Source organism: Mustela putorius, unplaced genomic scaffold (genome assembly GCF_011764305.1).
Source record: "Mustela putorius furo isolate JIRA1106 unplaced genomic scaffold, ASM1176430v1.1 tig00001063_pilon_pilon_pilon, whole genome shotgun sequence".
NCBI lineage: Eukaryota > Metazoa > Chordata > Mammalia > Carnivora > Mustelidae > Mustela > Mustela putorius.
Window position 1 is genome coordinate 3,507,115 of NW_025421556.1, and position 144,179 is coordinate 3,651,293.

General features: G+C 36.5%; 2 protein-coding genes across 6 annotated transcripts; one reads left to right on the plus strand and one right to left on the minus strand.

The window, feature by feature from the left end:
* Window positions 1–1,822: 1,822 nt before the first annotated feature.
* On the minus strand, window positions 1,823–73,173 carry PJA2 (praja ring finger ubiquitin ligase 2). Of its 5 annotated transcripts, XM_045087155.1 has the most exons (11): window positions 73,028–73,167; window positions 51,453–51,560; window positions 49,871–49,988; window positions 48,368–48,568; window positions 45,891–46,944; window positions 36,152–36,337; window positions 26,240–26,425; window positions 21,055–21,166; window positions 8,201–8,315; window positions 7,691–7,812; window positions 1,823–5,309 (listed from the first exon to the last, which is right to left on the minus strand). In XM_045087155.1, exons 3-11 carry the CDS (start codon window positions 49,899–49,901, stop codon window positions 5,184–5,186), a joined length of 2,133 nt encoding a protein of 710 aa, XP_044943090.1. In that variant the 5' UTR covers window positions 49,902–49,988; window positions 51,453–51,560; window positions 73,028–73,167; the 3' UTR covers window positions 1,823–5,183. The 5 variants fall into 5 exon arrangements, with proteins under 5 accessions (XP_044943090.1, XP_044943089.1, XP_004761361.1 ...); XM_045087154.1 differs by lacking the exon at window positions 51,453–51,560 and having other exon boundaries at window positions 73,028–73,173; XM_004761304.3 differs by lacking the exons at window positions 51,453–51,560; window positions 73,028–73,167 and adding an exon at window positions 72,287–72,412.
* A 35,989-nt stretch (window positions 73,174–109,162) lies between these two features.
* On the plus strand, window positions 109,163–110,411 carry LOC123393891 (hsc70-interacting protein). Its single transcript, XM_045087158.1, has one exon. The coding sequence runs from the start codon at window positions 109,265–109,267 to the stop codon at window positions 110,372–110,374; it is 1,110 nt and encodes a 369-aa protein (XP_044943093.1). The 5' UTR covers window positions 109,163–109,264; the 3' UTR covers window positions 110,375–110,411.
* The last annotated feature ends 33,768 nt before the right edge of the window (window positions 110,412–144,179 follow it).

The window sequence follows — 144,179 nt, forward strand, 5'->3', positions numbered from 1 at the left end:
ATGAGGGGTGCCTGGGCAGCTCAGGTCATGATCTCAAGGTCCTAGGATCGAGCCCCATATAGGGCTCTCTACTCAGTGGGGAGTCTGCTTTCCCCTCTCTCTCTCTCTCTGGCTACTTGTGATCTCTATCAAATAAATAAATAAATAAATAAATAAAATCTTTAAAAAATTATTAAAATGAGCTTGATATTATCACTTACCAAATTCTAGGACGGATTAATAAACAGATGGCATGTGAGCAGTTGGAAAAGGAGGTAGTGTCGTTTCACTAAGAATAAGGGCATTTCCAGCTAACTTCATTTCCCTTCTTGAATTAATATATTAGCATATTAGGCTACTTCCATAGACAGAGCAATCTGCTTGTCTGCCAAACATGATAAAATCTATTATGGTGTCCTTTTAGGGAAGATGAAGAACCATAAGCACATCACTGATTTCGACAGTTGCTTCCACATCTGGACCTAAAGTACTGATGAACAGATCCAAGTCACCTGGAGCACAGCCTACGGTGGCATTCTTACGAGGGTCTGCATGCATTTCATCTTGTTATTTATCATTAACTTGAACAAAGCCACTAAATACTAAAGGCATGCTTCATCAAAACTGAAACAGACACAAGGCAAAGAGAAAGAATGAGAACTCCTTCCTAAGGACCTTTACAACTTATAGCAAATAAGGACAAATGCAGTGCTTCAATTAGGTTACCGAGAAATCGTTTTAAGTAATTTAAGGAATGGATTTGGCTTGCCAGCAATGCCTGTAAAGTTCAACAAGAGGTAAACAGTGGGATATGTTTATCTAATGGTGATGGTAACAGATAACATCAACATATTCCAACCCTAACAGTCACGAGAGTCATTCTGACGTCGGCAATCCAGCCTCGGGACCCTGCTCTCAGACCATGGAAGAACGGTGCTTAGTGCTGAGCAGTGTACTTGAGAGAGGGATTGGAAGGACCAATGCCAGTTTGGGCTGGAATGGACAACATTTAAGAACTGAGAAAAAATGTGAAATCTGAGGGAAGTTGTGAAGAGGTGACCACACTGAAGAGACAGGACCTTTCTGTCCAGTGTTACAAGTGTGCTATTTATAAACACATGTAGGTGACATGCTTCTAACAATGAAGCCCATCCCTTGTAGGAGTGCTGAGTAGCTCTAAATCTGGAAGCAGGGGTTGGATAAAAATCACATGACAATTATAAGAGGATATGGCATTAGAGAAGAGGTGTGCCAACCCTGTCTCTAGTTCCAAGACTAGTTTTCTAGTACGGGTCTATTCTATTAAGTGGGAATCACAATTCTAAACATTTTAAAGCTTCTAAACAAAATGATTTGTTTTCTAATTTAATGTGTGCATGACCTATTAGCACTCAATTTACCCTTCTGAAATGGGTGAAAACTTTGAACCCTTTGGAAGTCATGAGAAATCTTCCTCAACAAGTAGATTTGGTGACAGTCCTATGCCTGATCTGGAGCAAGCCACTGAGGGAAGGTGGGCCTCTATCTGGGAACTCTGAGGGTTTCTGCAGTCCTGAGTCAGTGTGGAAATCAGGCTCTGCTGAACCCACAGGACTGCTGAGAACATTAGGCAGGAGAGGACAGTGACTCCTCCTTCAGAGCCCTTTCCAAGTCCATCAACCACTTCCGTATAGCTGGGCTGTTAGAGCCTTCTTGGGCCACAATTGAAGGACAATGAAATCATGTGCCCAGGAGACTATTCCAGACTTTCTTAATAGCTGTGCTCTTTGCCATTAATGCTAAATCCTCCAAGGGTTTAAATGATAGAAGTGATGTGACTGCACAATTAAATATTAGAAATGACCACTGAGTACATCCTGTTTATTGTTTATGATTTACACGGAAAATGATGGACTAGGGTTGTTGAACAATAAACCAATCATTACATTTAGACCTGGGCTTTTGAAAACTTGCATTCCATTTTAACAGTTCATATATATTTAACAGCTTATATATAAATCCAAATCACAAATAATCTTAAGAGTTAGTTAGCTCAGAGATAAACAATTAAGGAACACAATAGATATCAGCATTCATATTACAAGGAAGAAGAAAATGTTTAAAAAAAATAGAATTATTAGGTCAAGTCACTTAACATAGAGAAGAGAAACAATATTTTTATCAGTATTTATACTTATTCCTAATTTACCTTCATATATTCTTAACTTTTCCAAAAGGATCCAAACAGTATTTCAAAGAATCAAACAGTATTTTGGTATCTGAACTTTTCCGCTTCTGCTTATATTAACTTGTTACAATGAAAATCCTAAAATTTCAATTTTCTTAAAAAAAATTTTTAAGCCAACTCTTATTCGACTTTTCTCCTTCACAGCAGCTGTTTATAGATAGTAGGGAGCCAAGAATGAAGGATAGAAACAGATGGAAAGCAAAAAGTACAACCGCTATCTTAAGTTCAGCTCTCAACACTACTGGTTGAGTTTGGAACCAAAACCTCTTAACAACTGGCATATAATAGCTAAATCTTAACAGGCAAAAAAGAAATATTTTCTTTGGGACAGCTGCTACTAGGAGAAGAAAGCTGACGTCCCTTAATACTGCCTAAATATAACGGGGCGCTTGGGTGGCTCAGTGGGTTGAAGCCTCTGCTTTCGGCTCAGGTCATGACAGTCCTCAGATCGAGTCCCGCATCGGGCTCTCTGCTCAGCGGGGAGCCTGCTTCTTCCCCCCTCTCTCTCTCTCTGCCTGCTTGTAATCTCTGTCTGTCAAATTTAAGAAAAAAAAATTCTTAAAAAAAAAACTGCCTAAATATAATTTGTGGCTTACTACAGAGCAATCTGTAGCAATGTCAGTTTAACCAGTAAGCATCACAACTGATCAATATTACTTAAAGGAAACAAATAACAACAAAAAAGAAACAAGAAAAAGAAAGAAAACAAATTAAAAATCACACTAGCCATGAAGTTCCACAATATACACATGAGAATTAAGTTTAATCTGATTTGACTCCTCGACACTGATCGTCAATGAAATATGGTATGGAAAGATCACAGAGTAGAAAACAAGCAAAGATTAGTTTATACAACAGTGACTATATACATCAGAAGGAAAACATGCTACCTAATGCAACATTAAGGCCTGAATGTAAGCATTTCCAAAGTCACAGAAGCCCCAAAGAACCCCTAAATTACAAAGTCACCACATTACATGCATGCAATGTTCAGTTTTGTTTTACCCATAAAAGGATACACAGTATTTTGCTGTAAATACCAGACACACATTTACAATATATGCAAAAATTAGAATGCAAGTGTTATGTTCCTTATAGTTAAGCCTCAAATGTGCCAACAGTGAAAATTCATTTAAGAACGAAGAAAAGAGATGGAATATAAATACTCAAAGAAATTACACAAATAAAATGTAACTTTGCATTTGGGAAGCCATATAAATATTCCTTTTATGTGTCCCAACTAAATTACCAATGTACTACTCAGATGGATGTACACTCGCTACATGCTTTACAATTTTACTTGCTCAAATGCGATATTCTAACACCTATCATTCTCTGGTACTGAGAGCAAATCACATCTGTAAGTTAAATATTATGTCCATCTTCGTACATATTTGCCTACTGGGTGTGATCACCTAAATGGAAAGCTATGCAATCTTATTTTGGAGTTACATAATTATGGATGACCCTAAAGGCCAAATTTCCCATAAAAAACAACTAAACAAAGCTCATTTCCTCATGTTTATAGAAGAATCTGAACGGAACTCTTTTGGCGGGCAAATCTGGGGTCAGGGTCTTCTTTTCTCTTTTAGAGAAAGGAAAATAAGAAAGGAACCATGTTACATGTTCAGTTCTGCTCACAGTCACTAGGTGATCACCCTACTCCTTTTTCACCCAGGGCTTAATTTGGTTTAATATGATACAACCCATTTTTATTATTTATTTCCAAGTGAATAATTTTATCAAAATAAATTAGTGTAAAGAAACAAATGTACTATGAATAATCCTTATTCAGGAATACTTTAAAGAAATAAATTATAACACAGTAAGGTTTAGATATGTTATAAAAAGATGTGGCCAAATCTGTCCTATACCCCGTTAATTTTATGCTTTACACAAGTTGGTACAATTAACCTTCCAGTTTTTTAAGGATCAGATTTCCTCTTGGGATACAACAGAATGAATGTTTAAACACGTGATGAATGTCTTCAGACTTTCTAAAATATTTCTGAACCAAAATTACTTTAAACAAACTGTATCTAATATTTATAAATTTATAAACAAGCATATTTATAAATTTATAAATTAAAAAAACAACACTTATCTAAGAAATGTGCCATGAATGTTCTCAAGTATAACTGTAACCAGGTGGAAAGGGAAAAAGGATTTCATAAGGCCATCTAATTCACCTCATCATACCAAACACTGAGCACACTAGATTGTTCATAAGCTTTACTAACCTTACCTCAAGCACCAACCATAGTAAAACACTCATGCTTTGCTAACCTTACTTTAAGCACATCCACCACTAAGAAAAGGAAAAAAAAGTTACTTTACTATCTAACCATTCCAAGGGGATTACATTGAGAATCTTAAAATTTTGTGGTGATTAAGCCAAAATTTTGGCTTTTGTTTTGATTCTAAAAAGTCCTAATTTTAAACAAAGATGGAAGAGTAGACATCTTCCTAAAAAAACCACTCAGTATTATGAACCAAGAGGTTCTGATGTAGCAAAAGCAAAGCGACCAATGAAAAAAGCATGTTTTAGAATACTTTTTATTTCCAATGAAACCAAATTTTACTACTGTTGTGATCACAGTCTTCACATTTGATGCAAATAGGAGAATTTAATTATAATCACTTAGTGGCAGTACTTCAGACAAAACCAGTAATATGTGCCACATACATGATTATTTCTTCTGGAGAGAGTTAACTGGTAAGCTTGACTTTACAATTAATACCAACATGTTCAACGAAAGAAAATGGATGCACTGCTTCAACATTCAGCTTGAAAATGTTTAGTACTTTCTGCGAACCTAAATTTAGTTTAGAAAGGTTAATATTCTTCTTTCTAAACTATGGTATAGACTATATATAGGATTTTAAATTTATTTATATATAATTATTTGCACATCAGATTGAGAAGGGATTTGCAGAATGACTTTTAGACATAGTGATCTCATTCAAGGGTTAAAGTTTAAGGGGCTTCTGCAGAGCTGTCAGCGGAAGGGGGGGCCTCCTGGTCAGGCTCAGAGGACGGAGCTGCGGAGGCTTCGATGACGGCGGGTGGGAAGTGGCGGCGGCACACGGGGCACGTTCCCGACTGGAGGGGAAGAAAAACAAGGTCAGAGCCAAAGAAAAGGTCTTAACTGCCACACAGTATCTTAGCAAGGATAAAACCCAAAAAACCCTCATTCTCATTCTCAAAGAAACAACGGTATCTGTTATCCTAAAAATCAAATCAAATAACTTAAAAACAAAAACTGAATCAACTTCAAACCCACATAATCCAGAGAAGCAAAAGTGTGATGCTATTTCCTCTTTATCCCAATCAGATTTTAATTTCTTTGAGGGTGAACAGCATCTCCTAATCATGTTTGTATCTTTCGGGTCAGTCATCTTTCACTCAGGATTAGTGGAGAGTCTACTACACTCCTTGCTCAGCGCTGTGCCATGTGAGCAAGGAGTCACTGGAAAATGAATAAGGATATGTCCCAGTGTGTCCCAGAGTTAGTGTGAGAATTAAATGAGAAAATAAACAAGTCATCTACCAGTGCCTGACACATAGCAGGAACATTTAGATCCTTCTTAAGGCTTAGATAACTTAATATGTGGAATTTTAAATACATGGGAATTTAAATAAAGGAGATATGAGGGACAGCAAAGGTGGAATTTAAGCTGGCCCTGCCTAGATCATCTAATCCTGCAGATGGTATGGGGGAAAACTACACCAGCTACGCAAATATAAACAAATGTACACAGGAGTCAATGTGAACAGACAGGCTGGGGGCTAGATCACAGAATGCCTTGAAAGCCAAGAGAGAAATTTTAGATTTTATAATGGAATGGTGAAAATTTCCACACTGGATCTTACAAATCTTTTTTTAAATAATTTTTTTTTTAAGATTTTATTTATTTATTTAACAGACAGAGATCACAAGTAAGCAGAGAGGCAGGCAGAGAGAGAGAGAGGAGGAAGCAGGCTCCCTGCTGAGCAGAGAGCCCCATGCAGGGCTTGATCCCAGGACCCTGAGACTGTGACCTGAGCTAAAGGCAGAGGCTTTAACCCACTGAGCCACCCACGTGCCCCTGAATCTTACAAATCTTAAGTAGAACTTTGACAACCATGAAGTGGCAGTAGAAGGGTAGCAACAGCAAAGAAAGCAAAAGGAAAGAAAGGAAAGGAGGAAGGAGAGGAGGAAGAAAGAAGGGGAAAAGGGAGGGAGTGGCTATAGGGAACAGAGGGAGTTATATCCCTAAGTACATAAGCTGTGAAAGTGATTTGGGAATTTCTACCTTACTGCCTATAAAAATACTTTGTGTAAAAACAGAGTTCACAGAGAAGATTTAAAATAAGATTTTATTTTGTGAGATTAAGAGTCACTTATGGTTTGTCTCCCTCCCAATCCCATCTTGTTTCATTGATTCTTCTCCTACCCACTTAAACCACCATGTTGCGTCACCACTTCCTCATATCAGGGAGATCATATGATAGTTGTCTTTCTCCGCTTGACTTATTTTGCTAAGCATGATACGCTCTAGTTCCATCCATGTTGTCGCAAATGGCAAGATTTCATTTCTTTTGATGGCTGCATAGTATTCCATTGTGTATATATACCACAGCTTCTTGATCCATTCATCTGTTGGTGGACATCTAGGTTCTTTCCATAGTTTGGCTATTGTGGACATTGCTGCTATAAACATTCGGGTGCACGTGCCCCTTTGGATCACTACGTTTGTATCTTTTCACCCAATAGTGCAATTGCTGGGAGAAGGGGGTGGGATTATGGACATTGGGGAGGGTATGTACTTTGGTGAGTGCTGTGAAGTGTGTAAACCTGGTGATTCACAGACATGTACCCCTGGGGATAAAAATATATGTTTATAAAAAATTTTTAAAAAAAAGTAAAAAAAAATAAGATTTTAATAAGATTTTAAATAAGACTGTTTTTTCTTAAGTAATTCAAATATAGTTAAAAATAATTGGGTAAATATTTAGGGAGAATATATATATAGTTGGAATAGGAGGTTTTTTGTAGGTGATTACATATTTCTCTTATACATTTTCAAAGACCTTGATTTATATTAGCAGAATATATATATATTATTACAGCACTTTAAGAGGTACCATAGGCTTTTTTTTGCTTGTGATATTTTTGAAAACACAAATTTCAGGGATATGATTAAAGATCTACTAGGTTTATCCTAAAATGATTTTTTGATATTTAATCATTTCCAAAAATGATTAAATATGCTAAGCAATTAGTGTTATCTATATTGTTTTTCAGAAATGTTAGTAAAGTAAAATAGTTTCACATTATCATTAATCTGTAATCATTAAATTGTAATCAATCTTTAACACTTAATTAAAAAGTACTACAAGTATAAAGCTGAATAAAATAGGCTTAAAAGATACTATCATCACTAACTTTCAGGAGGAACTATTAAAATATTAATTTCAAAAAAAGTAAAAATAAAACTCACCTTCTGTAGCCAAATTGAGACACAAGGTTTGTGAAAGAAATGGTGACAGGGAAGCTCTGTTGCTATATCATCCTTAATATACTCACTGCAACAGATTGGACAGCACTGCTCTTGACCAATTGCTGAAAATCAAAAATAATCTGATCAATCACATAGAGTTCAATTTTAATAAAACTGAAAACCAACATATTAACTCACAGACGATACCTATGACAGACAGAAGAGCCATCTTTGAAAAAGTAATTGCCAAACATGTTTCTGTAATAAATGACAATTTGGAATTTAATAAATACTGCTTTTGTAGAAAAGTTGGCTGAGGCACATTTGTTCCAGCCCATGACTTAATAAATTAAAAATATTCTTCCATTAGGTGAAAGTTTGTCAGAATCTGGCTCCACAGAAAAACTAAGGAAAGTTTCTAGTAGTCAGTATTTTATCTTTCAGGTACATTGATAATATATGAAAACATGAAATATGTTATCTGACATGAAAGATCAACTTTGCCCTTACCGGTGTGGTCTTCAAGAACAAGGGTCTCTGGAAGACCATCAATGCTTTCCTTACTGGCTGGTGGATTGGCCACCTCAACATCCACTGCCAGAGACTCTAAATGTGCCAGTGCAGTCTGAAAAAGAAGTCACAGCTCCTTGTTAGAAAAAAACTTTAAAACAGTAATAAAAAGCAATTTTTTAAGGTATCTTTCAAAATTATATGCACCACTAGTCTCTTCTGCTTCAGTCCCCTGCCCTTTTTGTCTCCTCCCAAAAGGAATCATCACCACACCAGAACATCAAAAAGTATCCAAAAAAGCACCGTACTTCTCACAAGAACAACAAAGATCTATCTTGTCTCAAGAATCATCTACTTGCCCACCATATCTGTATCTTCAGAAGAGGATTACCTCTTCCAACTTATGACTTCCTGTGTGAAAGCAATAAGATGAAACAAAGTGAACACTTTTGGACAGGCTCAACATATGAAAGATAAAATGTGACCGAGGTTACCAGATGATGTTCAAGTTATAGAAGCAAACAAATAATGTATTTCTGAATGGCTGTATCTATCACTGGCAAAGAGTCAGCACACCCACATGACTATTTTTACTAATATTACTGGGTTATCTGAGATGTGAACTTTAATTAGGGGTTCAATGTCTATATAAATTTATCATTCTAACAAAGATGAAAGGAACAATAGATCATATAACATCTTAGTATAATCCTTCTGTGGCTTGATTAGCCCTTCCGGCTACAATTAGAACTTCAGGTAGGACTTATATTCATGGGATCCAAAAGGTAGAAACCCAAACACCCATCAACAGATGAATGGATAAACAAAATATGGTTGGTAAAGTGTACAGGCAAATTCAGAGTACTTTGATACTATAATGTAATGTGTCAACTGCTTTATTCTAGTATAAAGGTTAAAGGAAAGAGTTACCACTATAGCACAATAATTTGTTAATAATATACAATATAAAAAAAGGTAAACTGTTAACATCAAATACATAAAAGGGAGGAACAAAAGTAGAGGTGTTTTGTTTTGTTTTTTTTTTAAAGATTTTACTTATTTATTTGACAGACAGAGATCACAAGCAGGCAGAGAGGCAGGCAGAGAGAGGGAGGAAACAGGCTCTCTGCTAAGCAGAGAGCCTGACGTGGGGCTCGAGCCCAGGACCCTTAGACCATGACCTGAGCCAAAGGCAGAGGCTTAACCCACTGAGCCACCCAGGCACCCCAAAAGTAGGGTTTTTGTATGTAATATAAGTTTAGTTGTTATACCATAAAACAGTGTTAAGATGTTTTACATAAGCCTCATGGTTACCACAAAGCACAAATCTATGTTAGATTCACAAAAGATAGAGAAAAGTAAATTAAACACCACCACTATGGAAAATCAAGTCACAAAAGAAGGCAGCAAGAGAGGGAGAAAGGAAAAAGAGAAAAAATAACTAGACAACAACTAGTAAGACGGTATAAGTAAAGTCCTTACTTACAAACAATTATTCTAAATGTAAATGGACCAAATTCTTTAGGCAACAGGCAGAAAGTAGCTGGTTGGATTGAAAAAGCAAGACCCAACTATATGCTGCCTACAAGAGACCCATTTCAGCTTTAAGGACACACAGGTGCAATGTGAAGAGACAGAAAAAGATATTCCATGCAAACAGAAACTAAAGAGAGCAGGGTAGCTACATTTGTATCAGAAAAAATAGACTTCAGGCCTGGGCACCTGGATAGCTCAGTGGGTTAAGCCTATTCCTTCCGCTCAGGTTGTGATCCCAGGGTTCTGGGATTGAGACCCGCCTCGGGCTCTCTGCTCAGTAGGGAGCCTGCTTCCTCCTCTCTCTCTGCCTGCCTCTCCATCTACTTGTGATCTCTATCAAATAAATAAAATCTTAAAAAAAAAAATAGACTTCGGGCCAACAATGGTTAACAAGTGACCAGGTTATTTTTTTAATAATAAAGGGTCAATTGCTCAAGAGGATAAAATAATTACAAATATATATGTACCCAATATTAGAGCACCTAAGTATATTAAGCAAATAAAAGTAGATCTGAAGTGAGATTACACAACAATAAATAATACTAGGGGACTTCAATACCTAACTTTAAATAATGGATCATCCCGATAGAAAATGAGAAATAAAACATTAAACCTGAACTACACTTCAGCTAAAATCGATCTAAGAATATACAAAAAATTCCATGCAACAGCAAAAGACTACACATTCTTCTCAAGTGCACATAAAACCTTCTCTAGAATAGATCATATGGAAGGTTAAAAAACAAGTCTTAGCAAATTTAAGAAGACTGAAATTGTACCAACTTTCTTTTTGACCAAAATGGCAAGAAACAAAAAAATCAACAACAGAAAAGAAAATGCGAAAATTTAGAAATATGTGAAAATTAAAAATTTAATTAAAAATTAAAAATTCCTGAAAAACCAATGGGCCAAAGAAGAAATCGAAAGGTATCTTGAAATAAAAGCAAATGGAAACAACAGCATGTCAAAACCTACAGGATGATGCAAAGGCAGTTCTGAGAGGGAAGTTTATAGTAATAAATGCCTAAATATGCTATATATTAAAAAAAAACCTCAAATAAACAATCTAACTTTACAACTCAAGGAAACAGAAAATGAAGAACAAAGTCAAAAGTTGGCAGAAATTAGAGCAGAAATAAATGAAACAGAAATCAGAAAAACACAAAATACCAACAGAACTAAATGTTGTTTGAAAAAATAAACCAAAATGCTATATCTTTAGTTAGACTAAGAAAAAAAGAAGAGGCTCAAGTAAAATTAGAAATGAAAGAAGATGTTATAGATGATACTACAAAAATACAAAGGATCATAGCAGACTATCACGAATAATTATACACCAACAAAATGGATAACCTATAAGAAATGGGTCGATTCCTAGAAAACATGCTGACATCAAGAAGAAACAGAAAATGTGAACAGACTAACATAAGTAATACTGAATCAGTAGTCAAAAATATACCTCCCAAAAAAGGCCAGGATCAGATGGTTTTCCTGGACAATCCTATCAAACATTTAATGAATTAAAGGCCAATCCTTTTCAAGCTCTCCCAAAAAAAATGAGAAAGAGGGAACACCCTCAAATTCACTGTTTAAAGCCAGCATTATCCTGACGCCAAAGTCAGATTAGGACATAAGAAAGAAAATTAAAGTCCAATCACCCTGATGAACATAGATGCAAAAATCTTCAACTAAATTCCTGCAAGCTGAACTCAACAGCACCTGAAAAGGTTCATACACTACAATTAAGTGGGATTTATCCCTGGATGCAAGAATGGTTGCAACACATGCAAGTCAATAAATGTGGTATTACAGAGTAAGAGATAAATATCATATGATTATCTTAATAAACACAGAAAAAAACATTTGACAAAACTATCATTCTTTTACAACAAAAGCTCTCAACGAATTAGGTACAGAAGGAACGTACCTCAACATAATTAAGGTATCCATGTATGACAAGACCACAGCTAATCTCAGAATCAACAGTGAGAGGCTAAATGCTTTTTAAGATCAAGAACAAGATAAGGGTGCCCAATCTCAGCACTCCTATTCAATACAGTACTGAAAGTCCTAGCCAGAGCATTAAGGCAAGAAAAAGGAATAAAAGGCATCCAAATTGGAAAGGTGGAAGTAAAACTGTCTCTGTTTGCAGATTTCATCTTTTATGTAGCAAATCCCAAAGACACAAAGACCCAAAGACCCAAATCCCAAAAAGTTGTTTGGACTAATCAACAAATTCAGGGAAGCTCTATGGTATAAAGTCAAGATATAGAAATCAGTTGTGTTTCTGTACACTAACAAAGAAATATCTGAGAAAGAGATAAAACAATCCCAATCACAATGCATCAAAAGCAATAAAGTACTTAGGAAACTTAGGAATAAACTTAACCAAAAAGGTGAAAGATTCCATTTACTGAAAACTGAAAGACGAAAGAGAATGAAGATATAATGGAAAGATATTCCATGTTAAGGAACTGGAAGAATTAATATTAAAATGTCCACACTACCCAAAGCAATCTACAGATTAAATGCAATTCCTATCAAAATTCCAATGGTATTTTTGACAGAAATAGAAAAAAAATTTCTAAAATTTGTATGAACCACCTAGGCCCTGAATGGCCAAAGCAAAGAACAAAGCTGGGGGTATCACACTTTCTCATTTCAAACTATACTACAAAACTGCAGTAATTGAAAACAGTATAGTAGTGGCATAAAAATACTTAGACCTGTGGAACAGAATCAAGAACCCACAAATAAATCTCGGCATATATGGACAATTAATATTTTTGAGAAGGGAGCAAGGAATTTTCACTCGGGAAAGGATAATGGCTTTAATAAATGATATTGGAAAAACCAGTTAATCGCACACAGAAGGATAACTGCATATATAAACTGTATCACTACCTTAGCACCACTCACAAAAATTAACTCCACATGGACTAAGGACTTTAAGACCTGAAACCATAAAATTTCTAGAAGAAAACGCTGGTCCTTGACACTGATCTTGCCAATGATTTTTTGAGTATGACAACAAAGGCACAGCAACAAAAGCAAAAATAACTAAGTGGACTACATTAGATTAAAGAGCTTCTGCGTATCAAAAGAAACCATTAACAAAATGAAAAAATCAAACTACAGAGTAGAGGAAAATATTTGCAAATCATGTATCTGATAAGACATTGATACCTGAAACATAAAAGGAACTCTCACAACTCAGTGAAAAAGAAACCAAAACCAAAAACTGACTTAAAAATGGGTAGAGGAAATGAGCAGATATTTTCCCAAAGAAGACATACAAACAACTAAGTACATAAAAAGATGCTCAACATCACTAATCATCAGAGAAATGCAAATCAGAATCACAGTGAGGTATCACTTCACAAGGGTTAACAATGGCTATCACCAGAAAGACAAGAAAGAACAAGTATTGGCAAAGATGTAGAAAAAAGGGAACCCCTTGGAACTTTTGGTGAGAATATAAATTGGTACAGTCATCATGAAAAACAGTATAAAAGTTCCTCCAAATATTAACAGAAATACCGTATGATCCTACAATTTCACTTCTGAGTATACATCTAAAGAAAATGAAGTCAGGATCTTGGAGCGGTATCTGTACTCCCATGTTCACTGCAGTATTATTCACAATAGCCAAGATATGGGAATAACCTAAATGTCCATCAATAGATGAACAGATAAAGATGAGGTACCTATATATACATACTGGAATATTATTCAGCCGTAAGAAAGAAAAAATTCTTGCTACCTGAAATATGTCAGAGAACGTAAGTACCCAATCATATAATTTACAGGTGGAATCTAAAAAACCTGAACTCACAGAGAGAACAGAGGGTAGAATGGTGAGGAGTAGGGGAAGCAGGGAGATGGTGGCCAGAGGGTACAAACTTCCAGTTATAAGATCAATAAATTCTGGGAATCTATGCAAACAGGGTGATATAGTTAACAATACTGTATTATATACATGAAAGTTGCTGAGAGTAAAAATCTCGAATGTTCTTACCACAAGAAAAAAATGGAAATTATGTGAGGTGATGCAGGTGTTAACTAACCCTACAGTGATAATCATTTTGTTCAATGTAAGTGTATCAAACGAACACCTTGTACACCTTAAACTTATAAAATGTTATATGTCACTGATACTTCAATAAAGCCAAGAAAAATGTGGTATATACATACAATGAAATAATACTGAGCTTTCAAAAGCAAATTCTGACACATGCTACAACACGGATGAACCTTTAAAGCATATGCTGAGTGAAATAACTGGTCACAGAAGGATAAATACAGATGCCACTTAAAAGAGGTACCAAAAGTAGTAAAACTCAGAGACAAGTAGAATGGTAGTTGCCAAGGGTTGGGGAGAGGAAGGAGCAGGGACTTACTGTTCACAATGTACTTAATGCTCCTTAACTGTATACTAAATAGTGGTTAGGTAATTTTACATTATGTATGTTACCACAATAAAAAGGAAGCTGGAGGAGGATTCTACCTGACAGTTAACATTGCCCTCTCTTGGATGGCAGACATAACCTTTTGTATACTCTTCAGGATTAGCTTGGATAATGTCACAATGAATTATGTCTTTCCAAAAAGAATCTGACATAACTTACAACAGACCATATGGCCAAGGCCTAAGCAGTCAGAACAAAGAAAAGGAGAAAGCAAAAAAGGTTCATCATAAGAGTTAGTAAATACACCTAATAATTCTGAACACCAATTTGACTCTGAGTTTGCAGAGACTGCAAAAAGACAGTGTGCCAGAAAAGGAATTACTGACTCTTAGCTCCAAATTCACCTTTCATTTCTGTCTGTTAAAATAGATCTGGGCCTTTTGAATATTTTTCCCTTGTTGGCCTACATGACCTTAGGTTTTGTCAGTAGAGAGCTCTGGCGAGATCTCACAGAAGTACTTTGCTGCTTGGTTCTAGTGGGCTTTCTGGGAAGGCCCATAGTGTGGAAGGGTTTCCTATGGTGGGCTTCTGTGTCACAGATGACTTCTCCAGCAGGAGGCACCTCTAGTGCCAGGGGCTTCTCCATCACCTGGCTCCAGAAGCACATGTCATTTCTCCAGCGCCTGACAGATGCTATATAAGGTAGCCAGCAGATTCCCCTGACACCTATCTTGGGTGGCTTTGCAGCAGTGTGCTTCCAGTTAGTCATGTCCTTGTAAACAGTTTCTCTAGCACTCCAGAAGGCGGATTTCCAGCAAGTTCTGCCAGCAGAGTAGCACAAGCACTTCTCTAAGAGCCATAGCTATGCCCTCCCAACAGCCTGGATCTCAGCCCCAAGCGGAGGTGGGGGTGGGGTGTGTGTGCTCTTCCTAAGGTTATTCCTTGAATCTGCTATTCCTGCTTCTGGCCAACAGAAATGAAATGTTATCAATACAAAGCCTGATTACAAATAATCACATTAATCACAATCAAACTACCACTGGGGTCCACTGCAATGAAGTGCCAACTAATACATGTGTCTTGAGAGCCCAGGTGCCTGCTGCACTTGACCTTATGGCAATAATGATGACTGGAAAATCTAATGTGGGATGAGATCCTTTAGAGTGTCCCTGCTCACATATGAAGAGAAAAGACAAACTCAGGGCCACTAACTCTCAGAGCAAGGTACTGTGTAAGAACCACAGTTTCCACGGTAGCCCTAGAACAAATATCTTATCTCTGAAAATCAAACACAAAATTTAATTGTGTGAACTGCTAAATTAAAATGAGAGTTTAATTCTGTCTTGTCAAGTTTCTCAAAAGCTGTGTCACCCCCTGGCTTAATCAGGATTCTGATACTTAAAATGGGAACATCTGGTTGGGCTCAGTGGAAACGGACTATTTTGAATTCCCAAATCACTCAGAGCCTCCTTCTTCCAGTAGAAGTAGCATACCTTCCACAGACCAGCTTTTCTCATCTTGAGAACCCTGTGAAAATCCCGCTTGGAGTGTATATCTCTTATTATTTCTATGCCCAAGAGTGAATTATCAAAAACAACATCGTCCAAAAAAAGGGCAGGATGATCAAGAACACATACTCTTCTGGAATGTAGGTTTAGGTCACTCCATCAGGTAAAGATGCCTAACCAGCTGAGATTCTTGCTGAAGGCACACAAAATATAGAATGGGTTACTGAAGAAGGAAACCACAGCTCTCAACTATAGCCTGAGACCAAATATAAAAACAAGGACTAGTAGGCTTTGCATGTTTTCTATGAGCTTGTTATGTGTTTATTTGTATCTGCTAACCATTTTCTTTTTCATTCCCATTTTTATTTCATATGGCAGTTAATTTTACAATTTAATTTTATATAAGAGAATGCTCAATGTGACTGACTGAATTTGTAGAGTAATTAATATTTAGTGATGGATATAATGACCCTTGGAGTCTGCTCATCTATTCATTCTTGAGCTAGGGTGAAAACCTCTCCATTTTAAGAATAGGTGTATCTCATTAGGTGGAATAGTTGCACTGCTGTTGAAAGGACCTCAAATGCGTGTAGAAAGGTGTATGGGATCCAACTGGTCTGTTCTCCAGTTATTACTGTTCCTCAAATCTAAGTTCACTGTTTTTGTCAGCTCTGTGAAAACGGATTTGGGCTATTTAAGTATTTTTCTCTGATAGCTGTCACACTGTTAATTAAGCTTTGTTCACAGAAGACGCTGCAGAGACACTGCAGAAGGAAAAGGGCTTTGCTTCTAATCCCAGCGTGTCTACTTGACACAGGTTTCCATGGCATGCGTGGTTCTCTCCAGCAGCAGACTTTGGCAATGCCCACAGCTTCTCCAGCATCTAGCTCTTGTAATGCAAGCTGCCAGCAGCACTCAGGGGCCAGCAGCTCCCCCAGCATCCACCCTGGACAGTTCTGTAGCGGACTGCTTCCAGTTAGACATCTCCCTATAAATAGCCTTCCCCGGCAGCACCCCAGGGCTGATTTCCAGCAAGTTCTGCCAGTGCAGCACTAGACTTCTATGCCATTCAGCAAGTCACAGCTGTGCCAACTCTATCAAAGTTTGAATCCCAGCCCTGGAGTGAAGTGGGACTCTTTCTTAAGTGATCTGAGCCCGACATGTGGGGGCTATTCCTTGTATGTGCTTTTTCTATATTCTTTAGAAGTATCTTTATTTCTTACTAAGTAAATCCTTATTACTCTAATCACCAATTATAGTTAACAATTCTTTATATTAAACTTCCGCATCAGGAAACAGAAAATGGGAAGTAATAGCCTAATACTTGTCCCTTCTTTCTCATATAACTATAATCATGAATCTCCTCCAATTCCCTGTGTACTTCTCAAGACAGAATGCAAGAATTCATATGTACTAGTACCAAATGTTTTAAAAAAGAGGGGGGCGGTACTATTTAAAGCAAGTTCCATTTTTGGTAAGATACTTATGCTTTGATACATGTTTGTCTCTATAGGTTCATTATTCCTTTATGATGATTATCCGCCCATCTGCAGCGCTAATACATACCTGGAATTTCACATATGTAAAAATAATTTATTAGCTTGGTACTGACAAATATTTAAGGTGATCTGGAGTCACTTATAAGTAACAAGAGTAAGAGAGACTCCTTTAAAACCACTGCTAAGAAAATCCATAAAAATACAAAAATCTATCTACACCCCAAACATTATAATATATTTTTGTAAGTTAGTCCAAATGTCAGAAAGACAATAAAATAGACTAAACAGCACAACTGGAATATACTTGGGTTTAAAGTAGCATAATCCTTTGTCAGTACAAAATCTGGTTTTTAAAGAATAAAGCACTATTTAGTTTCGAAAGAATGAAGATTTACAACAAGTGATGTAATACTGATTTTTGAATGATAATTGAATCCAGATTTGCCAGATGATTACCACCTGTTTGACTGATTTGAATAAATTTTCAATACAGCCATTTGCTGAGAACTTACGCTGCACCAGCTATTTTACTATGTGCTTTAAAATAATGTCAAAATAATCCATAAGGTAAATTTTATTATTCCCATTTTGTAGATGAGGACCTGAAACTTGTGGAGGTTAAATGGATGGTACAAGGTCACACAGCCTAAATAAATCCATCTAACTCAAAAGCACGTGCTCTTCCTCATGAACTACTTTCTTAAGGCTGATTAACGCAGTATATATGAGGTGCTCTGTAATGTGTAAAGACTTTCTAGGGGCCCATGGGCATGGAGAGTCTTAAGAGACTCAATTTCAATTCAATTAACTTTCTTTCATAACCTTTCCTTAAACTGATCTGCCTAAAAATGTACCTGCAGTCAAAGTATTATTGCTGGTTCTACATTCCCATATTCCTTTTTATATTAATCTTCTCTCACGTTATAAATAAAAGCATACTTCTTACCCATTCAAAGGGGCAATATGAAATACTGGGGTCAAACTGAAGTAATGACTGAGTAACATTTTTTTTTTTTGACAGACAGATCACAAGTAGACAGAGAGACAGGCAGAGAGAGAGAGAGAGGAGGAAGCAGGTTCCCTGCTGAGCAGAGAGCCCGATGCGGGGCTCAATCCCAGGACTCTGGGATCATGACCTGAGCCGAAGGCAGTTTTAACCCACTGAGCCACCCAGGCGCACCGTGAGTAACATTTTTGTAGGTAGGCTCCAGTCACCTGCTTTCAAGAAAACTGGAGGATCTAGATAATCTGTCAAGTTGATGTGATTCTGGCAAATTGCTCAGAAAAACTAAATGACATTACTATGATAAACTCCTTCCATTCCCACCAATTTATTATGTGAACAAGGTTTCTCAAGCTTACATTCATAAAGATGAAAAGCAAAACTGATGTTGAACTATATCTCATCTTAGGAATACATAAAATTTAATAAGGAAGGAAATTAAGAAATGCATTTCTGGTAAAATTTTACTTTATGTTTCAATATTTATCAACATTTATAAATTTGTTTTTGATCAGCTGGACGCAACAATCAATTTTAACTCAATCTAAACCAATTTTGTGTATTTAAATTCTTTTTTTTTTTTTTTTTAAGATTTATTTATTTATTTGACAGACAGAAATCACAAGTAGGCAGGGAGAGAGGTGGAGGCAGGCTCCCTGCTAAGCACAGAGCCTGATCGGGGGCTTGATCCCAGGACCTTGGATCATGACCTGAGCCGAAGGCAGAGGCTTTAACCCACTGAGCCACCCAAACATCTTGAACGTATTTTTATTGCAAAAAGATATGATAGGGTAAACAATATTGTTTAGGGTTTATGTTAAAAAATTTTAGATGCCAACATAACTGTGCAAAGGGAAATATTTTTTTTTCCAAAACTGGTTTGGAATAAAAAGCTTTATTATCATTGTATCAAACAGTTAAAGATCTTAAATATTTCGTCCTGTTCACACCCAAATTTGAGACAAGATAGGAGACACATGTTTATTGTCAGTATTTTCACCAAAAGCCTCTATCTGGAAAAACAGATCAGTCTGCTATTAGGAAAATAACAGAAATGAAAACAACCAGCGCTGCAGAGATCAGATTGCTTGAGAAAAAAACAAATAAAAGCACAGTTTGTGTTTTTAGTTGTTGTTGTTTCATTTAAAGACCATTGTTAAATTTAAAAGGAAAAATCATAAATTATAAACTATTTCAGATAAATTATTATAATTTATAATAATATAAATTATTTCATGATTAAATAACTAGATACTAGACATAGAAAAAGAAAGATTTCTAGAATGGTAGGAAGACTGAACTGTATTCATTGTCAACTGAATTCAAATAAAATAAAGCTGAGCATTAAAGCTGAGGAAGCTGTTAAACTGTAGTGAAAGGAGACACTTAAGACCATCAGTCAGAAGCAGGAGGACAGATTGGTCAGAATGACCTGTCACTGGGTTCCCTAAGAGCCAACACTGTGGAGACTGTAAGTTCCCTGGACACACTATGCTTCTTAACTCTTTCTTTGCCCGCTCTGCTAATGCTTCTACACAGAATGACCAATCTTTCTGCTGCTTTTTTCGAGAAGCCAATCAAATGTCACATTTTCCACTGGTAACAAATAATAAAACTTCTATTTTAATTCTCAAGATTTCTTTTTAAAGATATCTCTATACTGCATGAAATCATAAACCACTAGCATACTAATGGGAAAAACTGTTTAAGAACTATGAAACCAGACTCTAGGATATATATATTCCATTGCAGTCACTTAAAATTACTGAACTCAAGGAAGTTAGTGATCCTTGATCTTTACATATTCTATTTCTGATACAAGCTATCACATTGTGCCACTATTTCATGTGTCGGACTCTAGTAAGGCAAAAAATAATCTGCAAGAAGTCCTAAGTGTCTTGTCTTATGATGTTCTTTCTGACTTTTCTCCTAGTACACAGTATTCCTGCTATGGTTACTTTAAAAAAAGAGATACCAAACAAAACATATAACTGATCAATGATCTCTATGGAAGATTACACAAGATGTTAAAAAAAAAAAAAAGTGATGCCAAAACAGACCTATCTTTAAGTATGTGTATGTGTAGATAGATAGGTCGGTCTATCTACCCAACCACCTACCTAACTACTGTCTAATTTATGAGTCTAAATTGGACTTTCTAACCTCAGAAAATTTCAAGATAAGATGCTGTTATGTCTCTGGAAGTTTTCTCATTCATTTTTGTTCTCTCACTTTTGACTGATTCACATTATCATTTTTCTACTTTGGAAATCACTTCAGAAATAGTAATTTGAAAAAAGACTTTAATAATGGGATCTACTAGTGCAGTGGAAGTTTCCAAACATGAAAAGTTTGGGCTTCTGACCTTATGCAAATACAATTACAAGTAAGTATTTGCGTTTCAGTCAAATAAGGAAAATAAGGCAAGACAAAATTATGTGCCACACTTATTTAAGTATATATGTGTATGGAAATAATGGGAGTAAAACTTCTAACTTTGTTAAGTGGCATTAGAAGCCATGAGGACAAAAAAAGAGAAGTGATTTGTAATATATCCTTAGAGATTGCCAATTTCATTTCACAAATAAACCTTTGTGTGTATATAAAATATTCCGATTCACAAACCCAGATAATTCAATAAAGGAAAAGTGTATTTTCTAAATGTAAGCAAAACATTTTCTATTCTGTACTAACTAGGAAATACTGCAAATTACAGGCAAATTGGCACAATGTCTAGAGTAATTTATGTACATATACTAGTGGCAATCACTATTCAGTAAGTGTTATTGACGAAAAACTATTCACCTTTTCCTAAAAGCAGTTATAAAATCCTTCAATTTTTATTATTTTGCATCCCACCAACTTAAAATATGGGCATCACTGTGAGTCACTAAAATACCTCCATAGCCTGGGCTAAGCGTTCTTCCAACGCCATGTAGGTGAGGAACTGAGGATCCACATAAGAAATCGCTTCAGCAACTCCTAGTCCATCTGCGAAACCATCAAACAGGCTGGGGAAAAAAAATACAAACATGATTTGGGAAATCTTTATGAAGACATAATTATATTAGCACACCAACAGTGTAAGCAGAAAACATTAAATATTTTAATGATATTTTAATATAAAGATATTTTAAAATAAACAAAATACTTGGATAGAAATCTTGTGTGATAAGGGGCAGGGAGAACCCAACAGAAAAGTAAAATACTAAGCACGAGAAGTTAGAATACCACAATCTCTTCCAATAAGCTGCCATATTCGTGACATAAAATTTATAGAAAAATTCTTGTGTTTCTAGTTCTAACTCCAGGGATAGCTTAGGGCAGGAATAAAGGTAGTACTTTTCCCTCCTGTCTTTCCCATAGATTTTCTTCTGTTCCTTTGAACTGCTAACCCAAATTTACATGATATCATGGTAAAGACAGTTACTGCATTTATTTCAATTCTATCATAGTCAAAGCCTCTTTTTCTTTTCTCACCTTTTATTGCTTGATCACTGAGGCCTTAAAAAAATATTTTATTTTCTCAAGTCTCTCTCTTTAATCTCTCTTCTATTTTCCTGAGAAGTAGGCCTCCTCAGTCATTATTCAGACTAAAAAATATTTAGCTCTTAACTGCCCCCCCCTTTTTAAACTAAAGGACTATAATCCCCTTGTAGAAAGTAAGTTTTATTCTGGTCCTAATCTCCTTCCTCCACCCCTCGACATACATAGATTCCTCCTTTTCCTCCAGTCTTGGAAATACCATATACTTCAAAATTTGGAAACCACAGTATATCCTCAGTCCTCTTCTTTCTAATCTTGCCTCCTTGGAAATTATATTAAAGTTCATTTCCTCAGTTATCCTCTCTGTAGGTTAATTCTTAAACCTACATCTAATTCCAAACCCTCTTCAGATCTTGACCTACATTTTTAGTTTTCTGAGGGGCACTTTACTTTGATTAACTCCTGTCACCTCAAATCTAGTATCTCCAAAACTGAGCTTATTTTGTCTACCTAAAGGCAAACTTCTGTTGACTTCTGTGTTCCTATGAGAAGTCAAATACAGTCAGGAATATACAATTATACAAGTTAGATCAAAATAATTTTGATGTCAATTTTCGTGCCATCATTAAAATTACAAATCTATTGCCAAAAGATACAAACATATTCTTACAAGATTAAACCTCAGTAGTATTTTAAAACTAGCAGAGACCACATAGTACGAAGAATCATTCTCATATAATCACAGATTTTAAAATTAAAACTAGAAATTAGTGAATCCAACCTCCCCTGGAACACTAGAACTTCTTCACCCTAGCAGTGAGATATAGTGCAAAGACGAAGAGCTCTGGAGTCAATAAAATAGGGATTCAACTCCACATTTAACTCAGAGCTAGACAATGTGAACATTTTATTTAACTGTTACTCTATTTCTTCATCTATAAAACAAATTAATGAGTCAATGCATACACATGCCTGGCACAGAGATCGCACCAGAGAAGGCATTCAAGAAACAGCAAAACTATTTCCTCCATGTGGAAGAACCCTATCAGAAATTTGACTCATGTCAAGTAAGTGCTCTAGTTCTGCCCGCCGAAGCAACACAAATTACGTCTACTTTTCCTTTGCAGAAAACTCCTTCAAATAGTTAGAGTCAACTATCTCCTAATTCTTTTCTTCTTTAGAGTAAAACAAAGCTAGACATTCAAAGCAAAAATCTGCTTGTAAATCTGGTCACTGCAAAATAATCAGCTAATACTAAAAATTGTAGTATCATTCATCTGCCAATCACCATGGTAATTAAGTGTTTCAGATAAAAATCACTAAGTACTCAAAGAGGCCTGAAAGATAACACGTTAACCAACTGATCAGAATTAGCATCACCAGTAGTGGGACACATTATGCCTTCTGATATGAACTAAGAAAAACCTTTTGTCATTTCTTTGGTGGTTCGGCTTAAAATCTATAACTTGAACCTAATCATGACACCAAATCTAAACTAAGAGACATTCTACAAAATAAACAGCCTGTACTTTTCAAAAATGTCAAGGTTATGAAAGACAAAGAAAAACTGAGGAAATGTTCTAGATTAAAAGTGAAGAAACATGTTACGCAAGAACAATGAGTCGTCTTGGTTGGACTAGAAAAAAATTCTCTAATGGCATTAGTAGGACAACTACAGACATTTGAACAATGTCTGCAGATTAGTGAACAGTATTGTTATCAGTATGAATTTCCTGATTTTGAAGATTTTACTTTCTTACGAAAGAAAATGTTCTTGTTCTTCAGGACTTCATTCTAGATTATGGGTAACAAGACAACTTACTCATAAGTGGTAGGGAAAAGGTACCACAAATATAGAGAAAGAAAGGAAAGAGAAAATGATAACACAAATGTGGTCAATGTTAACATTTAGGGAATATTAGTGGAGTATATGGAAATTCTTTGTTATTATTTTTGCCACTTTTCTGTAAGTCTGAAGTAATTTCAAACTGGTTTAAAAAATTCATGGTCACATCCACAGGGAATTAATTTCCCACAATCTTATCAGGTTAATAATTATAACCCTAGTTTCTTATAGGAAGATAGAGAGGTTAAATAGTTATCAAAAGGTAAATAAAGGGTATAGCTGGAATTTGTCTAAATCCGAAACAACTCCCACCACACTAGTTTATATACTCTCTGGGTATTCTGTAACATTTTTGTGACATCATCAAAACAAATAAACTTTGATAGAGTATTTTTTAAATTTTCTTTTAAACTAAAATAAAGAACCAAAAAGCTTAAACTTTTTTTAAGTTGTGGTAGAACAACAACAAAAAATGTTGTTTTGGCTTTAGAGGTAAGAATTGCTGCTGTTTGCCATGAGTTTTCCTTTCAGTTGTCAAAATGACATTATTTTAGTATGAAAATCAAATCATATTTTCACTTTATCAACTTGCAGCGATTGCCACATAAATTAATATATTACCACATAAGCAAATAATGAGCTATTGACAAATCCACATAAAATTCAAAAGAGTAACCTTCAGAATTTTGTCTTAAAAATCAAAGTTAAAATGCTTTCCATATTTATTTATTTATTTAAAGATTTTATTTATTTATTTGACAGACAGAGATCACAAGTAGGCAAAGAGGCAGGCAGAGAGAGAGAGGAAGAAGCAGGCTCCCCATGGAGCAGAGAGCCTGATGTGGGGCTCGATCCCAGGACCCTGGGATCATGTCCTCAGCTAAAGGCAGAGGCTTTAACCCACTAAGCCACCCAGATGCCCCATGCTTTCCATATTTAAAACAAAACAAAACAAAATCAAAAAGCGCAACTACCCTGAAGCTCCCCAAATCTGGGAACAATCAGCAACATCTCTAAAATCTTAACACAACAGCTGTGTCCAGAAAGATCATCAATGAATTAGAACCCAAAATAATAAGTTTTCAAGTTTAAAAATTATATTCAAAAAAGATCTCAATTATTTCTTTAAATTTTTATGTTTTGAAAGTTATTTAAAATATGTATCAAGATCTTAATAAATACCAGTTATCTCAGTAATGTTACCTCCACTAAGCTGTCCTAAAGATATTAACCTGAAGTACAGAACAAGTTATATGAGAGGAAACGTTTACTGTACTATTTCAATAGAGAAATGATCAATTAAATTTTAGTGCAACTATAGAGTAGAGCATCTACGTAATGGAGCTGTAAAAAAATTATTTTCATAAAAATTTGAAAATGTGCAAAAGAAAACATTTCTTCATATTAAACCGTAATTGCCTCCCAACATGCACAGATGATGCTAACTAAATCAACAATTCTGTCATCTGCTGAGCATTATGAGGAATGACTTTGCATAAAGAAGACAGAAGACAGCAACAAGGAGTTCAGTGTAAGAGGGTAACAGGCAGGCATGGGGGAGGGGAGATGAGAGCACCAAGATCAGCAAGACCAGGACCAGGTGAGTCACTGCTTTTCCATAAAGTCTGGGAAGCCAGAACATGGGTTTTGGAGCCAGGAATGTTCAAAATGGAATTATAAACTGTTTGTGTGGCTGTGATGGAAACACCACTTCCTACCTCCACAAAATGGTTAACAAAAGTCTGCTCTGCACATAGAATTTTTTTGCCCCCCTGGGAAGTGAGAACAGGAAATGCTAAGGATTTCAAGGAGATGCTGAGTTTCATATCTGGAGCAATTTGGAGAACTACAAAGAAGTAACTACACACACAGAAAGAGACACTAAAGATACAGAGGACTCAAAAACATAAAATTCTAGAAGTCTGCAGTTATCAGGGCATATCAGTGAGTTTTTGTATCTTTATTCTTCTAAATTTTCTGTAATGGAATTTTAGCTAGAAAAAAAAGAAAAATTCTTAGAAATATATCTGTGTAAAGATGAAAACAAAGGTAGTACCAAGCCATATTTTCTTCAGAAAAAGTAACAAGAGATTAGTGGGACTGTATATTCTTTCTATATCTCAAAATTAGTTGCTTCCAGAGACCTCCTGCACATTTGAAAGATAAATCTAACTGTAAGCCAAACCAATTAAATTCTGACCATTACATCATGAGACATAACAATTCTATAATCCACTTAATTTATAGGCTTCTTCTATTTGAAGTTCATTATTCTTTTTCAGCATAAAGTAAATAATACTTTCAGCATTTCTGGGAAGGTACAATTATTTTTCCATATTTTACATACAGAGAAGGATAACTATATTCTTATGATTCGTCTGATTTAATCACAGGTTTTGAAATTCTTCAAGTAGTATTTATTAAGGACTCTTTTTTTTTTTTTTTTAAGGATTATATGAAGTGCTACATTTAAAAGTTAGAAACCTCAAACCAGGAGTTTATAAACAACTAGGCTATAAGGTGGGCTTCAAGGTCAAAGGTCAAAGGTCAAAGAGGAAAAGAGGTCACTACCTGGAGTAAGTAGGAGGGAGTCTATGTAGGAAGTGACATCAGAATGAGCCCTGAAGAAGTCTGACAGATGGGAAAATGTGAACACGTCTGAGAGATCCGAGACACAGCTTTCACAATTTAGAATCATGAACAAATTCTACACAATTAACAATTAATCATGGTAATAACATGTGTTACATACCTCCAGTCCACATCTAAGTCTTCACTCACACTGGAGTCATCCTCAAGGTTATTGTTCCCATCCAGCATAAAAGCTTCTGGCTGTGCAAATTCATTGGCAGGCTCATTACCCTCATCACTGCTGCTTTCATTGACTTCATTGTACTGTAACCAAGGAATCTCTCCCTCTTCCAAGGATGTCTGTTCCCTAATACAAACATTTTAAGGGAAGAAAAAAAATATTATTTTGAAACACATTATAAAATTGTTCTCTAAAAAACGTTCTATTTAGGGCAAACAGATTCTTTATTCTTTGAGTTCTAAACTCTTGGCACCTAAAGATTCTAAAAGTCTGATTTCTTTAACTGCAAAATTGTTTAAAAGGTAAGCAAATTTGTTACAGGGTCATATGTATGTAGTAATAGCTTCCAATTACATAAGAACCTATTTATTTGACATAAAAATTACCTATGCTCCTGTATTTCCTCTTTGTGCAGAAAAAAAAAAAAAAAAAAAATCATTCTAGACTATTTTAATTTTTAAACACTGCTCTTGAGGTGCCTACATGGCTCAGTCAGTTAGGCCTCTAACTGTTGATTTCATCTCAGGTCATGATCTCAGAGTTGTGAGATTGAGCCCAGCACTGGGCTCCTCGTGGAACCTGCTTAAGATTCTCTCTCCCCCATGCCTCTCCCCATAACCTGACACCCTCATTCCTGCTCATGTATGCTCAATATCTCTCTTAAAAATGAATAAATAAGTAATAAAACTGCTCTTGAGTAGTATCCCTTCACAGTTGAAGTCCAAATTCTTCAGCCTGGCCTATAAATCCCTACATCATAACATGCTTTCTCTTTGGACCTCTTCTCCAACTGTTACCTCTCACCATTCTTCCCCCTAACTACTGTATTCTTATTAAGCTTTCTACCTTTGGAACACCTGGAGATCATTTCCACCTTGGGGCCATTTCCTCTACCTGAAATGTTCTTTCAACAGATTTTTGCACAGCTATTCCCTCCTCAATATTCAGGTCAAAGTCAATGTCAGCTCCTCAAAAGGCCTGTTTTAACCACTCATTTTAAGTAGCTGTCCAGTCACTAACCACATAACTCTGCTTATTTTCATTACAGAACTTACTTCTACTTGTCATTTTCTTGTTCATTGTTAGTCTTTCTCTCACTAGAAAATAAGCTCACAGGAACAGGGACAAACAAACCAGTTATATAGATTAAAACAAAACAAAACAAAACAAAGAAGTGTGGTGCCTAGGTGGCTCAATGGGTTAAGCCTCTGCCTTTGGCTCAGGTGATGATCAGGGACCTGGGATCGAGCCCCACGTCAGGTTCTCTGCTCAGCAGGGGGGCCTGCTTCCCTCTCTCTCTGCCTGCCTCTCTGCCTCTCTGCCTACCTGGGATCTCTGTCAAATAAATTAAATCTTAAAAAAAAAAAAAAAAAAAAGGAAGAGAAAAAAGAAGCATTTCAGAACAACAGAAAAAAGAATTATTCAGTAAATGACATTAGGACAACTGTGTATTCATCTGGAGGGAAGGAGGTTAAATCTCTATGTCATTATTTACCTGTTAGCAAATTCTAAATCTACATTTTAAAAATGCATGTGCACCCACCACCATTTCTAAAACAATATAAGTACTGGAAGAATCATGAGAGAAATTTTTACAAAAATCTGTGTGTCATTGTAAGCATGATGTAAAACCTAGAAGCCACAGACAAGACTGTTAAATTACACAACTCATACATTAAAGAAAAGTATGGACACAAAGATCACACTGAGAAGAATTAACTGTAACACCTGAGCAACAAAAGTTAAGGCTGCAATGACTAAACAAAACGTAGTTTATGAACTTATAACTAAGAAAATTATACTGGCAGGATTTTATTTATATTTATTTTATTTAACAGAAAATAGTGTTTAGTATATCAAAAGGAGGTTAATTATAAGAGCATAATTCAGACAAAGATAAATTTTAGTTTTTGGATTTTAAGAAGAAAAATATTATACAATAATATATATTGCAAGAGCAGTTCTAATTAGAATTTTATTCATCCTAATGTGCAAATTTAACTATGGGGATAAAAACATTTATGAAAGAGATGTAGATGATGCCCACATATAAGAATCAACACATTTTAAAGACACAGAATTAGTATCTCTTTATACACCTAAACCCATACATGTTTCTTTAATCTCAGGTCCTAAGCAACACTTCAAAAATAACAGGTTTATAAGATTTAGTATCTAATATGGTCTGTCTAGTAAAATCAGAGAAATCAGCGTAGCAAAACATGCTTAATTTGTTGAAGGTTTAATACCTAATATATAAAGATAGTGGATATTTTCCTTTCATGCATTATACTTAGGTCCAAAGAAAAACGAGACCCAAAATGGATTTAAAATGCAAAATCAAGAATTCCTAACCAATAGTTCTTTGTTTATACCTTTATGAAAGCAGTCACCATACTGTTTTATAACCCTTCTGGTGACTCACCTGTCTCTTCCCAGACTGAGAGTTTTCCAAAGGCACATAGTGCTGTCTTTCATCATTGTAGCTTCACCCCTTTGCAATAAATGCTTAGCACTTAATAGGTACTCTAATTGTGTTGCAAATGTTAAGAATAAATCCTTGAAAAACAATCCTTTAATAAATAAATAATTTGGGGATTGACCTGGAATAGTTCTTGGAAATTTTTGTTATTTCTAATGTACTCCTAAAAAAATGCTTTTCTTTTTCCTATTATACAGACATCAAAATGACTCAGTTACTACTCTGTACTTGGACACAGAACATGAAACTCTAATATGCTGGTGAAAATGATTCAGTATAAGAAATAAATAGTATGTATGAATATAAGTAACTTAAAACACTCATTAATACTCTTTTATCATATGAGGAATTCTTGGCTACATATTTTGCTTAAACATTTGATTCTGTCTTTAATGCCTCATAATAATGTAGTCACATTAACAGAAAATAAGTAGTATACAGTATATACTTGCAATATATTACCTAAATTCACATCATTTACACAAAATTTACCAGGCTAGAAGCGTGGCACTATGTTGGGCCAGAAAGTTGTCTTGATATTTAACAAAAGGAATTATGTTCTTTATCCCCAACAACAACAAAAAATTCTGACAAATAGGGTCAAAAGTATCTTTCATTTTGTGAGCTAATAAAAGAAACAAGTATCTCTATTGGAAGGTAAGCATATAAGGTAAGTTCAAATGCTTCAGAAACCTTGAAAATATATAAAGCAGTATCTTAGTCTTCTCTCTCTCCTTATACATACACATTTACACACATGCCAGACATACCATTTGTAACACATTCACAAAAATTTAGACCTTTCTTCATTTTGGCAACTCAAAAATTAATAAAATGCCATTGTCAAGTTTTACAGTAATTTGTGAGATTTAAAAAGACATATTATCTAAACATGTCTCCAAAGGCTCAATTCTAAAAAAAAATTCCAGTAGATGGAAGATGTGGAAGCCTGTGCCTACCACAACCACCACTAAAGTCCCTTGGTGTTTCAACTGGGAAGGGCATTTGCCAGGTTGTCCTTTTGAGCACTTCCAGCACAGTGGAGGAAATGAATGCTGCTGCCACGAGAGGAAACTGAAAATGCTTCAAAATGTATCCCCACAACTTACTTCCAGTTAAAATCCTAGAAAACCTTCAGCATCATCAAATTTCTTGACTATGCTTTAACTCAAAGCTTCAGCTAAACAGACTGATGTTCTCTTCATGCTATATGATTAAAAATCCCCATTCCTCAATAATAGAAACTAGATTTAATAACATGTGAATAACAATATTAAAATTACCAAAATATATTAATAAGTCAACATGGAATATTTTAAAGAAATTTTCAATTAAAAGTTTTATAATATGCTATTATATAACCATGCATCACAGAATCTTCTGAGAAATGAAGAAAATGAAAGGTAGACAAATCAAATAAAACCTCTGAAAATACTACTCCAACTTTACATTCTGAGTGATTTCCTTTAGCTAACTAATGAGCAATTTGAGTATCAATTATTTGCAACACAAAATTTAAACCTTTGGGTTAATGCTAACATTTTAAAGGGCTGAGGTTTTCATGAAATAATCTATATTATAAGAAACTTTATAAAATCCTGGACAGCATAATAAGCATTCCTAATTAACTGATATTTAATTAATTGGTTTTCATTTTCTAAGTCAGATACATGTTAAGTAGCTGCTAAGCTTGAAGCATAAGCTCATTTTTAATAAGTCTAATTGTATAGCAAATTTTTTAAGATTTCAAATCCCTATCCTGGAATTAAAGTACATAGGAAAGTAACTGAAATTTTAATTAAAAAGTCAAAAAAGCTTCAAAAGGAATTAGAGCTTATAAAATCAATGGTACCCTGTTCCATGTTATCCAGTCACAAAGATGGAAGCCTAGCACCTAATTTGAAGAACGATTTCTTTATTCTAATAAATAGAATAGTAAGGAAAATATTAAGTTTTATTAAAGCATTTTAAGAATATTTACAAAGTTTATAAAGTCACCAAAACAGCAGGAAAAACTAAAGTAAAATATACAAGTATGATACACTAATTTACATTCAAAAATACTAATTTAAAACACTAATTTCAATACTGTCCAGCAATTATTCATGCACAGGTGTTACACTGGCCTTTTAGAATGATTTGGAGAAATAGCTCTTTTTCTCTTATAGAGTGAAGTGTCATGATCCTTGAAAGTTTAGTTTAAGAGAATTAACTCTAAAACCACATGGATTAGTTGTTTTCTCCACAGTAAGATTTTATGTTATTTTTTTAAAGATTTTATTTATTTATTTGATAGAGAGATAGAGAGACAGTACAAGCAGGCAGAGTAGCAGGCAGAGGGAGAGAGAGAAGCAGGCTCTCGCCGAGCAGAGAGCCTGACGTGGAGCTCAATCCTAGGAGCCAGGATCATGACCTGAGCTGAAGGCAGACACTTAACTGATTGAGCCACCCAGGCACCCCTTCACAGTAAGATTTTAAACTACTGATTACATATCTGTAATACTTATATTATTATTCAGGCTTCCCATAAGTTTTGGTGAATTCTATTTTCCTGGAAATTTATCAGTATCTTCTAAGTTTTCAAATTTACTGGTACAAAATTCACAGTACTCTTTTTACTCTATCCAGTCTTTATTGTATTTGTGGCTATGTACAGTTTTGTATTTCAGTATTATTTATTTGTGCCTTGTTTTTATTTTCTTGTTCACTATACAACTGGATTATCTATTTTTCTTAATCTTTTCAAAGTATCACCTTCTGATTTCTTTGATCCTTTCTATCATAACTCTTTTCTAACTTACTGAGTTATGCTCTTATCTTTCCTAATTTTAATTCTTATTTCTTTATTTTCTTTATTTTCATATTCCTTTTCTATTTTAAGTTAAATGCGTAGTTCCTCCATGTTCAGATTTTTTTCTTTTCTAACTTAAGCATTTAGAAAGATAAATTTCTGTTTACCAATTTCACTGCATCCCTCAAATTTTAATTATGGTGGTATTCTCATTATCAGCAAGTAGAGAGCAGTTTAAACTTCAGTTATAATTTTTTTGTCCTACTGGTTATTTAGGAGGATGAACAATTTAAAATGTATGGATTTTTAAAATTTTTATATTTTTATTATTTATTTCTAAGTTACCTGCATTGTGTCAGAGAATATAGTCTGCAGAATACTGATTCTTTGAAATGTGTTGATCTGTGCTTTGTAGCCTACTACATGCTCAGTTTTTTGCGTTTGTGTGTTGCACAGGGTGGAGTGCTTATTAAACCATCCCTCACTTTTATTTTTTTTAATGAATTACTGGCCTTTATTATTGTACGGTATGAATGCAAGTAGCTGATGACTACCATAAATGTTTCTGTTTGTAGTCATACATTTCTATATCTAACTATAATCTGGGACATTTCCTTTAAGCTTAAAAATATTCAAGCATCTACTTATCATCTACACTGCATATCTAAATGGCACTTAAAACTTCCAAAGAGAGTTCTTACTTTCCATCTCAATGACAGTAGCAACTACCCACTGCTCAAACCAAAAAACCCAGCCATAACTGATTTCTCATTCTCCCTCATCTCACACTCAATCGCTCCTATTACTTATAACTCAAAAATATTCTCAAACTTGTTTACTTTTTTTTAATCCTCATTAGTCCAAGGGCTAGTCCAACTTTCTTTTCTCTTTTATACTTTAATACCTTTCTAATTCATTCTGGAGACAAATTGTTAAGAGTGAATCTTTTACAAATTTGTGTCAGATCAATTATGCAATTCACTGTCCACTTAAATGTCCCTGCTCTATGAATAAATTCCAGCTGCTACATATCCTGCATAGTTTGGTACCTGCCACATCATCTCCTATCACTCTTCTTTTCACTCCTTCACTTCAGCCCCACTACCTCTAAACATATCAAGCCCTTTTCTTTTTAATACCTGTGCTCTTACCTTTCCTTTTGCCCAGGAAGCTCTTCTCAACCATGAATTCTTATCTTTTAGATCCCAGCTCAAAGGTCAGTTCCTGAGAGAAGTACTCCCTGGCCACTCTAATTAATATAGGTGCCTATTACAGCAAAGGACACAGTCCAGAAAGAGGCAACCCACGGAATGGGATAATATATTTGCAAATGACACTACAAAGGGCTGATATCCAAGATCTATAAAGAACTCCTCAAACTCAACACACACAAAACAGATAATCATGTCAAAAAATGGGCAGAGGACAGGAACAGACACTTCTCCAATGAAGACATACAGATGGCTAACAGATACATGAAAAAATGTTCTTCGTCGTTAGCCACCAGGGAAATTCATATCAAAACCACATTGATTATCACCTTACACCAGTGAGAATGGCCAAAATTAACAGGAGAGTAAACAACATGTGTTGGAAAGGATGTGGATAAAGGGGAACCCTCTTACACTGTTGGTGGGAATGCAAGTTGGTGCAGCCACTTTAGAAAACAGTGTGGAGATTCCTTAAGAAATTAAAAATAGAGCTACCCTAGGACCCTGCAATTGCACTACTGGGTATTTACCCCAAAGATACAGATGTAGTGAAAAAAAGGGGCCATCTGTACCCCATAGCAGCAATGGCCACAGTTGCCAAACTTTGGAAAGAACCGAGATGCCCTTCAACAGATGAATGGATAAAGAAGATATAGTCCATATGTACAATGGAGTATCATGCTTCCATCAGAAAGGATGAATACCCAACTTCTGTATCAATATGGACAGGACTGGAAGAGATTATGCTGAGTGAAATAAATTAAGCAGAGAGAGTCAAGTATCATATGGTTTCACTTACTTGTGGAGCATAAGGAATAAAACGGAGGACAGTGGGAGATGGAAAGGAGAAGTGAGCTGGGAGAAACTGGAGGGGGAGACAAACCATGAGAGACTGTGGACTCTGAGAAACAAACTGAGGGTTTTGAAGCGGAGCGGGGTGGAGGTTAGGAGGGCCTGGTGGTGGGTATTAAGGAGGGCATATATTACATGGAGCACTGGGTGTGGTACATAAACAATGAATGCTGGAACACTGAAAAGAAACGAAATAAAATAAAATGGAAAAAACACAGGTGCCTATTACTTGCTTTCTATCATATGAGTGTTTTCTTTCTTTCACAGTCATTATCACAGTTTGTAATTCATCAAGTTTGTATTTTGCTTAATACCTGCCTCTCCCACCACCGTGTAAGCTTCAAGCTGGAATCTTAGTTTGTCTTGCTCACTTAATTCCAGAATCCAGCACAATGCTTGGTACATACTAATTCCTAAATATATATTTGTTGAATGAATAATTACTATCACAATTTAATAATACTTAGTAAACTAATATTGATTCAAGAAGATCAAACATAAAATCAGATGAGGGAAAAAAAACACCATTTTCAATCACTATCAAAACAATTACGTTCATAAATTTCTTTCTTTACAGATTTTCTAATGTACTTATACCTTACAGAATTCATCTCAAGCTGGAAATTTATACCTTTTGAGAAGTACAAATTTTAATGTTAGTCCAAGGTGAAAGTTATGAAAATATATCTACCAAAATAGATTCCATGAGAGACTAAAAATTAGAACTAACCAATTATCAGAAAAAACACTTAAATAGATACTACCTCACAATAAAACACAAGCCTAAGTTTCATAAGAAAATACTAAAAATCTTTAAAATAAGCCATTTAAGTAAAATATTTAAACAACCTTTAAGGGAATAAATAAGATAAACATCAAAGGGCTAAAAAGAAGCACACATACATTGTTTTAGCCAGGTAAGTATCACACTTATCCAGATAAAAGACATAATGGCACTTAACGCATCTCAACGTAAAAATCCTATGTCAAATATTAGCAAACAGAATCCAGCAGCTCATTAAAACAACAAACTATGACTATGTGATCATTTTTGTTTATTTTAAGAAGCTAGGGTAACTATCAGGAAATTTGGTAACAAAATAATTCCTTGGGCACCTGGGTGGCTCAGTCAGTTAAACTACTGTCTTTGGCTCAGGTCATGATCCCAGGATCCTGGGATCGAGCCCCACACTGGGCTCCCTACTAAGCTGGGAGCCTGCTTCTCCTTCTTCCTCTGACACTGCCCCTGCCTGTATTCTCTGGCTCTCTGTATATCTCTGTCAAATAAATAAATAAATAAAATCTTAAAAAATAATGTAAAAAATTTTAAAAAGATAATTTCTCATTATCATTAGGTCAAAGATGAAAAATCACTATGATAATTTCCACTGATGGTTAAAAAAAACTTTGATAAAATTTGACAAATATTCCTGCTAAAAACCTATAAAGTAATAATGGGGATATTAGAAAAAAAAAGTGTGTGTGTGTGTGTGTGTGTGTGTGTGTGTATAAATCAACCTGTACTGCTTTGTGTGTGTAAATCAGCCAGAATCATTCTTACTTGGGAAGTATCAGAGCAAGGGTTATAAACCATGCCCATGGGTTATTTTCAACCTGCCAACTGTTTTTATAAATAAAATTTTGTTGGAAGACAGCCACACCCATTCATTTACAAATCATCTTACGGCTACTTTTACACTACAACACCGGAGTTGAGTAGCTGCAATAGAGACTGGCACACAAAGCTGAAAATATTTACTATCCAGCCCTTCACAGTGTTAAGTCTGACAACCCCTAGAACTAGAGCATTCCTATTAAAGTTAGGAAAAGACAAAGGCACTTATTAACAATCACTGATTTCAGAGCTATTGTCAGTTGCAGTTAGACAGAAATATTAAAACTTCAACTTTTTAAACTTTCTCCATATCTGTGAATAAATCACTGATTTCCCTCTTGTGTCTACCCCTTCCCTCACCATCACCTCCACTGCAGAGCAACAGCAGCTCTAATTCACTCACACCTAACTCAATCAAAACATCTTTTATTTTTTTAAAAGATTTTATTTATTTATCTGACAAAGAGAGAGATCACAAGTAAGCAGAGAGGCAGAGACAGAGAAAGGAGGTAAGCAGGCTCCACACTGAACAGAGAGCCTGATGCGGGGCTCGATCCCAGGACCCTGAGATCATGACCGGAGCCAAAGGCAGAGGCTTAACCCACTGAGCCACCCAGGTGCCCCGTCAAAACAGCTTTTATATGTCCAAGTTTTCTTTAACGCAAAGTGGAAATATATACTGTATCTCAAGAAAAGATAATGAAATTACTAGAATTTTCAATCTAATTGATCTTTGTAAAATACCAAAAGTATAATGAAAAAAAAAAAGATCAGTAGGATTTACTGGTCCTACATAGAGGCTTGTATATGCAAATTAACAGCATCCCCAACATCTGAATGTGATGGGATACAATTCTCAGACGATACACATAAAAATAATAAATCTCACTGTTAAACATACCCTTCCTGTAGAGACAATTCTTGGTTTTCTTCTTCAGGACCACTGCTATCACTCTGTAATTCAGGTTCATTCTCATCTTTTCCTGGCAAAGTTTCCCAGCTTTCATCACTTGATGACTGATCTTTTTCTGTACCAGAAAACCGATGAGGCAATGAGGCAGACCATTCTCCGTCACTGCATTCTGAACTGCAAATTCAGAACAGAAATACAGTAACGTCACTATTTGTGCATTTGTCATTTGGAGGCATCACAGTATACAGTGTACGACTATGCCACACATGCTTCATCGGGTGCCAAGTCAATTTAAAAAAAATATTTTAAAAGTAAAGACAGAAATAAATACATTCAGCAGAATGTAACTTTTTCCGATGAATAAAGCATAAGGCAAGTCACAGAAATGTCAATTCATTATTTTCTTCACTAAAGTAAGTAATTCCATGGTGCTTAGATACAAGGTTCTTTATTTTTTAGACGTGTATCTAAATAAAATTTTAATTTGGTAATCATAAATTAAATGTTTTCTGAAATAAATAACAGATTTATTACTCATCTACCCCGACTAAAACAACTTTCTAATTACATACTGACAACTGGGGACATATTCTCTATGAATAAATTTCCACTATTACCATGTTTCAAAAGCTTAACGATTTTTCCCTTCCTTTTTTACAAAAGACTTTAAAGTGAAATGAGATTCAAATTCATAAAAAGCTGCACTGACTAATCTTTACTAACGTCTTTTGGTAGAACTGTGAACACAAAATAAATTTCCCTGCAAGAAAATATGTAGATAAGGAACCAAAATGTACGATAGAAGGGTTAATGAAGAACCTCAGAAAATGACTTTTGGTTATATTTTTTAACTTTGGTTAATTGGTTACATTTAACCACTCTTAAAGTACAGTTATCTTGTACTTATTAATGGTGAAAATAAATCTTAAATGCCCTTTCCAACCATATCAACCATGCTGATCAAGAATCCCCTTGGGGCACCTGGGGGGGGGTTCAGTGGGTTAAGCCTCTGCCTCTGGCTCAGGTCATGACCTCAGGGGCCTGGGATCAAGCCTTGCATCAGAGTCTCTGCTCAGCAGGCAGCCTGCTTCCCCCCCTCCACTCCGCCTACTTCTGATCTCTTTGTCAAATAAATAAAATCTTTAAAAAAAAAATCCCCTTAAAGATTTCCCTTTGGTGCCATGATTTTTAAGAAAAAGAAATTATAAATTTTAGTTTGTTTCTGAAAGAAGTGATAATTAGTAGGAAATAACTTTTATGATGATGTATCACTAGTGGTTATATTAATAATGATATATTAACTAGACTAGTTAATGAGTTCCTCCTTCTATAGGCAGATAAACCGAAGAGATCAAAATGCTATTAAAAAAGAGTAGCACTAATGTAATGTAAGCTCTGAGAAGTTACACGTAAAAAAGTAAAATCAACTTCCTATCTTCAGTAAATGATAGGCAGCAAAGCACGAGCATTCTGGAGAAGGAATGCTATATAGCTCTGGCATAGCAAGTAAAAGATATTCCTTCAGTTGAATAGGACCCTAATTGCTTTTATTTTGTAAAATTTTCTGTAATCTAAAAAATAATCTAAGTAAACCATTTCTAGATTTGTATCAGTGTAAACATCTAACATAGATAATAGTTTTAAAAGAGTTCTTGAATTGGGGCGCCTGGGTGGCTCAGTGGGTTAGGCCGCTGCCTTCGGCTCAGGTCATGATCTCAGGGTCCTGGGATCGAGTCCCACATCGGGCTCTCTGTTCAGCGGGGAGCCTGCTTCCCTCTCTCTCTCTGCCTGCCTCTCCGTCTACTTGTGATTTCTCTCTGTCAAATAAATAAAATCTTAAAAAAAAAAAAAAGAGTTCTTGAACTAAGTTTCCTCAATTACGAAGCCTCTCAAATTTGAAGCTATATTCCAGTTCCAATTTTGGTATCTCATTAACAATTACAGTAAGCTTTCTTTATTAATTTCTGGCAACTTAACTTATTTTAAAAGGAAATCTCATATTTTAAGTATTTTATGCTCCTGTCCAGAAATCAGTACCTAAAAACCTCTGAATTTTTTTTTAACTTAGTGAAATAATTGATGGACTATCTCCAAACTGTAACATAAAAAGAATGCCTATGATCAATAGTCAATATATTTAAGAAGCCTATGTCACAGATTGGTAAATTTGTTTTTCCTAGGGTCTCTGGATGAAAAATATGTTTTTTCTTTTCTTTTCTTTTTTTATAAGTTTGTCTTTAATTCTACCTCTTACAAAATTTAAAATATATACTCTCCGGCCCTTTAGGGAAAAAAATCTGCATATCCCTGCCCTGTATCACTGTTATTCATTATATATAATCCATACCCCTAAATAGGTAACTTTTAAATATATATACTAGCCCTGACCACCTAGCCATCCAGAAAGTTTTAGATTTTCACCCTCCTTTTCAAAAGCTATAAAACAAAACTTACTTGACAGGTAAATTTCTTGATTTTCTATCTGCTAATAGCATTTCCCTGCTCACAAGCTGAATATCATGTATCTTTGACATCTCATGAACTCCTATGTTTAAATCCTTTTTACATTCCATTTTTTCTGTAAAATGTCTCCTTTGTCTCCATTTCCCCTAAAAATCCTGGTTCCAGTATTCTTTTCTAAACCTAGACCTGGAAGTCAATTATTAATTGGTGTCCCTAAATTTAATCTCATTCCCTCCCCTCACTTAAAAGATGCATTTTAAATATCACTATTGCTTTAATTTATATCAAATAGTAAATACATAATATTACTCCAAAATCCTTCACTTTACTAAAGCAATATTTCATAAAATTAAACCATTTACCTACTGCCTTCTCTATTTTTGCTGCAGTCATACATTAATGCTATGTCTTAAGGTACAGTTGTTGAGAACACAGGTTCTGGAGTCAGTCTGCTTGGATCTGAACCCACCACTTAGTAGTTGTGAAAAAGTAACTTAACCTTACTGTGCCTTTATCACTCACACATCAGGTGAATTTAGTAACAGTACATAATAATTCACTGAGCTCATATGAGAAGTAAATGAATTAATACCTACAAAACATTTTAACAGAGCCTGGTAAATAATACGCCATCAGTAACTGTTAGCAAATCTTTTTTTTTTTCTTTTAAAGATTTTATTTATTTATTTGACAGACAGAGGTCACAAGCAGGCAGAGAGGCAGGCAGAGAGAGAGGAGGAAGTAGGCTCCCTGCTGAGCAGAGAGGTTTATGATGTTTAAATGAATACTGTAAATAAAATGTTTAGAATAGTTTTTGGAAAATGACAAACATTTAGTAAAGGTGGTAGCTACTTTATTATATAAGCTGTCTGCTTAGACATTTCAACTGGATTTCCAGCCAGCACACCACCATTTTCCTCTGTTCTCTACCTAAGAAAATCTACTCTGAACCCTTGGTTTGTCTTACTGAACATCAAAATCAGCCTCCTGGTCACCCAATACGCTTTAGTCTTAGTCTCTTTATACCAGGGGTCAGAAAACTATGCTCTGGCCCTTTAACCAAATCTGGCCACCTGTTTTTTAATGGACTGGAAGCTAAGAATGTCTTTTTTCTTTTCTTTGTTTGCATTTTTAAACAGTTATGTAAATACCTAGATAGTATCCTTGATTTTGTTTTTTGGTCCACAAAGCCTAAAATATTTACTATCTGGTTACCCTTTTAAAAGTCTGCAGACCCGAGGTTCAGAGAAGACACACCAAAGAGAAACCAAACATAGGTCAATGGAAAAGAAATCACAGAATAGGAAAGGGTGAACAAACTGCTTAACAGAAGTATTAAAACAAAACAAAACAAAAACGGTTACCAAGAAAAGTCAACTGGATGTGACAAAGAAGAGGTCACTGTTAATATCAGAGGATATAGAAATAACACTGGGAGTTAGATTTCAAAGCATTTAAAAATGCAGAGTGCAGGAACAGAAACAGTGGGTATGGAATATTTATTCTGAAAATTCAGCAGTGGAACAGAAAACAAACAGGCAAGTGGTTAAAGGAAAAGCAAGATCAAGTGAAGGTTTCCCCTTGAGGTTTAGAAAAATTACAGAATGAGGTAGAGGGAAGCAACTTTGGTATAAGATTAATAAAGTCAGGTGTCGGATATGACTATAGACACAGAATGAGACTAGTCACCTCTCTTCATTAAAGAAAAAACAGGAAAGGATACTAACATGTTGCTATATGGAGAAAAGGAAAACAAGAAAAAGTTCAGATTTGATCATTTTACCATCTCCAGGAAAGCAAGAAACAAAGTTATTTACTGAGAGTGACAGGAGTGTATGGAAATAAGAGCAGAGAGAAAAGATTTAAAAATAACTTTTCAAGTAGAATAAGCAACAGAACAAATAGGATACAAAACAATGATGGATAGTGAGGACCCATTTGTCCTTGAATATAAGAGCAAATGAGTTAAAAAATTTTAAATTCTCAAAATAAAACTTAAGTACCACTTCGATTTTCATATGGTCTCTCATTGGTACTGTCTCCCATTAGCATTTAGAGCTATATTCAAAAGCAGTCAACTATAACTTCAATGTTACATTTTACACATTCAATTGTGAACCGAAAACATTTTCTCACAAATAGAATAAAATTACATGTGATTTCTATGCAAATAAGAATTTGTGTAGTACAAATCTTAGATAGAAATATGATACACCAAAAAAATATGTTTATAGGGCGCCTGGGTGGCTCAGTGGGTTAAGCCGCTGCCTTCGGCTCAGGTCATGATCTCAGGGTCCTGGGATCGAGTCCCGCATCGGGCTCTCTGCTCAGCAGGGAGCCTGCTTCCCTCTCTCTCTCTGCCTGCCTCTCTGCCTACTTGTGATTTCTCTCTGTCAAATAAATAAATAAAATCTTTAAAAAAAAAAAATATGTTTATAAAAAATAAAAAAAAAAGAAATATGATACAGAAGTAAAAGCATCCATAAGCAAACTTATTCCTTAAATTCCCCCAAAGAACTGGTTTGTTAGTCTTCTGTGACATTTATCACATCCATAAAAACTGAACTATATTTTGGATAATTTTGTTATGTGACTAGCTGAGGATCAAAAACACTTTTTGAATTTTATTGAAAATACTTTGGATGGAAATGATGTTAGGACATATCATTTTCAGACAGTATACTGAATATAATAATCTAAGCAGTCTGGGACATTTTATCATTAACAATGAACTATGCTGTAATACAATGCTACAAATGGTAGTTGTTCCAATCTATAAGTCTGCTTCATTTAGTAAATAAGGCCCAGATGGTTCTGAACTGTGCCTGCATTTTACAACTTTCCAGCCTTTTCCCTAAATATCAGAATATTGTCATCTGTAACTCCCTAACATGCCTGAGGAACAAAGCTCTTTATCCCTAACTTACTCCTTCTAAACTTTTAGGAACTTGGAAATAAGATAAAAAGGTGTGCTAAAATGTTACAGGATATGCTTTAGGATCTCTGCTGGCTGCTCATAGATGCCTCATTTGTAGGGATATCAGAGGAGCTCCTTCAGCAAGGAGCTTAATTTAGTCTCATGATAATTACCATTACGTTTTATCTTCCTCAGAAGGGTGGTGAACACCAAGAGAACAGGAATCATTATTTCCATTTACAGAGTACCTGGCAGAAAGTCTGACACTTAGGAAGATTTCAACAAATCCTTTTTGAATATAACAAACTGAAATCAACTAAAGAGCTAATACTCCTTTTATTTTCTCAACATCATTCACAACAAAAACATTCAACATTTATCTTAGGTAAGTGTTTTGGTTTTTGGTTTTTTCTGTTTAACCTTTTAACCTTTTAAGCAATGTCAAGGCTTAGGGACAGAAAAACTGTGAAAGAAACCTCAACTGCTCTAAGAAATGGTCAGTGGATGGCATGCCTCTTCCTTCACTCAGAGCCAAGGTTAAAATGTGCTGGCATGGTTAAAAGGTTCTGTTCATCTCAAGATCTTGTCATCAAACAGTTATTAAAGTTCTCAGGGTATATTTCAAAAGAGCAGGATGTTAACCTTAGCTCTTTGGTCTAATTCCAAGTCTGGTAATTACATACTGCCTATTAAAATTCCCCTCACAATTCTAATTTAATAAGGTGGTGTTCAGTTCCTGTCAAACAGCTCAGAGCAATTCTACCAGCTGCAATGCTTATTCCATATAGTGTAATGTTTCAGATATGATTAAGTGATCATTTAAAAAAGTTTTCAGGATGGAAATTGATCATGCATTCATTCAAATACTTTTCACTTTTAAAGAATATATGAACTATGTATTTTTTTAACTATATTTTTAAAAAGTGGCCAAAATTTCTATAACTAAAAATGTCACAGTGATTTTAGTTAAGTTCTGGATAAGAGGGTCCTATTTGTAGCTATTATAATATAAACATGACAAGAAAAATTTTCAAGTACAGCATCTTTAAGTTTTACAAAGCAAAGAAAACTCAAAAAGAATCTCAGACTCAAGGTAAAGGGTATTTATACCTTCTTTCTCAAGACACTCATTGTGTAGTCACTTGTTTCCCCATTTCTCCAGTCTGCTATTATCAGAAATCAGCAGGACTACAGCATCAACATCAAGTAAATGAACAAGTGACAAAATGAAACTAAGTAGGAATGTATGGTTATTAAATTTCAACCTTTATCTGACAGCATACTAAAAGACATTCTGGCAACTGTGATCCTTTGCAGGGAGTTGAGGGCAGAAGAACTGGAAACAGCATAGAAATACTCCTCAATCCGTCCAGACAGTTGCAATTTGGTCTTAAACCTATCTCAAGGGTTACAGATCCAAACGGGAGTGGAATCCTAGGTAAAATCATTATCCTTGAGAATTTATTCTGTGATGGTAGTCTTAAACAAACAAAAAAATCCCTAAGTGTTTCTGGCATTCCATTGTGTCTTAAAGATTACTCCGAAATTAGTTTAATCTTTTAAGGCCAACTCAACTTCAGGTTCTATAAATCGATATATTACCAAAAAATGAAAGAAAAAGAAGTTTCTACTAACTGTGTTTTCTTCCTCTGTATATTCTATTTTTTTAAAAAATCTATCATTGTTTAGAATACTGGTGTATCACTTAAGGAACCAAATTATAATTAAACATATTAAGACAACACCCTATAACCATTCAAAGTCCACAGTCATTGTAGGCAAATGAAATACTAACCCTATTCTCTCTCACACACACACACACGCGTGCACACACACACACAATCAATTTAAAGGAAGAGCCAAGAAAACTACTTTTGAGGCTGATAAACGATGCAAAAGATTCATTAATTTTATTATATGACATTAGGCTTGACTATAAAAAGCAAAAAAAAAAAATTTTTTTGACTAGTGTGTCTCCAAAGATGAAGGTATGTCCAACTTAAATTATTTTCTTCAAGAAAGCAAAAATGTAACTGGTGTAAAAATGCAACACTCTTATATTCTGAAAAAGATAAGTTATCTAAAATGGTAAGTTGATGTTATTATTATTTTTTAATAGTAACCTAAGAGGTATAGTAAAGGTTCATAATCTAATCCAAAAATCTTAGGGTTGAGTATGTTTTAAAAGTCAGATTTTTTCCTGCTGAGATTCAGATGTATTATTTAATAATTCCCAGTGGGGTCTAACCCCAAAACTTAGTAATCAAACACTTTCATATTTCTGCAATAAATGTTAGGAATGCTCCAAAAAAAGGCCTCACGTTAGTTCAGATCCAGATCTGCATCAAATAAGTTAGTACCAATTAAGATTCTGATTTCAATTTCCATTTTAAAAAGAACTTTGTGGATTCTGCATAAAAGACTATGGGCCTAAATTGAAAAAACAAATAAGTTAGGGAGAAGTTCTTAATGAATTTTACTCTTAGACTTAAAAAACAGTAGGTTATATAAATATAGTCTGCTAGCCCTTGAAGTTTACAACTTAAAGACAGTAGTAGATGGGGCACCTGGGTGGCTCAGTAGGTTAAAGCCTCTGCCTTCAGCTCAGGTCATGATCCCAGAGTTCTGGGATCGAATCCCACACCAGGCTCTTTGCTCAGCAGGGAGCCTGCTTCCCTCTCTCTCTCTCTGCCTGTCTCTCTGCCTACTTGTGATCTCTGTCTGTCAAATAAATAAATAAAATCTTAAAAAAAAAAAAAAAGACAGTAGTAGAAATTAGATTTCAACTGTTTCTACAAGTTACTTATGCTACATTATACAAGCTTTATCCATATGTCCAAAGAAAACCAAATACATTTTATTAATTTTGTGATATGAAATACATAAAATGTATTCATATTTAAGAGGAAAAATTTCTTCCTTTGTACTACTCTCTAGTTAAAAATAAAAAGTAACCATTATTTCTACAAGTCAGTAAGATCTTGAAACTGCACTGTTAACTGAGCAAGATCTATTCCAATTAGCTCCAAAGTCTGTGAAAATCTGGACTCGAGAGTAATGAAAATCAGAAGCTGGACAAAGAAATTTTCCATTTCTCTCTTCTTTTTATGGTCTTACAGTTTTGGGGGGGGAAATATTCTATATACGAGGAACACAGAATGCTTACTCTATGAAAAGCTGTGGGACACCTGGGTGGCTCAGTCAGTTAAACATCTGACTCTTGATTTTGGTTCAGGTCATGATCTCAGGGTTGTTAAGATTAAGCCCCAAGTCTGGCTCTGCCCTGGGCATGGAGCCTGCTTAAGATTCTTTCCCCCTCTCCTTCTGCCCATCCGCTCCTCAACTCCTCACCCTGCTCACGCTCTCTCTCTCTCCCTCTTAAAAAAAAAAAGAAAGAAAGTTGTATGTTCTCTTGAGATACCCATTTGTATTAGGCAGCAAGTAGAAATGCAAATTCCAGCTCCAGAATTTACTAGCTTTGTTACCTTGGGAAGTCAACTCTCCTGTGCTTCAGTTACCAGGTCTATAAATAGGGGAAATAATATATATCACATTGTGGTGTGGTATATATTTTTATACATATATTTTACCTATAAATAGGCAAAAAATAAACCTAATGATAAAAAGAGCAACAAGGGGGCGCAACAACAACAAAAGAGCAACAAATGGGCGCTCAGTGGTTTAAAGCTTCTGCCTTTGGCTCAGGTCATGATCCCACGGTCCTGGGATGGAGCCTCACATCGGGCTCTCTGCTCAGAAGGGAGCCTGCTTCCTCCTCTCTCTCTCTCTCTGCCTACCTCTCTGCCTACTTGTGATCTCTGTCAAATAAATACATAAAATCTTTAAAAAAATAAAAATTAAAAAAAGAGCAACAAGAGGAAGAGAGAAACAGGTGACATTAATAAATATTGGCAAAGTTAATACAGTATTATCAAAATTTTCTGTGATCTTAAATCACTTTTTAAGTCCAGGATGAATTAACACAGAATTTTTTTTTTAATATAATAATGTTTACTTTATAGTTTATAAACTGAAATACTAAGAATATGAAATACTAAGAAATGAAATAATTAGTATCTCTATCCTTTTGTTAAGAACTAATCAGAATTTTCTGAAATTACAATTTCTATAAATTCCTGAAATGCCCCAAAGGAAGTTTCTGTAAATAACTGTAAGTAACTAAACAGCAGTTTGCATGTGTGGTTAACACTGAGAAAATAAGAATATTTGGCCAAAGTACCTAATTCCCTGACCATGTCAAAGAGCCCATCCATCAAACGTTATGGTTGGTAGAAATAAACCACTTTGAAATAAACCACACAATCAGACAAAAGTACAAAATCTTACCTATCTTCATCCTTGTCATACAGCTGGTAATAATCTCCACAGCCATTCCAAAAGGTGTTATCCACCACTTCTTGCCTTCCTGCTGTGGCTCCACTTTCCGCTGTTACTTGGTTATGTTCTGTTTCCCTATGCGTAACTCTTGAGTAAGGTGGATCCAAGAACATGCAGTCATGTTCTCCATCATAGTCATCACATTTTATTAATAGGTCATCTGAGCCATTTTCCTCAACTTCCAAAGCCTCCCTCCATCTCTGAACACTTCTTTGTTTAGCCTCATGCCTATTAAAACCTGTTTCTTGGTCCACCTGGCTTGAACTTATCAGTTTTCTAACTTTGGGCCTTACTACCTGTTCAGGAAAACTTCCCTGGTTCTTTCCCTTATCACTAGTATTTTGTTCACTGCAGATATGCCTGGGAGCACACACTGCATCTTCAGCTGCATTTTCTCTCTGACTCTCCTGGCTAGTATCATTTTGTTGTTTCTTTCTAACAACTTCATCTTCAGAAGAGGACCTCTGAAATTCCTGATTGTTCTCACTGACAAACTCAGTATCACCAGTAGAACTTTTGACTAAAGGTGCTGAATCTAGCTCTTCAAATTCATCTCTTATTTCACAGTTAAAAGAGGGAACTGGTGGTGAAAGACCAGTGTATGCCTCTACCTCTCCATTTGCCAACTCAAATATTGTATTGCCCAATGCTTCCTGATAGCCACCACCTTCCACAACTTCTGCAGAAAGCTGAAGACGGTCACTGGCCTCTCCATGCGTGCCATCTGGATTATAAGAGTCAGTCTGAACCAATGAAATTCCATGTTGTACACTTGAAGCATTGCAAGCTTCTGTAGTATATTCTCCCTCAGAGTGATTATGAAGATCTGTACTGCTTCCTAAAGTCTCCCTGCCCTCCTCGCTATGATGTACCGCAGCAAAGGATGGACTGCTCTCAATGGTTTGATTCAATGTTGTATCACAAATGGGAATTTCGGTTTCACTTTTTTCAAATAAAGTGTCATTGGGTAAAGAAGAATGAACTTGATCCGATGGACTGGAACCTTCACAGAGAATAAAGAAAACATATTTGGAGACATTAAATATAATTTTATTTACTAATGACTATTTAAGCAGATATTATACTAATAATTATGCGCTTGAGTATGACTGAATTTCTCTGGCAGGTACTTCTATGCTCCCACCCTTAACTGAGAGGGCACACCGGTTACCCTATGAGTTCATTTATGCCATTGTAGAGCCCTTCAGTATCCTCTGCCTCAGATGTCTTTAGGAGGTTTTTTGCCTAAATCCAGATACCTAAAACATTCTGTAAAAGACATTAAAAGGAGAGGTATAAGTCAAGTCATAGGGTAACCAATCTGTCCTCCCAGTTGTTAGGGTGCACAATACAAACTTAACTTCTTTTATTATGGGCAGCTAAAATAACTGCAACAGTATTTTTCAGAGATAAAAGAACAGGTTACAGATCTAACAGAAATGAAATTCGATTGTGTCTGATGTCAATTCAGAAGATTATATCTCAGTTCCCACATATATATTAGATTTCTACTCCCAGAATGGATTCTTATAATGCATCTATAATAATGAGTTAACTTTAGATATGTTACAGCTATGACTGCAAAACAACAAAAAGTCAACAAGCTGAATCTCTTTGCCATAGTCTGTCATATCTTGGGACAAAAATAAAATCATATCTATTCTATAAAGCACTTTAAGCCTGATTACCTTTTATTACTACTAATGTAATAATAAAGAATGATGACATCTGAGTTTTGCTGGATGATACCCATTTTGTTGGAACAAAAATTTATAAATTATAAATAACTAAAGAGCAGTCTCATCATATCAGAGAAAGGCTTCTTTAACAGAATGAACTTATTAGCTAATAATTTAGGCTCTTGTTTATAAATGACAGTAAAAATAACCTAGAATTATCAAATTTGCTCAGAATAAGATGACCACAGATGTGTAGCCCAAAGATGTGTAATTAAAGTACATGCATATATGCAAAATACTTTCCCAGACCACAGAATAATTAAGAAATTTTAATTAAATAACTATTATTTGACATTCATACATCATAAAATGATTTTAAAAAATCAAATTAGCCAACCTAAATTATTTGGAGATACAATTAAAACAAAAAAGCTATTAAATATAATATGCAAGAAAAACATATTCAGTTCACATTAAAGTTTTTTTTCGAAAGCTGAGGATCTCCACTGGCTAAAGGATGTGATAAGGTAATCACTGCCATGGCAATGTAGCTGTATTTTAATGACTGACTGTATTCTATTTTTGTCTATGTTTAATTGTATAATATTAAATTCAATTAAAATACCAAAATAGAATTCTTGAGAGAAATGTATCATAGACACATAAAACCCACACACAATCTCAAATATTACAAGATCAATTCCTACATGCTTATTGATAGCTCTTATATAATCCCATGTTGCGCACCTGAGGAATTTTCCTTTGGAACATCATCTAGTTCCAACACTTCATAGTCATCACCAGCCCGACCTAAACTTCTTTCATGCCTCGTCATACATGGTTTAAAACTGACATATGCATGTCTTCTTCCATATCTCCTGCCTGTGATTGTCTGATATCCTCCTGCTGGTTTGGGCCAGGCAGCCTTGCTGGATTCTTGATCCATTGCTGAAAAACAGAGTTAAAAAATAAGAGAGGCATACAATGACTTTTATTCTGGTGACCAGTAGGGGCAATATTTCAACATAAATGCTATTTCTTGCCAAATCATATGCTACTGAACATCCAGTACACCTTATTAATACTGTAAAACATACCTGAAAAGTATACATTAAATATTATGAGAGTTATATGCCTCTTTACCCCCCAAAATAGCTTTTAAAGTTGGTATCTTTAAGATATTTTAGATTTTTATGATGTAACCTAATAAAAGCAATTTCTCATGTGCAAAATTCATACACCATACTGCAAAAGCTCATTAAGGATTGGACAATGATCCTCCAAATTATCTAAGTAAAGTACCTTATGTATAACTCCTTAATACCTCCTTGAATTACTAGTACATGAAATGATGGTTTCAATTACATTAAAAGTGAATGCATTCCTATCCAAGGTAATAGATAACTTTAACTGGGTACTATCATGAAGAACCAACTGGGCCATAATAAAACATACTCCAAATATTAGGGTCAGATAAAATTCTCCAAAAGAAAACAGCAATGAGCCAAGTCAAAGACATGCTACCCCACCTTCCAAAACTACCAATGGTATACACTATGGTAGCAAAACCCATCAACATTTGAACAACTTTAATACTAAGTTCTGATGGCTGAAGCATATATAGTAGTAAACAGTAGCACCTTTAACTAAGAACATTATCACATCTATATATAAAAGGTTTAAATTTCTTTAGTCAGTTAGATTTTACATATATTATACAAGAGGTAAAAAAAATTTTCTCACAGTATATGAAACAATCAAAGGAACAATTACATATTTTTGTTTTATTGCATTAAAACAATATAACTGCTTCCAAGCACAGATAAAAAACACATTATTTATAACATAGAGTAATCAAGTTTTACATTGTTATTTAATTCCTGCAACAAACTTATGAGACAGATATTGTACTTCATTTTAAAGATCAAAAAAATTAAAGTTAAAATTCAGTATTTAGTAACCGTCCAGTAACTGAAGAGTTTGACTACAGAAACAGTACCCTTTACAACTCCTCCAAAGGAATAGTCTCCAAAATGGAAAGCAAAATAGTAGCCAAGGGGGTACAGAAAGAAAATAAGAACTTATACTTATTTTCATATCAAAAATTGGAAATTAAGCTTTATATTCAATATACCAATCAAAAATGGCCTTAAATTAAGACCATGACTCCATGTCAGGTACACTATTCAAGGTATCTTGAGAGAAAAATACAAAGTCCTCAATATAGAGGAATTGACAAACTCTGCTTACCTGCTGGCTCTTTTTCAGTATACTGTGACATATATGGCAGTTTTCTTGTGCCCAGTTCAGTGCAATTATGGATATGACTTGGTTTTTACTCATACAATGAACAAGCTGCAGAAGATTCCTACAAAGAAACCATGGATTAAACAAAATAATAATACAAAACACAAAACAAAAATGGCAAAACTAATACTCCTCCTAGTGAAGCTCTTTGTTAGCCCCATAATAGAAAAATACAATGTGATCTGACAAGTCCACAAAAACCTTACAACTATCAAGATGGTTATTTGAAAAGCTACATCTCCTCTTAAAAAACCTTATTAGTATATATCATCCTTGAGACTGACAATGATAACAAAGATATTATTTAAAAGTAAATAAGCAGACAAACTGGAAGAAATGTTTACTGAGCTATGTAACCAAACTATCTGGGGGTCTACTACACTATGCTCTCTCTGCTTCTCCATCAAGCACTGGAATTCCTTTAGCCCTGGCACTGTTAAAAGAAGTTAACCCTAGGAATACAAACTTTATTTTAAAAATGCATAATGGCTTGGAACAATTTAAAATTAGTATGTGTAAATAATTATATTGTTTAAAAATAGTCAACTTACCATTCAGATTTTTTTTAAAGATTTTATTTATTTATTTGACAGAGAGAGATCACAAGTAGGCAGAGAGGCAGACAGAGACAGAGAGGGGCAAGCAGCTCCCTGCTAAGCAGAGAGCCCGATGGAGGGCCTGATCCCAGGACACTGGGATCATGACCTGAGCCGAAAGCAGAGGCTTTAAGCCACCCAGGTGACCCTCATTCAGATATTTTAATCCCAAATTAGAACCTACTCTAATTTAAAACTAAATATTTTATTATCATGTAACAAATATAAAATGACCTTCTGATTTGCCATTAATTCATTTACTACCTCAAAAGTTGCAACCTGTGCTTTTTAAAAAAGCATGGTAAGGGCTTACATTTCTATTTAAACACCTTATTTACTTAAACATTGGAAATATGGCTAATTACCTGTTAATTGCCTATCACCACTTAGTAGAAGATGACAGTTCTGCAAATGAGCTTAACTGTACATGTTAACTGTCTAGCCATAGATAGCTATATATTAACATACAAAAGAGTACACACACACATTCTCCAATATAAATTACAAATTCAGCAATAGGTTGTGAACCACGTCAGACTATTAGCAACAGCTAAAGGATAAATAATACTGCCCCCCCCCAAAGCTACTATACTGGCAAAAACATAAGCTCTACTTAATTGTTTTAATACTAAGAAAAATGATCTGAAATAACTTGAATCTGAATGATCTGAGATAACTTGAATCTTCACATATTCACAGTATAGTACATGGCAACTGTAAAGCATGATCATGGATTTAAATTCACAAGTATTTTACTGAGTCTTTTCTTTACAATAAAGCTTTATTTCACCATATTCCCACGTACTACTTCTAGTGCTGACGATAATGAACTAAGTGTACAAATATTCCTGACCTCTTAAAATTACAGTATATGGTACAGACACTAAACAAAACAAGAAGTAAATAAATATATGTTAGACAATACATACTGTGGAGCAAAATAAAACAGAGACTGAAGAGTTGCTGAGGGTATGCAATTAGAAATACGGTGGTTAGGGAAAACCTCACTGGGTAGTGATCATCTGATCATCCCACACCTGTGAGGGAGAGAACCATGTGTAAATCTAGGGCAAGAACATTTTAGGCAGAATAAAAGGAAGTTCCTGAGGTGAAAACTTTCAGAAGTGATCATAGCAAGAAGTCTGGGATGGTATAAATAAGAGAGAAAGCAACAGATGAGGTTAGAAAATTAGTTAGGGTGGGTGGGTGCGGAGGGTTAGGTGGAACAGATCACTTAGGCTCTTATAGGATAATGCAAGAAATGCAGGTTTTATTCTAAGTGAGCCGGAAAAGCACTGAAGAGTTCTGAACACAGAACAGATACTACCTAACTTCTGTTTTAAGAGGAACACTCTGGCTACTGTTTTGAACAGACTGAAGGAAAACAGGTCAAAGGCAAGGAGCCTGGTTGCAAAGCTATCAAAATAATACTGGCAAGAGATGACAATAGTTTCAACCAGGGTAAAAAAGTGGTGAGAAATGGTCAAATTCTGAATTAATTATGAAAGCAGTGTCAGCAAAATTTTCTGATACAGTTTATAAAATAAGGTAAGGAAGGAGTCAAGGTTGACTCGAAGCTTTATAGTCTGGACAACTAGAAACATAAAAGAGTTACCATTAACTGAAATAGGAAAATCTGTGGAAGAAGCAGGTTTGGAGAAAATATATTCAGTTTAGTTTCAGATGTGTTAAATTTGAGATATCTATCAGACATTCAAGTAGAAAATGTTAAATAGGAACCTGGAGTTGACTAAAGAACGTTGAGCTGCCAGTATTATTTGTGAGTGATCGGTATGTAAATAATATTCAAAGAAGCATGAACTTGGACATTTAAGTGTACTTGGTGAAGGAAAAAATTTCAAGGGCTGAAGCCCTGAGATGATCCAACACAAAAAGGCCAGGAAAAAAGAAGTAATAGGAAAATCTGGCATAGGCCAATGAGAGAAAAGGAAAACCCAGTTGTGTGGATGCCAAATGAAGAAAGTGCATCAGAGAGAAGAACTGTCTGATCCACTGTGCCAAATGCTGCTAAGAGATAAAGTATGAGGAGGATCTATAACTGGCCGCTGAACTCAGCAACATGGAGGATACTGAAGATCCTGACAAGGGCACCTTTGGTAGAATGCTGGATGTAAAAGACTGAGCAGAATGCTATAAAGAGATAGTGAGAGAAAAGGAGCTGCAACTGGAAAGAGTCCAAAGAACTGAAAACCATTGTTTGAGTAAGAGGGTTTGTTTTGTTTTTAAAGAAGCGCCACACCCTGCATGGAGTCCAAAGCAGAGCTTTAACTCAAGACCCCGAGATCAAGACCTGGGCTGAGATCAAGGATACTTAACCTTGCTGGACACTTAACCAACTAAGCCACCCAGGCACCCCTTAAAAAATGTCTTTAATGTGATTCCACCTGCTTCCTAAAGATACTCTCTTCGGAGCCCTCCAACATCCTTGTCTATACTTTTGAAAACAAGTCTACTTGTTTTCAAGGCCCATGACCCTGGCTCTGATATCTTTTGATTGTACTTCTGAGTTAAGTCCTCTGATTTGAATCCCATGTCCTCATGTGCGTGTGTTGTCTGTCTTTACTAGAAGATCGAGTAACTGTTTCAGAAATTTTACATAAGAAGGTAAACTCTGGGGCACCTGGGTGGCTCAGTGGGTTAAGCCGCTGCCTTCGGCTCAGGTCATGATCTCAGGGTCCTGGGATCGAGTCCCGCATCGGGCTCTCTGCTCAGCGGGGAGCCTGCTTCCCTCTCTCTCTCTGCCTGCCTCTCTGTCTACTTGTGATCTCTCTCTGTCGAATAAATAAATAAAATCTTAAAAAAAAAAAAAGAAGAAGGTAAACTCTGGGTCACATGCCTGAAAACATTTCATCCCTCCCTCATACTTTAGGTATGGCCCCAAACCACTTTCTCCAAACTCTGAGACACACTGTTTTCCAACATCCAACATTCCAACATTCCAACATTTCAACATGTTGGAATATGGCATCCCATTCTGCCAATTTATTTCTCCTATGTAAACTAATTTTTCTCCCTGGAATATTTAGGTTATCCTCTTAATAAATGATATTCTATAATGCCACAAGGACTTTCTAAGGAGCAGGCCATTTTAAAATTTCTCCTACATGGCCTTAATTGGGCTGTTTAAAAGACCTGTGTCAGTTTGTCTAAAAGATGTCCTTTTTCAAAATTCGTATTTTCTCTGTATTTTGCCTATATAGATTAATCCTTTGTCTGTAAACTTTTCTTTCTCATTTTCACTCTGTGAGCTGGTAAACTTCATCTACTTTTACTTCCAGTATTCTCTGTAATAATCTTCTAAATGTCTTATACTTTCTTGTTCTCTGCTTCTTTTATTCTTTTCAAAAGTAGTTCATGCCTTATGAATAAAACGTAGAATGGAATCCCTCTGTAAATACTAATTATTTTTATTTCACCTAAGGCCAGCTATAGTCAGGTATCTGTAACAGTGTTATCTCATTTCCAAATAAAAAAGTATGAAAATTAAAAAAAAAAAAAAAGCAGAACAGGGAGGAGAGAGGATGAAGAGCAAGAAATAAAAACCACAGTAGTGTGTCAAGATTAAAATAGATTAAAATAGTTAATTCATCAGTCCCAAACTTGTATCTCAAGTATATCAGAAACATTCAGTCCCAGTTCTTTCTGAAGAGATGTTTGCTTTGCTGAATTAGTCTCTTGCTCTTTGTAGTAGTCATATAATAAGTAACATATGATTCAATTATTCAATTCAAATGCTTTGGGACTTTCATATATTTCTTTCTTATGAACTGTCATCAAGTAAACTATATAAATACGCTGCTGTCTAAGAATTAAAAGAGTGAATCAGCAAAGTATTAATTCTAGATCTTATTAACCTGGAAGTCATCACTTTATCATTTTGACTAGGAAAAATATGCCAGCAGCTACAGAGAGACAATAAAAACAACCTTCAAAAGAATACAAGGAAAAGCATGGTTATGGGATACACACCTCCTACAGCAGAACTTAAAGAGTAGTGATTTTAGGGGCTCCTGAGTAGCTCAGTGGGTTGGGCCTCTGCCTTCGACTCAGGTCATGATCTCAGGGTCCTGGGATCAAGCCCCACATTGGGCTCTCTGCTCAGCGGGGAGCCTGCTTCCCCCTCTTTATCTGCCTGCTGCTCTGCTTACTTGTGATCTCTCTCTGTGTCAAATAAAAAAAAATCTTTAAAGAAAATAAATAAAGAGTAGTGATTTTAAAGACATAGACCTTGCTTTTTTCTTCTTACTTAAATGCACTATTAATGCAATCTATTAAATGCACTGGTTCTAACACATAGTCTAACACAGTATGAATTCAAATGTCTGTTGAACAAAAGGATGAATGAATGAACAAACAATTCTGATCTACAAATTCTTTGAAACTTCTTCAAAAAGCAAAGCTGAATCTGCACCTCTTCAGTGTGGGCTGTATTTAGCAACTTGTTTCTACTGAAGACAATGTATAATGTACAAGATGAGGGCGTAAAAGTCATTGCAGCTTCCTTCTTGCTGTCTCTCAGCTCACTCTCTCTGGGAGAAGCAAGCTGTTACACAGGAGATCGTTCAAGCAATCCTAAGGTCCACATGTTGAGGAACTGGCAGTTTCTGCCAAGAGCCAGAAGGAACTCACATCTTCTGGTAACAGCCATGTGAATCAATCACCCAGGAAGCAGCACCTTCAGTAAGTCCCAATCAAGTCTTCAGATGAAGTCCCAACCTATACCTTGACTGCAACCTCCTGAGAGACCTTGAGACCACCCAGACAGGCTACTCCTGAATTTCTGACTCAGAAACTATGAGATATAATAAATGTTCCCAGCTATTAGTTCTATTGAAGCATAACAAATTATCCTGCAATAAATAATAAACACAAATAATTTAAATTACATGCACTAAGATACTGATTTTTTCTTATACTTCTACTTAATATTAAAACAAAGATTTCCTACCCCCCAACTCATGAAAGCATATTTTCTCCCTTTTAAATAAGATCTGCTTATTCGCAGCATAGGTAGTGCCATACTAGGATTGATAGTACCAAAATGAATTACATTGGTGTTCTGCTGGCGGGCAATGTCAGACCTGCTCTTAGCTCCTATATTCTACCTTTCCTCTAACAGATATTCACTACATACCTACTGCATCAGGAACACTTACTTTTAGAATTTAAATCTGGCTGATTTAAGTGAAGTTTTAGGCAAAGGAAAGGAGAAATCCGCTGAACTTCCAGAAGAGTTTCAACTAAAAGCTTGGATCTATACCCCAGTGACATATTTGCTGGGAGCCAAAAATAACTCAAAAAAAAAAAAAAACAAAGAACAAAAAACAGAGGTGTAACTGGCATATTAGTACTGAGTATACAACATAATGATTTGATATTTGTATAGAGTGCTAAATGATCATCAAAGTAACATCCATCTAGTTAACATCTATCACCATAAATAGTAACAAATTTTTTTCTTAAACTTTTAAGATTTATTGTAGCAACCTTCAAATATATGATATGGGATTATTACCTATAGACACCACAATGTATGTTAATTCCCATGACTGACTTACTTTGTAACTGGAAGTTTGTACCTTTTGCCCCTCTTCACCCATTTTGCCTGCCTCCCACTCCCACCTCTGGCAACAACCTATCTGGTCTCTGTATCTATGAGCTTTTACTGATTCCACATATGAGGTCATAACAGTATTTGTCTTTCTCTGTCTGGCTTATTTCAGTTAGTATAATACCCTTAAGGTCTACCCATATTGTTGCAAATGGCAGGATTTCATTCTTTTTTTCATGGCTGAATAATACTCCATTGTACGTGTATACACACACACTGCTGCAACTTTTTCCTTCCCTAGGACAATCCCTTCTTCTTGTCTTTCTTTCCTTAAAAAATTCTCTCACAGTTCTGGAAATTAAAGGTCCAGAATCAAGGTGTCAATAGAGCCATATTTCCCCCAAAGACTCTAGAAGAGAATCCTTTCTCACGTCTAGCCAGCAAACCTCTGCATTCCCTGACTTTATGCCACATCTTCTTTATTCATTCACCAAACAATAGACACTTAGGTTGCTTCCATACATTGGCCATTATAAATAATGCTACAAAGAATACAGGGGTGTAGTTATCTTTTCAAGTTAGTATTTTTGTTTTCTTCAGATAAACACCCAGAAGTAGAACCGCTGGATCATATGGTAGTTCTAATTTTAATTTTTTGAGGAACCTCCATTCTGTCTCCCACAGTGGCTGCATCAGTTTACAATCTCCTCAAGAGTGCACAGGGTTGGTTGTTTGTTTTCTTTTCATATCCCCACCAACACTTGTTACTTCTTTTCTTGTTGATAAAAGCCGTTCTAACAGATGAGAGTTAATATCTCATTTATTGATTTGCCTGTCTCTGATGATTAATGACACTGAACATCTTTTCATATACCTGCTGCCCATCTGTATGTTGTCTTTAGATTTTATTTACTTATTTGACAGAGAGATCACAAGTAGGCAAGAAAGGCAGGCAGAGAGAGACGGGTGAAGCAGGCTCCCCGCTGAGCATAGAGCCTGTTGTGGGGCTTGATCCTAGGACCTTGAGATCATGACCTGAGCCAAAGGGAAAGGCTTTACCTCCTGAGCCACCCAGGTGCCTCTGTATGTTGTCTTTAGAAAAATGTCTGCTCATATGCTCTGCCCATTTTCTAACTGGATTGGTTTTTTGCTATTAAGTTGCATGATTCCTAATATATTTTGGGTATTAACCCTTTATCACGTATATAATTTGCAACTACTTTCTCTCAGTTAGCAGGCTGCCTATAAATAACTCACTGTCCAGCTACCTTTCCTAGAAATAGATAAGTAAGTTGATAAACAAATATAATTTAATCCAACTATTTGAAAGGCAAAGTCCTGATTACTCTTCCGAGCCCACTGGAAAATCTGTTTTACATTCTCTCATATTTGCCTTTATAAAAATGCCTACAAAATGCCCTAAAAATATTTCTTAAAATTCCTCATATAACAAACTTCTAAAATTACATCATAGTCTGCATTTCCTTTCAGTAAAATATTAGTCATACAAAATTTTGGTTAATTATTATCAAACTTGAGTTATAAATTCAATAATACAAACTTTATGACAAAATGAGTTTATGACAAACTATAACAAGTATTGCCAGAAATCTGTTTTGTATATGATGGAACCAATTACATTTTAACTTAGTTTAAAGATTTTATTTATTTGAGAGAGAGCAAGAACAAGAGAGATCACAAAAGGAGAGGGAGAAGCTGACTCACTGCTGAGCAGAGAGGCCAACACAGGGCTTGACCCCAAGACCCCAAGATCATGACCTGAGCTGAAGGCAGACCCCTAAACTGACTGACCCACTCAGAGGCACCTTAACTTAGTTTACTAACATTATCTCATCTTTCTATTTTTAGCTGCTAAGGCAAAGTAAACATTCCAAGAGATTAATAAAGTATCTACTTTGAATAACAATCTTAGCTTACACTTAAACTATTTCTCATACTTACACATTCTTTTTAATTTTTCTCTAGATTTTTCATATCTTCTAGGCACAAGCACAAAAGGTTGCTTGTACACAGTGGCAACTGCAAAATATTCTACTAAATGTAACTAGCAGATACACAATAATTAAGGACTAAGGTGATATTATTCCTATATATTGCTACAAACAAGAAGACTGAATTGTAGCAAATCAAATAATGTACTATCAGCCACTAGACTTCGAAGTTACAAGCTGACACACAAGAAAACTTCCGGGATATGACTACTAGATTCTGTAAATGAACAACTGTAGAAATGACAATAGATAATTCAGAGAGAAATTTTAAAAGTACAACTTATAAACTTCTGAGATCAAATGGATTTACTATCCCTACTAACACAAGGAGATAATCTAATAAAAGGCTAGTAAGCTTACTTAAATACCAATTTTCGTGACTTTTCTGTCAATTACTGTAAAAGCTTTAATAAACTCAGTACGGATACAGTGAAAATTCCACTAAAAAAAACATAAAATATATGTAATTGGAAACAGACCTTTAGATAATCCAAAATTTTTATATTTAAGTAGATTAAAAAACTGTATTTCCAACTTGTTATGGAAAAGCCTATATCTCATCAAAAATGGTTTTAAAAATTGTTTAAAAATTGTTTTAAGAAGTTTTATGCAAATGAGCACCTAAATGGCTCAGTTAATTAAGGGTCTGCCTTGGGCTCAGGTCTTGATCTCAGGATTCTGGGATGGAGCTTCATGTCGAGCTCCCCACTAAACAGGGAATCTGCTTCTCCCTCTCCTGCTGGCCCCCCACGGTTCTGCACACTCTCATGCTCTCTCATTCTCTCATGTGAGCGCTCTCTTGCTCTCAAATAAATAAAGCTTTAAAAGAAAAAAATAACTGCTACAAAGTGCTATTTTTAAATGAATATCCATAGAGAGAAATTAAATAGGCATATAGCCAACACAGTAGAACAATAAGGACTTTTTATGGTTTACTGCAAATATAACTGGCAAAGGGGAAAAAAAAGATTAAAGTCAAAGACAAATTGAGATGGAAGAATAAAATACCAATACATTTAAAAAAAAAAAAAAAGGATGAAAGCTATTCCTCAAATTTACCTCTCATTTAGATAGGAAGATCTGATTTAAATGTGACCTAAGAAGGGCCCTGCTCAACCCACCCTCCTCTGGGATGCCAAGTCAAATCAGTTCCAAATAAACAGTTTAGAATTATTTCCATGTCAATAAGCCAAGAAACAGAAAAAAAAAAAGTACAGGAAAAAAGAAAAATAGAAAATTCAATGTTGTGCATATTAAATGTAGCAAACTTGACATGATGATAAAAATTCACAAAATATGTCCAAAACAAATTAATATACCTATGATATTTAGACATTTGTATGTGTTTTAACTACAAAAAAAAAAAAAGAGCTTATATGAGTAGGTTTGGAGAAACGAAGAAACAAGCATGGCAAAATGTTGATGCAAGTTGTTGTATAAATGTGGTTTCCTTGTACTCCACAGAAATTTGTTTAGAAATTTTCATGATAAAATCTTTTCAAGTATTTTCCTTTTCTCTGCAATCATTTGCTGAAGAACTATTTTTTAAAAAGTACAAAACTCTTCAGCATGCATTATATAGTTCAATGAATTTCTTCCTATATCATATATCCAAATAACTACCACCTACATCAAGATATAAATCATTACCATCATTTCAGAAGGTTCTCTCTCACCCCTTCCAACTGATTAAACTTCTCTCAAACCATAGGCAACCACTTTCTGGACTTCTACTCTAGATTAGTTTTTCCTGTTTTAAACTACACAAGTGGAATCATACAGTATGAACTCTTTTGTGGTCTGTCTACTTTTGCTCAACACAATGTTTCTGGGATTCATTCATGTTGTTATAAATATTCTTATACACATTTTTTACCTTTCTATGATCTGGAATTACTGGGTCACAGGACATACAGCCATGCTTAACTGTAACAGTTGTTACCAGTTTTCCAAAGTAGTCCTCACTAGCAACATATAGTAGTATCAGTTGCTTTGATCTTTAGCAACCCTTGTTATTGTGAATCTCTAACAGGGGCCATTCTGGTAGGTGTGTGATGATGACATTTCCTTGATGAATAATAACATAGAGCAACTTTACCTGTGTACACTGCCTTTTGTATACCTTCTTTTTGTAAAGAATCTGGTCACTTTTTGGCATGTTCTTAAAAACTGAGCTGTGTGCCTTTTTCTTTTTGACTTGTAATTTATGTGTATTTTCTTGATACAAGTCCTTTACCCGACTTATTTATCCCAACTATACTAACAGTCTGTGGCTTGCCTTTTCCTTTCTTAATGATAGATTGAAAAATAGAATTTTTTTAAAAAGATTCTATTATTTATTCATGAGAAACAGAGAGAGCCAGAGGGAGAAGCAGGCTCCCCACTGAGCAAGGAGCCTGATGCAGGACTCGATCCTAAGACCCCAGGATCACCTGAGTTGAAGGCAGATGCTTAACCATCTGAGCCACCCAGGCAACCGAAAAATAGAAATTCTTAATTGTACAGTCTAATTTATTAATTTTATGTTCTACTTAAGAAATTTTTGCAAAGGTGATATAGATTCATCTAGGTTTTCTCCTACAAGCTTCATAATTTTAGCTTTTACGTTTAGATCTAAGATGAAACGCAAATGAACTTTTGAAGATATAGCATCAAGTATAAATCAAGATTCATTTCATTATCATGTGGGTATCTACTTTATCTAACACAATTTATTAAAAGTAAATGCATTCTCTTCTTAATTTCGTGGCACTCTTGTCATAAACCAAGAACAGTTTATATGAAGGGCTATTTCTAGACACTCATATTCTTCCATTGACCTTTTTATCTACCTTGTTCTAATACACATGGGGTTTTTTTGTTTTTTTAAAAGATTTTATTTATTTATTTGACACACAGAGAGAGATCACAAGTAGTCAGAGAGGCAGGCAGAGGGGGAGTGGAGGGGGAAGCAGGCTCCCTGCTGAGCAGAGAGCCTGATGTAGTGCTCTATCCCAGGACCCTGAGATCATGATCCAAGCCAAAGGCAGAAGCCTAACCCACTGAGCCACCCAGGCACCACAATACACACAGTTTTAATGACTATAGGTTCACAATAAGTCATGACATCTGAGACATTTATATTTTAATATAAATTCTGGAATCCATTTGACCAAAAAAAAAAAAAAAATCTGGAATTTTCAGATTGTATTGAACCCATAGTTCAACATGAGGGAAATTGACATGGTAACAATATTGAGCTTCCTACTACATAAAGATGGAATATTTCTCTATTATTAAAGTATTTTAAGATGTCTCTATGAGCATCTGTGTGGCTCAGTCAATTAAACATCTGACTCTTGATTTTGGCTCTAGTTAAGATTGAAGGGCTGAGAGAGACTGAGCCTGAGTCAGGCTCCATGCTCAGCACAGGGAGTCTACTTGAGATTCTCTCTCCCTCTGCCCTTTCACCCCCACACTCTTTGTCTCTAAAATAAATATTTTAAAAATAAAATAAGATGTTTCTGAGCATTGTTCTATCATTTTTGCCAGAGAAGTTTCCTCAATTTTTATCATATTTATTCTTAAAGATATCACATATTTTGGTTATTTTACTTACTTAATTACTTACTTACTTGGGAGAGAGGACAAAGGGAGAGGGAGAAGCAGACCCCCACTGAGCAAGGGGCCCAATGTCCTGGGATCATGACTTCTGCCAAAGGCAGACACTTAACCAACTGAGCCACTCAGTTGCTACACAATGCTATTCTTTTTTTTTTTTAAATTTTATTTATTCATTTGACAGAAAGAGATCACAAGTAGGCAGAGAGGCAGGCAGAGAGAGAGGAAGGGAAGCAGGCTCCCCACCGAGCAGAGAGCCCGACGCGGGGCTCGATCCCAGGACCCTGGGATCATGACCTGAGCTGAAGGCAGAGGCCTAACCCACTGAGCCACCCAGGTGCCCCTACATAATGCTATTCTAAAGATACTTTTCTAATTTTATTTTACACATTTTTGTTGCTAATATACACCTTAAAATTCATTTTTGCATACTGGCCTTGTATAACATATATAACAATGTAACAGTGAATAGAAGAAAAGATATTAGACATGAAACAAGACTTTTCATTGAGTATGCTGTTAACTGTACGTTTTCTGTTACTCTTTAAGAAAAAAAAGATTTGAGAGAGCGAGAGTGCACACGCATGAACAGGGAGGGGAGAGACAGAGGGAGAGGGAGAAGCAGACTCCCCACTAAGTAGGGAGCCTGACATGGAGCTCCATCCCAGGACCCTGAGATCATGACCTGAGCAGAAGGCAGATGTTTAACTAACTGAGCTACCCAGGTGTTGCCATTTTCTGATTATCTTGAGGAAATAAAGGATATTTTCTTCATTTGCTAAAGATGATGAGGATTTATATCATGAATGGATGTTGAACTTTGTCAAATTATTTCTCTTTATCTGCAGAAATGATCCTATTGTTTCTCTATATTGTTCTGTTAAAGAGATGAACTACACTGATTAACTTTAAAAACATTAAACCAACCTTGCATTCCTGGAACAAATTTCTGATCTATATTACCCTTTCTATATATTACTGGATTATCTCAGTATCTATGTTCATGATAAATACTAGCCTATATTTTTCCCCTTTTTCATGCTTTTGTTAGCTTTTCCTATCAAGATTACACTAAAATCATAAAATATTGTGGGTGATGTTTATACTTTTTTTCAGAAGAATTTGTGTAAAAGTGGCAATGTATCTTACTTAAATGTTTACAATTTACCAGTGAAGCCACCTGGGCCTGGGGTTTTATAGAAAAGTTTTCAAAAAGTCAACTTGTTTAATAGACATTAGTCAACTCATTTTCCATTTCCCATGTCAGTTTTGATAAGTTATATTTTTCAGAGATTATCATCTTTCATTCAACTTATCAAATATTAAAATAAAGCTGCTCATAATTTCTTCTTATTAATAATTTACTATCCAAAAGGTCTCTATTAATGCCTTTTACATTCCTGGTATTGGTAACTTATGTCTTTTCCCATTTTTTCCTTCATCAGTTCATTACACATTTATTGTTTTTAAAAAGTCCTCTCAACAAACTGACTATAAAACATTTGTAGCTCCTTAATTTCTACTTTTCTATATACTATTTCCATCTTTCTAGTTTCTTTGGGTTTGATTTGCTGTTTCCTTCAGTTGCAAGCTTAAAGTAGTAATTTTTAACCTTTTTTCTTTACTAATATATGCACAGAAAGCTACAGAGTTCTCGTAAAGTACTGCTTCAGTTTCATTCCATAAGTTCTGATAGAACATCTTTTTTCTTAAAGATTTTATTTATTTATTTGACAGACAGAGATCATGAGTAGGCAGAGAGGCAGGCAGAGAGAGAGGAGAAGCAGGCTCCCCGCTGAGCAGAGAGCCCGATGTGGGGCTCGATCCCAGAACCCTGAGATCATGAGCTGAGCCGAAGGCAGAGGCTTTAACCCACTGAGCCACCCAGGCGCCCCCCTGATAGAACATTTTTGTTGTTTTTCAGACTTAAATGTTTTCTAATTTTTATTGTGATTTTGTTTTTGATTAATGCAGTATTCAGAAAGGTCTTGCTTAACTTTCAAACATCTGGAGCTTTCTGGTTATTTTTCCGTTACTGAACCGTAATTAATTCCTCAATGATCAGAAAACATACACTATGTAATGTCAATCTGAAATGTGATAATTCTTTAAGAATTACTTTGTCAAATGTCAGAAGTGCACTTAAAAAAAAAGTATGGTCTTCAGTTGTTAGATATGATGTTCTATCAATGTCAATTATGTCAAAGTGATTATTCAATTGTATTCCTTTACTGATATTTTTGGAACTGTACTATCAGTGACTTTACATGTATATTCAAAATCTCAGCTATGAATACATATACATCTTTCCTGTTATTTATGCTAACTTCTACATTCAAAAGCTGTATTATTAGGTGAACGCACAGTTAGAATTATTATGTCTTCTTAATGAATTGACCCACTTATAATACAATCCTCAATTTCTTATAATACATCTTGCCCTATATCTATTTTGTACAGGATTATTAGAGCCACATCAGCTTTCCTTTGGTGTTTGCAGACAATACTCAATTCTTTTTTACTTTCATCTTATTTGTACTTTTGCATTTAAAGTGTTTTTTATAAGCAGAATATAGGTGGGTCTTATTTATAAGGCCTAACAATACATGTATTGCTACTGAAGTGCACAGTCCATTTACATTTAATGTAATTATTAATATATTTGAGTTTAAGTATCATCTTTCTCATTTGTTCTTTGTTCCTTTATCCTTCTTTTCTTGACTTTGGTACCGGTCAAAAAAAATTTTTTTTTGTAACTATTCCATTTTACTTCACCTATTAGCTTGTTTAATGTACCTTTTGGTACCAATCTTTAAATGGTTCCCCTTGAAATTACAAAATGCATCCTTCCTATACATTGAATGTTATTTCCTAGCGGATCAGGATAATTTACCTTCCCTAAAGAGTGTTTTACGTTTTCTCATCTCAGGTAATTATATTGCAAGTAAAGACAAAGTGTGGGTTGAATTAGAGTACAAAATCTCTGAGAACTGCACAAACATAGAAAGTTGGCACCCACTCAAAGGCTCCTATCCAGGGATGCTGAAAAAATTGGGAAGTAGGCTGAAGACTAAGAAGGTATCTTTCAGAGGGGAAGGAAGATACTGCCTTCCAACGAAGAAAAGAATGAAGTCCTACCTGGGCCTTTCACCCATATGGGGGGAAAAAAACCTTACACCAGTGACAGAAGGACACCAATCACTGTTCTCCATTGTGGTTAGGGGAGAAGTAGAAGAAAGAAAAAATTCTTCTGGAATAGAGCTAGGAAACAGATCAAGGATTTCAAGAGATGGAAATACAACTGCAAGAAATAAAAGACATATTAATAGCGATACCCCCCCCCCAAAAATTGTATGGGCTCATCAAATGACCAGGAGGAAGTAAAAATGCACTTCAAGAGGGGTTATGAAAAATTACCCAAACTGAAATACAAAGTAATTTTTAAAAAAGGAGAAAAAAAAAGTGTGGGGAAGACACAAACAGAGCCTCCAAGAATTGTAGGACTTTATCAAAAACTACCAGCTATGCAATGGAAGTCTCACAAGAAGAGAGAGTAAGTGGTGCAGAAGAACTAAGTAGAAGAGAAAATCTAGAGAAATTTCCAAATATGATTTAAGAGATCAAACCTTAAATCTAAAAAAAGCTCAGCAACCACTCACAAAAAGCCCTACAAAAAGAAAGCATGCACACCTCAATACAAATCATTTTCAACCTGCAATAAAAACCCAACAATAAAGGAAACATTTTGATGCAGAGGAATGAAGAATTACAACCGACTTTTCATCAGAAACTATGCAATCAAGAAAAGATTATATACAGCATCTTTAATGTAAGAAATACTGTGAACAAAGAATTCTATACCTAGCAAAGTACTCTGCAAAAAAAAAAAAAAGAAAAAGAAAGAGTACATTTTAGCCAACCCAAAAGATGTTGTTACCAATAGACTGAAACTACAGAAAAAGTAGAAAACAGATATTTGATTCTACAAAGAAATGTGGAACTCTAAATTATCTGCACTTAATGTGAAGATAAATGTAAAACATATTTTTGCCTTACTTTTTAATTATTTCAAAACAAAAGTGTGTGAAGTAGCACTCACTGATTTTTTCTGAGATGATGGAAACCTTCGTAGGTGGTTCAATCTCAAAGCTAAAACCTACAGGTGGCTACTAAGCACTTACAAAATGGCTAGTACACAGAGAAAATTAATTTAAACTTAATATTAACTATTTTAAATTCAAATTAAATAGTCACACTGGCTAGTGACATAATGGACAAAGCAGGTCTAAAGCAATCATAGTAGCAAGCTATTATGAGCTTATGGCACATGAAAAATAAAATATATGACAATAATAATGCAAAAAATAGTTAAGAAGAAGTTGACAATATACTGCTGAGGAGCTCTAAAACTATAAAGTTGTATAATATTGCCTGAATATAGAGTAGAATTAAAGATGTATAATATAAATCATAAAGAAACCAGTATAAAATTTTTAAAGAGACAAAATAAGTGTAAGTAGCAAGCTAATAATGAAGATAAAAATATATAACATTCAGCAGATAGATTAACTAAAAAACAACTACTAAGATAGTAGATTTATACCTAATCACATTAATAATTACATTAAATATAAACAATCTGAACAACCTAATTAAAAAGCCAGACTGGTCAGGATGGATCAAAAAAAAGTTGGTTGTCAAAACCAAAACTACTTTAAATATAAAGGCATAGATGTAAAGTAAAAGGATTTATCATGCAAACACTAACCAAAAGATAGACTGGTGATATCAAATAACAGATAAAACAGACTGCAGAAGAAGGAATACAGTCAGAAATAAGAAGGCATATTATATAAAGGGGTCAATTTACTAAGAAAACATAAGAATCCTAAATATATATGCACATAACAAAAGCGGTTCAAAATTCATGAAGCAAAAATTGTTAGAAAAGGAAAAATAGACAAATCCACAATTACACTTGGAGACTTCAACACTTCTTGCAATGATCAACAAAACAAGTAAACAAAACCTTAGTAAGGAAACATAAAACCTAATAAGGACCATCAGTCAACTTGACCTGACAATTACAGAATACTTAATGTAAAATATATAATATGCAATACAGAACTTATAGAATACTCCACTCAAAAGCAGCAAAATGCACATTATTTTGAAATACATATGGAACATTACAAACATTTACATATTCTGGGCCATAAAACAAACTTCAAAGAACTTAAAGAAATTATAGGAAGTATGTTATCTGCCTCAAAAAAATTAAATAAAAAAATCAATTACAAAAAGCTTTAAGCAAAATCACCAAGTATTTGGAAATTAAACAATATACTTCCAAACAATCTTGGGTCAAAGTGAAAGTCACATAAGAATTTAGAAAATACTTATGTATTTGGATGGCTCAGTCAGTTAAGCATCTGCCTTCAGCTCACATCATGATCCTGGGGTCTTGGGATCCAGCCCTGTATCAGGCTTCCTGCTCCACAGCGAGCCTGCTTCTCCCTCTCCCTCTATCTGCTGCTCCCCCTACTTGTGCTCTCTCTCTGTGTCAAATAAATAAATAAATCTTTTCTTTTTTAATAAATAAAATCTAAAAAAAAAAAAAAAACTTAGAAAATACCAACCTAAGAAAATTTGTGTGTCTATCTTGGAAAATACCAACCTAAGAAAATTTGTGTGGCTATCTAAAGCACTGTTAGAAGGAAAAGGTCTCAAATCAATGGTCCAAGCTTATACCTTACAGAATTCTAACAGAATGGATTTAAACCCAAAAGCATACAAAAATAAATAGTAAAGACCAGAAATCAATGAAACTGAAAAGTTGTTGTTGTTTTTTTTTTAAATGCAATAAAACAAAAAAAATGGATCTTTGGTAAAATTGATAAACCTCGACACAAACTAATAAAGACAAGAGAGGACACATGGCCAACATAAAGAATAAATGAAAAGACATCACTACAGTAACTACAGACACTAAAAGGATTAAAAAAAAAAAAAAACTCTATGGAGATGAATAGATGAAAGACAAACTCCTTCAAAGACAAAAGCCACTAACACTCACATAGTGATAAAAGTAATTCACTAGTCAAAAACCAAAAGCTTTCAAGCAGATAACCCTAATCATCTTACAACTATTTAAGTAATTGAATTAATACTTTAAAACCTTTCAAAAAGAAAACTCTGGGCCCAGATGGGTTAGCCTGCAAACTCTAACTAAGCCTTATGAAACAAATAACCACTCATCTGAAATTTTTCAGAAAATGTTAAGAAACACTTTAAAACTCTGTAAGACCAGCATGATCCTAATAAATTAAAAAAAAAAAAATCACATGAAAAAGCAACCTTCCTGAACATAAATACAAAAAAGTACTCAACAAACTGAGCAAATCAAATCCACAAATTTATGAATATGATAATACATTATGGCCATATGAGATTTATCTAAAGAATGCAAAGTTGATTTAACATCTGAAAATAAAGCAATGTAATCCAACTTATTAACAGACCAAAGAAGATAAGCCATATGATCATCTCAATAAATATGATAAAATTCAATGTCCACTTCATAAAAATTCCCAACATTAAGGAATGGAATGACAACATCTTTAACTTGGTAAAAGGCCTAGTATACTTAACATGGTAATATATACAAAATAATACTTAATATATAATAATAACTTGATGAAATAACTAATCATGAAAGACTGAAACCACTAAGTCACTTCTAAAAAATTTTATGGAAAAGCAAAGAAACTAGAATAGCAAGAATGAGTTTGAAAAACAGTAAGTCAGTTAGAGAAAGACAAATACCACATGATCTCACTTCTATGTGGAATTTAAGAAATAAAACAAACAAGCAAAGGGACCAAAAAAAAAAAAAAGAGAGAGAGCAAACCAAGAAACTCTTAAATATAGACAACAAACTGATGGCTACCAGAAGAGAGGTGGGGAGGGGATGGGTTAAATAGGTGATGGGGATTAATGAGTACACTTGTGATGAGCACCAGTGATGTATGTAAGTGTCAAATCACAGTACTGTATACCTGAAACTAATTATTACACCATATGTTAACTAACTAGAATTCAAATAAAAAACTTCAAAACAAAAAAAGTAAATACTCCCCCCTCCCCCAAAAAAGAGCAAAGTTCAAGGACTTGCACTACCTGATTTCAAGACTTATTATAAAGCAACAACATAATCATGACAATGTATGTATTGGCAAAATGATATGTAGAAAGATCAAGGGGTTAGTCCACAAATAGACTCCTTTGTATTTGGTCAATTGATTTTTGACTAAGTTGATTCAGTAAGGAAAGAAAAGTGTTCTTAACAAATGGTGCTGGAACTGAGAAAATGAGCCTTAACTCTTCTCACACCATATACAAAAATTAACCCAAAATGCATGATATACCTTGTCATAAAAGCCAAAACTATAAAGCTTGTAGAAGAAAACATTAAGAGGAGAGCTGCATAACTTTGCATTGACCAAATTTAGAACACAAACACAAACCATCAAAGGAGGGCTGATGAACCGAATTTTTTTTTTCAAGATTTATTTTATTTGAGAGAGAGACAGAAAGAGGAGCCCAAGTTGTAGGGTGAGAGGAAGAGGGAGAGAGAGAATCTCCAGCAGACTCTCAGCTGAATGTAGAACCTGTGAGGGGCTGGATCACATGACCATGAGATATCAACCTGAACTGAAACTCAAGAGCTGGGCGCTTATGAATGTAATCAAAATGAAAAGATCCTCTAATTTGAAAAGTTAGGAAACACAAAAAGGTAAGCCTCAGACTGCATTGTGTACATACAAGTCTGTGTACACAAAAATATATAAAGAATTCCTAAAACTCAATGAAACAAAAAACTTAATGTTTAAAAATGGGCAAAAGATTTGAACAGATACTTCACAAAGGAAGACATACGAACAACCAAGAGCAAATTTTCAGTGTCATTAATCATCAGATAAATGCAAATTAAAATTACAGCGTGATACTACTACATACTCATTGGAGGGCTAAAATTAAAAAGACTGAAATAACCGAATGTTGATGAGGGTATAGAGCAACTAGAACTGTAAAATAGGAAACAGTGTGGCAGGTTTTTATATTTAAACATTCATTTCCATACAGTGCAACAAATGCATTTCTAGGTATTTGCCCAAGAGAAACAAAAATCTGTCTTCAAACCAAACGTCATAAATGAATGTTCATAGCAGCTTTACAATAGAGGCCCTAAAATGGAAACAGTCTATATATCTATAAATAGGGTGAAATGGTCAACAAATTGCACTAAATCAACACCACAGACTACTACTCAAAATTAAAAAGTTATGAATCAGTTAAACACACAAAAGCATGCATGTATGATTCTCAAAAACATCATGCTGAGAGAAGAAAAGCTAAATGCAAAAGAGTACATATCATGTAATTCCATGTACATGAAATTCTAGAACAAATGAAACCAAATTATAGTGAGAGAGAGAGAGAGGGGACAATGATTTCATGGGGCTGAGGGATATAAATGTCACTTACTGTACATGGCATAGGGAACTTTTGGGAATGACAGATATTCTTGACTGAGGTAATGAAAACATTCTACTCTTGAATGTGGTGGTCGTACTAGGATGTACGTATCTGTCAAAAGATACTGAATTGTGTATTTTAAATACACACATTTTATTGTATCTAAATTATCCTCTATAAAGTTGAGTCTTTAAAATGGAGCTCTTTGGGAAAATATTAACCAGGGAATATTGGTGATGTCCTTATATAATCACTAAAAAATCAAAAACATCAATAAAATTCAACATCCACTGATAGTTTTTAAAAATGTCATCAGAAATAAAAGAGAACAAAAATCATTTTGGAAAGCCAAGAACAGAAAATATTTTAGTATTCTCCATTTACCAGGAAGTTTCAGAAAACATCATACCTGATGCTGAAACATCAGAAGCATTCTCTCAAAGTCAGAAACAACAAATTTTTAGCTATCACTGCTATTCTTCAAAATTATATAGGAAGTATACTAGCCAAAGCAATGAGGAAAACACTTAAGTTATAAAATATGAAAAGTAAGCAAGAAAGCTGTGAATACTTTCAGATAATTATCAGCTCAAGTGAGCAGATACATGATAAACAGAAAAAATCCAAAAGTTTTCCTATAACCAGAAAGAGAGAGAGAGAAAATATCACTGAAAGTTTCCATCCACTAGAGGAAATCAAAAGATAGCTAGGAATACTAGGAAGGAATGCCATTCATATGGGGGGGGGGGGACAAGTGATAAAACTCTACCCAATAATATAAAGCAAGATGTGAATAAAAGCGAAAGACATACCATATATGCATACAGAAATGAGGGGAGAGACTCAGTATCATACAGGTCAGTTCGCCCCCAATTAATCTAAAATTTCAATGTAACATCACTCAAAAAACCAAAGGATTTTTTTTTAAACTTCTAAGTTGAGTCTAAAGTTTATCTGGAGAATGTGTAACAGTCAAGAATAATTCTGAAAAGAGGGAGAAATGGTTATCAAAATTTAAAACATGCATAACATTTAACCCAGCAATTCCATTTGCAGGAATCCATGCTCCAGAAATAATCAGAGGAAGTTTTCCTAATAGTCGACTTTTAAAATAAAGGTAGGACTACAAGGGGGAAGTGAGAGCTGCACTTTTCACCTTACATTCCTCCAATTTTTTAAAAAATTTTTTAAGATTTAAAGTTTGTAATTAAAACTAATCAAATTTAATGTTGACTTCAAATAAAGCATTATTCGTGGTAACAAAAAGAAACTAATTAAATGTCTTTCAATAGGTTAAATAATTATAGCTCTCATTCAAACTAATGAAATCCTACTTAACCTTTATAAAGTATCAGAGAGACCTATACATAATAAATAATGATGTGCAAGACATACAAACAAGAGAAAGAAACAAGTGATATACCAATGTGTTCGGTATTCCTCCGTGCCCCCTCCCCCACAAAATCCAACTTCATATATGTGCTTAAAAACGCATTTATAAAGATGCTCAGTAAATGGTTAACTTTACACACCGAATTAAGACTGGAGGATGAGAAATGTTCACATTTTACCTAATAGTCCTTTTTCCATATTGTTCCAATTTTTCCATCACGCCTGCATGTCTGTGTTTAATTTTCAAAACTTAAACTTACTTCATATAAAAATGACATGAATTCTAGGAGACAAAAAACTCTCAAAAAAAAAAAAAAACCCCAGTTAAAACGTTTATTTGTTATCTTCGTATTTATTTACATACTCTTCAAAGGATCTGTAGTGTTCAGCACAGGTGACTGCCATTTTAAGGAAGTTTAACTGACCAAATAGATCATGATAAAAATAAGAATACAGTAAGCCTTTTTTTTTTTTTTATCGTAAACTTCACAGAACCACCAGACTCAAAGCAGCGTCCATCCACACGCAAAAATTTTTTATGCTCGGAGAGGGAAATCTCCTAAATAGATGATTCCTCCTCCTTGCACAAAAGGGTATTTACCTCCTCCTTTTTTCTTTTTCAACTTGGTCTGGGCGACTTTCAACTCACCATTTTGAATCTGCGCAAAATGTTTAACAGGCAGTCAGTCTGAGGGAGGCCGAACCTGAAGGCAGATGGACTGGAGTGCTCTGACCTGACATCGCTACCTGGCCCCAGCACTGATGGAATGGTGCTAAGATCGGGAGAACGACTGCTATGGTTTGAACTGGGTGTCCGCGTGCCCGAGGTTCGGTGACAATCGGAAAAAAAAAATGCAAATAAGGCCAAGAGAGCGGCCGCAGCGGAAGGTTTCTCGGGGGACGGGGGCTGCAGGCCTGTGGCGTAAGACGGCTCCGCTCTATGCGGGATGACTGGAAATGGGCTAAGAAGGCGGCTGGGAGGGCTTTGGTGGGGGCACACTCATACAGCCGCCAGTGTCGGGAGAAAGGCAGCGGGGTCCTTGGCCACGGCACCAAGGACAGCAGAAGAGGCAGCGGGGAACAGCGGCCGGTGGAGACCCCCAGATCAATCGATGCCATTCGCTGGGGGGTGCGGGCCCGGCGGCCACGGACTCGAGCGCGGCCTCAGGTCCGGGTTGGACCGGGCCCAGGACGCGAAGAAGGCCTTCTCACAGCCATCAACCCCACCCACCATGGCCGGCGCAGCGGGCAGGGACAGGCCCTGCTCCTTCTCGAGGAGAGAAATTAAAGAAATGGAGGGGGGGAAGGCAGCAATTTCCTCGCCCCGACCCTCACATTCCTGACATCAGAACCAGCTAGATTAAAAAAAAAAAAAAAAAAATCCCCTCACCGAACCGTGCAGCGGCTCCGGAGCGAGAACAGCGCTCGATCCTCCAGCCGCCACCACCGCCTTCTTCTCCGCCTCCGACTCCTCCCCCGCCGAACGCGCAGCGACAGGCGGCAGCGGCGGCGGCGGCGGCGGCGGCGGCGGCGGCGGCGGCGGAAGCAGAGGCGGCGGCCGCGGCGCGTCCCGCCCCTAGCGCCGCGGTAGAGGCGAAGGAGGAGGACAGGCAAGCCCCGCCCTCGAACAATACCGACCAATAGACTCAAAGGACCTCTGCGGGAAAAATCCACCTATCCAATCGGAACCCAAGGAGGGGGCTTACGTCAATGGTTGGGACGTGGCAGAAAAAGGGAAATATACTTGGACTGGGTCTACTCTCCGGACCCCCTTCTGACTCAGAAGGATTCCACCGATTGGCCGAAGAGCGGAAGGATGAAGCTACACTCCCCCCAACCGGGTCCCCGTCTGGGCCCCCCTCCTTTCCCCGCAGCACTGCGACGTTCGGGGAGGGGGCGGGGCATCGTGCTGGGGCTGGGACCGGCACGGCCTTTTGTGGTTTGGGCTGGGAGAAAAGGCGGGGTCTCAGGGAAAGGGAAAGGGGTGTGGAGAACTAAGGAAAAGGCTGGCGCAGCTAGACTTTTTCAGAAATCCCAAAGCAACAACCAAAATGGAGGCATTTAAATCAGTCCTAACTGGGCTGGAAACCCGAGTAACAAGGTTGTCTCCTGGCATAAGATTCAATCCGTTGCAGTTCAGATTGGGTGGGACAAGAGAAAATAGAACGGCACTTTTCCCCACCCTGACTCTGAACACTATCTAGTGCCTTTTCCCCTCCCACGCTGCAGTAAGACCCTTGCATCCTCATTTCTCATTCTCTTGGCGCGGGGGCTGGGGGATGTGTGTGGTTCCTCTCTAGAGCCTTGGCCTGACCAGAGCCTTCCAGTTTGCATCTAGAGACTAATCCGCAGTCAAGCCGAGAAGTAACAGCTCCCATCACATGCAACCAAAATAAATACAACAGCTGTAGTCCCTAGACATCTTGCTTAATTTAAACAGGGGTAACAGTTTACTTAATCATGTCAGTGATGCTAAATTGTTTCTTCGTCCCACACATGTCCTTTTTTTTTTTTTTTCATCCTGAACATGTCTGCTTCTCTGATTACAGTCCTGCTCTCCTCCCACCTTATTCCCCAACCCCCTCAACTCTTTCCACTTAACACGCCCAGTGCCCAGGATATATTTATCGCGTCCCTCCCCCAAGAATTAAGCGTCCCACTTCTTGTGCTGTCCCTGGCAACTGCAAAATCTGCTAGTGAACTGAGACTTTACTTTTTTTTTTTTTCCTGTAGATTGGAGCAATTTATCCAAAATTTACTATGGGAATTTCAGTTACAAGAATTTGCTATAGACATTTGTGAAATCAAATCTCAGTCTCAGCCCACCCTTGTAGTACATGTCTTACCAAGGAATCGTTTCTCACTTGATGTTTCTCTGCTTTACACATGTTGCTCTAGAAGCTGTGGCTCTTTTCCATCCAAGTCTCTCCCTCTTTGAAAGATAATTCATACTTTAATCACACTTCTCTAATCTCCCTTTGGGATGTTGCGTATTGATTCAATTGGATATACTGAAAAGTTTGTTAGGGCAGGGTTTCTCAAATTTCAATCTTTTTCATACCATATCTCTGTGTGTATACTACTAACAGTATTGCTTACTATGTTCTTTAAATAAATGTATTTTTTCTTTCAATATCTTTAAGTGGGAAACTTTATAAAAAGACTATGATGGAAAATCTCCATCATCTATCCTAGGTTGAAAGCAATGGTAAGAAAAGTAAACAAAACCATTTCTTCTTCTTCTTCTTTTTTTTTTTAAGATTGTATTTATTTATTTGACAGCACAAGTAGGCAGAGAGGCAGGCAGAGACAGATGAGGAAGCAAGCTCCCCACTGAGCAGAGAGCCAGATGTGGGGCTCCATCCCAGACCTGAGCCAAAGGCAGAGGCTTTAACCCACTGAGCCACCCAGACGCCCCTGACAAAACCATTTTTAACGTTATAGCTAGAAACAATTGCCTACTAATGTCTCAGCCTAACCTCTGAGCCTGTTAAAAGGGGAGGTTACCAAGCATTAGACACATTAAAGATCAAGCATGCAAATGGTGTTTTTATTGATGTAATCAAAGGATAGAAAATTAGAGCTAAAATAGGAATCACTTTCTCACTATGTGAGTCACTTTTTAAAATCCTGCATGCATGCCCCAAGTGAAGTCATCCAAGGCACCAGAAATGATCTATGTTACTCTTTGGGAAACACTGCTGCGGAGGCCTAAAGCATGCATTCTAAAATCAAACAGACCATATTCTTTATAATAATTCCTGAATTTGTAGCTTTGTGCCTCTGAGCAATCTATTTACCCCGCTGGCCTTGATTTCCAACTTAAATATGGAAAAAGTGATAATGTCTACTCATGAGTCTTTGAGTAGATTAAAAAACCTAATAAAGGTAAAGCATATCATACCTACCATCTTGTAAGTACTAAATACATATTAGCTTATGTATTATTTTATTATGTGTATATAGAGATAATAATATATATTATTAGCTTATACACACTATTGATTCCAGAGTTAAGAAGCACTCCCTAAGGCAATGGGTTGAAGGTATGGTGTAAAAGAGTGGTTCTTAAAGAGTGATCCCCAGACCAACAACATCAGCATTGTCTGGGAAGTCTTAAAAATGCATATTCTCAGTTAGTTCCTGAATTGGAAACTAAGTGTCGAGCCCAGCAACCTGTAGTTTAGCAAGCCTTCCAGGTGATTCTGATGCACATAAAGTTTGATGACCACAGATAACATAGAAAGAGAACTGATTGGTCAAGGAGTGAGAGGGCCTGAGTTTTAATTAGATAGTCTTAGAGTGACATCAGCAGAATGGAGACATAAGGACCTCTGAAAATTCTTTCTTCTACTAAAGTAGTTAAAAAAAAAAAAAAAAACCTGGCAAAATTGTTAGAATAAACTTCTTCTAAATGCTGGATATTAACCAAAGGCTTGCAGCAATCCAGGAAGCTTTTTTTTTTTTTCCCCCAAGAAAACAGCTGAATCTTTCAGTAAGAACAGCAAGCTTTTGTGATGTTTTGACTTGTTTTAACCCAATCCCTTCATCTCCAGCTTTGCTGTTGCACTGAAAAACAGTAGCACACAATCATGGTGAAAACCAGCCACCTGGCAGCCACCGAAGGAGGCTGAATGAGATTGGAGTGCTTTCAAAACCTAATTCTAAGAGAATAGTTTCACCTAACTGGTGGTTCCCTAGAAGTTCTCACTTGCAAGGCTGTCTTCATTTGATTTGATTCAGAGCCAAACCAGTGCAAAAAGCCTTTACTCCAGAAACATTTGTCAAAAACAATGAATGAGAGAGACTTGATGGACTTTCCAGTCACTTTAGAAATTAGAAATAGTTGGGAAAAACAATAGAGTAACCAAAAAGCTTGAAAAGTTGGAGAATGTCTGTAGGGACTTTGAAAAACTCCAGCGTATTCACAGGAATCTAGAAACCCCCACACACTCAGGGCTGTGTTAACCTGTACCTCAGATCAGGAAAAACCCAAGGAGGCCAGAAGCATTTACCATAGGTTGACCTTGAGGCTCTGTAAAAGCCAGAAATGAAGGCTAAGAGAGAGTTGGCAGTGCATGGCTTAGTATTGATGTCATGACCCAACACACTCAGACCTTCAGTAAACACTGGAAGACATAATGGTTCCAGACATTTAAGGAAGTCTGTCTAATCATAAGCTGAGCACTAAACTATCAAGTAGAATCTTTCATGGTCACACACAACAAAGAATGCAGACTTTATGTAGGTAGTTCAGAAAAGCCCTGAACAAACAAAAAGCAACTATAACAAACAATAACAACAAGAAACCCTGGAGGAAGAAGAATCTGATTTCCAGAGTTTCTACATTATGTTTCTTTTAAATGTCTGGTTTTCAACAAAATCAGAAGTTGCTTCTTCAAAAAGATCAACAAAATTGACAAACCTTTAGCTAGACTGAACAAGAAAAAAAGAATACTCAAATTACTAAAACACAACTACTAGCCTACAGAAATTTTTAAAAATTATAAGGGAAAACAGAACATTTGTATGCTTAACAAAAATGGACAAATGTCTAGAAAGATGCAAACCACAAAAACTGACACAAGAAGAAATAGAAAATCTAATCTTAGTCTTGTCATTTATGAAATGAATGACCTTTATTTAGGTTGGTCATTTAATTGTCTTGAGCCTTATTTTCTTCAACTAAAAAACAGATATAATAAAAACTATGCCATATGTTTAAATAAAGTAATAGAGAGGTTATATTAGGTATATATTAAGTATATTAAGATACTCTAACCATTGAAACAACTGAAGTCCTTATTAAGATAGCACCTACATGAGATTACTTACATCCAGTAGGATGGGCGGGAAGCTCTGCTTCACATTTAAGGACCTGAGCCCTATCATCTTCAATACAGGCTTTCATTTTAAGCTTGAGTGCCAACATTTACCTAATAGAATAAAGGAAACATGGAGGAAAGAATGTGAAGGATTTCTGAGGTATTTTATTAGCCTAGCGTGGATATAGCTTAGTTATTGGTGATCATCATCTACTGGCAGGTCACCTTGAACTTATGGAGGCTTGGTTTTAGGCTCTGTTAGACTACTCTACTTTGGTTTTGTCCTTACTATTAGGATATAGACCTTATACCTAGGATGTGGTTCTGACTCTTAGGGCATGACCATTTGGGGGGGTCTCAACTGGAAACTTGGGATATTTACTAAGATCCCTCCTCCTGGCAGGACTGAAATTCCTACTTTTGACTCCCAAACTGTATGACTACTGAAACCTCTGCTTCATTCTTTATAATCTCAGTCACTGTTTTCTGCTGAGTATCTTGGAGTCTTGTTCTTTGCCTGCATCATTTAAGAATCAGCCAACAACTTAAAGGACTTTTTTTTTTTTTAATTTTTAAAAATTTATTTTATTTTATTTTTTTTATAAACATATAATGTATTTTTATCCCCAGGGGTACAGGTCTGTGAGTCGCCAGGTTTATACACTTCACAGCACTCACTATAGCACATACCCTCCCCAATGTCCATAACCCCACCCCCCCTCCCAAACCCTCTCCCTCCAGCAACCCTCAGTTTGTTTTGTGAGGTTAAGAGTCACTTATGGTTTGTCTCCCCCCCAATCCCATCTTGTTTCATTCATTCTTCTCCTACCCCCTTAATCCCCCATGTTAAATCTCCACTTCCTCATATCAGGGAGATCATATGATAGTTGTCTTTCTCCTATTGACTTATTTCGCTAAGCATGATACCCTCTAGTTCCATCCACGTCATCGCAAATGGCAAGATTTCATTTCTTTTGATGGCTGCATAGTATTCCATTGTGTATATATACCACATCTTCTTGATCCATTCATCTGTTGATGGACATCTAGGTTCTTTCCATAGTTTGGCTATTGTAGACATTGCTGCTATAAACATTCAGGTGCACGTGCCCCTTCGGATCACTACGTTTGTATCTTTAGGGTAAATACCCAGTAGTACAATTGCTGGGTCGTAGGGTAGTTCTATTTTCAACATTTTGAGGAACCTCCAAGCTGTTTTCCAGAGTGGCTGCACCAGCTTGCATTCCCACCAACAGTGTAGGAGGGTTCCCCTTTCTCCGCATCCTCGCCAGCATCTATCATTTCCTGACTTGTTAATTTTAGCTATTCTGACTGGTGTGAGGTGGTATCTCATTGTGGTTTTGATTTGTATTTCCCTGATGCCGAGTGATGTGGAGCACTTTTTCATGTGTCTGTTGGCCATCTAGATGTCTTCTTTGCAGAAATGTCTGTTCCTGTCTTCTGCCCATCTCTTTTTTTTTTTTTTAAAGATTTTATTTATTTATTTGATAGACAGAGACCACAAGTGGGCAGAGAGGCAGGCAGAGACAGAGGGGGAAGCAGGCTCCCCACTAAGCAGAGAGCCCAATGTGGGGCTCGATCCCAGGACCCTGGGATCATGACCTGAGCCGAAGGCAGAGGCTTTAACCCACTGTGCCACCCAGGTGCCCCTCTGCCCATTTCTTAATTGGATTATTTGTTCTTTGGGTGTTGAGTTTGCTCAGTTCTTTATAGATATTGGACACTAGCCCTTTATCTGATATGTCGTTTGCAAATATCTTCTCCCATTCTGTCAGTTGTCTTTTGGTTTTGTTAACTGTTTCCTTTGCTGTGCAAAAGCTTTTGATCTTGATGAAATCCCAATAGTTAATTTTTGTCTTAAAGGGAATTTATATGAAGGTTTTGAGGTTCCTTTTATGCAGTTCCTTCCTCCTGGGGATGTTCCACTATAGTTCAGCCATTTTGACAACTTTGTATTCTGACTTCTTGTCTTCACCATGTACTAAGAATACCACATTCTGCTTAAACTCTAGTCCTTGGTACCACAGTTTGGTGTATACACTCAGGAAAAAAGACAGAATAATGTGAAGCTAACCTTGGGCCTAATCTCTCTCAAGAATCATAGGCTACCAAGTCCTACCTGCTTTGCTAACTCTTCAATGCCTTCAAACATTTGTTTTACATATTTCCCCAGTTTTCATCATTGCTTTCAGTGGGAAGGTTAGTCAGATGGAAGTTAATTCATTGTGCTTGCAACCAAAAGTTTACCAAACAGTTGTTTTAAAGTTCGAACAGGGAAATGTTTTTCTAGTCTAGACTCATAGTTCTTTATCAATAGAATTCCTTCCAAATCTTAATGAAAGTTCTGATATTTTTCTTCCATGCAGTTTTGTGATTAGCCATATCCAAAGTTCTGTGCCAGATTTAATTCTCAAGTCTCGTTTAATTCTTTGCATCTTAACCTCCATGCCTCTCTTTTAATTTAATGGTGACTACCGTCAAGTTTGGGTGAGAAAGTCATACTCTTAAACTGGACTTTTTCTCCCAAAAGATTAGTCTTAATTGTCCTGTGTTGATCAGAACTTTTCCTAGTTATATATCTACAGGTTAGGGTCTGGAGAAAGTCCACTTTTCCAGTCATTTGCAGCCCCAAAGTTTCTGGAATTTCTCTATTTTATTTCTATTTGCATACAACCTTTTTTTTTTTTTTTTTTTTGTCCAACCTCATCTCTTTGATCTCATACTTTGCCAAACAGTCAGTACCAACAATATACAGCTCTAACATTCTGTTTTCAAAACTTTTCCCCTGGAGTTACAGACTGCACACACTTTATCTGCCTCCCAAATTACTACAGTGATAGCTGTTTTTTAACCAAATGCTTTGACATTGCAAAGCAAGGATCTCTATCTTTCCAGCATTTGAAATCAGTTGCTTCACCACTCACTGACCAACCACTAAGTCACTGCCATGTATTTACAATATTTTATTACAAAAAATCATGTATTAATTAAACAACCCTAGATAATGTAACAGACAAAGACTAAACTGTTATGAAACACTGGAAGTATATTCCTTGAAGAAGTAAGATCCACCTAGTGGTGAGAGAGAGGTGTGATGGGGGAGAAGTCCTTCCTTACAAGGGGATTCAATGACCCATGCTGGCTGAGGAGGAGCCATCTTCAGTCGTGTGTTCCAAGTTTATGCTGAGAATCCCCACCAAATAGTTAAAGAACTTTATCCAGCTGTGTTCTGGTTGAAGGCAAGAGAACAAAAGAGGAAAAAAATGAAACAAGACAAAACCGGAGGATACAAACCGTAAGAGACTCTTAATCATAGGAAATAAACTGAGGGTTGCTGGAGGGAAGGGAGTTGGAGAGATGGGATTACTGGGTGATGGACACTGGGGAAGTTATGTGTTGTAATGAACACTGGTTATTATATAAGGCCCGTATCCCTGAAACAAATAATACATCATATGTTAATTAATTGCATTTATTTATTTATGTATTTATTTATTCTAAAGATTTTATTTATTTATTTGACTCAGAGAGAGAACACAAGAAGGAGGAAGCAGACAGAGGGCAAAGCAGGGAGCCCGATGCAGGACTCAATCCCAGGACCCTAGGATCATGACCTGAGCGGAAGGCAGTCGCTTTATGACTCAGCCACCCACGTGCCCCAATTAATTGACTTTAAATGAAAAGAGAGGGACAGAGCAAAGAACATGAAATAGGTAGTTGAAAGAAGAAAATATAAATACTTAACCAGTTACAGCCTGTGACATAATTTATTCTATGGGTTACACCAGGGGTTCTTATACTATTGAAACCTCATGAGCAGCATCAGCATTCCTTAGGAACTAAATGGAAATTTTCATTTTGTATCCTAATCCTACTAAGTCAGAAACATTGGGAGTGGGGCCCAGCACTGTGATTAATGAACCCTCTGGGTGATTCTAATGCAGGCTAGGATTTGAAAACCACTGGGTTTCAGGACATCAACATAGGACTAAGAAGTGGATGTGGTGATTGATAAAGATAATGGTTCTCTCCTTTCCCAGAGAGACTAAACGCAATTATATGGCAGCTGTGAAACTTTAATCATGAAGAATGTGGGCTGTACTATAATGGACAATAAAGACTGGCTTTTTCAGCCTTCATTCCAACCTTCCAACATAGGTTGCGGTTCTGGAGCTGGGAACTACAGTGATGGTTTCCTGAATTCACCGAACAGCTCTTGATGCTCTAATTTGCTTCTGATGGCAAGGACAGAAGTTTTCTTGGTGGTCCAGCTTTCCAGTGTGATTTGGGAAATCATTCTTGGATGCCCAGATTAGAGCCTATTTCATCCGCTCTACCAGCCACTTTGTAGAATATAATAAATCCTTTTTCTGCTTAAACTTGCAAGAGTGTATTAAGTTTTCTGAAACTGATTTTGAATATAACAGTAGGTGACCTGTTTTTTTAATCTCTGGAAGCTTTTAGCACATTTTCTGTATCTTTTTTTGTTCTAAAATTTTGTAACAATTTGTTCTAAATGTGGGTCTATTTTGATTCATCTGTTTAGGCATTCAGTAAATTTTTTCTGTATAGAGAACTAAATCTTTGAGTACCAGAAAATTTTTCTGTATTACTAGATTGCTAATATCCTCCCCTCTTTTTGCTTTTTAGATCTCTTCCAATTCTTTTCTCTCACCCTTTCATCTTCTCTATTTTTCTCCAGGTTTCTTAGAGTTCTTAAATTTTATCCCTAATTCCTTCCATTGAATTAATTTTTCAGCCATCGCATTTTTAATTTCTAACTTTTCTCCCTTTTGCCATACTGTTCTTATTTTTGGGGGCTATAATTTTTCTTGAATCGTTCCAAAGTTTCTCCACCTCTTCACTTTTATGACTGACAAATAAAATCATATATATTTAAGGTATGCAATGTGATGTTTTGCTATACATACACATTGTAAAATGATCAGCACAGTCAAACTTATTAACATATCCGTCACATCATACAATAAACTTTTCTTTTCTTTTTTTGATTTTTACCCTCTCAGCAATTTTTACCCTCTCAGCAATTTTTACCCTCTCAGCAATTATTATCAACTATAGCCACCATGCTGTACATTAGGTCTCCGGGACTTGTTCATATAATTAGAAATTTGTACCCTATGACATTTTTACCCCGATTCTTTCACCCTGATAACTGTTATCTTGCTCTGTTACTACGAACTGACTTTTTGACTTTCCACATATAAGTGAGATCATGCAATATTTGTCTTTCTGTATCTAGCTTATTTCACTTAGAATAATGTTCTCCAGGATCATCCATGGTGTACAAATAGCAGGATTTCCATATTTTTTTGATGCAAAATAATATTCCATTTTCAGAGGTACTCATTCACTATGTTCTCACTTTCCCCAATGGGAGAAATTGTGGATTAAACAGATCTCTCTTGGCCCTGAGCTGTGCAACCTTAGGAGAGGGATGTCACAGGTAAAATGAAGCTGTTCTTCCTACCCTCTTCAAGAGACACAACACATTCTTGGATTTTTTGCTTCAACGTCTTCTCTGGACTCGTGGACTCTCACCAAAGTACTCTGATCTGTGCGTGGTTGTCAAAAATCAGCATTATGTGGGTGAATGACAATAGAAAACTGCTATTCTGCCATTTCACTGATCCTAAAGATTCTAATAGAGGCTTATTTTATTGTTTTTAAAGTTTCTTTCCATTCTTTGAAGTAACTCTGTTTCCTTCAGTATTATGTACAATATTTTTGAATCAGTACTCTTCTTAACACAAGCTTTCTTCATGTATACGATAATCCTTGAATTGTGTTCTTATTTGAAAGTAGTAAGTAGGGCGCCTGGGTGGCTCAGTGGGTTAAGCCGCTGCCTTTGGCTCAGGTCATGATCTCAGGGTCCTGGGATCGAGTCCCGCATCGGGCTCTCTGCTCAGCAGGGAGCCTGCTTCCTCCTCTCTCTCTGCCTGCCTCTCTGCCTACTTGTAATCTCTCTCTGTCAAATAAATAAATAAATCTTTAAAAAAAAAAAAAAGAAAGTAGTAAGTAAATTATAAGTCAAGTGAATCTGAGTGGGGCCCGTTGAGGGGAAGACCTCACATTAAGGTCCACTAGCTCTTTTGCTGAAAGAATCATAAATACTAAGATGCCAAAATTTTGCCCCAGGGCCATCCAGTTTCTTCAGGAGTATGAAAACATGTTTAACTTTTTCATCTTGAAGAGATACTTGACTATTTTATTTTTCTTCATCCTGTAGCTTTCATATAGAATGACACTGTGCAATATAGGAGCTATTAGCCACACATGGCTACCGAACACCTGCATTATAGTTCCTCTGATTTGAGATGCACAAAAGGGTAAAATACACAACAGCATGTAAAGATAGAGTTCAATAAAAAGGAAAATATCTCAAAAATTGTTAGGTTTTTATCTTTATTCCATGTTGAAGTAATATTTTAGGTATGTTGGGTTAATTAAAATACATCAACATTAATTTCACTGTTTCTTTTTATTTTTTAATTTGTCTTTGATAATATTCAAAATTGTAACTTTGGCTCAAAGTGTATTTCCACTGTTCAGCACTTGCAGAGTTTTCAATGATCTTTCTTCAGTTCTGTATCTTCTGCTCTTCATAGTACTCATACCTAGCTTTCTGAAACATCAAGTGTCTCTGAGGTTCTTTAAGTGTGCTCGTTTTCCAGCTCAGCTATAATAACTCCTTCCAAGTATCCTTGAGTATTTAGCTTTTATTCCTGCCTGGCTCCAGTCAGTTAATTCCTCCATTTGATCTTTGTTTTCTAAAAATTTTTGAGGTCTCACATGTGCTGATGCCCTTCTTCCCATTATCTTTATAATTTGTGGTTTACACTGTTAAATTTCTTTAATATTACTTTCATGTAGATTCATGAGGGGAATCTACGTGGTTTGAACATACTCTGTGTACACAATACATTATTTCACCCATATACCTGGGTATGCCCTTAGTGTCGCTTGGCAGAGAACACTAAAAACAGTAGAGATTCAGTTTCTAATGAATCTCATGCTTGTAAAAGAAATAAATGATACAGTTAAATGGAAAGTGATGAATACTATTTCCTTATGATGGAGACTATATCATTAAATTACAATTGTAATTGACCACAAACTGGTTAATCAAAGAAAATTATTAAAAAAAATATTGGGTAGCTATAGAGATGTGTAAAGAGACTGCAGAAGCAAGCTTGGGAAACTGGTGGGAACAAACAGAGGCTGGGCATGCAGAACCATAGCCTGAGGCATGCTATGTAACCAGCCAGGTGAGGACACTGCTATGACCCCACTGAGCACTGTATGACACAGCCTACGCCAGCACAGAATGGTGCTTCTGGCAATTCTGCCACTCAGAATTGACTGCTGTTTTTGCCAAACAAATTCTTCCCTGAGTGCTTTTTTGCAACTACTACCTTCTGAGTCAGAGTCCCTGGAGAGGGCACCTGATTATGAGAGCCCAAGTCATTTGGCAGTAGAGAGTAGGAAAGCAAGTATCTGGCATTTTCTGTGAGTGTAACGGGAAGCTCTGTCTTCCCTTAAGATTTGTGTAGTAGGGAATTCCTCAAACAGGAAACAGGTTGAGATTGGAGGCAGCCAAAAGAAGTGACACAGAAGCTTCAGAAGAGAACATAGCCAATATTCAGAACCAACATTCGGTATAACTTACAGAAATGTGAATGTTTAGATACCTTTAGAAATATATTCTTCTAAGTTTAGTAGTTGCAAAATAAACAAATGAGCTTTGAGATCTACAACACTATCACACAATTAGTGAAAAGATAAAAAATCTGAAGGTTTAGAAGGAAGAGTTAATACCAATTGGTTCAGCTTCTTACTTAATGCAGAAGTCCTTCTCTAAGACCCATTCCAACATTTATAGTATTGGGGGAGCTCATTGAAATAGGATTTCATTTCATTTCTAAATTACTAGAAGTGGAATATTAGAAATTTCTTCCTTATGTATGATGAAAATTTCCTTCTTATAACATCCACCCATGAGACCTAGATCTGATAACTCTAGCTACTCAGAACAGAACAGAGTAGTTAAAGGTTTTATTTTAACTACTGGGGTCAGACCAATATTTGATCCTGGCCTTGTTTCTTAGTAACTAAGTGACCTCTTTAATTCTTGTTTTCTACATCTGAAAAATGAGGATTAGAACAGCATCTACTCTAAAGAGTTATTGTAAAGTCTGAGTGCTTTAGTGCTTAAATCAGTAGCCAGCACATAGTGAACATTCAAAAAATTTTGGTGATGATAATGATTGATTGATTGATTGATAATAACAGCTCTTCTGAAATTGAATATCAGCTGCCATGGAAATTTAGAATGATATTGGAGAAAAGTAGTTGTAATTCTGATTTTACCACTGACTGATTCCTTAACCTAAAAGAAGTCACCATGTTATTTTTTTTTTTACAAAATGAAATATTTGGATTAAGTTTTCTTAGAAAGATCCCTTTCAGCTCTAAATTTCTGAAACTCTATCTGCACTTTGTCATCTGTTTTTATTACTGAACATTACCAGTATCATCAACTATACCTCATGTATCTTGATCAACAGATGTACCATAGCCTCTATCATCTTTCCCAGCAATGCTTGTCAGTGTTCAGCCAATTATTTTATTAGTAGGTTTCTTTCTTAAGATGAGATTGGGAGGGAGACAAACCATAAGTGACTCTTAATCTCACAAAACAAACTGAGGGTTGCTGGGGGGAGGGGGGTTGGGAGAAGGGGGGTGGGGTTATGGACATTGGGGAGGGTATGTGCTTTGGTGAGTGCTGTGAAGTGTGTAAACCTGGCGATTCACAGATCTGTACCCCTGGGGATAAAAATATATGTTTATAAAAAATAAAAAATTTAAAAAAATTCTTATCCATATTTTAAAAATTGAAAACAAATCATAAGGCCATACATACGTAATATAGCAGTATAAAGCATTAACTCTTTGTGAAAAGAAAGGAATCTTACAGAAGCAAAATTTGACAATTGGCATTGTAATGTTTCATCTTTTTTTTTTTAATATTTTATGTATTCATTTTAGAGAGAGAGAAAGAGGGAGTGCGGGGTGTGGCGGTAAGAGCAGAGGGGGAGGGGGAGGGAGAAAGAATCTGAAACGGACTCCACACTGAGCATTAGACCCTAATGCTGGACTCCAACTCACAACTCTGAGATCATGACCCAAGCCAAAACTGAGAGTGGGAGGATTAAGCTACTGAGCCACCCAGGCACCCCCATTATGTTTCAAATAAAGGTCTTAGATGCCTTGATATATATACATTTATATTTATATATAGTCTTTATGTTTGATTCCACTCATCTATAAACTCCATGAAGACAAGATAAATATCGACTTTGTTCACCACTGTACCCTGGTATTTAGCAGAGTATACATGTATGTACACACACACACACACACACACAACGAATTGAAAACTTACAGCATTTGGGCAACCCTAACTCTCCCTCTAAGCAAAGACTGGCATTTTCCTTTTCAAGTGTTGACCTTGTTTTTGGGGAGTGGTATTATTTAGAATTTTGAATGGCAGTTCAAAAATATATGGTGCTATATATTTTCCTAAATTAATTTAATCCAACCTTTACAGCCATTATCAAACCTTTGAGAAGTCAATGTTGCATACTCTTCCTATTACCAAGAGTTTGGAAATGTTGACTTAGAACTGGGCATAAGTAGCCAGAAATTGCTCTTGTAGAATACCCCCTAATTTTGTTTTGGAGAGAAACTAAGTGTGGATGAGGACACTGAGAAAGAGAGATATTTTGGACCGCAGGGCCATCATTACGCAGATAATACTGAGCTTTATTCAGCCATACATCTCCCTTTCCTCTAGCCCAGATGGTGAAATGACTCATCGATTCCACTGGCCAGAAAAACAAGGGCGATAGAAGAGGAGCTGTTATAATCCAGATAAAAATGGATGATGTTTCAGAAGCAAGGGGAAAATATTTCTAGGCAGTGATGATGGTACATTGATAGTACTTGTTAATACTTTACATTCCTTTTCAGATTCACAGCATGAGTTTCATATTGCTTCTAGGATTCCTTGGTAGTTCTGACCAGGAATTCTTTTTATATTCATCAGGTATGTAAGTTGCAAACATTTTTGACTTTCAGACAACTTACTTTACTAATTTCTTTTTTTAAAGCCTAGTCATCAACCTTCAAATGTGTGACTTTATTACTTTCCTTGAAAATCATCTTTAAAATTTTATGTGGAACATATTCTAGTTGAAGATGTGGTTAGGATGAAAGTGTAATTCTTTTACTAAATAACTGGGGAAAGTGACTACTGGATAGGTAGAATAATGAGGTAAATAATTATGGAATCTGATAGATAAAAATGAGGAGTGAACGATGAAGAAGGTGTTGGTGTATGCTTAGTTTTTTGGTTGCTATTATAGGAGATGATGCTGAGTCTGTCTATAGGAGTTTTTAGATATATCGTCACAGAAGATCTTGAATCTTGCATCCTTCTCCCAAGATCTGAAAAAAAAAAATAATTGATTTCTAGGAAATCAGACTCGTCTTTCACTAGAAATTCAGTTTCTAATGGAAGAGAAAGTAAAAATAACTAAGTAGGATTTGTTCTGTACTATTAATGGCATAACTGTATCTCCGAATCTGACTTCCTATTCCATTTGGTCCCAAATCCATTAACCTGAGCCTCCTTAACTAGTTTCAATCGTATTACTCCTCAATCCTAACATTCCATTGCTATATATTCCCTAGGACACTAGGTAAAATATTTCACTTGTGCACTTAGGAGCAGTGCTACACAGCTGAGCCTACTTTCCTGTTGTTATTTTGCCAGTATAATTTCATGTTCTATGCTAGATAAGCTAAACCTTAAAAAAAAAAAAATTTACTTATTTGAGAGTTTGAGAGGGGAGGGGCAGAGGCAGAGAGAATCTCAAGCAGACTCCCTGCTGAGCATAGAGTCTGACTCAGGGCTCAATCCCATCACTAAGATCACCTGAGTCGAAATCAAGAATTGAATGCTCAACAGACTGACCATGACCCAGGTGCTTCCAAACTAAACTTTTTCATAAAACATACAAATTTTCATGATTCTATAAACAACATAGCTGACACTGCTGTACTATAGTGGGTGTCTCCTGTTTTGTCTGCTTGACATCTATTTCTCCTTCTTCTAATAATAATATCTACTTCTTATTGGGGGAAGAACCACCCCTCATTGTATACAAACTTGGTGGGTTCCTCAGTCGAGATGTTCATCCTAGCTCTGGTCAAGGAGTGGACACACTACCCAAGGTACTCAAGGTAAACCTTTACTCAAGGTAAATCTTTACTCAAGGTAAGCCAGTCAGATTTTGGAATTTGAATCTCAAGCAACATAAGAATAAAACACAGTCAGAGCTGATTCATTAAGATAATAGTGTCTGTTAAAGATTGTCTATTATTTCCCACTTTCTAGACACCCAAAGCTGCTATTCCACATCTTTTCCAACACAAACTTATTCAGCTTCTCTATAATTCTATCAGTTAAACCTTTATCCACCTAATAAATTCCCTATCTGCTTAAGTTAGAGACAATTTCTATTGCTTGTAAACAAAGAATAAATGATGGACCTAATGGTAGGCAGAATAATGGGCTCCTCAAAGATGTCCATGTCCTAATCCCTAAAGCTTGTGAATATGTTATTCTACATGGCAAGGAGGAATTAAGTTGCAGATGAAATTAGGATTCAGCTGACTTTAAGATGAAGAGACTCTCCCAGGTGAAACTAATGTAACAACACACTACTTAAATGGGGATGAGGGAAGCAGAAGAGTCCAAAAGAGAGAGAACACATCTTGAGAAAGACATGACCCACTATTGACTTTAAAGATGGAAGGGGACTATGAGCCAGTGAATGTAGGTAGCCTCTAAAAAAGTTGGAAAAGGTAATAAAATGAATTTTTCCCTAGAGCTTTCAGAAAAACACAGCCCTGCTGACATCTCCATTTTAGTCCAGAATTATATTGGACTTCTGACCTTCAAAACTGTAAGATAATAAATATGCATGGTTTTAAGGCACTAATTTCGTGATAATTTATTACAGTAGCAGTAGGAAACTAATAAAGACTGATAAAATATGTATATATAAAACCTATATATCTTTCAAGGCAAATAATGCTTTCTCCATGAAGTCTTTTAAATTATTTTTTAAGTGTGAAATGTCTCAAACATCTGTACGAATTGAGAGAAATTTATCATGAATATACATCATCACCACCCAAATTTATATATAATTTGCCAAATTATAAAAATTTATTTATAATTTGCCAAATTATAAAATTTGCAATATTTGCTTGGTATTTTTGGAAACAAATAAAATGTAACAAAGTCCCTTGAGTCCCTTCTTCTGTAAATTTATCTCTTAAACTGAATGTAACATTCCTGTGTATACTTTTCTTAATTTTATTTATGTCTAAACAATGTAACTTTCTCTTTCACATTTTTACCTCTACAAACCTGTCAGTTAATCATTCAGCAACTTACTTCTTTTCATTGGAAATTGTATTTTTTACTTTTATTCATGATGAAATATATAAATCTATTTTTTTTTTAAATTTTGATATCTGGGGCACCTGTGTAGCTCAGCCAATTAAGCATCTGCATGCACCTCAGGTCTTGATCCCAGGGTCTGGAATCGAGCCCAAGGTTGGGCTCCCTACTCAGAGGGGAGTCTGCTTCTTCCTCTCCTTCTCACTCTTCGTGCTCTCTCTCCCTGTGTCTCTCGAATAAATAAATAATTTTTTAAAAAATGGTATATGATAGTATATAAGCTAAATAGCAGTAACAAACACCCTCAAAATAGAGTGGCTTGGGCACCTGGGTGGCTCAGTAGGTTAAGGGTCTGCCTTTGAACAGGAATGATCTCAGGGTCCTGGGAATGAGCACTGCATTGGGCTTCCTGCTCAGCAAGGAGTCTGCTTCTCCCTCTGCCCCTCCCCGTGCTTGCACTTTCTCTTGAGCTCTCAAATAAACAAAATCTTAATAAATAAATAAATTGGCTTACAGCTAAGTAAAAGTATAATTTTTTTTTCTCACATGATGATCCAGAGGTGGGTGATACAGGCTATTCTCCCCTCTTCAACATGTGATTTCCATCTGTGGGATGAAGACAGCTCTATTATAGCTCTTCCCCTCTTCCCAGACAACTAAGATGGTAAGGATAAGAGTAAGGTAGTTTCATCAGTTTTTTGGTATAACTAGGAAATGACATACATTACATCAGCTCATATCCCATTGCCAGAACTTAACCACAACTTCACACTCAACTGTAAAGAAGCTAGATAATGTGACCTCAAGCTCAGCAGAAAAAGGCCCAACAATAGTTTGGAAGTTTTGTTTCTAAAAACAGGAGAAATCTCAACATTCTCCTTTCATTAAAGGAGAATGAATATACCTAGAATATACCTAGTAGAAAGGAAATCAAGGAGAAAGGGAACATGAATCCAATCAACCGACAGAACCCAGTTGCCACTGATAAAGCACTCTTCCCATCAACAGCAGAATACACATTGTTTTGAAGTCCACAAACATTTACCCGGAAAATCATATCTTGGCTCATAAAACAATATGAACAACTGTAAAAGTCATGCAAAATACATCCTCTAGCCATAATGGAATTAAACTAGAAATCCATAAAAGAAAAAATGACAGGAAGATCTTTGAACATCTGGAATTTAAAATACACTTCTAAATTCATCAAAGAATAATTCTCAAGGGGAATAAAAAATATTAAACTAAATGAAAATACAATGTAGCAAAATCTGTGGGATACCACTAAAACTACTTAGAGGAAAATTAATAGTATCAAATACTTATATAAGAAAAAATTTCAAATAAATAATCAAAGCCTCCTGCTCAAAAAACTAGAAAAACAAAATATCTCAAAGCAAGTATGAGGAAATAAATCATAACATAAGGCAATAACATTAAGACAAGAAATGAGTGACACTGAAAGTTTAATTATTTATAAGATATAATATTGTCTATAAGACAATAGAGAAAAATCAATGAAAATTAAAGCTACCTCTTTAAAAAGATTAATAAAATCGATAAATTGCTACTAAGACTGACAAAGAAAAATAGAAGACATGAATTACCAATATAAGGAACTCAAGAGAAGAGATACAAACTTTGTGGAAATTAAGAGATAATAGAGGATCACTACCAAAAAACTTCCACACACGTAAATTTAATAACTTGAGGGACACCTGGGTGGCTCAGTTGGTTGGATGACTGCTTTCAGCTCAGGTCATGATCCTGGAGTCCCAGGATCGAGTCCCGCATCGGGCTCCCAGATCCACGAAGAGTCTGCTTCTCTCTCTGACTTTCTCCTTGCTCATGCTCTCTCTCTCAAATAAATAAATAAAATCTTTTAAAAAAATTTAATAACTTGATAAGATGGACAAATTCTTAAACTAAAAGATGAAATATATAATGAACAGTACTATAACTACTAAAATATTGAATTAGTAGTTTAAATAATCTCCCCCCCAACCAAAACCTCCATGCCAGATTGTTTTAATGGCCAAAGCTGGAATAATTTTAAAAATAAAAAAGCAGTATTGTTTATAGTTCAGAGTATAAAATAAATATCTGAGCTCATATTGAAATAACAAAGGATTAAATAAAGTAGTAAGTGGGAGAGAATAGACAAATCTGTGCAGAAGAATTCCAAACAATTTCTGATGAAATTTGGAAGTCCAGGGTTCATGAGTGGAATGACTAAGAAAGAATACTTGAGACAATTTTGGTGCAAAAGAGGTGTTTTTATTATAGTACGGAGATAGGACCTATGGGCAGAAAGAGCTGCACCTGCAGGGTGAGGGGACACTCATTATATATTTTCAGTTTTGTGGAGGGAGGAGTGGTAGAGATAGTATAGCTCTCTAAGGAACTTCTGTATGCTGAAATGAAAGCACCATGAAGATTTAGCTATCGTCAGGATAAGGTTGCCTTTAGTCTTTAGTGAAACAGAAACATTAAAGCATTAAGGCAGTCATGAACTCCTTAAAGAATATCATGTTCTGCGTGTCTCAGGTATCTATCAGTGAGCTATCAGTTGTAAGGAGATTTAATTTAAATGACTTTTTTTTTAAACCTTTGTTCTCCTCATCAATTTATGTAGATGCTCCACCCTCAATGATGGGTAGCATAACTCCCCACTCTTTACGTGTAGCTTATGCACAATGATTTCCTCTTAAAGAGTACTCCACAGTGGGGCGCCTGGGTGGCTCAGTGTGTTGAGCCTCTGCCTTCGGCTCAGGTCATGATCCCAGGGTCCTGGGATCGAGCCCCGCATTGGGCTCTCTGCTCGTCGGGGAGCCTGCTTCCTCCTTTCTCTCTGACTGCCTCTCTGCCTGCTTGTCATCTCTCTCTGTCAAATAAATAATTTTTTTTTTTTTTTAAAAAGAGTACTCCACAGAAAGTGGGGAATAAGGTGTAACTTTACAATGGAGAAACCTGAAAAACACTAACTCATACTGATAATCAAGCTCAACATCAATATTCATAGATCATTTGCTGATAGTATGCACCCTTGATACAATGTTATGAAAATAACATTTTGCCTGTGTGGTCTTCCTCCAAAAAGTCTGTAACCCCAGTGCTATGAATAAAATAGAAGAGAAAGAAGGAAGGAAAGAAGGAAGGAAGGAAGGAAAGAGTAAAGAAAGAAAGTAGAAAAAAAAGTAAAACAGAAGACAAATAATAATACTGGGGCATCCTATAAAATATCTGACTAGTATTCTTCAAAATTGTTGAGGTCATCCAAAACAAGTAAAATCCGAGAAACTGCACAGCTCAGAGAACCCTAAGAAAATATACAACAAAATGTTATGTTGTACCCTGGATGTGATCCTAGAATAGAAAAAGGACATTAGGTAAAAACTAAAAGCATCTGAATAAACAATGGGCTTCAGTTAATAATGTATCAATGCTGGCTCACTGTCAGAAATGTACCATACTAATGTAAGATGTTAATAATAGGGAAAACTTGGTATGGGGTGTATGGAACGCTCTGTGCTATCTTTTCAAGTTTTCTGTAAATCTAAAATTGTTCTAAAACATGAAGTCTATTTAAAGAAAAAAATAAAAAAATAGAGGGGAAGAAGATCAAAATCACTAGAAAATGTGGGAAAGACAGAAACAGACAACTCGCAAAGAGGATATAAAAATTTTCCTTAATTATATGAAAAGCTGTTCAATTCCACTCACGTTTAGAGAAATGCAAATTAAAACATTTCTTATTTTGTCTTTTCAGAACATTTTTTCTCTTCTGGAGACTATGGCCCCTTTTGTTAAAAAAAAAAAAAAAGTGTTCTTCTACCCAGCTGCATCCCTGTGCTTCTAGTTTAAACTATCATAACCACTAGAAACATAGTAAGCACAAAGTCATTGTTGGCTAACAAACTGTTATCTGACTTGTAGCAGAATCCACACTTGAGAAAATTTCTATTCATGGTTGACTTGAAACTGAAACACGGCCCTCCTCCTAGGGCTGGGAGATTGGAAAGAAGTTAATAGTCACTAGAACATCATAATGGAGGCAGCAATGCTGGCAGAAGAGTTATACAAATATTAGGACATACTCTCTTATACTTATACTATGTTGGGATGATATATTGGATCAAGCCCAGGATATGTGATATGCAACTGCATGGTGAGGCACCTGCCACTGTTCTCCTTTTCCTGCTCCCATGACTGGTACCGATCACATTGGCCACCACCATGAAAAGCTCAGACTGGTGTTTGATTTATAGGCCAGCCATCGGGAAAATCTCCTAAGGGACTTCCTCCCAACCCTCCTTCCTCTCTACCTCTGTCTCTGCCCTCTCTCACACACACTTTGTTCACCATAAACTTAAGACATATTTGGGGAAGAATATTTCACTTCAAAGGATGCTTGGGCCACATTCATCTCTGTCCTAGGCCCTGAGAAGATGCTTATTGGTAGGTTTCACAGAATTGAGCCATCTACCTGGTGGTGGTTGCAGAAATCCAACTCACAACATCATCCCCAGCTCTTTTTTTCTTAGTGAATTATGGTTTCTCACTTTGCTTATAGGCGTCTTTTTGATTTCTAATATTCTAGCTATGGTGGCTTAGTCTTAGATTCCAGCGTAGAAATCTTTGGATAGATCAGCTTTTGCAAGTAGTCTCAAGGAAAGGCCACTAATAACAGTCAATTTCTAGAAGGCCTGTGACACTGATTAAACCTAAGCCACCCAGGAGACTGAGGGAGATATCAGAATGCGAATTTACTAACTTCAGATGAAAAATAATTGTCATAGAAAATAGAAGACCCACATTTGGAATGAAGAACTTACTCTCCCTCTGTAGTCAAGGTACATGTGATTAAAAGATTGCCTGGTGAACATGGGAATTTAAACAAGAGTCAGTAGATCAGTCAAATATTTGTTATTATCAGGGAAGATGTGTCCATGTCTCCATAGACATAGTTTTACCAAGGTATTCAAAATATGATGCCTAAAACTCCCTCTCATCAAGAACCTGTTGGGATGGATACCACCAACATTATTCCCTATAACTTCCCTTTGTGTCTGCTGTGAGGGACCTCAAACTACCCTCTCAGACTCTCCTTGTCTAGGTTTCCTTGGCTGATCTGTCGGGTATATATGTAAATATCACCTTTACATTATAGCTCTGAAGGCCCAGAAAATTGTCTCTTTTGCAGAAGGATTTGCCCACCAAAGATAAGGTAATTACGCTCATTTTGCAGTTTTTCTCTTGAGACAATCTATTTCCTTCATTTTCTAAGTTCTTGAGGGCCACTTCTATATATAGCTCTCAATACGCACCACATCCAGCTTCTGACGAGCACAGCACTTTCAATTTGTTGCCATATGGAGAAAAACTTGTAAGAAACTGATGGAAAATAGCCTTAAAAATTTATCTTTATATCATGAAATGCATTAGACAGATGCAAAAATGTTGAGTTGCCAAGTTAAATTAATTACAAAAGATATGTATGTTAAGTAAAGCAGACATTTGTGCCTAGTCTAGATGGTATGCAATCCTTTTGGAACATTCCTCATGTTTTTTGCAGTTTAACTGATTTTAAATATTAGAAGCATTTTTATCTTAATAAGTGTATAGAAGTAATTAGCATTAGATAAAGTTAAATTTGTTCCTAGAATGAGTGAATAATGTCCTAAAATCCTTTTGTGAAAACCATGGCCTGTATTTGAGTGAAAGACCCAAATACATTAAGAGTATAAAAGAAACTTTATTATCAACTAAAAACTATTTGGATGAGATTGTCTGCATATTATTTTTCTTAAAGTCTCATGTAAGAGATAGTGCCAAGTCTCAATTATTTTTCAATTAAGCAAAGCTTAAAATTATGAAGTGCCATCAACTCATTTGCAATTTATATTTTGACTATTAGCCAAGTTAACTTCATTTCTCACAAGGCTTCTATTTATAACTTTTTTCTAGAAGCTTACAATATGTTAGTTGTACAAAATAGCTTGTCTGCTGGAAGGGTCCTGAAAAGGAAGGCATCCTTCTAACTTGTTTTTTGGTTCACACAGACCAAAATTCTGACTCTGCAGCCTGGAGAAAAACTATGGTTTGGGGTCCACATAGTAACTGGCTGTATATTTAAGCCAGTAACTCCTGGACAGTCACTCTGAGGGTCTCTGGGTAGGGAAGATGGTGTTGGTGGCGGTGGGAGGAGAACTGGAGTTAGTCTCTTCATACCATTCTTTTTGCAAGTTTGGCTGTGGGTCTAGTTCTCCAGCCTTCACAACAATTCTGTAGCCCACAAACAAGAAACTTCCATTCTGTTTAATCCTCAGAGTCAGAGTCTATAGTTACAAGTAAGAACTCTTGACTAAAATGTACAACTGTAGATATAGACCTGGAATTTCAGGGGTTCTGACATGAAAATAGGTTGTTTGAAAATGAAGTTAGCATAGAAGAAAGAATGGCTGAGAGATCAAGAGTTAGAGACAGGCTGAGGTTTGATGAGTGCCTGGATCCAGACCTTTTCTGAAGCTGGTATGAATAGAGGTGCAAGCCAAAAAATACAATCTTTTTTTTTTTTTTATACACACAACATTTTGGGTTGCATTATCTGTCATTGCACTTGAAGGCATTCTGATTAATGTAGGTTCTTGGTTAATATCTATGTCTATATTTGTGGAGTGTCAAAGAATTTGTGGGTGTTTTAAAACCACAACAGTCACATGGGTGGTAAGTGACAGAGTTGTGCTTCAAACCTGGGGAGTCTGAATCTTACCTATTATGCCAAAAAGGAACTATGAATCAGACTATAGTATGTATATGTGTGCCAAAAATTATAGATATTAAAAATAATATAGAGACATACTTTTCAAGTTTTCTCTTTAACATCAGAAATCTTTAAACAAATGAATTTTTCAAAAAGTAAAATATACTTGTATATTTTGTCATTTTTAAACTATATTTACTATATTTTTTTCAAAAAGTAAAATACTTGTATACATATATATGCACATAAGTAAAGCACACTGTTCAAAAAACTCCATATGATGAAGATAGGATCCGGGTTGGAGAAGTAAGAATGGAACTCTGCCCACTCAGCTATACTCCTAACACTGAAAATCCCTTCCGCATCTCACAGGAAGCTCTAGGTCTCCTTAGTGTGCCCATTTGAAACTGCCTCTTTATACATGAAAATCCAGGGTTAGGTCAAAATGTTCAATATATAGTATTGGTAAAAAAAGCGAGTTTTTTGTTTTTTTTTAAAGATTTTATTTATTTGACAGAGAGAGATCACAAGTAGGCAGAGAGGCAGGCAGAGAGAGAGAGAGGAGGAAGCAGGCTCCCTGCTGAGCAGAGAGCCCGCTGCGGGACTCAATCCCAGGACCCTGAGATCATGACCTGAGCTGAAGGCAGCGGCTTAACCCACTGAGCCACCCAGGCGCCCCTAAAAAAAGCAAGTTAAAAAGCAGTAGATGCACTGTGGTCCCGTCATTGTTAAAAAAGTAAGAATCCTCATTTATATATGAAAAAGAATTTAAGAAGACTAATATAAATAGTAATGGACTAGTGGGTTTGCAGGTGATTTTAGTTTTTTAAAATTTTTATTTTTTATTTATCTGAATTTAGTAAGATTATTTTTGTGTACAGGAAATCAAGGCATTTTGGCTGCTAAATGTAACCTTTCTGTGAGATGACTTCTCCTATACTTCAACACTGATCTCATTACCTTAAAGTAAATCTTTGATGCTAGAGCAAATTAATTTTTCAAAGTTATGAGCAAACTGAGAGACATAGTGATGCCTGGGAAGTCATGCATTTAGGAATATTAGCAGCACACTGACACTCAGGGGTATTCCAATTCTGAACCAAAGTTAGAATTCTTGATTCTTGCCTTTTTTCCTATTGAATAGAAACCCCAAATTTGCTTCATAGTTCTTGGACTAGCCAAAGAATAGATGCCCTTTTCTGAAACATGGCTTTTGAATAGGTACCACAGCTTTTTGATGCAAATAGATAATTTATTCAAAACAGAGGCCTCATCTCCTCTTATCTCTCTCATCAATGCCCTTTGCAGTCTCACTAAGATAGACTTTCAGACAGTCATTGGATCTGTTCTGGTTCAGTGGTGGACAAAATTAGCCTATATGCAGATAGCATCTTTCCACATTTGCATGAATAAGAGAAAATCGTTATCAGGACTTTATTAGCACCACTAAAGATTTTGCCTCTCTGATTAAAAACTGTAGGTTTTAAAACTCATTGACATAGACTGAGAGACTCAAACTCCATTCTGTTTTCCCCTTCAACATGTGACATCAGGATGTGTGTATTTAAAGAAAGCTGTAATGAGAAAACTCCTGGCATGTTGGAGCTGTAAGGGATCTTGGAAGTCATACGGACTTGCTGGTAAAGAAACAGGTGCTACAAAGGCTGTGCCTTGTCAGGGTGACACAATACAAAAATGGGATTATAAGCCTCCAGCTCTTTTCACTTTGGGGCCGCTTTGTTCAATCACACCACACTACTTATTATGAGAGCTTCCTGAAAACTTCCAAATGGGCTCGAGACCTCTGGCATTTCCATGTAATGATATTTTTCTCTTATAGGAACATAGAATTATTAGCTCGTGACCGTTGTTCTTTGGCAAAGTATGCCAGGGTCAATGGGCCCTGTCTGAAAAGAAGGCTTTATGTCCGCAGCGAGGGTATATGAATAATATCCTTGCATCTCCTGCAATGAAGCTGTAATTGAATATCTCATTGAGGTCACAGTTTTGCCTAGTGGGTCAGGATACACCCTTTTTTTAATGTGGAGGTCCCAGAAACTTGGTTTTAGAAACCAAGGAAAAGATTGTTTGTCATATACTCCCCGATTGCCAGCTAAGAGACCTCAATCCTGGGCTCAGTACAGCCAGACAGATTCTCACCTTCAGGCAGAGGAATGGAGGTGATGTGGCTATTGATTGGGAATTCACAGGGTTTCAAGGAAGTATGAAATGGTCTACAGTGTCATGTTAATTACTTCTCATTGTAATAAACAGAAATTTAACCAAACGGGAGGTAACTCCAAGTTTGGAGTTAAGAGATCCTTACAACCACTGTGTGATAGAATTATATCAATTCAAAACCAATTTTCAGGACACCTGGGTGTCCCAGTCAATTGAGTGGCTGACTCTTGATTTCAGCTCAGGTCATGATCTCAGGGTTCTGGGATCAAGCCCCATGTTGGGCTCTGTGCTCAGTGGGGAGTCTGCTTGAGATTCTCTCTCTCTCTTTCTCTCACATAAATAACAGTCTTTCAAAAAAATTTAAAAAGTAAAAAGTAACTTTATTTCATGCGAGTCTCTTATTGGTTCTGTGACGTTAACACAGATGAGGGCAATGAGGCTCGGAGAAATGAAGTGACAGGGCTTGATCACAGCTGTGGCTCTGCATGAGGAACCACCCTTCAGGTCCTTCGTCTATTGATGATGAAGCTGTAGGGATCTTACAGACATAAAAACGACCAGTTCAGAAGAACATAAAGATTAAGCCACAGAAAGTGTTCTGTTAAGGGCAAAAATCCCCTCACCTAGACCGTCAAAACGCGGTCCTCACAGAGGCAGGGATGTTCTTCAGCTAAATTTACTGAGTGGCTTCTTTTCATTCTAGCTTTTGGGCACAACTTTGTAACTTTTGGAGACTATTTTATTCTCTCAGCTGGTGTAAGAAAATGAAAATGTTTATTTTTTAAAACTGTTTCCAAAAAGGGAACAAATGCTTTTCATACTGTTTCATGTGTCGTTGGGGTGTTAGATTAGAAAGCAACTGGGTTTTGACATGCCCTCATTATGGCTGATAGACTTAAAAAGCAGTACAACTGGAAATGAAGGTCTTCCACCCCACGGGGAAGTGTACTTTCAAGTTCTGCTGCAAAATCTTTTAAAGCATCTGGAGACAGGTTCACAGATTGTCAACCCACAAAGCTGTATGGATGACCTTGCCACATTAAAGCGACGTAAAGCAGAGTACTGTGTTCATAATAACCAGCAGACTGAGATGCAAGTGTACTGGTTAGAACATGTGATGGGTTTCACTTCTATTCATACTTCAAATTACTCAGAGACCTAGTTCTTTTAGGTTTAGTTCAATCTCATCCAGCTTCTACAATTACCATGGCTGGTTTAGCAAAGTAATTACTTTTAACCCGATAAAACAAATTCTTGAGATATTATTCATTCTTTCATTTGGTATTCACAACAAATACTCATTAAGTTACACATTGAACTGATCACTGTTTAGAAATCTTGGCCATCTTATGGGGTGCTGGGGTGGCTCAATGGGTTAAAGCCCTGCCTTCGGCTCAGGTTGTGATCCCAGGGTCCTGGGATGGAGCCCAACATCAAGCTCTCTGCTCAGCTGGGAGCCTGCTTCCTCCTCTCTCTCTCTCTGCCTGCCTCTCTGCCTACTTGTGATCTCTGTCAAATAAATAAATAAATAATCTTTAAAAAAAAAAAAAAAGGAAATCTTGACTCTCTTCTTTAGTTTGTGTCTTTCTATGTACACTTCCCTCCTTCTAGATGTCTCCCCACCCTCTTTCTTTCCTAACTTCTCCTTAGCCTGTATACTCTTCTCTGAAAAGAGTTTCTTAGCATACAGAAGTACTTTGCTGCCAATAATTTTATTTACTCCCCAATGGGACTAGGTGAGATCTTGGGAAGAACATATCTCGTGAAAACAGAAGAATTGGTTTGTAAGGGATGCATGAAAGAAGGAATGCCTGCCAGGGAGACGGAGTAGAGGGGGCTAGCAATGTAGGAAAGAAGCCAGGAAAAAAGCCAAGGAAGGACTGTTTCCAGGTGCAGAGCGTGGTCAGCCCTGTTCACTGCTTCGGAGAAGACAACTAAGTTAAGAAGTGAAAACCATCATTGGTCTGTATCTGCTTGTAAGCACATAGAGTAATATTGGAATGATTCATAAAAATCTAAGAACACGGTTATCCACAGGGGAGAGTAGACCCTGGGCCAATGAGGGATATGGGTGGAAGACTGTCTTTTTTTTTTTTTTTAAAGATTTATCTATTTATTTTAGAGAGAGAGAGAGAGAGCACAGACAGAGGAAGAGGCAGAGTAAGAGGGAGAGAGAATCATAAGCAGATTCTCTGCTGAGCATGGAGCCCAATGTGAGGTTTGATCTCATGACCTTGAGATCACCACTTGGGCCAAAACCACGAGTCAGACACTTAACTGACTGAGCTACTCAGGCGCCCCAGAAGACTGACTTTTATATTTTGCATACCTTCTAAAGTTTTTGAGTTTTGAATTATGTGAATGTAATACATATTCAATAAATTAAATTAACATTGATTAGACTAACTATAACTCTCTTATTAATGTTCATAGCAAATTAGCAAAATATACAAACTTCCAAAATTTTCATAAGAAATTAAAATTGAGTTTAATGGGTCAAATGATCTAAGCAACACTTACATGAAATTTGTGCAATGACTCATTTGTAAAAATTGGTGAAGTGTACCAGCAATACCAGATTTATGTATATCTGATGAGTGATCAAAGCTTTATGTTCTTCATGGAGTTTGTCTAAAAATTAAGATGTTTTAAAAAGACAGCTTTCTGTTCAGGGACAGGGAAGCCATGAAAATACATAAATTTTTGCTTTCCAAGATGTATTTGTCAAAATGTTTGTATTCAAAAGATCCCGAATCAGATAAGCTAAGGATTTTTTCTTGTTTATATGTGGTGTATTCTATGATTATGGATTCTTAGTACTGCCTTCTTTCAATGTGCTGGGTACATGTGGTAATTTCTGTGTATTAAAGCTTTCACCATGTTTTTATTCAATTTGTTGTGGTTGATTTTGCTTTCTGTATCGAGACCCCCTTGTGGGGTCATAGGATGACACCCAACCCATCAAATCCTCCTTTTGGGGCTTATCTATATCAAAACAGAAGATTGTTTTTCACTGATTTTAGTTGAGGAGACTGAAATAAATTCTAATTTAAAATTTTTTTTATAAAAATCCAAAATTTGGAAAGGTCCCTGAAGTTCAGTAAAAATCTAGTACCTCTTCTTTTTAAGAAGTATATAAAATATTCTTTTTTATACTGACTTTTCTAAGCCTTCCTAAAGGATTTTCTAAGAACCTAATAGTTAACTTTTTAAAAGTAAGAGTTTCATCAGATGGTTAAATTTCATACTTTGACCTAAGAGAAATCCTTCAGGTGTATAAATGGATGTGTATTAGATTTCAATTTAATAATTCCAAATGGTGATAATCCATCTTCAAATAGTTTTGTAAAGCCTAGTGGGCATATATGAGTCCTTAAGAAGAAACATGTCAAAAACTCAAGATTTGAGTTATTCACTATTTCAAAGAAAATTATAATAACAGCATAATCTACATTTTATTAACCATAAGAGAAAATAAACTGATTTTCAGATTTTGCTTTTCTTTTTAAGATAAAGTCCCAGTCAAATATTTTTTATACTATTTATCCTGAAAATCTGTTTCCCCAGTTGAGTTAGGACAGGCTGTGGTATCCCGCAATAACAAACTAATCCTGGACTCTCTGTAACATAACACAATAAAGGTTTATTTCCTGTTTATAAAAATTGTAGTCCAGGCAGCTTCCATCCTGTGGTTTCACCATCTCAACATGTGGCCTGGATTGCTGTGTCAGAGGCACCTTGAACTCCACTTACAGATCATTAACCAGAATCAGTTCCATACCCACAATCTAACTATAAGGAAAGTTATAAAATGTTATTTATCTGAGGATCAGGAAGAGAAAATGAACACAAAGATAGCCTTTGCTGCAGTTTTAAGTGTAAATCCTTTGAGAGTACTTTATTCTAGTGCCAGATATCCTTGGAAAAGAACAACCTCCAAGACTGAAACCAAATTACAGCTGTTACTCATCTCTGATTCCTTCTCTTCATGATGGAAAATGTTACAGTGACCATGTATTTACATACAGTTGGCCATCCAATCATGGGATTTGTGAACATCCCTGGCTTATAACCGCCTTCAAAGATTTAATGTCAACCTTGTTTTATTTTGATTGGATATTGCAAATAAGGAGGGAACAGAGATGTAAGAATGTAGCAGTTCATAGTATTGCCAAGCAGAGAGAGTCTCTCTTCATGACTTTAGTTTCCCTTTTGAAAATATTACCATCAAAACTGATGCATGCCTCTGATAATAAATATGGTCTTAAAAGTTTTATTGAATTAAGCATTTGATGGAGTTGAGAGCCTACATTAACAAAAATGAAATTATATCTAATAAAAATACTCTATAAATGTCACAGAGATAAATGAGGTATTTTCATAACTTAAAATTCTCTCTCTTCTGGGAGCATTTTAAATATAAAATAAGAACCAAAATTGTCCCCGAATTTTATAGTTTCTAGCTACTTTGAACTCTACCAGAAAGATTTTTTTTTTTAAACAAAAATTTACTTTCCAAACTTTAAAGTGTAGTCTGAGAAGGTTGAAATATTTGATGTTGGTTTGCTGTATTAATGCGAAGACATCCTGGGCACAAAAGAGAATCAAAGGCTATATATCTAACCTACCTAGACTTTTCCTTGGCACACAGGGTACTTGGAACAGACCATATAGCTGTCATTTGAGGTCTGTGGGTTGACCTACTGGGTACCACATAAGGGTTATATATGGTAGCTGGCCTGGCAGGTCTGAGCATTGGTATAATATTTATGAGTTCCAGCTTTGCTCCTAGACTCTTTATAGTCTCAAATAAGTAACTGGTGAAATCCCAAAAAGTAACTTTATTGTTGGAAGTAATGCAAAGTTTTACTTTAGTCAAAATAATAAATAAATACACAGAGAACGAAGCAAGAAAATAAACCTTTTAAAAAATTCCACAAAAGAGATTTCTTATCTCACATTACTATTAAAAACATTGATGACAAAAGCTAACTAAGAAAGGAGAAACATGGGAAAAAGCACATTTTGAGCTCTTAGCTCCTATTGACTGAGAAACAGGGAGACAAAAGGATAAAGATTTTTGTTTAATTCCTGCAGCCTTTAGTTGTAAAGTCATAACTGTGGGCAAGGGTCCTAGGGAACTTGTTGCATGAAAGAGGAAAAGAACTCAGAAAAAGTAGCTCTCTTTTGTAAGCTATTCTTCCTAGCCTCAAAACAAGGAACAGAAAACACCTATCTGCAATGTTCTCAAATATAAGCCACAGGAATCATTAAACCCAATGATCAGGGGAGCCTAGAGAGAGTCAGCCATGTGACCAAATTGGTTTAAATCTTCCAGTGGTGAACATAGCCATTGGTCAAGATAATAAAAGAAGATGGTAAGAGACATGAGAGGGATAAGAGAGATTGGGAGAAGTCTGGAAGTGTCCTTAAATGTAAGGCTTAAAGAACAAAGTCATGGATCTTCTAGCTGGTTGTCCAAGGTTGTAACCCCTTTAAAGATCAGTAGAAGACACACCAGTCATTGATTGTTTAAAAAAATGTATATATGTGCATGTATATTACAGTTATATAACTTCCAGGTAAATTGAGGTTAATAGTTAATAAAACTGTATCTGCAATAGACATATTAGTTATTTTCATAGACCATCCTATATAGTTTATATATATAGCCCATACCTAAATTGGTGGTTCAGTGTACATTTTACTATTTTCCTGTCTGTTTTCCAAAATAGGAATTAGAAAACCTTTGAGGTATTATAAAAACTATAATACCTACCTGACACAGATGTAGCTATTTGATAATCTAGTGTCTTCATAATAGTCCATAGTCCGTGATTATTCCATAATTGACACGTGTAAAGAGATAGGTTCCTCAGTGTCTTCTGAGTAGAGGTTGGGCCTGGCTTTGACATCTGCGTGTGTTGCACCTGCAAAAAATGGCTTAACTGATGAGTAGTAACATGATAAGTAGGTAACCATCACTAGAGGAGGCCTTTAGGAAGGAATGTATTCGCCCATCTAACCCCATCACATTCAAGAATATCTACTAATTGGGGCACCTGGGTGGCTCAGTGGGTTAAGCCTGGCAGAACTGACCACACCTGACTCCCCCCCACCACCCCAGCTGTACCAGGAACAGCTTTCAGTACAATTACCTTAAATTTTATTGCTTAATATTGTTAATTTTTCCCCCCTTAAAATTCTGTCTTGTTCATTTTTGTATGACTAACCCCCAGTGTAATATCTGTTCCTAATAGGGATTTAGATGATAGAAATTTTTATCTGCCACAGTGGTTGATATTGGACTAGTGGTTATCTGCACTTGGAGAGGGCGTTGATTATGAAAGCCACTCAAATAATTACGTTAGTGCCGCATAGATGAATCGTTACTAGGGTACATTTTTCATCTAGTTCATAGTACTTTGCTCAGTGCTCTGCAAAGATAATAGTTTTTGCTCAACAAATACACAATTACTTGCCATTTAAACAAGCTAAGCCAAGTGCTAGCGCTTGCTTGACTTGACGGCTCATAGTTGCTCTTTAAAGCAGATGTAAAGAATGTGGGGGGAGAAAAGAGTAACAGGAAATACCGTGTTGGCTCTTAGAAAAATTCTCAATCTCTTTCACCATCAAAGAAGTGCAAATTAAAACCACACTGAGATACCATTCACCTATCTATTGGCAAAAATCAGGAAACATAATAGTATTTTTAGGAACATTCACATGGGGCGCCTGGGTGGCTCAGTGGGTTAAGCCGCTGCCTTCGGTTCAGGTCATGATCCCAGAGTCCTGGGATCGAGTCCCGCATCGGGCTCTCTGCTCAGCGGGGAGCCTGCTTCCTCCTCTCTCTCTGCCTGCCTCTCTGCCTACTCGTGATCTCTGTCTGTCAAATAAATAAATAAAATCTTAAAAAAAAAAAAAAAAGAACATTCACGTGAAAAATTTGCGCCAACTAGAATAGTAGTTTCTGGAAAACAATCTGACAGTGTGTATCAAAGTGACAGATGTATCTACTTTCTGACTCAGGAATTCCATTTCTAAGGATATTAGGATCAATATTCTCATATGTGGGAAAGGGTGAGTTGGCAAAATTATTCAGTGCAGCATTGTTTGTGAGAGAAAAATATCAAACAACCTAAATGTGTAGTTAGTAGGTGTCTGGTTCAAGAATGGTGCTTGCTACAGTGGAATACTGTGCAGTCATAAACAGAATGAAGTTTTCTTTTTTGTATTGGTGGAAGAAGAATCACTATGATATCCTAAGAAAAGACAGGAAAAGTAAAGAATACTTTGTTATAATGATGCTATTCTTTGTGTAAAAGGAGGGAAAAAAGATGTGTGTGTGTGTGTCTACTAGATACGTATCTCTGGAAGACAACAGCAGAAACTAGTAACATTGATTTGCCCTTGAGGATGGGAACTGGGTAGCTGAGAGGCAGGAATGGGAAGCAGAGTTTTCACCGTGTGCCCTTTCTATGTTTGAAATGTAAAACCTTATGACTATATGGCCTATAAAATTAAATAAAAATAAACACACGACAGCAGATGTGGTAGTTCCTGGCAGGGAGCAGCTGTTGCCATAGTCACCTGCTGCAGCTGTCACACTGGTGTGGTCACCTACAGTGACATCTGCTGGTGCTTCCCGACAGCTATTTTAGGTCTGTGATTTTCAAACTGCTATTTTGAAAGTGGGCCATGCAATCAAGTTAGTGAGTCCAACTAGCATTCAAAAGAAAGAGAAAATCACATAGAACAGAAAATTTCAGATTACATAACCAGTAGTAAAGGTAAGTCCTGTTGTGTGAACTTTTTGTTTGATTTTTTTTAATATACATATGTGTTCTGACATAACCTATCTCTCTTACTGTGCTCACAAATGTTAGAAAGCTGCCATCCACAGTGTAACCTTTCTCAGCCTATCTAGACTTCTATAGTTCCTCTTGAGCAACCAGTGTGTAATAGGGAAGTTCCCATCATGGTGGGGCCAGAATTTCAGACCATGGATGTGGGGTTCCCACCTTTGCAGCCTGGTCCTCTTGCTTATGTCTCTGTTATAACTGCACAGAGTGTCTAGGCTGTGTGTCTCCTCACATGAAAGCACATTCATTCTTTTTAGAAGAGTGCATTCCACCCCAATAGTCAACAGGGCTGTTTGGAGTCTAGCTGGGGTGATGGGACCATGGACCAACCTGTGGTCCTTTGTGGGTCCCGAGCTTCAGTGACCCTGTGGCACTTTGGACCCCAATGCCTTGGATTACACGACTGCACCATCAGCAATGCCCTTCTCTCCATCCCTGCTTACTCTGTTCTAGTTTCCTTCAAGATCCTGTCCGGTGCTATTTTCTCCATGGAACCATCCCTCTTTTCCTCAGCGTAAAGTGATTTCTCATGTAGTTGCTATGCTCTCTTGATGTCTGAACTTGGTTCAGACTGGGCACAAGCAAAGAGGAGGATTAGCTCAAATAATTAAAAGTTCAAGAATGGTTTGGATCCACAAACTAAATCCACCATCAGAGTTCAGTCTTTCACTTTCTCTCTTTCTCCTTGTCCCCCATTCCCTTGCTTTTCTCTATGTTGGCTTAATTTTTGAATATACACTTCTTTCATGGTGGCAAAATGTCTTCTGGAAGCTCAACGATTTGACCCTACTAAAAGTTCCAAGAATCTGTCCCATGGCCTAACTTAGCTTATGGATTCAGCACCGAATCAATCACTGTAGTCATGAGGTTAGAATTCACTCATTGGCCAGTCTCACATCACATATTCACTCCTGGAGACTGGCCAGCCAACTTGTGGAGAACAGCTACATGGAGTATAGAAAAGGGACCGTCCCTCAAATGAATATTGAAAGTGCTGTCACCTGAAAGAGGGGAATGACAAAGTAGATAAAAACACCAGTGTCCTTGTCAAATTGTAATCTGTACAGTAAAAATGTGAATGACTTAGTATGTTTTTGTGTGTGACTACCTTACCAATGTGACAATGAATCACTTGAGGTAAAAACGTGAGGCAAGTCAGATTAACATGTCAATTCTTACTGAGTAAGCTAACTTATTCAATGGTTTTACCTATTTTGGGCCTCTCCATGATTTGTTTTCCCTCAGGATTCTATTTCCATCTCCCACAAACCAATTCTTACAGGACACTGATTAATTCATCAGTTTAGAAAATCTATAACAATGGTAGAAATATTGAACTCATTCTTTGGTTTGTTTTTGTTTTTTGGGTGTGTTTTTTTTTTTTTTTCTCCATCGATTTTGGCCAAATATTTTAAACACCATAGAAACTCAAAATCTATGAAAGAAGACTAATGTATACTCTGAGGAGTATACGTTTCTGCGTTAGCTCATTCTTTCCTAGGAAAGAAAATGTTTTTAAAGAGAAACATATTAACACATCTGGTGTGATTTTCTAGTTACCCAGTTTAAGCCACACACACACACACACACACAAAAGTGGCATCATCTGTTTTTCTTTTATACGTTTTGAAACATGAGCCTCCGAAAGCTATTTCCTAACATATGTCAATTTAACATCTGCCAGCTCCTAACTGATAGCCAGAAACAGCCGCGCTGGCAGCATTTGCGAGAGTGCCAAGGTATTTTCGATTAGAACTGTCTTCACTTTGGAGTTGTCAGTAATATTTTTACTCTAGGGGTAGCCAATTTCCCTAACTTGAAGGAGACACGTGAATAAGAAGCACAGAGCAGGAGGAATAAAGAAGATGATGTCTTTACAGTTATGTGGAAATACAGCAGAGAAAGTTCCCCCCCAAAAGTATTAGATGAGAAAGCCAATATCATAAGTCACAGATTCAACTGCTTCTTCCAGAGGAAAAGCAGGCTTCAAAATACCACATCTTCATTTCTCTTTGTTATTCAATATCAAGAGTGTTTGCAAACAGAATTTAGATGCATTAACCCAACCACATCCGAAGCTTCTTTTATATCTCTTCTCTTTTTTAATCCTTTGATGGAATTTAAAGTGCATCAGCGAGCTTCACTTTCTGTCTAGAAATTCATAACAGAATGATATTTTGGCATTTACTTTGAAAGAGGTGGCCTACGTATCGGTCGTAGGAGAGATCAATATTTTTACCTGCCCTAAGATAATCTGGTACTGAATTTAGTAGTTCAACAATTTTAAGACCTAGCAATTCGAGTCTGTTCTGCCTCGCGGCAGCCGCCCCCTTCTACACGATCACGCTGAGCTAGTACCCGCGCCTGGAATCGGGTCACAACCCCAGCCGCGCCTGCCGCCTGCCACTGCCTCTGGACCATGGACCCCCGCAAAGTGAGCGAGCTTCGGGCTTTCGTGAAAATGTGTAAGCAGGATCCGAGCGTTCTGCACACCGAGGAAATGCGTTTCCTGCGGGAGTGGGTGGAGAGCATGGGGGGTAAAATACCACCTGCCACTCATAAAACTAAATCAGAAGACAGTATCAAGGAAGAAAAACCAGATAGTAAGAAGGCGGAGGAAAACATAAAGACAGATGAACCATCAAGTGAGGAGAGTGATCTAGAAATTGACAATGAAGGTGTGATTGAACCAGATACCGATGCCCCTCAAGAAATGGGAGATGAAAATGCAGAGATAACCGAGGAAATGATGGATCAGGCAAATGATAAAAAAGTGGCTGCCATTGATGCCCTAAATGATGGTGAACTACAGAAAGCCATTGACTTGTTCACAGATGCCATCAAACTAAATCCTCGCTTGGCCATTCTGTATGCCAAGAGAGCCAGTGTCTTCATCAAATTACAGAAGCCAAATGCTGCCATTCGAGACTGTGACAGAGCTATTGAAATAAATCCTGATTCAGCTCAGCCTTATAAGTGGCGCGGGAAAGCACATAGACTTCTGGGCCATTGGGAAGAAGCAGCACATGATCTTGCCCTTGCTTGCAAACTGGATTATGATGAAGATGCTAGTGCGATGCTGAAAGAAGTTCAACCGAGGGCCCAGAAAATTGCTGAACATCGGAGAAAATACGAGCGAAAACGTGAAGAGCGAGAGATCAAAGAAAGAATAGAAAGGGTTAAGAAGGCTCGGGAAGAACACGAGAGAGCCCAGAGGGAGGAAGAAGCCAGACGACAATCAGGAGCTCAGTATGGCTCTTTCCCAGGTGGCTTTCCTGGGGGAATGCCGGGTAATTTTCCTGGAGGAATGCCTGGAATGGCAGGGGGGATGCCTGGAATGGCAGGAATGCCTGGGCTCAATGAAATTCTTAGTGATCCGGAAGTTCTTGCAGCCATGCAGGATCCAGAAGTTATGGTGGCCTTCCAGGATGTGGCCCAGAACCCAGCGAATATGTCAAAATATCAGAGCAACCCAAAGGTTATGAATCTCATCAGTAAATTGTCAGCCAAATTTGGAGGTCAAGCATAATGCCCTTCTGACAAATAAAGCCCTTGCTGAAGGAAAAGCAACTTCGATCACCTAATGGATGTCGCAATAATACAAACCAGTGTACCTCCGACCTTCTCATGAAGAAAGCTGGGGTGCTGTGAAGAGAATCCCTACCCCTCTGCTCCCCATGCAACTGAAACATTCTATAATGGTTTGCCATTAGGGTATTCATTCAGATAATGTTTTCCTACTGGGAACTACAAACTTTAAACACTTTTTAAACCTTAAAAATATTTAAAAACATATTAAAAGGGTGTGTTAGTCCCTAAAAAAAAAAAAAAAAAAAAAAAAAAAAAAAAGACCTAGCAATTCAGGACCTCCCAATTATTAGTGTAATTTCTTCCCTTCATTCTCCCCACCCCAGTAACATTATTGCATTTCGTTTCATTGGATTTTAAAGGAGAGGCATCACTGTGGGCTCATAAAGGTCAAGGCTATCTGTAGGTCATATTATATGTGACAGATCCATCTCTGTCAATCCATATACTAAGTGTGGAATAAATGAACCAATCCTGTCCTGAAATTATGAGATCCAACATTTGCTCTTAGAGTCCTCAAATTTGGGCATCTTAGATAGTCTTACATAAGTTATAAAAATATCAAATTGACTTTGATAAAGAAAGAAGAAATGAGTTCTCAGGATTGGACTTTCATAGGAGAACTTCAGTGGTAGTTCTCTCTAAATAAATGTGGGAACTCACATGTACTCTATACCTAATACTATTTATGGTATTGGCCACTTACTAACTTCAGTGAAGATAATGGTTTTTAATATAAATGTAAGAGTAGTGGAAAGAGAAGGAACTTGGAGGCTAACTTTGAGTTGAAATCTTAGATCCACTCCTTACACAGTTATTTAACCTTGATTTCCTTGTCTTCAAAACAGATATAACAATACTACCATGGAAGCCTATTGTAACACATTGAGTATGACAATTAAAAAAAAAAAAAAAAGCTTAGCAAAGTGTTTGTTCCTTGAGGTCCTACACTAAGTGATAGTGACTATGATCCTTGTTAAAACTGTTCTGATATTATATAGTACAGAGAACAGACTTAGTTACGTATAACTGAAACCCTTTAAAGCTTTGTAAGTAAAGCCAAACTCTACCCACTGCTATGTTAGTCACCTAGCAGAGTAGTAAATTGTGCTCCTTTTCTATCATACATTCAGCATCTCAATTTTTGCCATGGCTATGAGGAAACAGCTCTAATAAAAGTCATGCCGTGAGGGGCGCCTGGGTGGCTCGGTGGGTTGGGCTGCTGCCTTCGGCTCGGGTCATGATCTCGGGGTCCTGGGATCGAGTCCCGCGTCGGGCTCTCTGCTCAGCGGGGAACCTGCTTCCCTTCCTCTCTCTCTGCCTGCCTCTCTGTCTACTTGTGATCTCTCTCTGTCAAATAAATAAATAAAATCTTTAAAAAAAAAAAAAAAAAAAAAAAAAAAAAAAAAAAAAAGTCATGCCGTGAGGCCTGTAAGACAGACACACATAGCTTTAATGGTAATGAGGTATGAGACACATTTAGTATTTCAAACCAGGTTTCCCCTGTTGAAATTATACCTTCCCAATCTATGATATATTATTCTACAGACTCAAGTGTATATTTGCATTTTGTAAATCGCAGAGACTTAGCACAAATGTCTCAGGTTAATTCTTTTTTTTTTTTTTAAGATTTTATTTATTTATCAGAGAGAGAGGGAGAGTGAGCGAGCACAGGCAGACAGAATGGCAGACAGAGGCAGAGGGAGAAGCAGGCTCCCCGCTGAGCAAGGAGCCTGACGTGGGACTCGATCCCAGGACATTGGGATCATGACCTGAACTGAAGGCAGCTGCTTAACCAACTGAGCCACCCAGGTGTCCCTCAGGTTAATTCTTAATGTGATGCAAAAGCAGGTTTCTAAGGGAGCCCTCTCTGCCTCCCTCCCTTTATTTCTCCTTTCTTTCTGAACCTGTGCCAGGCACTGTGCATATAAAAAATATTTACAGTGGATGAGATAGGAGATGAAAGGGATTCCAATATGTTTTTTTATTTTGATCTATTCTGGAAAAGGTGAAAGCCATTCCACATAAAGTTAAGTGCTGTAAAAACACATTGACTCTCAGTTCACTAGATTCAGGCTGTGAGTTATGTCCTTAAAACTTTCTGACACATGAGGGGCGCCTGGGTGGCTCAGTGGGTTAAGCCGCTGCCTTCGGCTCAGGTCATGATCTCAGGGTCCTGGGATCGAGTCCCGCATCGGGCTCTCTGCTCAGCAGGGAGCCTGCTTCCCTCTCTCTCTCTCTGCCTGCCTCTCTGCCTACTTGTGATCTCTGTCAAATAAATAAATAAAATCTTAAAAAAACTTTCTGACACATGAAAAGATTAAATAGAAATAATTCCAATTTCAACCTTACAGTCAATTTGCTGAAGTCTTTAAAAAGAAAAAATAGTTGCCATAATCTTCCTTAACAAAATAGATGGAGTGCAGAATACAAATCTTCCACACTGCATGGGTTAATGAAAGGTATTTCTTGGAAATTACTTGACAACAGAAGCTATAAGCAAGGGTGAAAATTATAGTTCTACCCAACTATTTAGTTTCATATTATTTTGGCAATGGTTTATCTCTAATATTATTGATTACGGTGATAAATTACTTAGAAGTTTACCTACTTTTAGAGAAAAAAGAGATCTATAATTTTCTTTTACAGAGAGAGAGAGAGAGCATGCACACATGTGAGTGGGGGGGCACTGAGAGAAAGAGAGAATCTTTTTTAAGATTTTATTTATTTATTTGACAGAGAGATCACAAGTAGGCAGAGAAGCAGGCAGAGAGAGAAGGGGAAGCAGGCTTCCCGCTGAGCAGAGAGCCAGATGCAGGGCTTGATCCCAGGACCCTGAGATCATGACCGGAGCTGAAGGCAGAGGCTTAACCCACTGAGCCACCCAGGTGCCCAGAAGAGAGAATCTTAAGCAGGTTCCTCACCCAGCACTTGAGCTGAAATCAAGAGTCAGATGCTTAACAGACTGAACCACCCAGGTTCCCAAGAGGCTTAGAATTTTCATATGGTTACAGTGTGTATGACCAAGAAAGCATTTAAATGCAACACACCTATAGACATTCCAGCCAAAACTTTTTAGATATATTACTTATTTACAAACAATATTCAAGACCAATACTGATCTGAGTCATTATTTGTACAATTCAAAGGTTATAAAAGGTGATTATAATACGCTATCCAGTGAAATGAGTTAATGATATGTTATTATTTTCTGAGAAGCTTCCTCTTTCTGTCATGCATAATTTTAATTAAACTTACAGTTCACTCTAGATTTAATCAGACTTTATAGAGGTAGTTATGAAACATGGATAATAAAGTAAAAAATACTAAGTCCTCACTATAATTCTTGCTGATCCCAGCTATACCCTTCATACACCCAAGTTTCCCATGCTATTCTAATCATGTTCTACCTTCACTGCTTTCCATTGCTTTCTCTCCTGGAAAAGGTATCTCCTTGTTTACCCAGGCTTGAAACCAATGTTTTCTTCTCTGCCTTTTTTCCCCTTCCAGGTACCAATTGCTGCATAACAAACCACCCTAAAATGTGTTAGCTTAAACCCACAACAATCATTACTAATATTCTGTTAATTGCTCATAATGTGCAATTTAGGGAGGACCCAGCAGGGACTGCTTTTCTCTGCTCCACCTGGTGTCAGCGGGCATCTCCGAAGATAGCGCCTTCTTGCAAGAGGGAAGTAGCCTTATGGCTGCAGACTGGGAGCTTACTTGTCCGTTGGGGGCCTTTCTTCCTCTCCATGTGGACCTCTCCAGAGAACTTCTTGGGCTTCCTCACCGCACAGAAGCTGATTAACAAAAAAAGAGCTCTCCAAGAGGCCCAGGAGGAAGCTGTAAGACTTCTTATGATCTAGCCTATGCTACTACCTTTGCCATATTGATCAAGTAAGTCGCTAAGATGACTGAGATTCAAGGCAAGCAGAGTCTGTGGAAAGAGTAGCAAAGAGTTTGAAGACATTTTTAATCTACCACATCCTCTATATTTATCCAAGTTCTGCTGAATTGACCATCAAGGCATCTCTCACATCCATTTCCCATGCTTTCATCCACCTAAATCCGCTTGTGCAGAGCAGGCAGACAAACGTGCACTGGCAGTGCCAATGGATCAGGAAGCAGATGATGGAAGACCCTTGCAGCAATGTGGTAGCCTCGGAGTCAGCTCTGAACATGTCGAGGCACTGGGAAATTTTACAGGGAAAAGATCTTTTCAAGAGAGGTTTCACGTGTGTTCTTAGAATCTGCTTTAAAATCGCTTACTACATTTTCCCTTCTATTCTCTGGAATGATCTCCAGAAACTGTATGTGGGTATTTAAAAGAAAAAAACAGTGGAAACATATTTTTGGATAGTTTGTTTTTTTTGTTTGTTTGTCTTAAGAATCTGGGCCCCTGGAAACACGTTTTCCTCCCCTCTGGAATTCTAGAAAGGAAGAGAAGATTAATGCTGGTTGAATATATTAAATTCATTTGTGGTCAATTATGATAGCTGAATTTCATTTGTTAACGCTCTACAGGTACATTACCCGCTGTGTAATCAAAGTAGATGGAAGCATCATGCTCATTATATAAGATAAGAAGTATGAATTTTACTCTAAATTATTATGGATGTATCTAATTTTTGGACCTTTGTTTTTATGGAAAGTGAGCTGGCAACAGCTGCAGTTTATTTGCTTTTGTGTCTCTTATTGAGGACTATGACCCTCTGTTCTGACACTAGTCTTAAGAGGGAAATGATCTGTGTTACCACAGACCGCTATATGGTATGGTTTCCAGGAATGCATTGTGGACATAAACAAGGACTGCCTGTACTGTTCCAGTAAGTGGAAATGAAACAAACCAGCATTTGAGTGAACACTGAAATGTAACCTGCAAACAAACCCTAGATCAGGGTGCAAGACAAGTTATTGTTTCCAATGGAACTCAGGAAAGAGCACTAAATGAGATTTAATATATTGCTACCTGACAGATCTCTGTTTATGACTCTTTAGGGTGCTAATTATTTTCCTCTGTCCTGTGACAAAAAGAACTGGAGGGGACAGGAAAAGCAAGAACAATTTGGCTCTCAGTGAATTCTCAATTAATATTGAACTTCACTGAGACCAGTTTAATACTTTTAAATACAATAGAATGTTATCTATACAAAAGATTTTTAAGCAGTATTTTCAAGCTTGAGTGGGGTAGATAACTTCTTAAACTGATCAACCTACACCCAATTATTCCAGTAAAACATGACTGGAGCACACACGTTCATTTTATTTCCATTTGGGTCCATTTTCAAATATTAAAACCTTAAACTTTTTAAACACTTTATTATTATTTATTTTTGAATATTTATTTATTTGAGAGAAAGTGCACAAGTAGGGGGGTCAGGCAGAGAGAGGGGAAGAATCAGGCTCCCCACTGAGCAAGGAGCCACATGCAGGACTCAATCCTAGGACCCTGGAACCCTGGATCATGACCTGAGCTGAAGCCAGATGCTTAACTGACTGGGCCACCCAGGTGCCCTTAAACACTTCTTTTTATTTAATATACTGTGTTTACAATGCTAAGTGAAAACATTGTAACTAAACTGTATTTTCCAAGTTTTCTACAATAATCAGAAAAATATTATAAGTAATTCCATGGGCAACTCTTAGAATATATCTAGCTGGTAAATTTGACCCAGAGTTGACCCTTACTTAGCATACCATTTAAACCAGAAGCTGGGACATTCATGTCCTCCTCTTCTAAACCTCAGCCATAGCTAAACATTCATGTATTTTTCCAGCAGGTGGATATTTCCCCCAATTTTTTTTTTCAAAGAAAGGAAAATGTTACCTCTTTCACACAAGCACTTTCTCCCCTATTGATTTTCATATTTCCTCCTTTTCTTGCACACTTCCAAGATGGGAAACAAATTTGGCATTTATATTTTGAAATTTTCCCTGGATCGGTAAAAAAGCATGTGAATTGCATGATTTTGAAGAACAATGACACAGTGAATAGTTGATTTAGGGTGAAGATATGTAGGAAGGGATAAAATTCAGTCTTGTTTCTCATAAAATATGAATGAATCACTAAAATTTTCCTCCCATTACTTCACAGTAACTGGGTATAATTTACGGGATGCTGAAAGTGGAAGTCTCTTACAAATTAATTCTCTTTGGTGGAGACTGATAAATAACAGCACGGGAGTGGTGGATCTTGCCATTTGATCCAGGATCGTGGAGATTCTTTTTCTCCTGCTTACGCAGTGTATAATTTAATATGATTATTTGTAAATTGAAGCCAGAAACTTATTACATCAAAATGGCGTGTAGTGGATATGAAAAAGAAAGAAGCATGAGATGGAGGAATCTGGTCAGTTGAACTGTATTTTGTTGTGTAAAGGATATGAATATAGTTTCTTTTCCTTGGCTGGACTAGGGTAGCTGCAAGATGAGTTGCTCTGGTAGCCAAGCAGATGACAGAAAACATACTTTTAAAAAAATCTTCCAATGATACTATAGGGTTCTGGTAACACGATCTTAATAGTCTACATGACTCTAGAAATAGAAATACCACTACGTCTGAAAAGGGAGAAAGTGCTCGAAGTAATTATTTAAAAAACAGAACAGAACAAAAGAGGGGTTCCTCGCTGGCTCAGGCAGTAAAGCATGTGACTTTTGCACTTGGGTCATGAGTTTGAGTTCCACATTGGACATAGCGATTACTTCAAAAAAATTTTAAAAACAAACAAAAAGCAGAACCTACTTTGTTATTTTTTATTAATATTGCTCCGTGAAAACAAAAATAAGATAACATTGCAAAAATGACTATAAAACTGTGAGGCCATTAGAGAGAGCTGAACTGACATGTCAGAATGCTTTTACTTCTTTAAAAACAAAACTTGAAAAAAAAAAAAGAGAACTAAGCTAGGATGTTGGAGTAAAATTTTTTTAGAGTTATGACATATTTTAAGATATAATGGATACCCGTATATTTCCTACTTAATTTTCTGTATCTCAACATTTTTCCTATTTGTTTTGGATTTATTATTTTGTAAAAGAAATGAAACATTTGAAGTTTTCTGTCTTTCCTTCAACCCTCTCCAGAAAAACACGATAGTGAACTTGATGCTTATTTCCAAGAATTTCTTTATAATTTGATAAATAAACAAATAAATAAATATCCATAAACAACTTTTTGCCATGTTTTTAAACTTTACATAAATTTTAAAATAACGTAACACTATAAAAACCATACTTGCTTACCCATTCAATTATTTTAGAACATGTAGTTTGTTTCCAAATCTTTGCTGTTACAAAAGCTGTTGCCTCTATTATATATCTAGAAGTGGAATTGCTAGGTTGTAGAATATGAGCATTTTGAGTCTTCACTAACATTGACAAATTGCCTTAGAGAATGATGACAAGTTACACTCTGCCGGTAGTTTACATGAGTTCCAGTTTTTACCCATTATTCTGAAAACGTGAAGTTAACAGATATTTAAATTTTCATCAGCAGGACAAGTGACTTTCTAGTTTTAAGTTGCATTCTTTTAATAATAGTGAACTCAACCATCTTTTCCTATGTTTATTGGCCAGTTAGCTTTCCTGTACTGTCCATTTTTCTGTTATATTATTCATTTTAAAAATTTACTTGTGTTCATCATCATTAGCCATCAGGGAGATTCAAATCAAAACCACATAGAGATACCACCTTACACCAGTTAGAATGGCTAAAATTAACAAGACAGGAAATAACAAGTGTTGGAGACGATGTGGAGAAAGGGGAACCCTCTTACACTGTTGGTGGGAATGCAAGTTGGTGCAGCCGCTTTGGAAAACAGTGTGGAGATTTCTTAAGAAGTTAAAAATAGAGCTACCCTATGACACTGCAATTGCACTACTGAGTATTTACCACAAAGATACATATGTAGTGAAAATAAGGGCCATCTGTAGCCCATTGTTCATAGCAGCAGTGCCCACAATCGCCAAACTGTGGAAAGAGCCAAGATGTCCTTCAACAGGTGAATGGATAAAGAAGATATGGTCCATAAACCACAACAGACTCTTAATCTCACAAAATAAACTGAGGGTTGCTGGGAGGTCGGGAGGGGGGTAGGGATAGGGTGGTAGGGTTATGGACATTGGGGAGGGTATGTTCTATGGTGAGTGCTATGAAATGTGTAAGCTTGATGATTCACAGACCTGTACCCCTGGGGCAAATAATAATTATATGTTAATAAAAGCAATTTTTAAAAAAGAAAATATGGTCCATATATACAATGGAATATTATGCTTCCAACTTTTGTATCAACATGGACAGGTCTAGAGGAAATTATGCTGAGTGAAATAAGTCAAGCAGAGAGAGTCATTTATCATGTGGTTTCACTTACTTGTGGAGCATAAGGAATAACACAGAGGACATCAGGAAAAGGTAAGGAAAAATGAATTGGTGAAAATCAGAGGGGGAGATGAAACAGAGGGGGAGAGACTGGGGACTCTGAGAAACAAACTGAGGGTTTTGGAGGAGAGAGGGGTGAGTGAATGGGTGATCCTGGTGCTGGGTATTAAGGAGGGCACATATTGCATGGAGCACTGATTGTGGTGCATAAACAATGCATCTTAGAACACTGAAAAAATAAAATTAAATTAAAGAAAAATAAATTAATTAAAAAAATTTACCTGTAAGAAGTACATATGTATTTTTTTCTGTATTGCATGTATCTGGGTCCAGGGCTTGTCTTTCCTCCTTGTGACATTTTGAAACACAAACATTAATACGGGAAAATTAATCAGTGTTTGTTTTGTGATTTGGTATCTTATATGAGAAATTTTTTCTACCCTGAGATGAAAACAAGCAAACCAACCAACCAACCCAAAATCACTTTATTTTCTTCTTACAGTTTTAAAGCTATGGTTGAAAATACCTAGATCCTAGTTGTCCTGAAATTTATTTTGGCTCATGTGAGATTAAGATTGAATTTTATTTAAACGTAGTCTTTTTCCACATGAATAACCAACTCTGTCCTTGATTTTTGGGATGCCACCATGGATTTTTTTTTTCTTGGATTTCTAATTCATTTTATTGGTAAAATAAGACCAGTTATTCCCTACTTCCATATTGTTGTTAAAATTCTATTTTAAATCATGTGTTATTATATATAAATCATATGAATTATAATTTGGGGGTTTAGAATCCTTTTATTAATTTACACAAGCAATCGTATTGGTATTTTGACTGGAATTGTATGTTTTTTGGAATTGATTTAATATATAGATTAATCTGGAGAAACCAACATTTGTATATATTATTTAGTCTTTTCATCCATGAACATTGTATATCTCTTCATTTATTTCAGGGCTTTTTAATGATGTTTAATAATCTTTGACAATTTCTATATAAAGGCCTTGCGTATCTTTTGTTAGACTTATTCCTGAGTACTTCATACCTTTTGTACTTACAGTGAATGGGATCATCTCATATATAATGTTCTCCACATAGTTATTGTGAATATATATATATATATATATACATATATATGTATATATCTATAGTAATGCACTTGAGTTTTTTATGCTCATCTTGAGATGAAAGATTTTAAGGCCAAGTTGCAATATTTACTAGCAAGAATTTTTATTAAATAAATTTGACATTCATTCCAATTCAGCTACAGTCATGGTTATCTAAAGACAAGTTAAAGATGAGTTAATAATTACCTGCATAGGAGGAAAAAAAAAAAAAAACTACACCTGTCTAGGGGTGCTGACTAAAACATTGCTGATCTGTTGCTTTAAGAACATTACATTTTAATGGATCCAGCTTGGTAAAGACTTAATGACTCCATCTAGTGGTAGCTTGAAGTTCTAAGAGAATTGGCAAATGCACTTCCAGGTTTTACTGGATAGCTACTTGTGTTTAAAATATCATGATAATAATCAATATCTTTGTTGGAAATGTCAAGAAACAGCAAGGATTAATTTGATACATCAAAATTAATTATGCATGTTGTCTTAAGTGTTGTTGATTTCAAGATTAGAATGGGATGTGTTATGGAGAATATTATGTACAACCTCCCATGCTGGAGCCAAATTGCGTATACACAGATTTAATTTTATCATAGGTCATGTTCACATCATGCTTTAAAAATAACACCAACAGCTGGCCAAAGTCAATCCGTATGACCTTTAGAATAATAGGATCCTCACAGTCCCTACGCAGTGAGGACTAACTTATCATTAAGGTCCCTTTAAAATTAGGATTAGTTTTATATTTTGCTAATTAGAATGTTTTCTTTGTATAAGAAAAAACAAAATTTTATGCATTGGGACAACATTGGTAATCATTTGAAGAAAGCATATTTAACTCTAAAATAAACTCAAGATGTATTTAAAATTTATAGGCACACACACACAATTTTTTTTAAGATTTCACTTACTTATTTAGAGAGAGCACAGGCACACGAGTGGGCAGAGGGGCAGAGGGAAAGGGAAAGAAAGAATCTCAAGTAGACTCAGCTGAGCGTGGAGCCCGACACAGGGCTATACCCCATGAACCTGAGATCGTGACCTGAGCTGAAACCAAGAGTTGGATGCTTCATTGACTGAGCCACCCAGGTATACCCACAACAAGGTTTCAAAAGTGTAATATGAAAGCTTATTTAATTTTGAAGTGGGGAAAATCTCTCTAATGATAGATGGAACCTCTAAGAGTAAAGGGTAATTAAAAACTTCTGCAGACCAATAAAAAATAATTAAATGAAAATAACAGTGGCATATCTTTGCTAAAAATTTAAAATTGATAATGCCCTGTGTTAATACAGGTTGAGGGTGAAGACATCAAGAATAGGCTTTATTACATTGCTAGTTGAGAATATACTCAGAATAAACTTTCTCAAGGAAGATTTGGCAAAGCTATCAGAAGCCCTAAAATATGCATACCCTTTGTCCCAGAAATTCAGAATAATTATAGGCATGCAACAAAGAAATGATTACAAGAATATTCTTTATAGCAATATTTAAAATATTTAAAAATTACAAAAAATATAAATGTCCATCTGTAGAAAGAATTAGGACACTAATTATTAGAGCATATACTTACAGTAGAATTCTATTCTATTATTAAACCTAATGCTACAGAATGATATTTAAAGACACTTAAAATATTTTATGTATTTAATTATATAATTACACAATTAAGAGGAAAGTTATTCTCAGAATATAGTAAATGAAAAGCAAAGAGTGCATTGCAAATCAGTATATTTTCACTTTTTACAATATTTGTTTTTGTTCTTATGCAAAAAACAGAATGGAAATTCAAGAGGGTTTATATTCTGAATTGTGATGTTATAGACTGAATGTTTGTGCCCCCCCCCAAGTTGTATATGTTAAAACCCTGACCTCCAATGAGATGGTATTTGGAGATGGGACATTTTGACTAATTGAGGCTAGATCAGGTCATGATGGGATTAGTGCCCTGTAAGAAGAGATACCAGAAACCCTGTTCTTGCTGCATCATGTGAGGACATTGTGAGATGAAAGCAGCCATCTAAACCAGGAGAGGTCTGACCAAGAACCAAGTTGGCCGGTACATTGACAAAGGGATTTCTGGTCTCCAGAACTGACAGAAAATAAATTTCTGTTTTTAAACCACCCAGTCTGTGGCAAATTGGTAATAGTCAGCCCAAGCAGACTAACTATACATAAGAGGTGATAAGATTTTCTTTTCTAGCTTATCTGTATTTCCAAGTTTTTTTCCACTGAGCATACTATATTTGTAATTTTAAAAGATATTATAAAATATATTAAATAGTATTAGAGAAAATTTCCAATGCATACAAATTATTCAGAGAGAAACTCATCATTAGAAAAATCAGTTATTCAAGACTTGTTTATGATTACCTTGCCATATCTTCACTAATTCTCCTCATACACTAATTATTTGGCCTACAATTAGATTTAACAAAACAAACTGAATCTTTTTTAAGCTATGTATGTCAAAGATTGATAGGATTTCTAAATATACAACCGAAAGTTATTTTCTTACTACCTAAGTACTCTACAGTTATTATTTGGAAACACGGACCATTTTAATCTTTATATTTACAATTAGAGTGAGTAATTAGCATTCTGGCTTAGGATTGCATGTCTAATAATGGTGAAATTATTTATTTTCTTTGCATTATAAGGTATTTTCTAATTATCTTACCCATCCATCCTATTTTCCTCCTATGCTATGAAATTTCTAAGAAATAAAGTACTCCTTTCTCTTTTGTTATAATTACACCTAACCATAAACGGGAAGTGAGGTCATGAGTTCCTCCACTGTATCTAGTACACACACACACAGACACACAGACACACACACACATCTACACTGTCTCTTACACACACATACACACACACACACACACACACACAAACACACATTTATCAGTTTTACTCTTATCATCTCAGATTCCCATGTTAACACTGGGTATGCTTGTGAAGGGAGAAATGAAGAAAGCAGGGCTACATACTTGAAGAATGGCAAATTTTCTTTAGGGCAGTGAGGGGTTTGAAAAGTCTTGGGATCTGAGGAATATGGAGTCTATCTCCCAGACAGCTGAGAAATTGGCAGCAAGAAATTTCTCCTCTGGGACAGAAATCCACAATCAGTGTGGACAGAACACTCAAAATGTTTAACCCTGTGATATACATTCATGACTTGAGCTACCTGATAGCTTTGAGCACTCCTTACATTGTGATCACTTCCCACATTCTATGTCTCCCTTTCCCAAAGAGGAAGCCCAAAACTTGCAATCTCAGACTCCCTGAAGTAGGGGGCAGGCATGTGACCTAGATTCCTCTAACCGGAGGAACTATCCTTTAGAGACAGATCTGGAGAGAGCATGTGAGGGAGCAGATGCACCTCAGTTTGGGGGTAGTTCAGGTGGTGGAGGGTAGGAAATGGCAGTGTTTCTGGAATCCAGTTCTGGGCAGCACCTGTGCCAACTGCCAGTGGTGTTTCTGCCAGAAAAGGAGTGGTTGACCATTGCTCATTGATGTTCAGATTTATTGCTGAATCCTCTGGCCCTCCCCGATGTTCTGTGAACTGCCTAATATCCTTGCATCAATTCCTTTTCTGCTCAGATTTGCAGAGGTGGATTCTGTAGATTGCAATTAAGCATTTTGCTCAATATATCATCCCAATCATAATACTCTCTCCCTCCTCAAAGCAAAACAGAACAAAACAAGGCCTAACCCTAGTAAAATTTCGCTGTCCATATTTTAATGACCATATTTTAATTGTTCATATTTTAATAACCAGATTTGTGGATATTCATTTGAAAATTTTAAATGTAAATCAGTACTAATTATTTATTTACAGAGCTTTAGTAGCTAAAAGCAAAACAAAACAAACCCCAAAAGTCTTTTTTGGCCAAAGTCTCTTCTGGCTCTCTGCAATGGTCAGAATTCATTCTTCCGGTTGCCCCGATTCCAAGGATTCAAACAGAAACTGTGAAGTTGACAACTTCCTCATTAACACATGTTCGATCTCTGCAAAACCTCTATTCACTTACTGAGTGCTTAACCACTTATTTCCCTAAAATTCTACTTCATATTGCATGCAATGTTGACTATTACATGAAAAACCCAGGGATCAGCCCACGGAAATCTTCAGTGTAAACATAAACACCAGCAGGCGAGTGTTTTTACTAGGAGCAATGTGTATCCAGGATGAAGGAAGAAAAGGACACAGGGGGAATCAGCCAAATACATTCCCACATACAAGGGCTATAATTAGTTAGAGACCACTGCACTCAACAATAGATGAGGATCAGATTCAAGTTATTTGAAATTAGAATTTTTTCCCCAGCTTTACTGAGGTATATTTGGCATAAAATATTGCATAAGCTTAAGGTGCACAACATAATGATTTGATATATACTTAAAATTGAAATTTAAAGAGATTGTGAGTACATAACGTCATCTTATGTTAGAGTAGTTATATGTCATAAATAGTTTTTATTTTCCGCTTGAATACTATACCACATAAACATTTATATTTTATGAGGGTTATTTTTAGCTAAAATTTATTGGACATTTAGTATAGGCCAGTACTAAAACTTTGTATCCTCTAAGTCATTTATTCATCCTGACAGCATGAGGCAGATATTGTTTACCTTATTTTAAAGACAAAGTGATTCCCAGAGAGGTTAATTAATTATCCAGTGTAATACAACTACTGAATGACAGAGGAAGCACTTGTCCTCAAGTCTGTTAGACAACCAAGCTGCCTACACTGAATTATGAAGTCTATGCAGGAACATTGAAATATTGTTTTTGGCCTTATGTTAAATGCCAAAAGAGTATAAGGTTATATACACATTATGATGGATCAATGTGAAACGTTATACAACTATGGACAAAGGCTTGGAAGAAGGCATATGTCATGCATTGCTTGCCTTTGTGTCCAAGAAGTTAAAGACAATCAGGAAACACACCTTAACACAAAACATACACATAAACACACACACTCACCAAAGGATTGACTGTGTGTGTGTATGGCTGTAGGCATAATTTTTAATGGGACAAGGAAAAGGGGTCAGGAAACTTGAACCCATTTACTAAACATGTAGAATACATAGGTTCAGTTAACACAGAGTGTTTTCTATGCATTTGGGTACTGGGATTTTGTTTTTCCCAGTATTTTTTCCCCAAAGTTATTGAAAGCTGCTACATTGTTTTTATAATTAAAAGAGAGATGAGAATAGGCCATGCACAGAGGCAGAAAGGTTTAGGATTTCAGCCGCCAGAGAAGCACTGTTAGTAAAAGCTGAGGAAACCAGGGTCATTTCCACCCCACTGCCCCCAGGGCAACTGCTAAACTGTCCTCAGCCAAAACCAAGTTTGGATTGAAAGTCCATAAGGTCACTGAGCAAACGCCTTTACGTCTGCGCTTTCTCACTGATAATCAGCGACCTGCAGGAAGGTAAACATGTCCAAGTTCCAAGAAGAAAAACACGTTATCCCAGGATCCTAGGGATGAACCCTTCCATGATTGTTGAGAAATTGGCAGTGTTTTTAAAATCAGTGACTGATAATCTCTTTACCTGTGGGGTTCCTCCCGGCGCTTCACATCTAACACACTGGCTTCCCGGACTAACGCTTTACAAAGTTTCATACCAATGGTAGCGTGTGCCCTCTTACTCTCCAATGGGTAAACAACAGAAAAAGAAATACACGACGAACTGTAAATGCAGCCAGAGAAGGGAGGGATGATGGGTCAGAGGGGGCTCCTTGAAGGAGATGTCACTGAAGTTGGGCCATGAGAGAGAATATGAACACCTGGGGAATGGGGTAGAGAAAGCTATTCTGAATGAAGAAAGACTAAATGGAGAGCAAAGACTCGGAGAAAAGACAGTTCGAGGCAAGCGTCTCTCTGAAGCTTCATCTCTTGATGATAGTCAGAATTACCTGGCGACTTATAAAAGGAGGATGTTAGATGTTAGATGCGGTATTGTCACTTACAGATATCTGAGCCTTCCATTCTAGTAGCTAATGCTCTTCAATAAACATATTCAGGTTTACTTGGAAGAACGAACAGAGAAAAGCCTTAAAGTACCCATACTACCTTAATAGTGTCAATCTTTTGGCAAGTGCTTTGAGAAAGGAAAAACGTCAGCATCGTTCAGTAGTTCACGATAGTTCAGCGTGGAAGGGAGAAGTAGAGACAAACTGGATCACTGGCATCAACAGGCCAAGTGCATCCAGGGGTGGCCAGGGCTGAAGAATAACTAGCCACGAGGGGATGTGGCATCCAGCCCCCAAGATGTGCCCAAGGTTCCCTGCCTCCTGCTATACGCTCTTGATATATTGTACAAGGGATAGTCTGTGTGACCAATAAAACACCGCAGAAGTAACAGTATGTCTCCTCTGAGATTAGGTTGTAGAAGACAATATAGCTTCTGCTTTGGTCTCTCTAGCTTTCTTGGACCACCTGTTTTGGGGAAAACCTACTCCCATATTGTGAATAGTCCTTCAAAAAGATCCACATGTTGAGGAAGTGAAATGTGCCTATAGCCACAAGAGTGAGCTTGGAAATGATTTTGCACCCCTGGTTAGCAGGCTCAATTTGTGGAGACCTCCTGAGAGACCTTGGGCCAGAACCACAAATCTAAGCTACTTCTGGATTCTTGGCCCTCAGAAATTATGGGTTAATAAATGTGGGTTGTCTTAAGGCGCTAAATTTGGGACTAATTTGCTACATAACAATACGTAACAAATACCAGAGGAATGGTGGACACCATATTCCTATTCCTATTCTCCTATAGGGAGGACATTTGTGGAAGTCATCTGACAGAAAGGAACAGGTAAGGCCACAGAGCAGAGCATAATTACAGAGTCAGTGGCAGCAGGAAGAAGCAGTGGGGCTGACAAAATCTGGTTCTGTAGCTTCAATGATGGCTTGTTAAATGGATGAATTTATGTGGCCCAACTTCACTTATGAACCTCTTAACCAAAGATCTACTCTGGATCTTCTACCAGATTTTAAGGAGTGTCCATTTTCTGTTGTTTCAGATCCTCGATTACAAACCAAAAGTCCTGCGACCCCAGAGAGTCATACCTTGGAATGCCTACACTTGGCAGCAGCACCCCTGGAGGCAGGTGTATGAGGGGCTCACCCTTGTGGGGAGTGCTCTGAAGTGAATCCTGACTACTCTCTCTGAACACAACTAGAGGTTCTCACTGGTGGTTCTGGAGTTCCTATGGGGAACCTTCTTTTCATACCTAATAGGTAGAGTAGTTAACATTTTAAATGGCTGTGCTACTGACCGTCTGCTAAACATTTCACATGAATTTCGTAATTAATCTTTATGAGAATCTTTACACAGCATGGTACTTCTCATTTTAGACATGAGGAAGTGGAGGCAAGAAAGGTTACACATTGTTCAGGGCCATACGGATTTTAAATGGCAGAATCAAGTATGGATGGGATGGGCCAGTCTGATGTTCCTGCCCATTGCTCTCAACCACCATGCGGTCAATGTCTGGAGGAAGATTTGGCCACCTGTACATGTCCCGTTTCTAGATACGCAGCAGATTTTGAGGATGTTTGATTCCTCACACAGAACCCCTCGTTCTGATTGATGGCAACATTCAAGCTAAACATCCCAGAATTCACCTTTATCAAATCCACAGTTAAAGCACTCTACTGAAAGAGAATGGTAAGTACTTCATTTAGGGGGGAAAAAAAAATAAGAGGGGAGAAAAACGGCTTTCTTATCAAATTGTCCCAATTTCTTACACCTCATCTAAAATCACATACTATGCTGTACCTCTTCACACTCCTTCCCACTGCTGTGGGCTTTATGATAGAATGCTTTAATTTGCTCCACATATAATATCTTTGCACCACTGTTTTCTGTAATTTATACCACATGCTGTCCACTTTCTTATACTATTTTATTCAGGAAAGTACTTTGGATATCAGTTTATATGAAAGATGTTATTTGAAATGAAGTTGTATTGCAAGCTCCATTATTATAATTTCCTTTTTGCTTTGGTCCTGCTTCATCTTTCACAGTTGCCTGATGTTTGATGCAATGCTGAGATCTAAATGGAAAGAGTGTTTGTAATTGATGCTCATGTATTACTTATTTAATCTGCTGTCAGAGTGATCCACTGTTGAGTTCTCTGTTTTCAGTATCTTCCAAGGCCTGCTCTGACATCCATCTTACTTGTTTCATGGAGAAAATCTGTACCCGGTGCATTGTTATAAGTTAAGTGGACAAGTTATTTTGACTTTGGGATATGTCACAGGATACAACTTAATAACACTGAATAATTATGGGTAGTGGCAAAGTTTGTCGGACCTCGATCATTCGGGAATAATTGCCTTAGTGCTCTGTTTCTGTTCTTTTTCCATTCTGTTCTTTTGTTTTTATTCATTCTCATGTTTTACTTTAGTATTTTGAGAAATTAGACACAGAGGAAGAAAAATTGAACTGGTCACTTGAATGACTTTTTGGCAGTTCTTGATAAAGACACAAAACCAGAAAAAAAAGAAAAGATTACTGAATACAAAAACGAAGCTGGTGCCTGAAATTTTCATGCTTTCTTAGATTTGTAACTCTCTGGATTTGAGTATACTTATTAGTCGTATATCAGGTACTGAATAAATATTGCCTATTTTGCTAGGAGGGCTACGTTGATAGTGAATAACAATAAAGACAACAATAATGTTATTATTTATTTAAAAAAAAAGACATCCTAATGTCTTTTTGGTAGAAAACAGATACGCTAATAAGGTAGACAGCACACAAAGCTTTTGTGGGTTATCATTCTTCTGTTCCCTTGCTCCAGGCTCTAAGTGTTTAAACCTATCCTGTGGTTTCAGACCGAAGGCCCCTCCCTGCTCTGACTCCCAAAGCACTTTGTCTGAGCTGCTCATCGGGCAGTGGATGTTTATAATTATGCCCAAACCACAGCATGCACTCTTTGAGGGTGGACAGAGGCTTTGGTTATCTTCTATTCCTTCCACCTCCCTTGCAGAAAGGAGGTGTACTTTAATAACTAGATTTTTATTTTATTTTTTATTCCAAATAGTATACAATTTATCAGTAAGACACTATTGATGGGCAAATAACTGTAGATTCTCCCAGTTAGTCTTTGAAGTCAGGCAGGATAGAACTGGAGGAGGTCTTAGACCTCCTCTAACCCAAACCCAGATTTCCTGGTAAGGCGGCGGTTTAGAGGTCTCGAGTGGAGACCTGCATCTCACAGATCAGCATGATCTTGGGCAAGGCATCTACCAACATTGATTCAATTCTCTCTACTAAAAAAATAGAAATGTTTACCTTACATTTCACTTTTCACAAAATGTTGCTGTTAACATGAGATGAGGTGACCTATGCCAAGTGCTTTGAAAAACTGGAAGTCGTCTATCGGTGTTAGTGCAGGAAGCTAGTGCTTCGAGAAGCTAAGGGACTACTCCAGGGTATATCTGCCAGTTGGTGGCAGAGCCAGGTTTCTTTAGGTGGTACAGAGTCATTAAGTAAGAACTAAATGTGGAGTGAGAAGGAAGTTGCATTTCAAGCAGATCGTAGTTTTGCTTGGACTGTGCCCAGAATATTCTTGCCCCCTTTGTTAGGGCTGACTTGAAATATAACAACTAAAGTTGAGAGTTTTGAAAAATAAAACTGGCCTCAAGGTACTATTACTCTTAAGTCTCACTTGTTTGCAATAGGTAGAGTGGCGATGATGGCTTAGACAGAACATTGTGTCTACTGAAGCAGGTAATGCGTGTGGAGGTATTTCAGTGAACAGCAAGGAGCTATGTAAATGTCATTATTACTGTCTCCCGCTTCCTCCATGTAATTTTATATTGCCTTTCTCGCAACAGGAAGAAGAAAAATAGTTCTCATGCAAATTGCACACGAAGTCACTGAGAGAGCTTCCTATAAAAGTTTTGGTGAAAAACATTGATTCTCTCACCCCCACCCCCAACCCCAGCATGATGGGCCCACTGAATCTTCTTTTCATGACATCCATTTCATTTTTCAAAAATTCTTTATTCTTTTATTTTTCTCTCAAAGGCTGTAAATTTGTTATGTTTTGGTCCTGCCCTGTCTCCTACTGTTAATCATCTTGTCTTTTTCCCATCATTAATCTGTACCATATACTCTTTTTATCTTACCACCTGAGTAACTCTTTCCCTCCCGCCACATCCACCAAACTTGCGGTGTCTTATAAATAAGTGTTTTGAATGTAGACGAGATTATTTCGGGACTTCTTCAGTTGCCATTTGGGAAAATGGCTAAGATTCTGAAACTTGTGCTTCTCTTTAGGAGAACTACGATAAAAGAAAACTGTCCTGGATCGTAACTCTTTCTCCTCCCCAATTTATGGAGCTCCCTCTGCAGAAGGAAAGAATCCATAAAGAATCTCAAATAAACACCTAATAAAAGAAATTTAGCTCACATTAAAATACTAGAATACCAGATGGTGGAGTTTAAGTATTATTCAACTACTGTTTATCCTACCCAGTGCTCATTTTAAATTCAACATTTTTGAGAATTATTCATGGAGCCACGGTTGTATTTCATGCAGATAACAAGCTTAGTTTGGAGTGAATTACCAGAATGCACCCATAATTTCCATACTTCCTTGGTTATTGTTAATTTGGATTGCAACTATTAGTTAAAGTTGAGAGGCTTTCGAAAACAAACTGACATCAAGCTATCTTGGACAATAATTTGTTCCACAAACTGCGGGGAGGGCAGATCATTAAATTTTACAGGGTGGAGGAACTCACCAAAGAATGTGATGTTCCATCTGCCAAAGCTGAAAAACACAACTGTTTGATGAGCGCGTTTCTTTCTCTGTAGCAGCCTGCCCACTGAGCAGGCAATTATTCTTGCTTTTATCTAATGGCTATGGTGTAACTTTTAAGTGAAAGTAAAATGCAATTTCATCTTCCAACACCCCCCCATATGAATGGATAAAAGATCAACAGAGCTGTCTCTAACATAGCACACCTCCCTGTGTGAAGTCAAAGGGCCCCTTGAGTTGATCACGAGGACACACATGACAAGTGCAGATTACTGGGCTCCTCCCGTGTCTGGTTCCCACCATACATTTGTATTTTATTCACCTTATGTTAGGGAAAATGACAAGCTCTCCTGCTCCACTCATTAAAAAAGTATTAGGAGACCTTTTAAAAGAACAACATCCATTCCAATGCTGAAAGCTCATGCTTTGACAGCTTGAAGAGTTTCCACCCTACATTTAAAATTAACCTTTGAACAAAAAAGGTTAAATTCAATAGGACACATCCCCAATGCCTAAAAAAAGCTTTTTACATGGGAAAACGGGTCTTAAAAAATCTCTTTCTGATTTTATTATTCAATTTTCCAAGTTTTGAGGTCAACAGAAATTGAAGGGACTTGGCTAGCAATCCTCCCACATGTCATCATTACTACTCCCTATTGTTGAGCATTTACTATGTGCTAGCATACTATGCCAAGAGCAACACACCCGTGATCTCATTTAACTCCTACGATGAACCTGCAAGGGATTCTCATTTCATAAAGGAGGAAACAGCCTTAGAGAGGTTAGTAAGTACAGAGCTGAAATTCCAACTTGACATTGTCTGATTTCAGGGCTTGTGTTTTGATCTATAACAGTGTACTTCCTCCTCAAGCATAGTAGATGTGAAATTATGTATGAAACTTCATCCTTATATTTTATTTTATTTTATTTTTTCGAAGATTTTATTTATTTACTTGAGAGAAAGAGAGACAGAGAGCAAGCACAAGTGGTGGGGAAGGGCAGAGAGTGAGAGAGAAGCAGGCTCCCCACTGAGCGGGGAGCCCAATGCAGGGCTCAGATTCCAGGACCTTGAGATCATGACCTGAGTCAAAGGTAGATGCTTAACTGACTGAGCCACCCAGGAGCCCCAATACTTATATTTTAAAAATGATATCACAAAGAGGAAAACACACTTTATTTTTTAAAAATGCCTAATGGAAAGTTTATCTTGGGTGCGTATTTTTGCCAAACCTCACTCCTATACCATTTGTGACACTGTGGGGAACACGTAAATAGTAACACACTCCCATGGAAAAGCATGTACCTTATGCCATCACTGAATGGCTCCTTATGTTCTCTCTAAGCTTAAAGTTACTCATTTGTAAAAGGAATAATTATAGTATCTACATCATGTTGGGAGGTAATTCTCCATGAGTGTCTTGCATTTCCATGTGTCCTGCCAGCTGAGGCAATGACTGCCTTTATTCTGGCCTGTTTGCTCAGGGATGTCTGTATAGTAAATAGCCTCAGAAGATAGTGAAAGTGTCTCCTTCTGAAGCAAAGAGTGGCATGATTACTGTTTATTTCAAAATATTCAGTTTCCCAGGGCACCTGGGTGGCTCAGTGGGTTAAAGCCTCTGCCTTCGGCTCAGGTCATGATCCCAGGGTCCTGGGATCGAGGCCCACATCGGGCTCTCTGTTCGGCAGGGAGCCTGCTTCCTCCTCTTTGCTTGTCTCTCCACCTACTTGTGATCTCTATCTGTCAAATAAATAAATAAAATCTTTAAAAAAAATAAAAAATAAAATAAAATAAATAATACAGTTTCCCTACAAATAAAAAATAAAATAAAATAAATAATTCAGTTTCCCTACATTCAGGGCTTCTCTCCTAGAATGCAACCCATTGTATGTGCATGTGTCTCCTAACCTTCTTTGTTGTCCTCTGGGAACTGGGGCTTAGAGAATTGGCCCAAGAAAATGCTGATATTCTGGTTTATGCTACTTCCATGGATAATGAAGTCCTTCATCTCTGACCCAAGAATCTCGTGTCTTCTGCCAGCATTCATAAAACTGTGGCAGGCCATCTTGTTAGTTTCAAGCAGAGTGACATCTCAAATCCTTCATAATTCTTGATACTTCATATAGGTGTGACAAATGAGACAACATGTATAGAAAACTTGGTGACTGGCACATAGAAAGTACTAAATACATATTGGATATTGATGATATGACTGACTCAGAAAAAAAAAGTACATAACTGGTTCATTGATAAAATAGGTATTTTGATGTTTTATATGAATTTCAAATTGCTTTTTTATGTGATAAACTAATAGTAACATTCTTTTATATTCTTTTATATATGCTATTGTTAATTCAGTTGGGACTCTTAGAGGGTCAAGTCAATTCTGCAAAGATAGAGTTCATGAAATTTTTGCCTCTTGTGGCTATGGTAGTTGGTACAGAAAAAATTCTGAAGGAATATTTTCCATTGTAACTTAAATACAGGTCTTGCAATGTTATAATAGAACATGGGGAGAAAATTAACAAACCAATCATACAAGTGGCATTCAATAGTCTACCAAAGTTTAATGACTCAGAAAACCTAAAGCCTATGGTTCTTTACATACATGATCTGAGGAACCCTAAAGATATGATTTTTAAACATCACTTTTGCAAAGATGAGTTAAGAAATGCAAACGAGAGGCGCCTAGGTTGCACAGTCACTTAAGTGTTCAACTCTTGATTTCAGCTCAGGTCATGGTCTCAGGGTCATGAGATTAAGCCTTCATCAGTTCTGTGCTGGGCGTGGAGCCTACTTAGGATTCTCTCCTAACTCTCCCTCAGTCCCTTCCCCCCTAAAAAAAAAAAAAAAAAAAAAAAAAGAAAGAAATACAAATGATAGTGTAGCTCTGATAACTATGAAATCTGTCTGGAATTCCTTCTGTTTCTTTTCACAATTTATCTCTTTATTTTAGCCCTTGAATTATCAAAAAAAAAAAAGGGAAGGTTTTGTTTTATTTTGTTTTGTTTTGTTTAGTACTAATGGCAAAATGTTTCACTCCTTATGTCCTTTTCATGGTGCTCTGGTTTTCCATGCTATGTCTTTAGCAGTTTGAAGATTCCCTACTTTAGGATTATCATAATGGCCACCAGTTACTTATGGCTTTTGTTGTCACGGGTGGAGTTCTTCTGTCTGTGGGTTACATTTACCTTTTCTTCAAAATTGAGCTGTTTACTGAGTGAAATTTAAAGAGAAATAGGATATGTGAATAATTTCAAAGTATCTCTTACTATAAGTAAACAAATGCTTAATTACAAAGGGGGAAAATAGTAGATGTGTGAATGGGGAAATTTGGCAGACACAGCCTTACTCAAGATTAACATCAATAGGGGTGCCTGGGTGGCTCAGTCATTGTTAAGCATCTATCTTCCGCTCAGGTCATGATATCAGGATTGGTCTTCCTGCTCAGTGGGGGACCTGCTTCTCTCTCTTCCTCTGTTTCCTGCTTGTGCTTGCTCTCTCTCTCTCTCTCTATCTCAGTAAATAAATAAAATCTTAAAAAAAAAAGATTAACATCAACAATATATGATGTACCCACATCATATACCCTCTGGTATGGCACAGTGATGACAGGCAGGCCACTTCTGTGGTATTCTTTCAAATAATGCATCATCTCACTCTAAGCATAAGAAAACATTAAATAAATCTAACTTGAGGAACATTCTACAAAATATTCTTCCAAAACCTCGAGGTAATAAAATACAACAAAAGGCAGAGGAGATGTTAAAGATTGGGACAGACCAAAGATGTGACAAACAAAATGCAGTATGGAATCCTGAGTTAGATCCCGGAACATAAAAAAAGGACATTAGTAGAAAAACTGGTGTAATCTGAATAAAGTCTGTAGTTAACTGCATTGTATCAGTAGTAATTTCTTGGTTTAGAGATAAGCACTCTTACTTCAGGTTATGTAAGGTATTAACGTTAAGGAAAGCTAAATGAAGTGTACATGTGAACTCTGTACAATATTTTTCAACTCTTCTAGAAGCCTAAAATCACATTAAAATAAAAAAGATTTTTTTTAAAAAGAAAAAGTGAGTGATTTTTTTAACCATTGTGATAAAACCCTGGTTTTATTTTCTATGCTAGGAAATGAAGTTAAAAGGTGAAAGAATACAACAGATTACTCCTCATAAGCAAGAATAATTATGTAATAGCATGGAGGTACAAGATAAAGTGAGGTCATTTAAAAAAGACATTCAGCAAAATGGCATCCCTTTATTTTGTTCTCTTTTAATGTGCAGGTAGGTGTATAGACACAGTCTATCTTCCCGAATAGATTTTAAGACCTCCTACTCTATTTTCTCACTGTCTTGCTCAGGTTTTTAATCACACTAGGTGTTCAAAGAATGTGTGTTTTGCTTGTTAAGAAGGTTAACCAGCGCTCTCTGCAGGCTCAGGATATGCTAAAAGGGGTTTTAGAATTAATAAGACCCAAGGTTGCATTTTGGCTTTTCCATTTACTAACTGGCTAACTTTGGATATATCGCTTCCTCTCTTTTTGCTCAGTTCCTCTATGTGTTAAAGCGGAAGTCGTTAGCTCGCCTCCCTGGAATGTGTCAGATTTCAGTGAGCTAACAAATGTGAACAGCACCAGAACCAAAGCAGGTGATGAAGGATCTCTATTTTGCTCTTTTAAACTGAAGACAAACTTTGTCATCTCCCAGTTTTGACTATAGGATCGAATTTTACTAACTCAGAGGTCTCCATACTATCCACAGAGTCTTAAGTACAGGACCAGAGGCATCTTTTGAGCCCATCTCTTCACAAGTTTGGATCTTAGAGACAGAGTTCTGGGTGTGCAGTTTGCCATTGCTCAGCAGAAAGCAAGTAAAACAGCTGCTCTCTCCTTCCCACCAAGGTGCAAGCTCATTTTCTTTCAATAGCCCTTTAGGCTGGCTTGACCTAGAAGGCAGTCAAGTTGGATGATGGAAAGAAGTTACCAATGACAGAAGAAAGTCTGTGTGACCTGGTGCTGAGGGAGGAGACCCAGGTGTATCACAAAGGATGACCTCAGTTGGAGAAGCCAGGCAAGGTGAAACTCAAGGGCTTCTTTGAGGCTGAAGAGATTTATGGGGAGGACAGTCCTATTTCCAGTTTCTTTGATGGAGATAACTGGACTTTCACAAGGACCTGATATAGGTCATCTGACCTCCAAGCACCTCTTTCTTGACCTGGAAAGGTGTAAGTCAGGCTCCTGTTTGTCCTGCCTTGATGCAAATACCATGAATTCCCATCACAAATTTGAGAACAATTTCTGAATAGCGTTCTTTTAGCAGCTGAAGGAAGCTTTTCTTGAGAGCTACTTTTAGAATCCAATTTGGCTCTTTTTCAGTAAAAGGACAATTAAAAACAGCAACAAAAAGCAATGCTTATTTTTCTCTGAGGCTTTTCACTGAGGTTTACTTTATTCATCTGTTTTTATATATTTACTTCAATTTTGCCTCATTATGTAGAACAACACTAACCAGCATGCACTTCTGTCATCATCTAAGCATTCTCTTCTTTTGGGATTTCTTTTAATGAGTATCACCTCTGAATAATATGAAAAAATACCACCAATTTGAAGAAACCATCAGAGGAAGCCCCACGTTATCTTCCATTTCCCTTCTATAATAGTTGTTCTCTATGCTTATGAGTGAGGATGTATCTGTGTTTCAAAGCCTACTGGCAATCTGCACAGTAAGTGTTATTACTTTACAGTCATATTATTTTGACTCAAACAGCATTACCCAGTTTGATCACTGACCTTATTTATCCGGTACTAATACCAATTGACTTTTACTTGATGTTTTGGGGAATACAAAAGATGGATTTTTAGGAAGTGATCTCCAAGTTCAGAGTTATCTAAGAGTAGAAGTAGAATATCTAGTAAGAAATTTAAGTGTTTCAAAAAATCAAGTTTTATCAATTTTGAGCATATTCAAAAGTATAGAATGTGGGGTGCTAATGAATGAGTTAGTTGGAGAGAAACTGGTAGTAACAAGAGTTTTTAAAAATATACATTCTCCCTTTTCCAGAAATTCTACTTCTAGAAATTAAGATAACTTCTAGAAATTGAAATTCTTCTTCCATTAAAATAAATAGATGTGAACAGAAGTTCACGTATGGTTATCCACTATAATGTTAATGGATTGAATCTTTATTATAGCAACCTGTTCTTGCTTTTGCTTGCATGATCTCTCATTTCTGTAGATATTACTGCTGTTTTGTTTTTATTTTTAGGTTTCCTTTTTCCTGTAGTCTCTGTTATCTCCAAGTTACTTTAAATCTGTTTGTTTTGGTTTCTATCTTTCAAATTATATGCTGGCTTCCAATGTCTGATAACTCCTGATTGTCTTCTATTATTGTTGTCTTCTCATATTTTGTAAGACTGTAGATATAATTATATATGCATATATATTAATATCTTCTCACAAGGATATATATTGTCTTTTCATAGTTTCTAGTACCGAGTTTATTAATTTGTCTTATAGATTGTGAATTTCATTGTAGCATCATCAGATTGGGCTATTTACTTGACAAGTTACTGATGTCACCATCTTTAGAACTTCCTTTTGAGTTGATATTGTTTTTAAGACCTTTAATTTCTTCTCTGGATGGTGAAGGCCTGGCTACCAGCAAATGGGGAACTGAGTGGGGGAAGATGGCTAAATTTACTGAATTCCCCAATTTTTGAGGTAGTACTCATACCCTCAGCTTTTTCTTTTTGTTCCCAGATCAGAGACACCCCCTGTCTTACACAATACAAAAAATAAACCTCCAGTCCTCAGTAAACATAACTGACATTTATTCAGAAATCTTTTTTTAAAATAGCACAAACAGGGGGAACAGCAGGCAGAGGGGGAAGCAAGGAGCCCAACATGGGACTCCATCCCAGGACCATGACCTGGATCATGACCTGATCCAAAGGAAGAGGCTTAACCAGGTGAGCCACTCAGGTGTCCCTATTCAGAAATCTTACATAAGAATAGAATTTGTCCAAGCATGTCTCTCTATAGTCTTGTCACATTTTTGGGAGAAACATGCTTCACAATTCCTAAGAGCAAATAGTAGCTTAATAAGAATAACAAAATTATTACATATCAAAAGTACACATCAATCATAATGGTTTGTATTCCAAGCATATACAGTATGAGCAGTCAATTTCAAATTAGAAGGAAGTGAGGATAGGTATTGAGGCCCTTGCTTTTTAGTACTTAATCCTGAGCATCCTATCCTTTCAAGAGAAGATGGCCCAGTGTAACATGTCTCCCAAGGGCAGAATAATGCCATATAAATTATATTCAATGGTCTACATTGCAATGTGCTTCTAACCATATTGCTTAGTTAACTTGGAGTGCCTTTTCAGACCACCTCTCTGAGATCAAGGTGAACTTTAAGGTAAAAATACATGTTTGCTCTCACTACTAAAGTAAAATTCATCCCTAGCATTTATTTATAGTGCCAGAGTTCCTAAAGCACTTTGTTCAACAGAATATTCTTTTCCTAGGCTCCTATTTATAAAGACATCAAAGAGTTGAGGGAAAAACATTTCTTTTCAACCATAATGTAAAGCTTCTTTCATGTTTTGAAAGATCTTAACTTTTATTTGGGTTTGAGTATGGGTTTCTTTCTGATGGCATCTGACATTTGAGTAGGTCTTGTTAATAAAATATAAGCCACCTTCCATTTTACTGAGGATGATTAATTTCATCAGTAGGGCTTTCTTATATTTTTGTTCTTGTAAATTAAGTTTCTAACTTTGAAAAATATGAGACAATCAAGTTATTGTTATTTGAAATAGATAACAGTGTGTCATGCTGCAGTTTGGTTTATAATGGTAGCTTATAGCCATACTTAAAACCATATAATGGGAGCTTATAATCATTACGGTGAGTTATAGGAGTTTCCTGGCTGGCCTTCATTAACCATCTGGCTTTAAACATTGATTTGTGGTTACATATGTTATTTTTAGGGAAGAGCACCTGAACATCTATTGAAAACATTTGTTTCATCTTGTTCTACATATTTTTAAAGGGCATGATTCTCAGTGTTGTTAAAATCTCTTAGATTCTATTATATTTTCATCTTTGACTTATATATAATTTATCCAAAGAAAATGCCAGTCATGTTATCAAGTCTTGGTCTTATAAGCTTCTTTTCTTCAAGAAATTTCCTAGGTAGTGTAATAGGAAAAGAGAGTAGATGGAAGACAAATCTAATCCTATAGATTTCCATTCCAAAAATAATAAACCTTTCAGGTTTATTTATATACTTTATATAAATATTCTTTCAGGACTTGGATGTTGGGGTGCCTTAAATTAGAGGATGCCAAAATCATTGACTCATTAATTTAGCCAGCAAATATTCACTAAGAACTTTTTAGGGAATAGGTGCTGAAAATACTGGAGTTACAACAATAAATAACAAGGCCCCTCCTCCACGTAGTTGGACAACAAACACAGGAAAGGACAAAAATAATCTATAGATAAGAGTATGAATGAGATAAATTGGACTCTGTCATGGAAAAAAAAAATTAGGGGAGGAAAGCTACTTTAGATTTGGTGGTGAGGAAAAGCCTCCCTGAAAATATAATAACTGCAACCATGTGAACAACCAACAGAAGAAACTTCCTGGTCGACAAGGCAATGAATTCCAAGGACCTCAGTCTGTAAAGAGCTTCATGTGGTATGGGACAGAAAAGGGGCTTCTGTGTTTAGAGCACAGTTAGTGCCAGCAGTTAGTGGTAGGGAAGAGTTTGGAAGCGCCGGCAGGCATCAGATCCTATAAGGCCATGATAAGGAGTCTGGATTTAATTTTCACTGTGAGTTACATTTTAAAAATATTATTATGACTAATATATTTATTATTTATATTTAAATATAAACTTAAAAATTTAAAAATATATTTAAATATATTTAAAAATATATTATGACTAATATAAAAATATTACTATGACTATTATGATATAGAAAAGAATTCTAGCAGTACCTGGATGGCTCAGCTGGTTGAGCGTCCCACTCTTAGTTTTGGCTCAGGTCATAATCTCAGGGTCCTGGGATCAAGTCCTGAGTCGTAGAGCTCCAAGCTCTGCGGGGTATCTGCTTCTCTCTGCCTTTCACTCTGCCCCTTCCCCCACTTTCACTCTCTCTCTTTAAAATAAATAAATAAATATTAAGGGGGAAAAAAAAGAGCCTCTAGGAAGGGGAGAGTTAAAAGATAGAAACAACTTAGAAGGCAGGTACAGGAAGCAAAGTGGTAGATAATGATGACGCAGTGGCAGATAATGATAACCCAGACTAAGATAATGACGTGGAGATGGAAAGGCATAGACAGGTGTGTGGTTTTGAAGGTGGGTCAAGATGACATATTGATAGATTGTTTGTGAATAGTCAGGCAAGGACAGGAAGCAAGGATGGCTTCTAGGATTTTGGACTGAACAAATGAATGGATAAATTTGCCATTTACTGAGATGGGGAATTCTGGAAGAGGAAGAAATGGGTGTCCCAGGAATTCATTTTTTTAATAAGATAAATTTTGAGGTGTCTATTAGACTCTAAGATGAAGACAGTAGAAGGAAGTTGATTATGCATTTTGAGAGGTACAAATGGGTCAAGAAAAATCAAGATTACCTAGGAGAAGAGTATAAACCAAGAGAAGAAGGCCCAGAGTAAGTACTGCCCTGGTGATGTTCCAGGAAGGAAACAAAAATTATAATAATTAGAATTACAGTCGACTTTTGAATGATGCAGGGTTTGGAGGTGTCCATCCCTGTGTAGTTGAAAATCCACTTTTAACTTTTGACTTCCCATAAGCTTAACAACAAATAGCCTGCTGTTAACCTGAAGCCTTATCTATAATAATAATCAACACATATTTTGTATGTTATATGTATTATATACTATATTCTCATAGCCAAGTAAGCTAGAGAACAGAAAATATCACTTAAAAAATGATAAGGAAGGAACAATACATTTACAGTAATATACTGTATTTATTGAAAAAAATCTGCTTATAAGTATATTCATGCAGTTCAAATGTGTCATGTTCGAGGGTTAGCTGTAGAGGGAACTGGTTATGCAGAAGCTGGAAGGCTGAAAGAGCAAAGGGAAGATGCTGAGGTGCCTAGAAACTAATGACTGACCGTAGGAAGCAGCTACTACTCTCAAGCTTGGAGATTTTAGGGAAGAGGCCCTTAACCAGAATCTTTGAGCTAGGAGGAGGAACCCTACAGATACAGTGGTTGGGCTTCTGGGAGAAAACTCCACGCAGCACATGAACTCTGGAGGAGGCACATAGACCAGTGTGGGCTTTCCCAGGGCACAGGAAGTGTAGCACAGTTGGTAAGGGGATCCTATGTGCCCCCTAGGAGGACTGCCAAGCTTGGTTCCTACTAGGCATCTTGGTGAGAAAGGAATTCTGATTGCTGGAAGAAGGGTGGAAGTTGTAGCCAACTTTTATTCTGGGCTATCATTGAAGATTGTTCACAGGAAGGAGAAAAAGGAGATAAACCCCTCCTCTTCTCTTAGCTGCTTCCAGTATTGGAATATAGGAATATTCCAATCCCATGGTAGAACCTAATGGGAAGCCAAACGACAAGGAAATCTTGGAGATACGGTTTGAGTAATCCCAATCCACCAGTACAGAAGGTAGGCTTAGAACTGTGAAATGGCTTCTGAATATTCCTTGATTTTCAATGTCAAGTGACAATTCTGCTTTTATAGCAGGTATGAAGTTCTTGCATGAATAGAAAGTGAAGATTATTAAGGAGGCATTATTATACTGATGGTCCTGCAAGGGCAAAGAAATACCTCTTTACCTATCAGCAGACCTAGGTCAGGCATGGTGTCTCATCTAGTTTCTCTCTTATGATGAAACCAGAACAAGAGTTTCCTTCCTGATCTTCCCCTGGAAGAAACAGCCTAACATTTTCCTGGGCACTTCCCAGAAATATTTTTTGCCTGTATGGGAATCTTTTTTTATTCACCCATTTGTTCAACATTTATTAAGAACCTATTCCCTAGGGATGCCTGGGAGGATTAGTTGGTTAAACATCTGCCTTTGGCATTGCACTCCCTGCTCAGTGGGGAGTCTGCCTCTTCCTCTGTCTTCTTCTGCCTGTCTGTCTTCCTCTGTCCCTCTCCCTGTTCTCTCTCTCTCTCTCTCTCAAATAAATAATTTAAATCTTAAAGAGAGAGAGAGAGAGAGAAAGAGAACCTACTCTGTATTTGGCGCAGCTCTAAATATTGGAGGCATAAGGATGAACATGACAACATTCCTGTCCTTTTGGATCTTAAATCCTAATAAGTTGGAGTATGTGCAAAAGGGAAGGGTTGGTAATAAACCTATAAAACAATTTTTAAAATGAGATTTTTTTTAAGTAGTGCTATGTTTTATGAAGAAAATCAACCCAGATAACAACACAAGTGATGGAGTTGGGGCACTGTAGCTATTACAGACTCCATTTCACAAACATATTGGTAATATCACACAGTTCCCAGCAGAAGAGGCTGATTCCTTCAGTGAGATATGGCTACTAGCAGGTCAAAGTTCTCCCTAAAGAGGGATCTGCACTAAAATGTAAAAGACCAGTAGAAGCCAGCCATGTGAAAATCATGACATTCAGACAGAAGAGATAGCAAGTACAAAGGTCCTGAGGCTGAAAGGAGTCGGGCTTATTGGAGAGCTTTGTTTCTTTTATATGGGGGAAAGGCCTGAGGGCAGTGAATGAGGAAGAGTGGCAAAGTATCTGCGGGTTCCAGTACCTATATTACTTCCTTTAGCAAAATATCTTAGAAATTAGACCTATCAGAATATCCTTCTTCTTAATTACTACGTTTTACTATTGGCAGACATTTAGATTGCTTGTATTCTTTTGTTCTTCCAAACTGTATTTGTGCTGTAATAAATATCATTGTACATACAGTTTTGTAGTTTGGGTTGATTACATCTGTAAGAAAGCCTTAGAGGTATGTGTGCATTATAAATTTTGCCATGCTCATTTTACATTTTGGTAGATATATCCAAAGAGACTTCTAAAAATTTTATCAATTTCCATTTCCACCAACAATAAGACACCCTGATCTGTCCAGTGAACCATAAAATGTTCGGGTCTTAATCAGTCACATGAAAATGGTATTTCACTATAGTTTTATTTTGTCTTATTTTCTTTGTCAGAGAGATCTAGTTTATTCTCATGTGTTTAAAAGTCATTTGCTTTTCATGTATATGTGAATTCTCAGCTCATGTTTTAGCCAATTTCCACTGGATTACTAAGTTTATTTCTGTAATGACTTCATTACTGGTTGTCTCCTCCAGCCAAGCTATAAGGTTAGTGATTATGCCCATGAATGGGAAAGATCAATGAACATCCTTATCCTCACTTACCACCCCTGCCCAGTACACTATTACCTTTGCTACCAGTCTACAAATTGTTGTGGTAACTTTGGATTCTTCCCTATACTCTAGCCCAGGAAGGTGAAACAGAATATTTCTAGTGGAAGGGTAGGGGTGGGAACCAAGATTCCATCTCTCTAGTCCCCCACCACATCCAGATTCTAAATCTTCGGCACAGAGTTGAGAAACATTCCCCACCCACAAGGTATTCTGAGAAAATTCAAATGTGATCACAGACTTCTTCCCAGTTCCACGTATTTCTCTTCCCTGACACAAACTGCAAAGGTTCTTGGTGGTAATTTGTCTCATGCTTGTACTTATGGCTGGATGAACATGTGAGAATCTTTCTATTATGCATTCAATGTAGTTATGGCCATGAGTAATAGAATACAAATATGTTAATCAGAAGAACCAAGAAGAGGATAATATAATATAGTACTTGTCTCAAATCCTTCTGTATCACTCCCTTCTCCCCAACTGACTTCCCTTTTCAAACACACATACACAATTTTGTATACATATTGGAATCTATGTTTGCTGTGATTTAAAAACAGTAATCAGAGAGATATTTTTCTCACTAGAAATGATTAAACAAAGATGCATAATTCTGGAGCTCAAATAATCACACATAAAGAATATTTTTCCATAGTGGAGACCCTCCCCCGCCCCCACCCCACCCCAGTTGATGTCATTGTAAATAACCGGGTAGTGTCAGGTTTACCTAAATCCATTCCCATTTTTGTAAACTACAGATTATATATGCTGTATCATATGATCTTGAGCAGAGAATCTGATGGGGTGAAAAGAACTTTTATAAAAAGGTATAAAGTTGGGGAGCCTGGGTGGCTCAGTGGGTTAAAGCCTCTGCCTTTGGCTCAGGTCATGATCTCAGGGTCCTGGGATTAAGCCCCCACATTGGGCTCTCTGCTCAGCAGGGAGCCTGCTCCCTCCCCACCTCTTCTTTCTGCCTGCTTCTCTGCCTACTTGTGATCTCTCTCTGCCAAATAAATAAATAAAAATCTTTTTTTTTAAAAAA

Bases quoted from the DNA above. Each gene is read 5' to 3' on its own strand.
- PJA2 (XM_045087154.1), bottom strand. From the start codon at position 49,901: ATGTCACAGTATACTGAAAAAGAGCCAGCAG. The intron at 8,316-21,054 runs GTATTTTAGTGA...CTTCTTTTTCAG, and splicing joins GCTTAGCCCAGGCTATGGAG to ACTGCACTGGCACATTTAGA. The intron at 7,813-8,200 runs GTAAGGGCAAAG...TTTGATTTTCAG, and splicing joins TGTTCTTGAAGACCACACCG to CAATTGGTCAAGAGCAGTGC.
- LOC123393891 (XM_045087158.1), top strand. From the start codon at position 109,265: ATGGACCCCCGCAAAGTGAGCGAGCTTCGGGCTTTCGTGAAAATGTGT.